At 41.0% G+C, this 108,801-nt stretch overlaps 1 protein-coding gene across 1 annotated transcript; it reads left to right on the top strand.

The window, feature by feature from the left end:
* The first annotated feature begins 372 nt into the window (after positions 1 to 372).
* On the top strand, positions 373 to 67,915 carry FER1L6 (fer-1 like family member 6). Its single transcript, XM_063415114.1, has 41 exons — positions 373 to 608; positions 8,132 to 8,214; positions 8,893 to 9,019; positions 9,636 to 9,690; positions 9,785 to 9,916; positions 10,628 to 10,690; positions 13,726 to 13,804; positions 15,301 to 15,457; positions 16,554 to 16,740; positions 18,313 to 18,505; positions 19,540 to 19,889; positions 22,511 to 22,619; positions 24,393 to 24,570; positions 27,544 to 27,664; positions 28,972 to 29,072; positions 29,741 to 29,831; positions 30,603 to 30,722; positions 31,776 to 31,928; positions 33,269 to 33,455; positions 34,005 to 34,129; positions 36,835 to 36,969; positions 37,485 to 37,634; positions 40,904 to 41,014; positions 41,627 to 41,788; positions 42,883 to 43,066; positions 43,254 to 43,438; positions 43,990 to 44,112; positions 44,244 to 44,283; positions 45,990 to 46,105; positions 47,222 to 47,353; positions 48,774 to 48,899; positions 49,926 to 50,053; positions 51,323 to 51,493; positions 52,641 to 52,801; positions 55,783 to 55,925; positions 56,501 to 56,589; positions 58,492 to 58,590; positions 60,073 to 60,314; positions 60,634 to 60,797; positions 61,970 to 62,070; positions 66,226 to 67,915. Exons 1-41 carry the CDS (start codon positions 574 to 576, stop codon positions 66,410 to 66,412), a joined length of 5,595 nt encoding a protein of 1,864 aa, XP_063271184.1. The 5' UTR covers positions 373 to 573; the 3' UTR covers positions 66,413 to 67,915.
* The last annotated feature ends 40,886 nt before the right edge of the window (positions 67,916 to 108,801 follow it).

The raw sequence follows: 108,801 nt of genomic DNA, 5'->3' as shown, positions 1-108,801 counted from the left end.
CAGAGGGTAGTTGCTAAGACTCTCTGAAACCTAAACTTTTTCAAGGTGTCTTGGTGGCTGTGATAAGCCTGGTGGACTTTTAGCTTGGAGGTGTTGTTCAAGAGCAGGCTTCCACAACAGACTGGCACCTGCAGATCTCTGCAGAGCAAGAGGAGTTAATGTTTGCACTGAGATAAATCTTTGTTCTTGTTCAGTGTTTACCAGATTGACTAACCAGGCACCACATTTGCTACCAGCAAGAAGCAAACTTGAATGCAAATAGAACAACAGGACACAGCCTCAAATGTGGCCAGGGCAGGTTTTGGATTGGATATTTAAAAAAATTTCTTCACTCAAAGGGTTATCAAGCAATGAAACAGGCTGCCCAGGAAAGCGGCTGAGTCACCATCCCTGGAGGTATTTAAAAGACCTGTAGATGTGGCACTCAGGGACATGGTTTAGTGGTGAGCTTGGCAGTCTCAGGTTAATGGTTGGATTTGATGGTCTTAGATGTCTTTTCCAACCTAATGGTTCTATGAGCTCAGAAAGCCTGTTCACAATGCAAAAGATAGAGACTGAAAGAAAAACAGCAGGATGGAGCCCTTAACAGTGATACCTCAGGCACACAGGTATGTCTAATTCCCTCAGGAAATTCTTCCAAGGTTTAAATTAAATTCAGCTAATTAGATTGAAAGACTTTTTCTTGAAGGAAAAGAAAATCAACAAGTCCTTTGATATTTGTTTTAGCTGCTCCTGGGTGTGTGATTATTATTTTGGTAAGATCTAGTCTATAATGCCTTGTGATGTCTTTGATCACTTCTAACTGCACAAAGTCATGGGAAGTCCTTCACAGTTCAGCAGGTGAGGGGTCAAGATCCTCATAGAGGGAGCATAGAACTCTAAGAGGTGCAGAAACAAAAGAAAGGACCTTTATGCATGTAACAACTGCATTCTTTATTTTGTCTGCCTGTGTTAATATTTAGTAGATCTGGTACTCAGCTCTTGTGCATTGACATGAGAAAAGTTGCACATGACCACTCATTTGCATCTGTTCAGGATGTGGCTTCCTTGTGTCATGACTCATGATGCATACAGATGCTAAATGTGTCAATAAAAAGTCACTGGATTTTGGCAGAAGGGACGAGTTTGTAAGAACTGAGGCTGTATGTGCCGGAGTAAGTGGCCAGTGTTTACAGAAATACCATGCTATGGAGCTGCTGTTCCTGAAGCCTTCTCAGAGGCTGGAGTTTTAGATCATTTGTGGCAGAAGTGTGCAAATTCTAAAGTTCAAATTACAGGTTTCTCAGAGTGTATGTCAGTATACCTGGTATTACTTCTTCTGCATCTAGGGAAATATTTTTTTTTTTTAATTAAAATGCTGAGAAACATGGAAGTAACTGTGTCAAACCAGTTTCTGCCTCCCAAGAGGGGCTAAAGGTGGGTAACTGGAAATACAATTTGTGAAACAGGTTTCATACACTTAGAGAGTTTATGAGTGGATGGATATCAGACCCTCTGTCCACAGACTCCATAAATATGTGCCTGAAATATCTTTGAATTCTCTAACTCAGTGACCTTCTTTGCCATGTGTGTTTTATGTGTCTCACTGAAGAATACCTCATTTGTTCACACCCTCATTTGCTGCCTGATAATGTCATTGAGCACTGTGGTTTTGTGGTCTGGGGAGTGAAATGGAGGCATTCCTTTTCTATCCATTTTCCATGTCACTCATTATTTTACACCTCACTTCCAAAGAACACTTCAGGTGTGGTTAAACAACACAGTAAACCCAGGTGCCTCTCAAAGACATGGTGATCACATGAGACTGTGAAAATTGGGAATGAACTCACCTTCCTGCCCAAGTGTGCTCCAAGAATGGATTCATTTTCTCATTATCAGGTTTTATGTGGGATTAGGTTTTGACAAAAGCTTGTGCTGTGTGCTTTGATCATTCAGACAGAAACATGATAATGAACCCATACCTGATTCAAATCCATGCCAGGTGACCCAGCCATGCACAGATTTGGTATTTATGATTGGGGAATGACCAGAACAGGGGAAACAGCCTATGAGGTCAGATCCCATATCCATCTGGCACTGTGCTCTTCTCTAGCAGTGGCAAAAGGATGGGATATTCAGGGAGAGCACATGAGCCTGGGCACTTTGTGGTCCATACTCCTTAGCATCCAGAATATTTTGATCATGAGTGTTAATGGATACATCCCCATTCAGTCCTTTTAGTATTTTCAGTCTTGTTTCATCAAGTGAATCCTCATTTTAGTGTTGTGTGTTATGTTGAGTAAGAAGCAGCTCTGCTTTCACCCTATTTGCCAGTTTAAATTTATAAAATTTCATCCTATTCCAACTAATTCATCTCCTCTCTAAATGAAGTTACAGCTGTTTCAGTCTGCCATAAACGAACCTTTTCCACCCTTTTTCTGTGCCTTCTCTAACCCTGCTGCCTTGTTTGAGATGTGGGCACCAAAGCTGCACACAGAATGTGAGATGTTAAACTGATTTATTCTGTGATCCTGTGTAATCACCTTGTGTAGGTTCACCAGTGCTTTAGAGGCAAACTGACACTTTCTTTCTGACACCCATCCTGACAATGCCCAGCACAGTGTGGATGTTTTTATTTGGTGCTGTACACTGGGCTGCTGATTCAGAGACCACCAGGGATGACTCCAGGACCATCTTCTAATGTTTGGTTGCCAGTTCAGCACTTCTCAGGCATGCTTCATTATTTTCAACTCACTGCACCCCCTGAAAAACAGACATTATCATCTTTTTCTCAGGCTGAATAGACTCTGCCAGGACCCTCTTTTGATTGCAGTTCACAGTGTTTTCTCTGCATTGCTGAGTTTTAGGTTCCTTTTGAGATGAGGTGACAAAGCAGCAAGCTGTAGCCAAAGTGCAGTAATTTAGTGGCATAAGATGTTCTCTGTCATATTTTTATTTAATTTCTCATGCTTTCTAATGGCTGATTTCAGGTTTTGACTGCTGCAGTGCAAGAAACAGAAGTTTTACACGGAATTATCTGCAAAGACATCAGAATTTCTCCTGAGTAGCTATTTTAGCGCCTGTTTGTGAATGAACAGAGTCAGTGTGTAACTAATCCTGACCATTGTCAGCTTGCAATTTTGTTTTCTTATTGATGAGATATTGATAGTTGAGACAAGATATGTAAAGTCACAGTGTCACATAGATATGCAAAACCCCAAGATTCAGAACTGATACCTGTGGGTGTTCCACAGCTGTTTTTTCAAATTGCAGCTTGTCGTACAGAATTCTGTACTCACCTTCTTGAGGAGCTGAAGCTTTCCTACTGCAGATCCTTGGACCTGTCAAAACCACAGAACCAGAGGGAAATCAGGAAAAGTGTAAACAAGTTAAGGCAGCTCGTAAAAGCTCCAAGCTTTGAAAGAACCACAGCAGGAATAATGGATTTGGGGATGAAGGGAGGTTTTTTGCTGAAGTAGGATGAAGGGTCTGACAGTACTGAATGAAGCAAAACACTTCGTTTACACTGCACTGGGGAAACAGAGTAAACTGAATGAATAAATTGGCAAAGTCTTCCCTTAACTTCTATAACCCTGAGAAAAGAAGGCATGAAATGAGTACATCAGTAACTACTCATTAAGATTTTTTTTGCTTTTCATGTGCTCAAGATCACAGAATTTATTTTATTCAGCCCTCCTTGACAATTAAATGTAGTGCAATAAATTTCTTCTCTGGGACTTCATTTATTATCACAAATGACATATTGTCTTAATAAAAAAATGGTTCTAAATTAATCAACTGTGCTTATGTGACTATTTTAGATTTATTAGACTTTTCATTTTGAAGCCACATCTTTGTATTGCAATTATATTGTATTCTTTGGAAAAAGAGATTTAAGTTATGAGATAATTTCCTTGCCTAGCACATATTTTGGAAGTGATAAAAGGAGCCAAGAGTCATTCCTACATTTCAGATTTTTTTTCATTTGAAAAGAAAAGAAGAAACATTTTTAGAGCTTAAAGAATTAAGATCCTTGTATTTACTTCATGGAAATTAGAACTACTCATGTGTAGGTAATTATTCACCTAGTGCAGTACTGTTTGATCTACTGAAAGGCTCTTTTGAAAATGAACTTCATTGAAAGAAGTGGAATTTTAGGAGCTGAATAAAAACCCACCAAGGCATCTTAGAAAATGCAAATAAGAAAATCCAAATATAAAAACGCACTTATCAAATTTTATATTTATGTGTAGGAAGGCAGAAGGCTTTTTACCTCTTTCTTCAGTTTCCATTTCCTCAGCCAAGGCTATCACTGGCTTACAATCCTGAGGCACTGGAGCTGGCTCAGAGCTGAGGTGCACAAACCTTTGATCATCTGTGAACTAAATAATTTTGATGGTTCCAGAAAGTTTACTGAGACTGCTGCTTCCAGGGAGGAAGGGACCTGGGGGGAGAAAGAAGGGCAGCTGCTCCAGTAAGGACTTTCTGCTGCCAGGAGCACACTAGCAGCTCACTCAGCCTGTGCATGTGAGAACTGGATGGTCTCAGGAGATGTACTGGATAAAACAGGTTTTGTATTTATGTCTGTGCTCTGTGTTTCCAGATCTCACTCCCTGGTTTCATTCCTCTGTGCCTATCAGGAGAGCAGCTCATACACCAGCACAAGGGAAGGGCATCTCAAGGCTACCAAAATGGAGCTTGCCAAATATCTTGGTCTAATGTAGCCAAGCCCAAGTCTGGGTTTTGCTTGACCAAGTTCTAGAAAACTGCATGGAGAGCAGGCTCTGTGGAAGGGGCAGAAGTTCCCTCCTCAAGCTGTACATGCCTGTATTTCAATGGCTCAGTTTATTCTTCCAACTGTGTAAGAGCTGGAGAAGTGTTTTATGCCATCCTACAGTGAGGCAGATAACCTGCACCCTAGAAGTGCCTGTTTGTCTCTGGATGGCTTCCCACAGCAGGAAGCCAGTCTCCTCCTAGATCCTCCTAGATCAACTCTTCAAGCACACAGACTTCTGGAAGGATTTTTCTGGGAGAAAATACTAAATTTAAACAACATGGAGGAGCTCTGAGGTTCAATATTAGTACGGTCACTCTCATGTTGACAGCTCTAAAGTGGATTTTTTTTGCCAACTTTCCTTTAAATTAGACTGTAAATTGCAATTATTTGATATCTAAGAGAACATTATGTGATGAAAGAAGTGATCACAAAGCCTCTGTGATGATGGGACAGCTTAGATGAAAAGAAAGACCATGAAAGCAATTTTTTGAAAGCTGGACACTGCAATGGATGAACCCTGACAGGAGGAGAATGAAGTTTGTGAGTCTTTTTTTCAAGATGTGAAAATTAATTCAGAGACCCAGTGGAGCTGTGGCATGGATAACAGGAAATGAACACTTGTGTTTACAGAGGTGCAAATTCAACATGGTCTGTGTATAGTCAAATGCTGTGGTATGGTGGATGTCCCACTCTTATTTACTATTTATATCAGGGAAACCTCAAGGAATCACAGTCATAAACTAAGGTCCACATTGTACTGTGCATATACAGAAAAGAAAAAGTTCTCCCAACTTCAGATTTTTTAACAATTCCTTTGTGAAAGGAGCTGGGACACTCGGTCCTCTTTGAACTAAGAAATGTTCTTGATTAGCTGAGATGGCTGATTTTTAATTGCTTCTAATCAAAGCACTTAAAACAGGAGACCTCTTTGTCACCTGTGAGAATTCTTTCATCTACCTTCTCTTTGGACATGAAATTGCTTTATTCTATCTCAAATTAACTTGTAGGATCACGAAAGGAGCAAACCTTCTATTTGTGCATCATGTAGCATGTGGGGGTCAAATCTTCACTGAAGCTTGTGACTAATACCTCAACACTAACAACCTCCAACCTCCCCACAGGTCCCTGACAGCTGAAGGAGTTTTTTTGCACTCTGAGTCTCTCCTGATTTCCCATATTTGTGCTTTGCTGATAGCCAGGAGGTCCTGTGGGGAACACGGCAGACATTTCCTCATGATATCTTTGGGGTTTACCTTGAGGTGGCACACAGTTTGATGCCTGGCTTAGGGATACAGACGGATATGGATAGCTCTGGGATCATTATCAGATCTGGTACAAGTACATAGAAGGTCCACACTTTCTCTTGTTAAAATTTACACCATCTTGGGGAAAAAGGGATAGAATAATTTTCAAGTTTTCAGCAGCTGATTGAATTTATGTCAAAACTGCAGCGAAAAACATTTTGTGGAAATTTGACAAAAGTTTAATTTTTTTATTCCTTCCATGAGAACAAAGTCTACCACAAAAAGCATATCCACAGAACACTTTCAAGAGGCCTAACTGGTTCTATTAAGCAGTGTGGCTGTTACCCATGTGCACAGTGTTAGCATGTGCACACTGATACTGGCTGACAAGCTGTTTACATATCAAAGTGATAGAGCCCGTGTGAAGGATTCATTAATTTGGTTCCCTAAAGGCTTAATTTACTTAGTTTAGACCCTTACAGAGAAGATTCTCGCTGGCAAATCCCATGTACAGAGAATGCCATCCTGTCCTCTTGCTGAACAAACCCTTCTTTCTTCTTTCTACTCTTCTTTGCCATAGCTGATCCTTGCAGGTGACCTGTGCTTGCTGCCTCCCCGGCGCTGTCGAGGGACACATCTCTGCATGGTTGTCTTGGCTAAGGTGACCTCTGGGGTCGGGGGGCAGGAGAGCTCCTGGTCAGGGGTGCAGGTGCAGCCTGATGCTGTTTTGTGCCCAAACCTCTGTCAGACTAAAATCTTGAGACTGAAATCTGGTTTACTTTAAAGATGGATTTTGCTCTTGGCACCATGCAGTTGTCCAAAGCTTGGCTAGTTCTCTTTCTGTTACCCTGTGACACCTTCTGCAGTTCTGTCTTTGAGCAGTTTCAAGTGTTGTGCAAACAAGAATCATGGAAGACATCCCAATTAACACATCTGGCTTTATTAATGACCATTTCCTCCAGTCACCCTCTGACTCTTGGTTTGAGGCTTATATTTTTCTGGGTGCTACATTTCTACTCATACTGATCAGATTTTAGCATTCTTTGGCAAAAAGAAGCTGTGCATTTTCTGCTATTGTACCCTATGTTGCTGACATTCCTTTTGGGCTGGCTAGTAAACTTAATTTGCTTGCTCTGAGTACAGCCTTTAAATACAACCAACATCCCTTTCCAGTTTGCATATCTTTTCCTCCACAGCTAGAGTTTGCAGATGATTTCAGATGTTTGAGCACTGGTCACTATCAGATTTACTCAGCTTGTAGGTGCCTGCTTATTTTGGCTAGTTGAACTGTGTGTTTCTCCAGGTAAATTTTTTTATACCTACAATAATTTAGGCAAACAAATCACCTAATGACAGGGGGAAGAAAATTTACTGAATGTTTTTCACTGCACGCTTGTGGCAAACAAAGAACTTGAAAAATGCTATTATATTAAATCCTTTGTGTTTGGCTCTCACCACTTGGTTTGTTTGTCAGTACAGGTAATAGCACAAAATTCTCAAGCAGCATAGATTGTTTCTCCATCTGAAACATGTGGCATATTCATTTTCTTGGAAGAACTGATGCAAGGCAGAAGCATCTCTCTAACACAGCTTGAGGAGTAACCTTTGTTCAGGCTTGTTCATTGTTTTGCTGCTGAAGGGGAGTGAAAACAACCTAAATTGTGTGGTGTGTGTGCCACTGATACCATGGGTGTCCTGTGTGTCATGACCAAGGTATTTACACAAATGACTTTATCTTGGTTCCGTGGAAAACTGCTTTTTGTTCTGGATTCTCTAATCTGCCTTTTATCTCTGGTCTTGTCACAGGCAGAAGGAATGGGCTACATGTGTGGGATGTCAGTAGATTGGAAACTTATCTTTGATTTCCTTTCTTTGCATCTTGCCATCTTGGTTTGAACAGAAGTTTTGGTTCTTGTCACATTATATTTGCCTGTACATGGCTGAATTTTAAGAAGAAACTAAATTAGATGAAGTAAAAAGTCAGAGATTTCTCTTGTTTGCTGTCGAAAAAGGAAATTTGGAACATAATGCTTGGAAATCAAAACTCCCTCTTAACAACTCCTTGAGTTAGGGTTCAGTACAGAAAAATTTTAGAAGATACTGCACTGATTAATTTTCTTTACTTTTTCAGAAAGGGGTTGTTTGCTGGCATGAAGCTGAAGAAGAAGAAAAAAGGCGAGAAAGGGCTGACTATTGCCAACAAAGATGCATTGGGTAAGGCCTCATAAATCAATATTGCAACAGGGATGAGCAGGTGGTGGGGGATTATATTAGATCTGATTTCATATGAACTCATTTGAATTGTGTCTTAAGAGCTAGCATTGATAAAACAGGCAGTGAACTCCATACCACTCCCAAATAAACAGAGAGCTAATTCTTTTTGCATTAACTGTTTCATGAAGTTCACATTCAGATTCTGTGCTCTATATGGTAAATTAAAAATGTCAGCCTGCCTCTTACCATAGAGAGATGGCACATTTTTGAGGTTTTTTTGTACTTTACAGGTAGATAATTTACTGCAAGTATGTGATTCCTCTGGAAGTTCTGCTTTTAAAACCATAAATACACAACCTGCCTAGGCTGTGAAGGCTGGATGGGCTGGCTCTATCAAGCTGGCAGCTTTACTCAGTAGTGTGTGTGTGCTTATTGTGAGTGCACACTGGGTGAGGAGAGAGGCTACAGCCACACAGATATGGGAAATGGTTTTGCAAGGAGGGGAGCTGCTCTGTAATCAACGCTGCTCGATGCAGACCACGAGAGTATCTCTAACTGGGACATCCAAATAAATAGAATATTCAGTTCATGATAAATTCAGTGCTCTGCTCCAAGTGAGCTTTTTGCTCCTAGAAATCAGATGTGGGGTTTTATATCCTTGTCTGTTTTCTTCATCAGGTGTTCATGATGAAACTGCAAATTTTCTCCACGACACTCTTGGAAGACAGGAAGAGGTAGAGGAAGATCTAATGAACAATGACACTCTGTCCAGTGCTTTTGGATCCTTAAGCCCAAATAGGAAAAGGTGCTCCTTCATGTATCTTACCTAACATCCCCCTAAACACCTTTTCCACCCTTCCCAGGAGGGGCATTACCCTTAAACAAAACATCTGACAGAGAATCCATTTGCTGACAGCAGTGATCCCTTCACTCCCAGTGTCCCACCTGACAGAGTGGAATGCTCTTGTCAGCTCAGTGATACCACCAGATGCTCTCCAGTGCAGGCAGAGATTGAAATGGATCCTAACTCTGCCTCAACAGTGCTGAGGAACTCTGCAAAACAAAACAAACCAAAGGGGACAACTCTATAGCAAAGAGCTTGTGTATTTGTCTTTTTCTTACAGGAGAGGAATGCAGTCTGGGGAGGAATGGAGTCAGGTTTGATGAGATCAACCAGTGAAATCATTGCTGTGCATGATAGGCAGCTGCACTGGTTTGTGTGGATGCAAAACATTTCCCTATCAAAAAGTATATGAGAAAGACAGAGATGGTCTTTGCTGATGAAATCAAGCCTAACAGTTCAAAACAAAGCTGTCTGCCATAAGTACTACTCTTTTACTGCTGAGAAATCTTTCCAATGTGTGTCCAAGTACCAGCTCTTGCCTAGAGATGTCTAATTACTTCCTTTGTCATTTAAACAGGGCAAAGCTGATGACCAGAATTCATGAAGAGGAGATGAAATCCCAGAACTACCAGGTGAGCAGGGGATGACAGCCCTTATGTGCCTGTGAATTCCCCAGGCAGGCTGGACCTGAGCCCAGGAGTGTCTGTGGTGTCCTTTGCCCCACAGATTGCCATCACCATCATCGAGGCCAGGCAGCTGGTGGGCGAGAACATCGATCCTGTGGTCATCATCGAGATAGGTGATGAGAAGAAGCAAACAACAGTAAAGGAAGGCACAAATGCCCCTTTCTACAATGAAGTAGGTGCTTTCTCTTAAAGGAGACACTTTCTTTAATTGTTCTGGGTGGACCCTGCTGTTTGGTAGCTCATAAGGGGATGAATCAAGTTTGCAGCACTTCCATGTCTGAGCAGGGAGGTCTCTCCAGGAGACAAAGCCCCAGCAGTAGCTCCCTAGGGTTTTAGATATGTTTGTTCTTTCTCTTCTCAAGGTCTGTCCAACCTGTAGCCCACCCTCTCCAGCATGTTCTGCCTTACCCCCACTGTTGTTGCCATTTTTTAAATCATCCATTTGGGAGCTTTGTCTATACTGCAACCCCCCACACACTTCCACTCCCTTTTCTACTATTTCATGGTTTCAGCCTTTCCTTGACATATGTTTGTTCCAATTGATGACAGACGAGACCAAAACAACACCCCAAACCAGCAAGTTCTTTGGTTTCCTTGTACTTCCTGTCCCTTTTAACAATACCTTATGATGCAGATGCTTATGGGCATTTGTGAAGCAAGTCTTATGCAGCCATACAAGGAATAGAGTAGAAAACAAGACTGGGCCACGGCAGAAACATGTTGGGGCAAGGAAAGGATTTTGCTGTGTCCACCACTGCCCACCCAGCACTCCCAGCATCTCACTAGGGCTCTGTGCAGTTACTCAGACTGCTGAACCATGCAGCTGACAGTGCTGGCTCCCTGCCCAGGGATGATTCTCATCTGCTGTCCCCTCTTCCCACAGTACTTCGTGTTTGATTTCGTTGGACCGCAGGTGTTGCTGTTTGACAAAATAATCAACATCTCTGTAAGTACCTAGGAAAGCTTAGAACAGTAAGTAAAGGTCATTGTTGTTTGTGTCACTTCAACTCTAAATGATTCCTAATGTAGTTAGAAATAAATAATTTTAGGTACCAAGAGTGCTAGAAAGTCAGCATGAAGTATAGGAAAGAGGACAGAGGAGAGGATAAGGAGGAGAGTCAGCTGGCAGAGATTTGAAGGAACATTTAGTCTGCATTTTTAGGGACACTCATTGCTGGTGTAGCAAACTTCAAGGTAGAATGAGAAAATTCAACTTAATTCCCTCTTCTCCTCACAGTCTTCATCCATCTAATTTTCAAGCTGCTACTTGATTCAAACATCTGGGTTATATCCTCAGATATAACTGTTTCTAACGAAATTAACTCAACTGATGCAGACACTTTTCCTCAGCAGGGGCTCTCGGGCTGTCTGGGACTGTCACTGGTTGGTTGCTATTAGCATGGGACTGTCTCCAAGAGTTTGGTGCTGCTTCCACTGCTCAGTGCAACTAAAGTCTCAGTAAAACTCAGGGGAATTTCACCCCCCAAAAAATCGGGGGACATTTTTGCCCTCTACAAATACCTGAAACAAGGTTAGAAGCAGGTGTGGGTTGGTCTCTTCTCCTCAAGTTGCACCAGGAGAGATTTTAGGATATTAGGAGGAATTTCTTCACAGAAAGGGTAGACAAGCATTGGAATAGACTGCCCTGCAAAGTGGTGGAATCACCATCCCCAAAGGGATTTAAGAGGCATGTGAGTGTAGCAGCTGGGGACATGGTTTAGTGGTGGACTTGTCAGTGCTGGGTTAATGATTGGGCTACATCTTAAAGATCTTTTCCAAACTGGATCATTCTATGATTCTGTGACATCTCAGAGCTGTCATGATGGAAGACACACACTCTTGAATTTGGGGCATTAGATAATGATGTGCAGTTTGGAAGGTCAAGTCTATGGATCCATGTTAATTACCTTGTCTGAAACTCGTCGCCACATGTGGCAAAGCTGCTAAGGTATTAAAGGTCTTATGAGACTCTGGACAGTGCTGTATCTGTATTATTTGGAAATATCACAAGCTATGCATTTCATTAACTCTTTTTTTTTTTTTTTTTTTTTTTTTTTTTTTTTTTTTTTTTTTTTTTGCTAAAAGTCAATCCATTTTATTAGGTATTTCTCTGGTAAAAAAACAGTGCTGTTGCTCCAGGAAAAGTTTTGGGGTTTGTTTTTGTATTTTTTTTGTTTGTTTGTTTTTTTCCTGAAATGCTTTGTCAGTTTCAATAATGTACACCAGGAAAAGATCTGTGCTGGTTGAGCTTGACAGAAACAAGCAGTGCTCAGGAGCTACAGGACACATCACTGTCTACTTCCTTTTCTGAGCTGCTAGTAGAATGACTTTTGCCAGCTACAGAATAAGATGTGTTCACTTACGCATGGACAATGGGACAATTAGGTTTTCAGTACTGGGACTAAACTGACACCCAGAATTCTAAAGTTCCATTAAAATCCACTGTATCACACTCGGAGCTCAAATACATGAAGTTCATAACTACATAAGATATCTGCAGATCTGATATCTTATCTGTGAGGACAGAATTTACTGCAGGCTGACAATGGCCTGGGTGTAGATCTCACCTGACTGCTATGACATATCACAGTGGGTGGCCCATAGGTGTTTCAGGCATGGTTTGTGTATCAGCACACTGCCAAGGCACCAACTCCTGTGTGCTGCTGATGCTGTTGGGGATGTGTAGTCATTTTTCTCTGAGATATAGCCATTCTTTCCAATCTCACACTCTCTTGATAAAGATTCCATACATCCAGTGGTGGAGGGGAAAGTGCCAACTTTCTGACTGATTGGGAATGTGGGAAAATGTGTCACCATTACCTGTGGTATATCTGCAGTTTCATCAGGCTTAGACAACTTATTTTATTTATAGCTGATGAAGGTGCAACACTATGAAATTAAAGGTCTTCCAGGTAAAAACGGCTTTAGGCTCAGTTACAACAATGAACTAACCTTGGGCAGTGCTCATGTATGGTACTGAGAACAGGGATTCATTACCTTGCACCTGGAGAATGCAATCTATCTGGGGAATAGAAGCAAAGAGAGGAAATATGTGTGCTGGGAGTGAGGGAAACCCCGAGGGATAGAAGGTTTCACAGCACTTGCTTAGCATTGCTGTGAGAGGCTTTTCCACAACCAAGGAATAGATTTCAACCTTTTAAGCTATTCTGAAACCAGGTGAGACACATTTTTGAGAAATACATTTCTAGAGCAAATCTTCCCTTAGAAGAAGCCTCTGTCTTGTCTGTAAATTGAACCCCAGGCAAGTATTTGAAAATGAGACACAGAAATATTTAGGTCTGGGAATCATGGCAACTGAAAATTATTAATGAAACTTGAATTAAATTAAATTAAATTAAATCAAATTCATCACTTGGCAGGAAGAATACAGAGACAGACTCACTGGGGCCTGCTTGCCATCTGATTTACATCTATATCACTTTTCTGATTTCATTAATATTGGGGGGGGGATAGATTAGAATTGAGTATCTTGGTTAATGTGTACACTAAAAGTTGCCAAGAAACACTTAAATGCTTTCTCCTCCGAGTGTACTCAGTTTTTATGGAAATTCAGCTATTGCACAGAAAGTGATGGGATTTCTGCAGCCTAGTATGAAACCAGTTTCGTCCCATGTGTTTATATTCATCATGGTTTATTTTAAAATGCCAGGATAAGTAATATAATTGCACTTACTCTGAAGGAGCATCGATCTAATTCCTGCTCTCTATATCCCAGGGACCTGGGATGAACCTGTGTGATTCCACTCAGATGCAATTATATTGGTTTCTAAATTGGCACAATGTTGGGTAAAGAACACATTTAAAATATTTGCTGTATATGCTGTGGCTCTGTGCCCCCAGTTTTGGGTGGTGCTGGATGCTGCTTATTGCCTGTGAATTAAATGTGATCTTTGGATACTCTTTCTTAGGCTGACTGGGAAGAGAGATAGTGACATTCCTTAATCAGCTTTGTTCTGACAGGTTATGCACAATAAACTGATTGGGAGTGTGCTGATAGGCTCCTTTAAAGTGGATCTGGGGACGGTGTACATTCAGCCAGGTGAGTGGTGCATTTTCTGCCCTTTTTCTCTGTTAAGCAAGATTTGAGGCAGAGAAGGCAAGGAGAAGGAGATGTGCTACTTTTCCACTTAGATGGTTGTGATTTACATCAACTTAAAGCTTTTGGGAGAGTTGTTTTCCTATTTGGATAGCAGAGTACCAGCCAAACTGCTGGAAAGAAATTCAACACTGAAAACACCTTGGCAATCTGCCTGTTGGTGGGTAGCACTTTTCAAGGATGGCATTTCTTAAGTGGTCAGAGTGGACAGCTGAATGTTCTACAAAACCCAACTGCACTCATTTGTTACAGAGCATCCATAACTCTGTCACCTGTGTTGGGGTAGAAGGAGTGGAGGGAGGGAGACCAGGATGGAGAGTGGAAGGAATGGTGAGGAGAACACAAGACAAGAGGAGAAGCAGACCATAACAGGAGAGAGAAGATAACAAAGAGGTGGTGATGGGTCCACTTGACTTGTAATCTTTAGATCTGTTCAGTGCTTTCTGAAATCTGAAGCTAAGAAAAGATCACCTACCTCTCTTTTGGTGTTTTTTACAACCATCCCTGAAACCTGTACCTTTTTCTCTTCTAGAATTGCTCAAGGACATGGTCTTGTCTTTGGGAAAGAACATATTTAGGCCTCTTGCTGTAGAGGTCTCACAGTTATAGCAGGAGTGTAGAGTCATTCAGGCCACCCTCTCTGCAGGGTTCTTGTAGGAGTCAGTAGAGAGCAATGGCCTATCTGAAATGAGCAGGCTGTGTCCATGCTCAGGCTGTGTTAGTTTTGAATTCTGTCCCATGTCTCCTGCTCACACTTTAACAGGAGGGTGGTGTCTGAGGGTTGATATTCAGCTCATATCCCTGGTGCAATGTGGTCTCTCCTTCCCACTCCTTTACCCACCCAAGGTGACGTCCAAAGACTTAACATGAGATCTCAGGATCTTTCTTGATGGGGTTGTTGAAACAGGGATACAGCAAGGGCTGTTGTGTGTGAATTTTCTTGTACATTTTCCCCCTTGAAAGATGGAGCTGAATGTGCTTCTGGCTAATTCTTCTTCCTCCGATGGCTGTCCACTCTCCTTCCCTTTCTCAGCTCTCTGCCACCGTTACAGTGACCACAGCATCCAGCCAGGGTTTTGCTGCCAGAGTTCTGACATCTTCAGACAGTTCTCATCAGAGAGGTGGCCTTTCCTCATAAAAACTTAGCCTTGAATCAGCTGCTGAAATCTCACTCAGGCTTCCACTGGTCTTTAGTCATTGATCTCAGTAAACACTGATGAAAATGAGATTGTTTCTGACAAGATCTGGATCAATCTTTCGCTTGTCTTTTTGAGCACAAAATATTTTGGACCCTCTAGAAGGGTGTGGTAAACAAATACATTTCAGCACAATCCTCCTGGCAGCACAAATGTTTGATGTACCTTTTCTGGAAGTGAAGAGGAAAATACTTGCATTTTTAAAATCCTCTATTTGAGTGTTTAAGCTTGTCCTTCTTACAGGTCATCAGTTTTGTGACAAGTGGGCACTTCTCACAGACCCTGCTGACATTAGGACAGGAGCCAAGGGGTACCTGAAGTGTGACCTGAGTGTGACTGGGAAAGGTGATGCAATACAAGCTACACAGAAAACAGCTGATACTGAGGAACAGATTGAAAAGTACTGCAATTCTTGTTGTTTTGCTTTTTGTTGTTTTGTTTTGTGTTGTTTTGTTTTGATTTTTTAACTGCTTTCTTCCTTACTAAGTGCCTCAGTAACTTTGTGCCCTCATTTCAGTCCTTTCTTTGTTAACTCAGGGTTAATAGCAGAATAACATTGTACACCTGGCTGTTCTCACGTGATCAGAGTTTCTACAATCCTCTCATCTAAACTGAAGGGCATGTTAGGGTCACTTCTCAGCACCTGATAGAATTGACCAAGTCTTGTTGGCTGAGTTCCAAATTACCCCTGACAGAACGTTCATTGATCTGAAACCAATTAATGATTACTTAAAGCAGTGAAGCAAGAAGGAAAAAAAAGAGGAAAGCCTGTTCCTTCTCCACTCTTGGGTGTGAGTGTATGGATATTTCCATATCCTTAGATAAACTCAAGCGCATTATCATCCTCCTTGTAAAATACTGAAATTTAATGTAGTAGATATGCTACCAGCACACTTTAAATTTTCCTGAAGCAAAGTTTCTGGTCAGTACTGACATCCTGGACCAAGTCTGTGAAAAGTCACCAAGCTAATGGAGCACATGGTCTACGGGGAAAAGTGGTGAGTGTTGGTTTCTGAGCCTAAAGGAGAGCACTCAAAGCAGCATCATACATGAAAAGGGCAAAGACAGGCTCTTTTCTGATGAGTGGCTCTTTTCAATAGAAAGATGAGAGGCTTTGGAGGCAGGTAAGAACAATAAAATTTCAAAACAGATTTTTTTTTTACCATGGAGACGGTCAAATGAAACAGGGGCCCAAAGTGAGTGGGAAATCTGTGTCCTTGAAGATATTCAGAATTTACTGAACAAGGTCCTGAGAACCTCGTATGACTGAACCTGATTCTGTATCACATAGAAAAGTTTGCTGAGTAATGCCATATCATTTTCTTGTGGTAAAAAGATTTTTTCTTTTTTTCTGGTTCAGATGCAACAGCAAATTCATACACCCTCCTGTGTCTTCTCAGGTGCATGCTAACCCAAGATCACAATGCTGTTGGAAAAATATCACTTCATTGTCCAAGCTTTCAATTTTAAGAAAACATCTTCTCTTTTCATTTCAGGAATCTCTTGATCCCCAAAGGCTTTCCATCTGAAAGACCATGGGCCAGATTTTATGTGAGAATTTACAAAGCAGAAGGACTCCCGAAGATGAACTCTAGCATCATGGCCAATGTCACCAAAGCATTCATAGGCGACAGTAAGGACCTTGTGGATCCGTATGTGGTGGTCATGTTTGCAGGTCAAATGGTAATTGGGATCCTCTTGATCACAAAAGTAGGCCTTCTTTCCTATTAGCTCTGCTACAGACTGTAACTCTGCTACAGTCATTTAACTTGCAGTTACATGAATTAGGTAAAACATATCTTGGTCATCAGAAAATGTTCAGTTCTTAAATTATGCAGAAATAAAGTCATGGAGACACTTAATGCCAGCAGATCTAGTATCAGGCTCACAGCAGTGGGTTAGAGGCAGGCAGCAGGAGGGAAAAGAGGATTCTGTAGCACTGGTACTGAAACATCAAGTTACAAGACTGTGATTTACCCAGCAGGGTATTGGTAAGTGCTATGTTCTGGTCTCCCTTGAGTGAAATAAGGAAGCAGGGCTGAAATCAGTGAATGTGGTTCAATCAGGTTTTAGGGCTGTGTATTGATTTCTGAATTACTCTGCTGAAATTCAGGACCCTCTCAGCTTTCCTGTGTAGAGTAAGCATTTTAGCAGACTGGCAGTGTTGCCTGGCCTCATTGCTCCTAGAGCAACTTCAGCATCAAACATGGTGTGACAGATTACTGCTTGGAGAGGCTTCTGCCTCTGGTGGAAGAGGAGTGTAAAGGAGCTTTACACTCCAGGGCCTGGTTCCCCTGGGGTACACCATGAAACACAGTGTCAGGGAGCCTGTATTGATTGTTGGTGTAAATAAACAAAGGATCAAAATGGAAACTGTTTTAAGCCAGCAATGCTTTCTGTGGGCAAAGAAGCCTTAGGGACAACTCCAGTTAGTCCTTTTTAGATGTTTCAGGCATGAGAACGAGGTTTTGGTACTGATTGCAGGTTTTGTCATGAATCCAAATTGCAAAGTACTACTGTGGGTTAAAACAGGCAAACACATGCAGCACCTTCAGGTTCAATTGAGGGCTGAAGAAGACAAGAACGAGTCACTGATGTGAGTTTGCATGCTGGTGTGCCAAATATGGTTTTATAGAGAGGGTTTTCTGACACAGTTCTCTCCACTTAATGAGAAAGTTTAAGACCTGCCACAGCCAGTGACTGTATGGACTGTGATACAGTCCTGCCATCTCCTTAGGTTTGGAGGACCTACCCCTCTTGCACACAAGCATATATATCCAGAACATGACCCACAATAATCATATTTTATGGTAGATAAACTGCTTCATTTGAGGCAATCCAATTGGTACACACAGCCTGGCATCTGTAGGGAATTTGGTCCTTAATGAGAAAAACTGCACTGCATCACCACTACCCAGTTATTTCAAAAGATATTTGAAGATGTGCAGTTTGTAGCAGAAATGCCAAAGTCTGGCTTTACAGATACATTTTGTGGAGAAGGGTCCTGAAGAATTAAATTTTATTCCAGGTTCTGCTGTGTGTACGTGAGAATTCTTTAGCCATAGTGTGGTCTTTTATTAGATATGGAGGGCAAAATGAACAAGCTAATAGAAAAGCCAAAGTACTTTCAAGACAGAATATTTGTGCTTTAGAAATGGCCAGAGAGATGCTGCTAAGTGCAATTTCTGCCATACTCATTGCCATTCTCCAGAGTTCGACCCCTCTGGAATTAAATTTGCTGGACTTTCATTTCAGGGCCGGACAACAGTGCAAAAGAACTGTGCAGATCCAGTGTGGCACGAGCAGATTATCTTCAAAGAAATGTTCCCTCCACTCTGTCGAAGAGTCAAAATCCAGGTCTGGGATGAAGGCAGTATGAATGACGTGGCCTTAGCCACCCACTTCATTGATTTGAAGAAAATATCAAATGAACAAGATGGTGACAAAGGTAAAGGGGAAAATGTCTATTCCAGGATATACCCTTAAGATAAAATCTACTTGCATGGGATCTTGACACTGGCTAATCTTAATTTAGGGATGTCCAGAGTTCAAGTGATTGTTCTGAGACACCTTCTGTTACTTAATTTCACATTATATTACATTGTGCTCAGCATATGGAGGGTTTGACATTGTTCTTGTTAAAGGGCTGCTGCATAATTTGGTACCACCTTTGTGACTGTGACAATAGTCTACTCTAATCCATTGGGGATGACAGATGTAAGTTTATAGTTCATGTGAGTTTCTGTTGAGCAATGAAGTCACAAACTGAAAATCCCTGTGAGTCAAAGGCAGAGGGGGCTTGTGTTTTTGATCTACCCACTGGAAGCAAAGTGATTAGGTAAGGCTCAGCTGGGTGCTGTCACAGCCCAGGGAGGCACCATGGACTAGTGTGTTATCCTCTGTTTGAGGAGAGGCTCACTATCTGGAGTCTTTTCCCTGATGTTTGAATTTACGTGTATAGCCTTGTTTATGTTGTGTGACCTACATGTGGAACACAGTCAGTTATCACAGCTCAGTGAAGGCACAGTAACTCCTTAAACCTGTAAAGCCAATTCAAATCTGTATCTCAGTTCTTAACCAGAAAATAAAAGGAAATTTTGTATAAATTGAGTGACACAGACTTGGAAACAGTTTGACCTAAAGGAGAAAGCCTCCATTCTCTCCTGTGATGTCCTAGTCCGTAGTCTGCAGCAGCAAGCTCTTTTTTCAAGAGATGCATTAAACCTCCTGCCCAGCACATGTGGTACCATCATCTTCTGAGAAAGAGCTCCAACCCAGCACAGTTGGTTGGGTATTAGTAGAGGTTCCTTGGTGTCTCAGAACTGCCCTGCAAAGAAGTGCTCTGTGTGAAGTGATTCCCCACTGCCCAGAAATGGTCCAGGTTTGGCTTTAGAGGCATTAGAGGCAAGACTTCTTGGGTAGACAGTGAGGAGAGCATGCTAACACCTAAGAGCAAAGCCACAAAAGGTACTTTATCTCCAGGATTTTTGCCTACCTTTGGGCCTGCCTGGATCAATCTCTATGGCTCACCCCGGAACCACAGCCTCATTGATGATCACCAGGAGCTTAATGAAGGTTTTGGAGAAGGTGTCTCCTTTAGGGGACGTCTCTTCCTTGAGATTGCAGTGGAAATACTTTCAGGAGGAGCCCGTGAGTCAAAGTTTTCAAGCATTATCAAGGATATCAAATTGTCATCTAAAGATAAAGACTCCAAAGCACTCAAAGGAAAAGACAAAACTGACAAAGCGGGAGAGAACAGGAAGTCAGCATCTCCTTCAGACAAGATGAACTCAACTGAGGTGGAAGTTGAGCCATTTGATGTACCTTTAGAGGTCAGTATGATATTAAGAGATTGGCTGTCATGTGTCTCTAAACCTCCAAGAATGGCACTGCTGTGTGTATTTGGGGTCAGGCCATATAATACTGCTCCCTACAGTTGCTCCATGCTTTCTTAGTCTTGGGACCTCCCCACAATAATACAGTACAAATGGAGCATTAATGTGTACCTGTAACTCAAAAAACTCTCGAGTAGGATTTGGTGTTCAGAAAACTTAGTCTCCTATCATATTATCCCTTTTGCACTAGCTGCATCCACATGTTCCTACTAGAAACTTAGCTGATGTAATATCTACTAATGGACAGAGAACCAGTGTGGACAGCTAAGGATGATAGAGCCTGATTTCATGCATTCATTCATGAAAAACTGTAGTTGTCACTTGAAGTCAATAGAGAATCATTGACATAGAATCTGTGCAAATGCAGAGATACAGTGTAGTCTGATTTAGTCTCTTCCTTTAGTACTGCATTGCCAATGTGATTAGTGTTAGCCTGATAATCCCTTTATGAGAAGAGCTGAAAATTGCGTGCTCAGTTTCAACCAGTGTTAACTGATGTTGTTTGCCCAATTACACCTGCTGTATAGGATTACATCTTGGGAAAATCTGTACTATGGTGCTTTGAGAAGGTTGGGCAGTTGTGGCAGGGTATGAGGGCTTGGGAGCTGAGCCAATGTTTGAGCTTTGATTCTCAGCTCCACCATGTGAGTCTCTGGGATCAACAGCAATTGCTTCATATGCAAGCTCATTTTTTTAACTCAATAAATAGGAAAAAAATATTCCCATAACCAATTTTCCTCCCACTTCACTATATCCACTACAACTACCTGACAGGAGGTTGTGGAGAGAGGTGGAGTTTGCCTCATCTCCCAGTCAACTAGCAATAGGACAAGGGGAAAAGCCATGAGTTGTGCCAGTGGAGGTTCAGGTTGGATTTTAGGGAAAACGTGTTTACTGAGGGAGTGGTTAAGTTTTGGAACAGGTTCCCCAGGGAAGTGGTGGAGTCACCATTGCCAGAAGGGTTCAAAAAATGAATAGATGTGGGGTTTTGTGATAGAGTTTAGTGGGCACATTCAGTCAAATTTGGACTTGCTCATCTCAGAGGCCTTTTCCAGCCTTGATTATTCTGTGATTCTATGTCATTGATCAAAACTTTGTCTTTTGTAGTGGGAGTTCCACCTCACTTCTTAAGATATTTGTGTCCTTTATTAGTTCCGATTCTTGGTATTTCCACTCCATCTCTATAGGTAAATAGGAGAGTAGCAATTGTTCTTTGGTCTTGAGGCCTAGCCTTGAGAAGCACACTTCCCTGGCCTGTGCCCTGGCATTTCTGGCCTGAGGGCTGGCTGGAGGGAGTCAAGGAGTGTGTTAGCAGAGAACTGGCATGGGTAATTGCAAGCCATTTGTGTGAACTTATGCTCTGCTGTTTCTTTATTTACTCATATAGTTGTAAATTACCTCTGTCCCTTATTTCTTCTCTGAAGACTAATAGAGGTGACATTTAAAGGCATTTACTTCCAGATGAATTTTCCTTTATATGCAGGAAATCCATATAGTCTGAGGCCTGGCTAAATACCCCAGGCAGAGAAACAAAACCTGCTTAACACCCACCAACAAACATTAATCGTAAAAATAAGGATTTATTTCCAACTGCTGCTTCTCAGTTTCAAAGAGACAATGAATAAAAGGCAACAGCATGATACAGTGATGCTTGGTATTCTTTTGGTTTTGACATTCAGCAACTGCTTTGTGCTACAGTAGACAGTAATTGTATTACAACTCTCTGAAAGGAAAAGCAGGAACTGGAGACATTACCAGTAATGTGAAAAATGTCTCATAGGGCCTTTGAGACAAGAGAGGCAAATTATCCATCCCCACAGCACAACTTTATTGACCTATTCCAACAGCAAGAAGATATTAAAATTTGTTTTCTTTATAATGGGAGATAGATGCATGTGTCATAGTGTCTGAGCCTTGGCTTTATTAGATACCCTATTCTCTGGGTTTCATACTTGAAAAGGATAAAAAGCTAAAGTTACTCTGGAGCTGCAATCTGTCTGAGCTGTTGACTTAGATATATGATGTTGCTAATCCTTTCACTGAAGACCTATGATCTTTTGCTGTGTATAGCAGAGGTTTTTCAAAATGATCATGAGCTGTGTCAAAAACTGTTTTTGTTTTGCAGAAGTCAGAGAAACAAATATTCATGTAGAGCTGATGTTTTTATTCATTGCCTCACACTGCAGAAGAACTAGTGCTGATCTTACCTAATGGGCCTAAGTTTGCAGGTGTTGTGAAATGAGAAGGGTTTGGATGGGAAGATCATGACAGCTGGGGTATAAATTTGGGGAGAACTCAAACCATAAAGTATATCTCCTTTGCACTTAGTCTTGGCTTGGGGTTAATTGCATGTTTTGTTAATGACTCAATGGCATCAGAAGTGTTAGCTGGCCCTTCTTGACTGAGAGTTCATGCCAAGCACTAGCAGATGCTGGGTCTCCAACAGGTGCTAGCAGAGCCTTAAAATTCAACTAAAGACTATTGCACTTTTCCTTTGTGCTGTAAAAAATAGTAGAAGCTAAATAAACGCCAACATTTTCCTCCTTCTTCTCCAATAGATCTATGAAGAAAAATTGGAGGAGTTCCTTCTCTTTGGGACATTTTTTGAAGCCACAATGATTGATAGGAAGTTTGGGGACAAGCCAATTACCTTTGAGGTTTCTGTTGGTAAGTGTTTTAAGGTCTTACCCAAAAGAGAGAGGGAGGCTCAGAAGAAAGGGAATGTTGTGTGTTACTGAGCAGTGTGTCTCAGGGCTCAGGAATCAGCTTCAGAATAGAGCTTACATTTGAGTTAAACCCTGATTATAATTTCTCTGGATAACAGTCAAGCTTGGCATACTAATGTTTATCTGTTTTACTCCCCAAATGCCCTGTATTAACACAAATGCTCTCCCCTAATATATACAGCAACTTAGCCAGTATTTACCCTCTTAATCACTTGAGAGATCAAACTCAGATGATTTACTTCAGGCAGAGTTCATGCTGTGATGTCCATTGCAAACAGTCCCTGGCTGGGAGGGAGCCCTTTGTGGGGGATGATCCCATCCATTGTCTTGGCCAAATCCACTGAGTTACCTGCGGGTCTGTGAGAGTAGCAGGGGGCTGATGTACAGCCAAGACTCAAGTTGCAGGCACCACTTTGTCCTAAAATCCTCCTGGTAAGTCCTTTCCTCTTCCAGGGGAAAGAAGGACCATAATCCATTAGCTCTGCATTGTGGAGCTAAATTATCACTAAAGCAGACTAAAGAGAAAAGGAAGACATTTTCATGAACATTGAGTGCATATTTTCAAAGCAGACAAACTTTCTCTTAAGAGAGAAGCTTGAATTGGTCTCATTTCCCTTGCAGGATTTGATTGTCTCTGTACCAGACCCACCAAGGTCCAGGTGCACAGTAGCACCCTGGCACTTCCACTCTTTGTGCTTGTGTCCATGGCTGTGCTCAGCTGTAAGGCTTTGTGTGCAGGGAGAGAGGCTGTGAAAAACAGGGGAATCAGTGAGTGATACTGATTCCTGCTGAAACTTAGCAGGAAGCTGAGCTGAGAATGACAAGAAATGCATTTAAATAGTTGGACAAGAAATGATAGTGATTCTTGTCAGAATTAATACTAAAGATTAATCTGGCTCTGAATTCTGGACCTGAACGTCTATTTGCCACCTGTGTAGCTGAAATTTGGGACCAAACTTGGCAAGTTGTCATTATTTACACAAAAGATTGAACCAAAAATCCAGATCAGGATGGCATATGGGGTGATTCAGCACATTCTTCTCCTGCAGGGAATGTTTTCTGTCTGTCTCTCTCAAAATCTGCAATTTTCGGTTTGATGGATGTACCTCTTTCCCAGTGCTGATAATTGCCCTTTAAGGCAAAATCCATTTAGGGAAGATGATGGTATCATTAGCAGAGTTAGCTGGCATTAGGCTTGAAGCTGGGGCCTCAAAGTGTCATTATTACTAACTCTGCAACCCTAATACATAGAATTTACTTGTCTTAAAAAGAGTTTATCTCTTCTGAGATCAAACTTTGAAATTATCGTCCATATGTTGTGAAGAAGACATACATTTTCTGTGTGAATCAATCCCATATCAGGGCTCCTGAGTATAGAAATATCAACGGCAGTATTGTTTTGGTTTCTGAATTTCTTTAGCAAAAGCTGAATGTCCTGAAGGCCAGCAATCAGAGGATGACATCACAGAGTGATGTCATATGCTAGGTATAGGTCACATTGTAGAGGTAAGGAAGCACTGTTCTAGAACCTGACATTCCAGAGACAAACATAACCTGTCACAACCTGTATAAACTGTGGTGTGGTTTAAACAGCTAAATGAGCAGGAGGGGACAAAGATTTTCCACTGGTATTACTGGTCATTTTCTTTTTTAAAAATCTCCTTCATGTTTACCACCTCCAAGTTAGACATCTCCTGTAACCCTGGATCTCTAGGTAACTTTGGAAGTACTACTGATGGGGTGTCAGCAGGAGCTGGAGGGAAAAAGAACACACATAATGGAGAAGCAGAAGAAAGCCTTCTGCATGAGGAAGAAGGCATTTCTCATGACCTTGGAGTACCCCTGGTATCTACCACACCCCCTGAGAAGCCACTGATCACAGGTGGGAACAGGTGAGGATCTGTGTTTCAAAACTCATCATGTAGGACTCTGGTTCTTATTTGATAATCCTGTGGGACTCATTGATGAACCTTGGCAACATTAAAGATTTTGTGTGAAATGGAGGCTTTCAGGTCCTCAATTACATCTTTCACAACAGTAAATTTTCTTGTCTTCACTGAAGTGTTCAGGCCCTGAGCTGCTTTATATGCATCTAATCTTGGCCTCATGGGCTCTTGAACCCTATGTGAAAGTGTTGTACATTGCACCAGCTGTATTTGGAAAGTTACAGCAAAATGCAACTTCTTCAGTGCCATCCCTGGTTTAGGGTCCCACACTGTGATCACAGGTAACACCCAGCCAGTGTCCAGCTCCAGAAGCACAATGTCACATGTGAAATATTAAATCTGGTCAAGGCAAAGTCACCTTCCCAGAACACTTTCTAGAGCTGAATAATTACTAATTAATAATAATTACTGATACAGACTTATAGCAAGTAGTAACAGAGGTAGGAGGAAATAGTCATTGAGAAAAAAAATTGAGCAATGGATGAAAACATGCAGAACAGTTCTTCTAAATAACCTTGTTTATAAACAGAATTGTAAATGTTTAATTCATTTGAAAGATGCTAATAAAAAGAACTATTTTCTTTGTTGTTTTAGTAGATAGAACAATCCCCAATATTGGTGACTGCCAAGGCTAGATGGTATTTCTTTCTTTAGAAGGCCAAGCAATCTACAGCTATAAGGACCAGGAGGAAAATATCAACCTGGGTCTATTTGGTTTCTAGATGTCTCTAAATTTAAAAAGCACTTTCATACTTTTCTGCAATCAATGGCTCACTTAGATTAAAAAGAGCTATCGAAAGAAAACAAGAATGAAAATATCATGGTAAAAAATTCTGGGTTTTCAGCAAGTAAAAAAAAGAGAGGGGAAAAAACTTAGTGCTTGATAGAAAGACAGTTGCCTTTCCTCATTAACAAAACTGCAAATTTGGGTGCATGCAAAGGGTTGTTATCTTCCCTGAGAGAAGCTGGGATTTTTTTAGTTTTCCCTTAACAAGGATTTAGATTTAAAGAACCATTGTAAAAAAATGAATCATTCTTGAAATCAGCTATTTGCTTCTTGGCTTGGTCCAGTATTAATAAAGTTTTCTCTCATTAAAGATCCCTTTTCCTCAAATTTATGTAGAATGCTGTATCATTTATTCCCTCCTGTTCTATTTAAAACAGTTTGGTCAGCCACTGATACCAATTAATGGATTTTTCACTGTCTTCTCATAATGGCACCTTGGTGGTCTCACCACTGGATATTTTTAGTATTATTAAGTACTTAATAGGATATCCAGTAGTTTAAATAAACTGCATTTTAGATTCATAAATGAACCATGGAAAACAAAAAGAAGAGTATATTTTGGAGATTAAAACCACTAAATAATGTAAGGAACAGGCAGAGCAATAAGACTTCTAAAGCAGACACCGTGAAACTGCCAGGACTTTTCCACATTTATGTCAAAACTTAAACTATGGATAAGCTAAAACTGAAAAAGTGATTCCTCAGAATTATAATAGTGGGAATAACAGACATGAAATTTCAGTTTTCCATTTGATTTTTTCATGGCTATATACTTTCCTTAGTAAATCTGATGAAAAGGTTCATAAACTCTATGAATTTCAGGTTAAGATGTTCAGGCCCTGGGGGATGGTTGAATTGATTTTCTCTCTTCTGAAAGCACCAAAATTAATGACACCCAAGGTCTGTGTAGCTGTGCTGTGCACCAAATTCAATGGGTAATTCTCACCTTTTGTAGGTTATTGAGGAGAAAGTAAATGGAAAATTCTCTCTCTTTTGATATCACATAGGGCAGTAAAATGAAGTTATAGAGAAGATAATAATCTCTTTAAATGGAAAAAATTCACACATAAACCTCTTAGGGATATGTGGAAGTTTGAAGTCATTGATATGTCAGTCAAGAGCAAAAAATTATTTGGTTTCCATTGTCTTGGCTTGGTGATCTAAGACCTGTGGCCAGTTCTGTCTGAAACCACTGAGACTGAATGAGGCCACTAGAGCCATGGACAGAACATGAACTGGTTTGCAGGTGTTCATACACATTAAAAAGGTCTCCACTGCCCCCACATTGGTACAGAAAATGAGGAGACCTCTATAGCTAACCCAGTGTGGCTGAGTAATTAAGTTTCATAAGGCTGTAGTATTTATGTAAAGGAGGACCCTTATTGGGTACATGGACCTGGCATAGTACCTATTACAGATCTAACCAAAACATCAGTTTTGTGGCAGGTCTGCAGAGACTCTGGTTACCCTGGCCTCCTGCTCGTTTTTTTTAGTGCAAGTCACTCATGCAGCTAAACACACAAAGAAAGCAGAGTTACAAGAAGAGTCAATATGAAAACTTGGACTTAAGATCAAAAGAGTGAGAAGAGAGAGCAGTGGATGCATTTTATCACTGAATTATTATGAGTTTGGTATTACTTTTACTAAGCAGGCCTTGCAGATCAGTTTCTGACAGGGAACATCAATCTCCACGGACTCTGAAAAAGAGCATCTTATGAAAATAATGTGGTTTTGAGGCTCTGCCATGCCTCTCCCACTGTGCAGTGTGTGGAACCATGGCTTTTGAAGATGTGATCAGATATTAATCTTTGCTCCTTTTTCCCTTGTAGTTTCCTACCATTAATAGTATTTCAGAGCTTCTCTTCATGCCTTTTTGTTTGGCTTTTCTCCACCCTGAAAAGCACTGAAACTAGATCCATTGACTTTAATTTTTTCCCTTCAAGGGTCTCACTGGTAGCATGAGTGATGTTTGTGTTTGCTCTTCCCAGGATTTCTTTGTTAGCATGTGTGAGCACATCCTGTTGTGTCAACAGTTTCTGTGCTCTAAAACCACCAAACAACTTTTCTTTGCTCTGCCTCCCCTTGAACTGCTCCGTCACCTTCATGATCTGCTCCCCACCTTGTTTTCACAGGAACTACCAGTACCTGCCCTATGATGAGAGGAAGCCCTGTATCTGTGTAAAGAGCTACTGGGGCAACCAGACCTTTCGTCTGTACTCTTCCAACACTCTTGAGAAAATGGCAGATCACCTGGTAAGTGGCACCCATCCTCCCATGTATTCAGCAAAGTACAGCAGTGAGAGGCCACACTTCCCAAATCAGACCTTCAAAATTTCCCCCAGCTGCACTCCTTGTTGCTCATTTTGTAAGAAAGTAGTTGATAGTAGTAGTTTCCTTTTTCTTTCCCCCAAATTGCTTTGAACTATTAGAGCTGCTCAAGTATTCCCACCACAGCTATTTTTTGGCCATAGGTCTGCCTTCTTTCCTGAGCAATGTTTTATTCTTTGTAAAAACATTCAAACAATTAAATTATGAGATACAGAGTAATTTTGTCTCCTACGGCTCTTCCTCTAATATCTTCTTGCCATATGTTTATGCTGGGCACTCCTTAAAGGACAATATTTGCTCTTAGTTTTCCTAAAACATTGACAGAGACAGAATGGCCTGTCATCTTGTAGGCAGTCACTCTGATGTCCTAGTCACAGGGTTTTCCAATAATGATGTTTTTTTTAAACCTTTGTTTAAAGTTGACTTCAGCAGTCTCAAGAAAGTAGGTTGGTTGGTTTGTTTGTTTCTTTAAAGTGACTCCTAATGTTGAACATTTTAATGTGGGGCACTCAGATTAGGAGTCTGATTCATCCTTCATGTATCCATACATATCTCATATATGGATAACAACACTGAAGCAACAACACTGAAGTCATACTTATACAAGGTTATATCAGGAGAAGGCAGTGACTTATAGCCAAACATTTTGAACTCAGATATTTGAATAATAAACATCTGAATAGATGTATGTGGAGAGAAAATGTTTGTCAGTGCACCCATACACCCACAGGCCTTGCTGAAAATCCAGATATTTATTTTAGTTTTTAAGAACTGACTCCATTCCTCATGGATAACAGTAGGTTTTGTGATGGACCGTACATATGGATTCAAGTGACCACTGAAGTTTAAGGTGTTAACTCCAGCAACTTGCTAAAGTTAAGCAGCAGGATTAGAAACAGAACCAAGAAGAACTAATTTTTTTTTCTCCTATGTAGTGGATAATGTTTCTCACTGACTGATCTTCCCCAAAGGAGTAAGAACGCAAAGTTGCTCCAAGCAGTAATAACTTGGACAAGTAATTGGAGAGACTGGAAAAAGGTCAAAATATATCATGCTGCTGGAGTTTTTTCTCTGTGCTCTTCTGTGCTCTTCTGGTGATATATCAAAGGCTTTTTCTGTCAGGCCACAAAATCGCCTCCCTCATTCTCACTAGTCATAAATGGTACAGTAACACCGACAGAATGACAAAGCACCCTCCTGTGCATAATGGCTTTCTCACGTGTTTTTCATAGGAAGAATCATTAGAGCAAGTAAAGGACTTGATCAAGGTTTCAGAGACTGCAGCTGAGGAGAAAATGAAGAAGACCCTAAATGGTTTTATCAATCAAAGCAGGTAATAACATTTGCTAGATGCATATAGAAAATCAAATTTAATGTTGACTACAAATTCAAGGCTAGACAAGGAAACTGATGATAATTAAAAAAAAGTACACTAAACTTACTGAATAAACTTACTTATTTTATTTACTTTGCTGTAAAAGCAAAGACCTTCCCAAATTCCAGTTTCTATTTAGAGAGAAAAAAATTTTATTGTTATTTTCCATATTTGGTATTGAAAATAGATGACTGCTAATCATTGTCATATTATTTTTGCTTTCAGAATTCTAAGAATATGTTATATATGTGATAAGTAATATTCAATAAAGTGTGTGATAGATACACTATGAAAAAAACCAACCAAGGTTAATATAAAAACAAAGAATGCCACATATTGGTATAGATCCAGTGGGCTCTGTATCAAATGACATGACTGGGCTCAAAATAGATATAACCCCTTATTTCTAGATATTATTAATCCATTTTTGTGAAGTGTGGTGCAGAGGTTTTGGACTCTCTTCCTTGAATCTTATAGGTACATAATCCTTTAGAGATTTTCAGCATCTTTGTCCTCTGGTTCATGTACTGCAGCAGAAACAGAACATTCTGATGTATTTTAGCACATTAGTATTCTCACATTAAAAACATAACAGATTTAAAACCCCTGTCATTCCTGTGTCCTAGGGTGTTCATGGTCATTGCTGAGAAGAAGCCCAAAGGGTTGAACTACACTGCTTTGGACAAAAAGAGGCTCATGCTGTTCAAGCAAGAGCTGGTATGTGCTGTTCTTTTCCTATAAGCATTGATGCAATGATGATTACTGAAAGCACACTGCTTGTTTTTTTTTCTATTTTATTTCTCTTTGATTGCACCATAAGGGAATGCTTTGTAATTCATATGAATACAGTATCCATGAGCATTTTTTAATAAATCCCACTGTGCTTAATAAAGACTTGTCAGATACACTAAAATTAATCAGATCTTGTTTTTAAATACCAATAAGACATTATAATAATGAGATTATTTTTCTCGTCCATGGATCTTGAAATGGAGTGATGATGAGTTCAGTGGAAAAGCACCAAATTTGCAATGCTGTCAGGCGTCTAACTACTGTGGTGGTGCTGAAGTTCAAGACTAGTAAAGTCTGGCCTTTGATATTCCTGGACCTAGTAATCTTCTCCAGGGAACTAGTGAGAAGAAACCAAACTGGGTGGAGGTCATTTGAATATTTATTACCTTTTTTTGCTGTTTGTAGCAGAAAAGATTGTGCCTTCTCTCAGGATCAAGGCCCAATAATTCCAGGTGGCAATTACATGGTTTTTGTGGCTTCCGTACATGCAGTATGCAGACAAACAAAGACAAAATGGGGGACATTCAATTTTTATGTTGCCCACCTCCAAAGAGTTCATCAGTTTCTGCTGTGACAAAGAAACATTGAAGAAAGTGTTTTCCATTTCTTTTTTCAACTGAATCAAAGACAGTTTTTCTCCCAGTTCAAACTGCTGGATAACAGATGAAAAGTATATATTGTCTTTCCTCACTGCAGGAAGCAATGTCCAATGATGCTAAGGGAATTGTTCAGCAGCAGAAAAAGAAGATGTCACTGGATGAAGTGATTCGTGAGACTCAGAGCTTTATAGATAAAATTCGATTCTTGGTTGATGAGGTAATCCCCACAGAATTCAGAAAAAATTAAAATCCAGGACTTGGGTTTGATTTTCATAATTCCATGTAAAGAATAACATCTGGCTTGGCTATCCAAAGAGTTCTCCTTCAGATATCTGGATCTTATTCTCTTTTGCATTAAATGGAGCTGGTATCAAACCAGGATAGGAAACACTGGGCTGTGTGGTATGGAGAGAATGCACCACAGATATATATATTTTTAATAAGATCATCCCATACCTGGTGGTTTGGAGAAGCCAACTTTCTGATATGAATTCATGTCTCCACCTGTATGGACACCTGTGTGGATTTGGACTGATGAGCTCAGGGTGCCTATATTATTTAGCCTAAGAATTGATATATTTGGTCAGACCAAAATCCAGCCACTGGAAATCTGTGCCTCTGAGAGCTGCTTGTGCTAGCAAACCAAAGAGGACCATGGCTATTCTGTGGGTCAGAGAACAAGTGGCACAGTGGCAAGGCTTGCATCCTATGCACAAATTCTCTTCCTGAAGCAGAGTGACCCTGCTTACAGTTCCTTTAGGGAGCAGCCCCTTGGCTGCTCTTCTTTTCAAACCACACTGATGATTTGATTGGGGAAACATTATCTGGAACAGGGCAAGACAGTCTCACTGAGCATCATCACAAGCAGAAAAAATGATCATATGTCAGTGTTTGAGCTTGGTCCTGGTCCTTCTTGGTTTGCTGGTATAGATGAAACTGATGGTTTTTCCATGGTAGCTGCTTATGTGGTCTGTGGTTATTTCCTGGGACAGAGCCATACCCAGATCATTAGTTTTAGTTTCTCCTGAAATTATTCATGAAGTGGGTGCTCCTTGATCACTCTATAAAACTTTTTACCTTCATCTGTAATAAGAAATTGAGGTGTGGACTGCAAAGCATGAAGTGACAGCCTCGTTTAGTTCAGGGGAACATCTGCCAGTCCACAGAAGCATGAGGCCATCAGCTCTTAGTAAGAGTGTTTTAACAAAAATGTGATGGTGGTGGCTCATAGAAGGAATTCAGTTTTATTTCAATATGCCTCATTTAACAGCCACAGAATACAGTGCCTGATGTGTTCATCTGGATGATCAGCAACAACAAAAGAGTTGCATATGCAAGAGTCCCAGCAAAAAACATACTCTACTCCCCAGTGAAAGAGCAGAGAGGCAAGGACTGTGGGAAGATTAAAACTCATTTCCTGAAAGTAAGTCTGTGGCACACTGCAAACACAAGTCATGCCTGGGGAGCATTTGGTATTCAGATTTCTTCCAGGGATAGTATTTTGGAGATTAATTTTGTGATGTAAAAATATTTACAGATTTGTATCTGCCCTTTATTAATATTTGCTTCTTACATTTCTGCTTGTCATTCTTTAAGCACTCTATCATTGATATATGAGTAATGGGGTTTTGATATATGAGTAATTCATATCCACACTATTTGTTATGGCAAGTACAGAACATTGTTTATCAATGGCTGTATATGTAAACAAATAGAAAAGGTACAGCCTCTGCTGGCAAAAACATCAGAATGCAGCACGTGAAAGTCTGGGAGGAGACCGGTGAGAGATCAGCACCCAGCAACTCAGTGAGGAAACCTAGGAATTCAGGGGTAATACAGGAATTATTTATACTTTCTATTTAAGCATGCTTAAGTTTGTGCAATGTATGTCCACAACACTGTTACAGGAATATTCATGTTGAAGGAAAGCCCTCGTGGATATACTCCTACAAAGACAGCGTGACCAGTAGTACCTACAGCGGAATATTGTGCAATGTAATTGTTACTGTGACCATCAGGAAAAACCCAAATACTCCAGACAACTGTAACTTCATATAATTACTTTTTAGTAATTTTTTCACCTTGGACTTCTGGGAAGACTCCCATAAAGCACAGCTAAAGAGCAGATAAAAACATCTGAGATCCCGGGATACTTGTTATAGGTACTTGCTAAGCAAAGTACCATTTGCCTGCATGAAATAAAATATTCTGCAATTAACTATCCAGCCTCTTCAGTATCAAGACTTACCTTAAGGAACAGAAAATACTAAACTCTGAACTTAGCAGATCTAGATGAAGTGAGAAGGAAGGAAAAGGAATTAATAGGTCAAGACTAGTAACATTTTATAGTGGAAATGTTTTCTGACCTGCCCAATGGAGCAATATATTTAGTAATACATGGGACTAAGTACTGGAGACCAGCAAAACTGCATGAAATGGAAAGTGGGCTGAAGTCTGGGCAAAGTAGGGCATAAGATAGCAGTTATGTGTGTGCAGCTATAAGATACCCTGCAAAAACTTCTGCATATTAGACAGTATACAGTTTACATAGACTGTTAGTTGAGCAAACTACTAATTCCTCCCTAAGTATCACAGAAATTTCTTGTGCTGAATGAGTCTCAGGGCCACTCACTGTGGAGAAATGCCATTTATCAGTATATCAGTTCAGAGAATGTTTCTTTATTTTACTCTGGCTTGGTAAGACCTAGCACCCAGCCATCTCTCTTGTCTGAGCTTGTTGCTGATGTTGGATTTTTTCTTCAGCTCCCAGGCAAGCGCCCTCTGGGCTGGACTGTGCAGGCAAAGGTGGACATCTACCTGTGGCTTGGACCTACCAGCTATGCCCACAGTGCCATGGAGAATTTGCCTGTAGGATATGAGATTGAATTACCATCTAACACCAACTCAGGGCACAGTGTGCTGCCCTCATCTGCTTGCCTGCTGTATAAAAGTAAGGCACCATTTCTTCTCCCTATTAACACTGAAATGGCCCCAAAAGTTCTAGTTCAGAGTGTGGCATAACCCTCATATAAAGTAACTGTTCAAGATGATAATGGCTTTGCTTCTTCTCATCAGAAAACACTGGCTTCATTGCCAAGTCATCAGTTCTACCACTGATGCTTTGTAGCTGTCAGGGAAAGAAAGAACTTGTTCACTTGAGTTTTCTGTTCCCTGTCCCATGGATCTGTCTCCTTGTAGAGGAAGCATCCCTCAGTTCTCCTGATGGTGCATAGAACACCTTGTAGATAAAAGAGTGATGGGAGATAAAAATTGGCACTTAATAGCCTTGCAGTAGAGACCTACATAACTGATTTTAAGTGAATTCAGATATCTTGCACAACTTCTGAGCATCTCAGGTGTTTCTTTAGTGAGACAGCACTAGCAACAGTTCCCCTTGTCAGATCCTGGTTGGAGAGCAGTTGATGAATCTTCCCCTCCTACCCGTGTGCTGCACTGTTTCCATGGAGCTGATGTTGCTGTTTTCTTTGCCGTGATGTAGCCCCGCACCTCTTCCAGCTGAGAGCCCACATGTATCAGGCGAGAGGGCTCATTGCCGCTGACAGCACTGGGCTTTCTGATCCTTTTGCGAAAGTTACTTTCACATCACGCTGCCAGACCACAAAGGTAAGTTCCAGAGTCTCTTAGTTCCAAAGCTCAAAGCCTCTTTTGGTGCCTGAAAACTCTTTTTTCTTTTTTGTTGGTTTTTTTTCTTGTTATTTTTTGTTTGTTTGTTTTGGTTTGGTTTCGGGTTTTTTTCACAATTAGGCTATTATCCTGGTTTAGGGCAAATCTGGGAGAAAACCTCTGAATAGGGTCCGTCTGGGAAGCAAACCCAAACGGCCCCTCCATGATTGGTCTGGGAAAAAATTTCCTTAGAGAAAAGGGGAAAAAGCTCTTTATTTAACAAAGCACCCACAAGCATAAAAAATGAATAATATGAAACAATAAAACCTCTCACCACGCTGAAAATGAGAAACTGAGGAAGTCCTTGCTGTGGGTGTAGCTTGGCTCACTTATTCTCTTATCAGTCCCTCTGGCACTGGTCCAAGCCCCAGTGGGCCGCAGGTGTGAGCTCCTGGTGCACTTCTGGGTTTTTCAGTCCAGAGCAGATTTAAACAGTCCCAAGAAAAAGAGCAAAAAATAGTCCAGGGAACTTGTCTGCCTCAGCTAGCTAAACTGACTAAAAGCCCAGGAGATCTCTGTCCCGCTGTCTGTCCGTGCTGCAGACAAACACACTCCAGGGGAGAATGCAGAATGTGGAATGTGCAGAGTGAGTGCAGCTTCTCAAAATAAACTCTGAGCTTCTCCCTCTCCCTGCTTTGCTCTCAGAACCAGTCTTAACAGTACAGAACACAATATCCAACACAGACAGAACAGACAATTGGGGATACAAGCATCATACATCACCCTAGAACAGCCATGAAAAGGGAAAAGCTTGGTTTTGCAAGGAGGTACCTAGCAGGAAAAGTTAGATACCTGCTGTTAAAGAGCAGATCCTGAGAGTTCACTGCAAACAAGGCAAAAGTTTACCTGTTACCCACTACTCTAATAAGAGGTGCAGCAGTCTTAGTTTATTTTAGCTCAGATATCAGATTCTGTGGGGCTACTGGGACTTTGTAGCAAGTACCTTTCTTCACATCTTTATTTATGCATTTTAAATTTGGACTATTTGGACTGTTGTCGTTGCTAGGTATAAATGTGGGTATAAGGATGAGTCCTCATGATTCTCTTTTCCTGTAGCCTATGCATTCAGTCCTTGAGCAGAGTGAAGACCTTTCTGTGGCTTCTGTAGCCATATGAGCCAGCGTGGCCCTTTGTGATGGAACGTGGCAAAGCACACTTGTGGTTTTAGAGTGTTAAAATGGAAATGAGCTGAAAACAGAGATATGGGAGACCTAAAGGCTGTTAAAATATGCCCAATAGGCAATAGTGTCCCATCTCCCTCAGGAAACTCCAGGGATCAAATGGGCTCCTGTGGGGCCTCTAGAGAGAAGTGGAAACTTCTACAGAGTTTCAGCAAGAAGGATTGAAGTACAGCCTGGGCAAGTGAGCAGGAGGATGGTACCTCACAGAACATGGAGCCTGACTTTCAAAGGTCCTGAGCCCTTTACTACTTCCCTGGAGTTAAAATTGGCAGGAATTCTGAAAATCTTGCCACAAACACAATTTGCTGAGCCAAGTGTGATCTTGCTTCACACCAAATACAGTCTTGCTTCAGAAAAAAAATTTAACCCTCTCATCCAGCCCCTCCCCCTAAAACTTCACAGAAGACTGATTTAATTTAATTAATTCTAAAATTCCTCTGACATTTTATTCTGTTACAAAGCAAGTTCTGTTTCCTGTGCCAAAGGCAGAAAAATGAAAACCTTTCTCTAAATTGTAAACGCCTACTTGTTCTACTTTAGCCTCAAGGTTATTAATTGAATTTTTCCTGTAATGTAATTTTACCTTCTTATAGAAGATGGTGAATTAATCGAATTAAATTAGTGTCTAGATGCACCAGATCCAGGAAAGTAGAATTTGGCCCAGGAAAAGTAAGTGTTTATAGGCACAGAAATGTTAAGTTTATGCACTGCCTGAATAAAATACTGCAGCTGATAACTTGCATGTTTTCATAAGAGTGTCAGCCAAGTGCCAATAAATGGTAGTAAAGAACCTTATTTCCGTTCAAAAGAATGATAGCAGGTTATGAATAATTTTGCAGTTGGCACATTTTTTCTCTTTAACTGTTATCTTTAAGTATACATTCTGCCTAGACAATTGGAACATTCTCTATGATGAAATGGTATAAACATCCATCTAATTCAAATTACAATAAATCAAAAGCTTTTTTGAATTTGATTTCTTATGAGTGATTCATGAAAATATCTTCTTTCTTTTTCATAAAGTGTTAAGTGTCATTATGTTACACAGAGCTAGAAGTAAGATTAGAAGAATGTGCCCTAAAGAAGTGAAAACTGGCCTCAGGGCAAAAGCTTTATTTTAATAGCACTTGGCATGTGCCTGCTTCCCTAAACCAACAGCTTTCCTATAACTTTATACTATAACTTTTCCTATAACTTTAATACTGAGGTTTGTCTGCACAGACTGGTTGTCATGTATTGATATGCTTGTTAGGGATTTGTGAGGCAAACAGAGAAATGGAGAAATTGGAGGTACCAGCCTCAAAGTGAAAGATTCATATTCTCCTGGCTGGGAGGAGAGGCTGAAAAATGTGTCAGACATGGCATTGTTCAGGCTGTGGAAAAGGAGGTCGCAAGCAGATGAGCATGTCGTGCTGAAGGACACTCAACCAAACAGCTCATTAAACATCTCCTCTCTTCCATTAGATCATTTCTCAGACACTGTCCCCCACCTGGAACCAGACACTGCTTTTCAACAGCATTGTGCTTCATGGTGACAAAGAGGAGATCGCCCAGTTCCCGCCAGAGATTGTCATCGAGCTGTATGATGATGACGCATTGGTAAACTCAAAATTCTTCTCACTAAAATTCTGGGCTTTTACATCCTACTGAAAGCAAAGCTGAGTCACTGAATAGGCTTTAAATGGATCACCTTGCTGAACAGAGCTCAGTGTTGCTGTGGTTTGCAGTTTAACATCTGAGAACAGCCCTGAGATTCACTACGTAGCCTTGTATTTTCCCCAAGTGAATCTTGCTCCCAAAGACCAGCTTACAGAAATCAAAAGCATCTTGCCCCCAGATCCCTTGAACACCACTGTAAATATTGTATCTAAGTCTGGGTCAAGACCATGCAGATTCTGATGCAGCCTCACTGACTAAATATATACTTCAGAAATTTTGAATACTCTGAAGATCTAATAAGTACTCAGCTCTTCCTTTTCATAGCTGCCTTGCATCTTACCTTGGCCCTTCCTTCTGAAGTTTTTTTTCATAAATACTAAGCTCTGCATCATCTTGGCTCCTATAGGCATTGTGAAATGCAAATGCATTTGACTCCTGTATTCTCCTTTATTTAGGGTAAGGCTGAATATATTGGGTCTACAGTGGCTGCCCCTGTGGTGACACTTGCTCATCAAAACTATGAACCACCAAAACTTTGCTACCACCCTGTGCACTGTGGAAGTCTTTCAGGAGGAGACCTTCTTGCCACATTTGAGCTTCTGGAGGTAAATTTTCTCGACAATTACACTTTTACACCCTGGGGGTCACAAAAGCTGCCATGGCATCAGGGTCCATGACCATCTTGAACTTATAGGAACTGCAGCTGGAGCCATTGGGCCTCACAGTCCCCACGCAACTCCTGTCACCCCTTCCACCGTGTCAGGGGCCACTGCTCACACACACACACCACTGCCAGCCCTTCACATGCTGTAGGCCTCCTTTGCCTGTCACTTGCCCTGCCCTAAACTGTGCTCTGGCCTGAGAAACTGTGAAAATCCCACTGCCATTGCAATGACCTGCTGTTCGGAGAAGCACATGGCCCTGACTGCCAGCCTTGAAACTCCCAATACTGCCTTCACTCTTAGGAAAATGAAATGGTGAGTAATAAGGATTGGATTAGGGAGGTTGAGTTTTTAGATACCCCTACTATATTCAAAGAAACATTGCATGGTTTCCAGCTGCAAGACAAAAGATGCAGGACTGAGGTCTATCATGATGGGATTTCAGGCAATTTCACTGAAATTTGCTGAGCCCCGAGTGTGAGGTAACTTCCATCTGCTGAAAACCTACAACAGTTTATTCTGAAGTCTGAAATGGGAAAAATGTGGAATGTCATAACATGTTTACAGATAGAACAGGCTTTTAATCATGATAACTAACTATGTTTTTGGTGAAAGCCTGAAATATAACTCCATGTGGAATATTTCCTCATTATGTTGGTGTCACAGGACAGAGTGAGAGCTTCAGACAAAGTTCATTAGGAAAGCCCTCCTGTTGAGTCACAGGGTGCAGAACAGATTCTCTTGCGTTTTAAACTCTTTTGCAGAGAGGAGCCTGACTATGGCTGAGTCCAATCTTAGTCCTAGACTGTCAATGGTTTAAGTCTAAGGAATTATAGAGGTGTGAGTGAACCTTTCTGTGATTTCACTTTTTGGTGAACAGAAGAGTTATATATCATATTTTATTTTACTATCTTCTGGGATAAAGAAGCAACACTATTTAGGGGTTATATTCAAATATACTCCTAAGAATGCTCTAGAAAGTTGACAACTTCATTTCATGAAAGGAAAGAAATCTTGTGATTTCAATCAGTACCATTTGGCAAGGTTTGGTCCATTTTCGTACACTTCATGTCATTTTTTTTCCCCTCAAGCATTTAATTTCATCCATTTCTTCTCCTCTCACTTTGTTTCACTTTGTTCTCTCATTTTGAGATTTCAGTGAGTATGATTTTGGCCACTTTTGGTTCTTTTCAGTGCACCTCATTTCATCCCAATCCATTTCATTGTATTCACTCCTTTTCCAAATTTCCTTTATTTTTTCAATTGAATTTTATTTTATCCATTCTCCTTTCTAGAGGGTTTGTTACACTTTGTTCTCTGATTTCAAGATTTTATTTCCTTTCGTGAAATGAAACTGCCAGGCCTCAAAGCTCACCAAGACCTGATATGCTGTTGGCTTTTTCCAACATCAGCGGATTCCTGATGGTGCTCTGTGTGAGGAAGGAAAAAAACCCTCACTCATCACTGATTTATTCTCATTCTGAACCCATAACTTTTCCTATGATGTAGCGTTCTTGATAACTCTGATCTGCAGATACTTTTGGTTCAGCTGAAGAGTGTTGTGTATGAAGTGAATGCTCCTTTCTCCTTTCAAAATGAATGCTGTGTCTTGCTGAAGGGGTAAAATTAATCTTACAGTGAAGCATCCTGGCATTCAGAGAAAGAGTACACTAAAAAAATACAGACTAATGAGTACTGAGAGTCTTGCTTTTTCTCAGCATGAACTCAGGGTTTATTGATCTTTTTTTAATCAAAAACCAAAAATCCCCTTGTAAACTTTTATACAGGTATTTTACTCTACTGTCATTTGAGTACTAGATCATTTTTCAACTCTTGTTCTCTGCAGTTATTAAATGAATTGATTTGGATTTTTACTGATGAAATGTAGATCACATGTGCATGTGAATTATTGCTGGTAATTATCTGAACACTCACCTCTGCTGCAGGTGCTGTTCTAGTTATTACGTTTTCCACCCATCTCTTCCTCCACCTACAAGGCACCAAAGAACACATCCTTTCTCCCTTATAGTAATTAGACTCCCACACAACTGCACATAGACAGATAGCCTGGTTAAATGAAGCAGAAGACTTCAACTTCACAGACCCTTTGAGAGCTGTATCTCACCTGCTTCCCCTCTCAGTAGTGACAAGTTAGCTTAGGAACACTCCTAAGGTTGTGCTTCTTTTCCCAGAGGCTGCTTAGTACCATGTACTCCTTAGTACCGTGCTTCAAGTGAAAGCTGAGAAGAGCTCAGCCTGTAGGTTGTTCCCTGCTGCCTTAGCCTGAGATTCTGACAGGATTCATCCTCATGTGCTGGCTTCCACTGTTTTATGTAGGAATTTTATAAATCAGGCCAGGCTTCAGATCTTTCCTGCTATGGAATGAGAAGGTCATAAATAAACCTTAAAAAAGTTAAAAATGAGGAAGATTTTGGGAAATGAAGCCAATGAGCTTTGTCACAGAAGGTGCACCAAGCAGGCAGTAAAGCCTGGAGCACAGCAAGAGGCAGAGATGGTCATGCCTCAGAGTCTGCTCTCCTCCCACCCAGCTGGAACAGGGCAGTCATGTACACCCAAATATGCTCCTGAAGGTGGGACAGGTCCTTGTGCAATCACACACAAAGAACAGAAGTGCTGCCTGCCACAAGAGTTTAGTACCACAGAGAAGACTCAGCCCTCATGTTGGAGAGGTTGTTTGGAAGTTCTCAAATGGCGAGAGCACCAATAATGCAGGAACACTATTCCATAGCAGCTGGAGAATATCCCGTCTCTCCAGCAAATGTGTGGTTTTGCTGATGTGCACTGTCTGCTTACCTTAACTAGAATCACATCTAGAATATTCCTGTGGAAGTCTTCCAAGCAGTTTTGCTCAGGATTTTTGTTAAATAGTTACCATACTTTCCATTTTTAGTAAGTAGAATTACCCTGCTTCAGTACATGCATGTCTTTAGGGCAAACTATGTCCTACTAGGTAAAAGGAGCCTTTTTTTCAAAATGCAGATAAACCCAATCTATTGAATACTTTTTCTGCTGTATGTTTCAGCATCACAGCATGAGAGAGAGCATTTCAAGTCACACTTCTTTCTGCTTTGCAACTTGTCTTATAAAACTATTAAATTGGTGTGTTCTATGTACCATTATCAACAGATACTTCTGATACTGGTTTTATTCTTCCAAAAACCAGCCTGAGTTACAACTGCTTCATTTTTCAGATTCCTGAGTCAGATCCAGACAGACTTCCCCCACTGGATCCACCAGATATTGGCCAGATTTACCCAGTTCCAGCTAACATACGGCCTGTTTTAAGCAAATACAGAGTGGAGGTGAGATACTTCGACTATTTCCCTTTCCCAATCTCATCCCCTTTTATTCTCTTGTTGAACTGTAACAGTAACTGATGATTTTACAGTCTTGATCAATAAGATTCACATGAAAATAGCATATAAGCTATGTAAGGCTGTGCTTCCACTGAGGGGAACAGTGGGGCTGTGTCTCAATCCTGACCTGCTGGGAAGAGACTTCTCTTGTGGCAGAGCATGGCTGGTGGATCCACACTGTGCAGCCAAGGAAGTGTCCACAGGAGATGGAGAGCTTCCCCATGCAAATGGCATCACTGGAACTGAAGTTTGGCATCAGCTATCTCACAGGCTTTTTCTGGGTCCCAGACTTCAGCCAAACAGTGCCTTTTGCCTGTCTACAAATGTCTACATCTTCCCCGCTCTTCTCTCTTCGATGATTTGTGTCCAAAATAGACTTATAGTAGAAAGGTGGGAAAAGTGGCAGCTTTTCCTATCACTGCAATGCCCGATGCTGCCCAGCCTCACTGTTCACTGCCACTCATTCTGCATTTTTCACACCACCTGCTCACTAGCCCACTTCCCCATGCCAAGCCAGAGTTTCTGCAGGCTAACAGTGCTTCTCTCTGCACACCACAGGTCCTGTTCTGGGGTGTTCGAGAGCTGAAGAAAGTCCAGCTCCTCTCGGTAGATCGGCCCCAGGTTCTCATCGAGTGTGCGGGGAAAGGAGTCAAATCCTCTGTCATACAGAGCTACAAGAAAAATCCCAACTTCACTGGCCTTGCAGACTGGTTTGAAGTGGTGTGTACAGCATGCTGTCCCTTGCCTCTGTCTGTTCTCTGGTCAGACAAGGTGTTAATTACCATTATCCTTCCTTTCTTATCAAATAATTTCTTTGGTGTCTTGATTAAATACTAAGGGATGTCAGTTCTCTTGCAAAAGTGACTGATTTGAAAATGCTTTAAGATTTCTGCTACAACCATATGATAAAAGAAAATTATGTTCTTCATGTTAAGTATCAAATAGATAAGAAAATATGTTGCAACCAGATTTTTACTGATGGTTTGGAACTTGTGGGCAGCCAACAAAAATATATTTAGTGTTTTTCTTCCTCCTTTCCAATTTTGCTGGGTAGCATTCGGTTTCCTTTGTTTTCTTTCCTTTCTTGCAACTTTCCTTTGTGTGTTACTGGACTACTGAGGGTATTGATGATTTCTGGCTTATGAGCTCAGGACCTTCTCACATTGTCACACCTGCTTTTATGAAGTGCAAAGTAATGTATCACTGGTTGGGTTATAAGAGCTGGCACTTTCAGAATCAGTCACCATCAGAATAAAACAGTCTATTCAATTTGCTCTTCAGAGAAGTATATCAAAACAATAACATGGATGCTGAAGTACAGTTTCTACAGTACTTTTAGCTCCTATTGTATTGTCCTTAGGGCTGTTTTCCTCTTGGTAGCTCATCCTATAAGGCATGTAACTACCCAGGGTTCACATCTTGTTGTTGGGTAAACTGAGGCAGATAAGGTCAATAGCCTTCAACACAGCAACAGTGAAATTAAGACTCACAACTTCCAATGCTGCATTCCATCCTTCTGAATGCTCCTGATTCTCTCAGTTTATTCTAACAAGAGATGTTTCAATGGGAGCAGGTGATTCATCTCAGCAGCACATTCTGTATTTTAAAGAACAAAGCTTTTTTTGCAGAAAACCAAAATCATATTGCTGATGCTGAATGCATTTTGCATTATGAATATGTTCGTAGCTAAGGAGGAGAAGGGAGGGAGGGAAGAGCAGAAGCCTTATTGCTGTGCATGAGAAATATTCTATACGTGTTCTGTGTTGTATGTTCTCTAGCAATTCTCTCATGCTGCTGTCTGTCTCCTGCACTAGGAGCTGCCTGAAAATGAACTCTTGCATCCACCACTAAGCATCTGTGTGGTCGACTGGAGAGCATTTGGGCGGAGTACTCTTGTTGGAACACATACCATCAATTGTCTTAAGCAATTCCTATGTAAAACCCCATTAGGTCCTCAAGCTGCACCTATCAGAGTAGACATTGCAGGAACTGAGAAAGGTAAGTGTTCAGTTCTGACCCCAAATAAAAAGACAATGGACCTTCTTAGAGGTTTACACTTAGAAGTGTGCTTTATTGTGTTGAGCATAGGATCAAACCCTTAATCACTTGATTATTTGATGATCATCAAATGCTATGACAGTATTTCTGGCATAATCTTACCTAACTTGCAAAGTTACAATCTCAGCTTCACCTGAGTCATCCCAGCCTGCTGAGCTATCCCAAGAGGAACCATTTTCAGCTGATGACATCTACGCTGAGGTGGAGGGGGGTAAATGGACAGTGGTAGAGCCAGAGCCATCCCTCACAGCACTTCCTGCCACTGAACCAGAGCACTCTGCCTCTGAGCCAGGGAAAGAGAAGAAACAGAAGGTGGGTACAGCTGAAACTATCAGCTAACTTCCTCATGCAGCCCTTTCTTATAAAGAGGTAATCTGTTGACCCCAGGTTTAGAGATTTTGGGTATTGATGTTGACACCCACATTATCTTGCTGACCCTCAAGAGAACTAGTTCACAATACAGCTTTGACCCCACAGAATTTCATTACTTCCACTAGTAGATTCTTAAAATACTTGCAGACTCAAGTGGGAGAAGCCACCTTATATCTGAATGTTTGCATTCCTTGAAACATCATTATTTATTGTGTGTGTAGATTTGCCTATTGTATGGGTTGCTTCTGTGGCAACGTCTCCAATGTTTAGAGTCGTGGCATAGTCAGTAGAAAATGCAGAGATAGCTTTAATAGTACAGTGATCATGATGAAATGTCTTGGAATAAAAGACAGAGACAAGAATTCATATTGCATTTTATTTAACTCTCGGAGGCTGAAATTTTCTGTGTATACAGCTGTTCGTGCTGAATGTCGTGAGTCAGGTGATTAACAGTTTTAATCAGTTCTACTGCTTTGGCCATCATTTGGTAGGATATCAAAAAGTCCATCCGACGGTCAACAAAGAGGAAAAAAAGAACCATTGCAGATGAATCAGCTGAAAATGTTATTGACTGGTGGTCAAAATACTATGCTTCTGTGTTCAAAATGCAAAAGGTGAGTCACCCAGCATGCCCAAAACTCTCACGGATGAGCAATGTTTTAAACATAGATTTACTGCTGAGTAATTCCTTTTCAGTATTACACTCATAATGAGGATTTTGTCCATTGTGTTTTTCTTTTGAAAGGCTAAAGGGATTTTTTCCAGTGAAGGAAAACCTGAAGACAGTAAGTAAATTATTTACATTTTTCTATTATTTTGCACCAATACTTTCTCTAGTATCTTTTCTCTACTATTTTACTGGCAGCAACTAATGTCTGGTAACATTGGTTACTGTTGGTGTACTGGGTTCTTTTCTCTAAGGCTGATCAGATGATGGAGAGGTTAAAACTTCACAGCCAGTGTTGGGTTAACGTGCATTTCCTATCACTGAAGTATCAAGCACAAAGATTAGCAAAGCCAAAGTCCTAAGGATACAAGATAGACATTATCCTGATCTTAGGCTGCATTTGTAACAGGTTATGGAAAAGAAACCCCTCTCAATTTTGAATCCAGTTCAGGATCAGTGATGCAGGAACAGCTTCTGCTAGGAGACCTGTAGTCATGTGTGTTATTTCCATAGCTGGAAAACTTTATCTAGCTCAGGTTCTAGGAGTTTTTTTCACAAGAATCTTAAAGAATTGGCCAGAAACAGGCTCTGAGTGTGTATGTATGTGTGTCTCCATACATATATATTCCATGGCTCAACAGGTCCTGCCACAGTCAAACTGAATTCTGGAAAAATTTGTTTTTGGACAAATATGACTGCTTGAGAAGGCTGGGCAAATAAACAAATATTTACTGTTTATACAGAGCTGCTATTCAGAATGAAGTTAATCCCCTTTTTGTGCCAAAGCTGACCACACTCCCTCAGTGACTGAGGTGATTTAAAGGTTTAAAGGGGTTGTTGAGGTTGGTCTGAATGGAGGTCTGAATGACCTAAATATCACATGACATCCCCTTGGGGATAGCACATAATGGTGCTTCAGTGATCATCAGGGCTGCTGAGAGATGAGAAGATCAATCTCTGAGTTAAGCTCACTTGTCCAAATGGAGGAAATATTTACATAGGAAATGTTCTACAAGAATGTGATGTTCATTTACAGTTATGACATCCACCCACAGCCCATTCAGGCAGTTGTGGCATATTGGTTCTGACTGATGATTTCAGACCTTGTAAATTCTCTTCTGATCATTTTTGTTACAAATTTTCACGTGTGATGATAAGCATTATACATACAGGACATCTCTGCCACGAAATATGTATCTCTAAATATTTAGAGCCGTTAAACACACAGGAACTACTCAAAAAATTGAAGTGAACTCAAAATCCAGATTTCAGCCAAAGAACTGAACTACCTCAGCTTAATTTCTGAAGCCTCACCCTCTTTTTGTTGGGAAATCTGCTCTCAGTATTTGGAATCTGACTTTAGTCTGGTGTACCTCCTTCCACTTCTCACACTTCTAAGCTTTCACCAGGTGAGATACACCTGTTTTGTGATGTCTACAAGCAGAGAAGGATCATCCTTCCTTGGGTCATACTGATATCTGTCATAGCTGTCAGCCTAAACAATAGCTTTCAGTTTTAAATAAACCTTAAATTTTATGTGAAAGCTGTTTATATGATCTGTTTATTTGCATTGGAAGGGAGTCAGAGAGGGAGGAAAAGGGTAGTCTGTGAGGTGGCCATCAGGAACAGGGTCATACAGGACTTGGTCCAACAAGCTCATTATGAAGACTGGTAGCCACAGAGAGCATAAATTGCCACCTCTGCCTGAGAGGACCAGTAAAGCACAAGAGGGACTCTTTAAAAAAATGTATTTTGTATCTTTGTCTGAAGCATTTTATGTGCTTTGCTTACTAAGACATACATGATGTCATTAAATTTCTGCAGATAAGCAGACTTCTGACCACATAGCATTGATCATAGAGGATGAGCCAGACAAAAAGAAGAAGGATAAGACATTGAAAAGGGTACAAAAGGAAACTCCAAACCTAGCAACACTGCAGGTAAGAGAAAAGTAAGGCTGAGGTAGGACTGTTGTTATTCATTGTCTCTCCAAAGTTTGACATCAGCAGCTGAGTTCAGCAAACCCTCCTTACATATATTTCAGACACTTTAAAATTAATAAAACACATGAAGTTATAGTGATAATGCCCTTCAGCACAAGGGACACAGAGGAAACCAGGGACTCATAGGGTGGATGTGGCCCACTTGGTCTAAGACATAGAATTTATTGGTGTACACAAACCCGGAGAGACTTCAGTGAAATTCTGTTTTGTTGTTTGCATGTAAAATACTGTAGCTGGAAATCCCAAGTTTCATGTTAGAAATATTGCAGCCTATTAAAAATATCTTTAAAAAGAGATGGAAAGCATTGCTGTGATGGCTACTGCATCCTCCCTGATGGGAAATAATCCTCAGCTCACATTAGATTTGTTTGGGTAATGATAGAAGGAATCCAAAGAAAACTGCATGGGTTGTGCAAAATGTCTGGAGAGATGAGAGGTTTGAAAAGATTAGGACAGTTTTGATTAGATTGTAGCTGAATAAATGGGAATTTGAAGCTGCTGTTTCCATTTTAAAAGAGATGGCAGTAGTATAGCCCCTTCTGTTTCATGCTTGATTAATTACTGGGGGAGACTATTGAAAAAACACGTTCTTTGAAAAATTATTTGGTCTTTTGAGCTATCCTAAAGCTCTGTCCCCACAGCACTTTTTTATTGTCTGCTTTGCTCTCAAGCTTTGACACATTAACACAATAGAATGGGTCAGTTCAACAAAGGCACAGTGCAGCAAGGAAACAGAAGCCAAGAGCAGGACATCCACAATTTTTCATTCACACCAGTGTTTACAAATGTTCATTTTGGCCCCTCCAGATTCACTTTCACCTGCTGCATTAATGTGTTATTTCAATAGTTGGGGAAAGACTTTGGCTGAGGATAAAACTGGTCCTGTTTTAAATGGGGAATTAACTTTTTTCCTCAAGGACTTTTGCAAAACCTTGGTTTTTATTAAAGTCTGTATTTTGGGTCAAAATGAATTTTTATTCATTCTCTAATAAAAAAGTTTCTATAAATATATTCACTGCACCACAAAATATAAGCATTCTTCTATTTTCAAAGATTTATGAAGGAGACTTGGAGAGTGAATTTAATAACTTTGAGGACTGGGTGAAAACTTTCCAGCTCTTAAGAGGAAAATCTAATGATGAAGTTCATGCTGATGCTGAAGACAGAATAATAGGAAAATTTAAGGTAAACTTTAATGTTGAATAAATGGGTAATAAATTAGAGACATTAGGTTTTAATACATATTTCAGGTATGCTGGGGATGAAAGAAATAGACATTGATAGTCTGTTGTAAATAGAATTAGTTTTATTATATCTAGAGTCAAATTTTTTGCTTTCCCATTATCTGATAGAAAAAAAGTGTCATCCAGCACCAAGTGTTCACTTCTGCTTTGAAATAAGGAGTCACAAGGAGTTTGAAGTTACTGAAGGAGAAGAAGAAATACATTATGTAGTCCAGGTTCCACTAATGCAACTTGGTTTCTACACTATCAGTTACAGAACCTTATATGTAATTTTGTCATTTAAGTGTAGGCCCTCACAGGTACAGCCCCATCCAGGGCTCCATAAGGCAATCTGAAAAATACAAGGCCTGAGTGATGTTATTAGAATTTGTTTGTAGTTTAGAAGAACTGATTAAACTCATTGATATCTCAATTAGCTTGTGACGCAGATTTCTATCCAAACAACTTGTTAATTGCTTTCAGGCAGTATGAACTACTCAGCAACATGAATCAATATTGATTTATGTGAGCTGCAAATGATGCCTTAAGTTTTAGCTTTCGTGTTTTTCAGGTTCTGTGCTGCCTAGGGCTGTAGTTCTGAGCCTCATATTAAGTGCTAGTAAGCTCTTCACAGGGCAGGTAGACAAAACAAATCTTTTTCCAGTTTGAGACCAAGGACAACGTTTACAAGTTTCAAGCCCAAAAGTATAAACAATGGTGGACTGAAGAGAGAAAACAAGAAGGATGGGACCTCATAATCTGAAACTGTAGTTGGACAATTAACCCGAATATGTAAATATTGGATGAAAACTTATAAAAGTGTGAGACCTCGTGACTGGTCCATTTTTTAATGACCATTTTGGATCCATCTTGGGTATAGCCTGGCCAGGCTCTTGTTCTGCCCAAGGTGTATCCTTAAAGGCCTTTTAATAAATACCTACTTTATTCTCTTAGCTCTATTTAGTCTCTGTTCCAGGTCAGCCTTCCTAAGGCATTACAAAAATACAGTTGGATTCCTGTTGCACCATTAGGAAACTCACTCAATGGAATTACTAATTTGCCAATATACTGTTAAGGTCAAAATATTAGTTTTAAAATATTTATTATAAGAAAACTGGATTTAGAGTGCTTACAAGTAATTAGTTTTAAATAGTCAATAGGCATGGAGGTACTCCTTGTAAATACCTAGATATGATAGTACCTGTATACTAGAACCATATTGTAGAGAAAAGACATTTTAAAAGGTCATGTTTAGTGCAATGCAGTTTGGGTTCCCTGTGAGGGCTACCACAAAATAAGTTGCATGAATGATGTTTTTTTCATTGAAAGGGTTGGTTTTGACTGCACTTGATCTGTTTTCAAGAGAGTCGATGTATTTCCAGGGCTCCTTCTGTATATACCCAAGTCCTGAGGATGGCAGCTTGCTGGATGGAGGGCAGCCCCACATCCTGCAAGGGATACCCCCAAACCACTCTGTCAAAGTGCTCATCAGGGTTTATATTGTGGCGGTAAGTAGACAGATGCTCTTTTAACCATGAAATAACTTGGATTTTTCTTTTCAATTCAGTTTACTTTAAATGTCTTTGCAGTGAAGCTTCTGAAAATCCTCATCCATGGGGTTTGGGTTTTATTCCTGGTCATATTTCAGACAATGTTTCATACCAAAAAAAATGGGTGTTCAGAGTAGAAAATGTTATATATATTCCTCACAATAAATCTGGAGATTTTTGCAAGGCTGGAGAATCACTTTACTTGTTCAAACTAAAAGCTCTGGATACATAACTAACATAGTATAGACAACCTGTTCCAGCCACAATATGTAAATACAGCCACTTTTAATGAGTAGAGTTGTTCAAAATGACACACACTTAAACAAAACCTCAGTAAGGGGGAAATGGTAGCATATTTTTGAGGGGCTGTGAATAGCATGCTATGAAAGTTCTACATGTGAATAAATTTTGGGGTTGATAAAGTAGAAATAAAGAGCACAAGAGAAAAAAAATGGTGTGAGAGGTAGAAGAAACTCATATTTCAGAGAAGCAAGAGATTTGCAGGTAATCTAAGACAGAAAGATGGCATGCAGAGAGACTGTGGCAACAAAATATGAAGAGATTTTTTTTACTTCCTGAATAAATATGAAGACTTAGATATCTTTTCCAACATTTATAATTCTGTGATTCTATAAAGAATTATTTTGCACTGTTCAAGGATCTGGAACAATATTTGTGGGTAAATCTTTCCTGAATTCTACCTGCACTTGTGCAGCCAACCTCTTCCTTGGCATTGCCTCTCTTGCTCAGCTTTTTCTCTCTTAGCGATGGGATGACACTTCCAGCTTTGCAAACACTCTTCTCCTCCAGATCATCTTCTTGTAGTAGCCTACAAAACTACAGGCCAAATTTTACATTACAGGAGGCAGGCAAAGCTCCTGAACTTCCAGAACATCCAGGACTGCAAAGAAAACCAGAGTCCTGTGTAGGGACCCTGATGTATTTAAGCAAACTTCTTGAGGACATAATTTTTCTTCTTAACAGGCGTTTAACCTCAGCCCAGCTGATCCAGATGGCAAGTCAGATCCCTACATTGTGCTGAGGCTGGGCAACACAGAAATTAAAGACAGGGAAAACTACATCCCCAAGCAGCTAAACCCTGTATTTGGAAGGTCAGTGATGACTTATTTTTGTATTCAGTGTAATTTGTGCTTTATCTCTTGCTACCACTGTTGCTGTTACTAAGTGTTTTCTATATGCAGATTTCTGCCTGTTTACATGTTTTGTAATTCTGATGGTGAAAACATTGGAAATTGGTGTCACACTGTATGATAATATTTCATTTTCATACCCATCAAAACATACCAAGTAATGCAATCTGTGAGAGGTTTTGCAAAATGATATGTGAGAGGAAATGAGGCAACAAATGATAATTGTCTTTGAAAATTAATGCAATCATTAAGTTTAAAGCAAAATAAATATCAGAACAGTAAAGTGTGATTTCACAATATTTGTTGCTGTTCCAGGCGAATAGAGTGCTAAATAAATCTCATAATTCTAAGACATATGAATTTTTTGAACTCAGCCTTCGGAATGGGGGAGGCAGGGGCAAGCTATGAGTGAATATCCAGTTTGTATTATCAATGCTTTGTAGTTATTTACAATTTTAATGCTAATAGCTAATAGGTGGGGTTTTCCCAGTAAATTTCCCTATTTTAAGAAGGTGGAAAATATTTTGAATTGGGGTGGAAGAACATTAAGACAGAGAAACTATGCTATTTTGAACTGAAAGACCCTAGAATGGGGGGAAAAGTAGAAAATTCATCCTTCAGGAGACAAAGCTCAGGTTTTTCTGTGCTTTGGAGAAATCTGGTGGCAGAGTTGTGGTGATCAGGATGTGCTGTCTTTCACTAATTTGTCAAATCTCTTTTACAATCTTGTTTATATTTTCAACTTCACATAACATCTCAACAATACTGATTCCTGAAAAATGCAGCAAGTGAGCAGGGAGTTCTTATCTTTGCTTTTTTGAGATTTATATAAAACTTTTGCTTGGTAATTTTGCTGGGTGTCCCCAGATTCATATATTCAATATTTAGCCTGCAAGAAAACAGAAAAGACTTAGATATTCCTTTTGGGGATTCTGAAAAATGTGTGAGACCCTTTACATACGGCTGTATTAGCCTTACTGGATTCAGGATTGTAGGAGCAATCTGAGGACACTACACAGGGTGCTAGGGAAGCAGGTGAAAGAATATACTTTTACACTGTGTGTTTCCAGCGTGTTCAAATATTTAATTGAAGCAAAAGGTACTACCAAAAAAGCCCATTGCATATTAGAAGAGACACTATTCACACACTGTTTGCGTGTCATTAATTAGCCTAGCCTTTTAGTCTTCAAAATTGATTTGACTTCATGTAGGTCTCAATTTTTCCTGTAGATCATTTGAAATCCAAGCTACATTCCCCAAGGATTCATTGCTCACAGTCTTGATCTATGACCATGACTTCATTGGGACAGATGATCTTATTGGAGAGACTAAAATTGATTTGGAAAACCGTTTCTACAGCAGACATCGAGCTACCTGTGGGTTACAGAGTCAATATGAAATGTAAGTACTTCTTGAGGCAGCAGCAGAGCTCACAGTGAGTGACTTGACGAAGGAGAAATTACAGATGTGTTCCAGATATTATGCTTTCTCCAGCACAGAAATGTCACAGAAGAGGGTATTTTAATTAAAACTCACCAAAGAGCTTAGTGGTGGCTCTGGGCAGCTTTCAGCCTCAGTGGGAAGTGGATATTTTTAAATTAACAGCACTGTTGGTTCAAGAAGTATTGTAGGTAGTAAACAGCTGATGTTTACAACATACCTGTATGATAAACTGCCTTTGGACAGGCATAAAGGGCAAATGGGAAAAATCTCTCAGAGAAATCATGCCAGGGCTCTACTTTGCTCTCTGCTATTCAGCTGCAGCTGGAGTGATTGCAGCAAGGCTGGTGGCACTGGTGTGGCACTGGGGGAGCAGGAGCAGAGGCTGCTGACACAACCTCTGAAATGGGGTGAATTGTGAGGCAGTGAGGCTGAGTCCCTGCCAAACAGCTGCACTCTCAAGGACCTTGTGCATAAAAATTAATTAATGCAGAGAAAGTCAATCTAAAATAACTCCGCTGCCCTGGAGTGGGGCACTAACCTGGGAGATGTGTGTTCGGGGCTCTTCTATGATTTTTTTCTCATTTTATCCACAAATCAAGGGTGGACAATGTCACAAAGCAATCCAGGAACACAGACCAAACCCCCAAACTTCCCTTTCCAGCTCATTCTCCAGTGTGAGAGATTTCTTCATGTGCTGATTGCAGGTCCCAGATAACCTGAGTTTGTCCTTTGCATCTGGGAGCTGCAGAACATTTTTCCTTGAATGGAGAAAGCACATGTAAACTCAAATCTTTTAGGTACAACAGGTAACAAGCTGTGTTCCTTTTCCTCATGGGAAGCATGCCCATGCTTTTATTTTATCTAAGTTGTAGGCAAGACTGCCTCAGCTTTTGTGTTTTAAGAGAAAGGTTGATCTCCAAGGACCTAAACAGACAGAGGCAGTGTCTCAAGTAAGACACAGTGCTGGACAAAGGAAAATTTGACTGAGCAGATATCAGGGCTACTGAGCACAAAGCAAATCTCTGTATAGAAATTCCTGACCTGTCAGTGCACTATCTGAAGGAAAACCTCACCCATGTTGCTTCACTCTGTTCCCTCCTTGCAGAGAAGGGTACAATGCCTGGCGAGACGCAGCCAAGCCAAGCGAGATCCTCACTAGGCTGTGCAAGGACTACAGGATAAGCGGGCCCTTCATGCGGCCAGGAGAGATACAAGTAGGAACAAAAGTCTTCAAGGGCCAGACAGTCTTCACAGAAGATGAGAACGGTAATGAAGTAATTCAGCATCCTTCCTTTGCATTGTAGCAGTACCAGGAGCCTGCCGAGATGTAGCTGGAGCCCTGCTGTGCTGTGAACTCTGAAGCTGGATTACTGGAGCCTGTGTCTGCTCTTAAACACTCATGGAACTCTGGCAAAGAAGGCTGTGTCTGTATCAGCTTTTGTTGTTGTTTAAGAATCTGTAGAGTGAAACAGTTGCTGCTGATGACTTGACATCCCCATGGTGGCTGTTGGGGAATACCTTGGACTAGCTCCTACCTGATCCCAAGGACGTGATGTCCAGGATTGGCTGGAGTGTGGGGGACCCTCTTGGAACTTGCCTTCTGGCTTAGTATTGGTGTGTGCGTGCTCTGAAATCCTTCCCCACAGATTATCAAAGCATGGGAAGTCAGGGAGAGTACATTTCAAAAAATGTATTCTCTGTCTAAATTTAAACATTGGAATAGGCAGACCCTAGAAGTGAGAAGTAGAGAAAAGGGAAATACTGTTTTGAAGGGAGTTATTCAAGGTCAGACAAATCCCTGACCATATTTACACTCCAGGCCACTTACCAGCCAGTCCTACCTTACCTACTTGTCTTTTCTCTCTGTTGGCTTTTTCTTCCTCGTGGTTCCTACCACTCTGACTCCCCTTCTGAAGCACTGACATAGCACTCTGTAAATTCAGGTATTTGTGGGGTCCATGAATCCATGGATAATGGATTATGGCAGGATAGAACTTACTGTCAGAGCTCCCTGGTTATAAAGAGGTCAAAGCAATTGGGACCTTGCGTGTCCATATCCCATTGGGATGGAGTGGGACAGAGTCATCAGTGAAAGGTGCCCCTGTCCATGGTGGGGGGATGGACAAGATTGTCTTTGAACATTCCTTCCAACCCAAACCATTCTACGACTCAGTTTTGTACTTAAAGTAAGGAAAAGGGATGTGAGGATGGAGCTTTTCAAGGACAGTGATAGGAGATGGTCTCAGAGACTGTAGTGGGCACTCTGGCAGTGTAAGAAAACCTCCACTCCCTTACCAGTGTTGCTTTGTCTTTGACCACATTCTTCTTGGCAACTATAAAATACAGCTCACACCTTGAGTAGAAGGCTGCCAAGGAAACACTGTTGAAGGGAGAAGACTTGATCCATTTTTGGTTTCTTGGCCTGAAAGAGATTTTTTACTCCAGTATTGCTGTTTGTTTTTCTCACTAGCAGATGACTGAGTGTGACTACCATCAACAGGATGTCTCAATCAAAATTCTGGTTCACTAAAATGAGCTTCAGACAAACCAATGTCAGATAAGATGATGGAAATCAGAAGCAAGGAAATATAGAACCAGATGGCAAAGACCAAAGGACGTACATACACAAGTTTTTCAATATTGTACAGAAATAGTTTATTACATGCAGTCTTTACGTAATTTCTATCCAGACTGCTGTTCTGACAAGTACATCTGGGTGCTTATTTCCTGATGGATTTCTGTAGTGGCCATGATTTGGATCTGTAAAACTAACAAAGGCCACAGATTTGAGCTCTAGAGGCATTCTGAAAAAGGAAAGCAGACCCATTTCCACTGTACAGGTTGAGAAAATTATAATTATCCATCCAGCTTTAACTTGCAAGGGAAGGAAGAATTTAACTTTGCTCTAGAACAAAGAAGTTAGGGGAGAAGGAGAGGGAGAAGGAGAGGAGAGGAGAGGAGAGGAGAGGAGAGGAGAGGAGAGGAGAGGAGAGGAGAGGAGAGGAGAGGAGAGGAGAGGAGAGGAGAGGAGAGGAGAGGAGAGGAGAGGAGAGGAGAGGAGAGGAGAGGAATAGTTCAGTGGGAACAGACCTATAACAATTTTCTCCAACTGCCTGTCCACTACTCCCAGGACTACCTGTAGCCAATGGGAAGAAATATGCATCTTCAGAGGTAAAAAAAATCTTTAGGAAGGTGTCTTTGAGAGGATACAGGATATTGTAGGATAATCTGTGTATTGTAGGATAATCTGTGTCATTGTTACTGAGGCTGCCTGACTGAATAGCAGCTAGAGATCTTGTTTTAGCTGGCTAAAATTAGATGTTGGTGGGGAAGAGGGAACCAAGATTCATAATCACAGGATCATCCTTCCTCACTCTCTGAGCCATTAGGAAGGGTTTAATACCTCTTGTTTAAATTCCAAGTGAGTCTTTTGCCAACAATCAGTAATTCAGACATAGAAACATGCGTAGGAAAAGTGATAACAATTTGTTGACACAAATAAATCTTAACCTTCTCACTTAGAGACTTGTAATCAAGAAGATATCACTTGTCAATAGTCTGGGCTCCTTTTGTGGAGCCCACACAAAAGGAAGGAAAGAGCAGCTCAAGAGCTCAAAGACTTTCTCTGCTTTCTAATATCCACAGTACTTTCAGTATTAGCATTGATCCTTCCTTGAGGTGCCATTCTCTGGGATTCTCTGGGTATCCCTACCACTGGCCAGGGTGAGAGGGTCAGGAGGTGAAATGTTCTTGCCCATGGACTTCAACTCTCTTCCTCTGATGTGTGATTCATTTCTCTAAGGCAGTCTTTGCTGTCTCCATCACAAAGTAAAAGGAGGCACAGTTTACTCCTAGTACCTATTTACTGTCAACTTTGTCAAATCCAAGTGTCCTTGTCTTTTACAGACTTAAAAGAGTTGCAATTTTCTTTTAAAAGAATAGTTGACATGTTTCCTCCATCTTCCTGTTAATAACTGCTGCTGCAGTAGTGGAATGATTTCCTGTATTTTACAGGAATATTGCTGCCTGAGTGCTAATCTTCTAATTAGCCCAGTGGGTCCCCTTATTTATTCAAATTAGAAGTATTTCAAGGCCATTCTTTATTTAGGTGGAATACAAAAAACCTTCCCCTTAACTCAAGGAAATTTTTAATGAGTACCTCTAATAACTAATGAAACATATTAACAAGGGATTCAATGTTATAATTCTGCTCTCATTGTTCCTTTTTGTTTTATTCTTTCCTACAGAGGAGCCAGTTGAATCATATGAACACCTCTCCTTAAAGGTTTTACGTGCTTGGGAAGAAATCCCCGGAGCTGGCTACAAACTGGTCCCAGAGCACATTGAGACTCGGCCTCTCTATCATAAGGACAAGCCAGGCATGGAACAGGTAGAGCAGCTCAGAGCTGGTGGTGATGGTAGACCCAGGGGCAGTTTTCATTTCCTCCAGTTATTGGGGTTTCTATTTCTAACTGCAAACCTACAGAGCAAGCACCCCAGTGTTGCACCAAATGTGAGATTTTGTACAGTATCAACATGGAAATTGCCACCCATGTGTGTACACAGCCACTTACCAAATAAACAGTAATCACACAAGGTGTGACTGCAAATTTTAATTCTTTTAAATGCTTTACTTTATTAAGTTAACAAAACCTCTGCTTGTATCTAAACAATGATTGTCTCTTTTTTCTGTTCATCACATACTATTTTTGCATGGATTTTACCTTGAAGCTGACAATGTTTGAGTTCTGTTTCAACCTCACCAAATACCTGAAAGATTGAAAGAGTATATGCATGAAAAAGATATTGTTAAGAAAGTTTCTAGATTAAGTCATAGTTAGAGGATATTGAGCTGGTTGGTGGTTGTAGAGGAAGTGCTGATTTTGGATGTCAGAACTACATTTAAAGCCTTTTAAAGCCTCTGTGAAATTGAGTTGCAGTAATGTTTATCTCTTTGTTTTCAAGGGTCGTGTACAAATGTGGGTTGACATGTTCCCTAGTGATATGCCTCTGCCAGGACCCCCTGTGGACATTTCACCCAGAAAACCCAAAGGGTAATACTCTGTGCTTTCCTGCCACTGCAGTGGCAATAACTCTTCAAAGACTGAGTCTTTCTTAAGTGTATGGAAATAAATAGAAAATTAATTACTAATACAAACCTCTCCAGTCCTGAGGAAGGTTTTCTTAGGTTCACATGACTTCAAGTCAAAGAGGAGCATCTAGTTTAGTTTCCTCCATTAAATAACTCAAAGAACTGTTGGTAACTTATCAGCAAGAGCTATCACACACCTCTTACAAAGATATTCATTTTTTATCCTTTGTCCCTTTATCTTCTATAATAAAGAGATTGCAGGTGGCTAGAGGCAAGTAATTGTGATGTTATCATCTACTTGCTGAGCTGCAAGAATTAATTCTGGTTTCAAAAGCTTTTTCACTGAGATAACTTACTTGACCCTGGTTGAGCTCTTTAATCTGCTGCAATAGCATTACATATATTGGATTTCCAGCAATTTGTTCAAGGATGAGATCAAGAAACACACAAAGCAGCAACAGATAGATGAGATCTATTTGGAATAGCCTTCTCCCATTTCTTTATGCTGCTTTACATGCAATACTGCACATAGTTGTTCAAGCTAATTGAGTATTGTAAAGAAAATACAAAAATGAAAAACAGAATTCTCAGCCCATCCTGTATTTTAGCAAGGCCTTTCCTGAGAATTTAATGTCTGAAACACCATCAGGTACTATTCCTATATTACTTGATTTGACAAACAAAGAATCCACATAGCAATTACTTCTTTCAGACCAGAACTTTCTATTAAACTCCTTAACAAAATGCATTTTCCAATCCAAAAAGATTTTAAACTAACCAACCCCATAAAACCAAATAGTTGCTGCCATTTTTGTAGTCTACTATAGCAGAGGAAAATACTGTCAAACTATGAGAAAAAAAACAGTACATGTTGACACAAGTTACATCTTGCTGACAAATGCATATTTGCTGCAGCAAAACAGGCTCCAGCCTCTATAAAACTTCAAACACTGTGAAAACATCTCTTACTGAGGATCTTTGATTGAACAAGGCTCAGGTGGGGCAGTGCAGGTTCAAGTTTCTTTAGCTGTGGCAGAGGCTTGGTTTTCATGGAGCTCCTTAAGAGCTCCACGATGCAGAGTCTCTGGTACCTTCTGAAGCAGAGTGTTCCACACCCTGAGACTGAGGCTATTTCCAAGACAAAACCTGTCATATCAGGGAAATTGTATGTTGATGTTATGAAACATAGTTTATCTTTTTTATTTTGCAGTTCATACAATGACTCAAGGAATACCTAAATTTTTCAGTATTAAATTTTTATATCACCTGCAATATCTGTATTTCAGCTCAAGTTTTGAGAGCTTTGGATGACCACCATAAATGTTTCCATACAGGGAGTGGAAAGGATGGAGAAACTTTAATTCCTTTTACTGTTGTTTCTAAAGATGATTGTACCTGCTTAAATGCAAATATATCCAAGCAGTCCTCTTCCCTTTTAATGACCTAGATTGCAGAAAATGCAATGTTTTTAGGCATTTCTTCTAAAAACCAGCTCTCAGGGAGCTCTATTCTTTATTAGCAAGCTGATCACTGTTTTGGAAACTGCTCAGATGAAGTTTTTCAAATCAACTTTGCCTTGTTCCACTGCAGTATTTTTGTGAAAAGAGTTGAAAATGAACAGGCATATCAAAAGCAAGGAATTTTCCGTCTCTCCTAAGCTGGCAGTGACCCTGCTGTTGTCCATTAAACTTAATGACCTGAAGGGAACCAGCATCCCCACTCTATCACTAGACTCTTGTAAAGAGAAGAGACTGGAGACTGATGCACAAATACAATATTTCTCATTTTATAGAAGCATTATTTGATAGAGTTTGGCATTAGTGCCTGACTAGAGCTTTATACAAAATCCCTTTTTCTTTTTCAGATATGAACTGAGGGTAATAATCTGGAATACAGAGGATGTAATTCTAGAAGATGAAAATATCTTTACAGGGCAAAAATCAAGTGATATCTATGTAAAAGGGTAAGTTCTTCACACTTGTCTTCAAAATAACATGCAATATTTTATTCAAAAATCAGAGGAAAAAAAAAGTTGTGGGAATATTTGATGAGCTATTCAGTGACCCTGGAACTTTACTCTAAAGGCCTGCCAAAATTACTCACCCATATGGGATACTGCTCCCTGTTTTTCCTCTTTTTACCTGCTCTGAAAATCAAGAAACTAAAATGACACTAATTGTAGTTCCTACTCAGGCAGAGATGGCACACAACAAGCACCAAGCTCACAGTTTAGCAGAGAGATCAAACACTTACAGAACTTGAACTCTAACAGCTTACACAGATGCAGAGGTTGGACATAATCAGAGAAAAGAGTACCAGGGAGGACTGGGAGGAAATTATGGGCATAAGTGGTAGCACAAAGTACTGAAAATCTCAGGTGCCAGTCTGATTTCTTGCCGTTTTTCCACTACTAGAGAGTAAGTTTAATATGCCAATTTGAATTGAGTGTTCAGAGCAGTAGCAAAGGAGCTTTGAGAGCATGAATTTGAGGAATTAAGGAATTAAATAGGGAGCCAGCCTTTGAGTTGAGCTGTGATGAGAACATCACCATCAGTGCCAGAGTGGTCTGACAGAGAAGCCAAGAGTGGAAAACTTTTTGCTTCTGTGTCTTAATGATGAAGACACAGAATTCATTATGTTCCAACACTGCATGTGGTGCTGTATCTGTCACCAGGCATGGATTTGCACTTGGGGCAGTGTCATGCTTCAGATGGTTACCATTTTTCACTCTTCCTTTTTGAAATATTTGGTTTGCAGGGCAAAAGCTGGTCTTTGGATACAGCACAAAACTGCTAATCTTTATCCAAGGTGTGATAAATCATCTACAGAACTAAAACATACCTAGCTTGGCCATTGCCTCTCTTCAGATAAGAAAATTTAAGAAAGCATTGTCCTTTTTACCACAGAACATCTGATATTGTGCACACTGTAGCAGAAACCAAGAGGAAATCACAACAAAACCAAGAGAGACTTCTTCAGCTGTACTAACAGCATTTTTATGCCTGCAAACAGCAATTGCAAAAAAATTTAGGCTCTAATACTGAGCACTGATATCAGTCTTGAGACAGTGACAGAATTTATTAGTGGCAAAACATCAATACAGGGTCATTAGTGCTGGATAGACGACTGATGCTGTCACCACTGCCTGTCCCAAAGAAGAGAGGTGTCCTGGCCAACAGCAAACTGGTACTGGCCAAGTGGTACTTCAGGGTCTGATTTAAATAAAAAACATGTTCTCATTCTCAGCTTTTGATCACCACTGGTCATTACAGCAGCCTGTGTCCCAAGATCCCCAAGCCAGGGCTGTTGTTGCCTCTCAGTCCCGAACACTGTGTTGCCTCTTATGGTTAGGGAGGAATTAGTAAATGGTCAGTCTGTAACCAAATAACAACTACAATTCAAGATCCCCTGGTGACAGTGATGCTTTCCACTGTGCTTGCTGTAGGTGGATAAAGGGCCTGGAAGAGGACAAACAGGAGACAGATGTCCATTACAATTCCTTGACAGGAGAGGGCAACTTCAACTGGCGCTTTGTGTTCCCGTTCCACTATCTCCCAGCAGAGAAACAAATGGTGGTCACTAAAAGAGAAAACATATTTTCCTTAGAAAAGACAGAACGCAAAATACCTGCTGAGCTGGTGCTTCAGGTGTGGGATTTTGAAAGACTCTCGTCAGATGATTTCTTGGGTAAGTATGCAATGAATCTGCCTGAGCTTCATCTGAGGTCTCACCAGACCAGTGTTTTGCAGAGAAATGCAAAATTGTGTCTGAGCCCCAACTTTTGCTTTTCCCTTTTTGAAGCACTACATTGCAAACTTACACATTTCTTGTAAAGTTAATAATTAGGAAACAGATGAGAATGCCAGGGCAATACAAATGGATGATGGACAGTACAGAGAGATTCTCATTTGCTAAATTACTCTATGGGTCCCATCTGGAAGCTGCTATTTGAACATTTTTGTGTCTGTCTGGTCCCTGAGTGTTGTCACATTATTTCTTTCTGCAGGCACTCTTGAACTGGACCTGAATGGGTTCCCTCGAGCAGCAAAGACAGCCAAGAGCTGTGACCTAGGCACAGTTGTGGCAGCAAGTGAAGAAAACAAGATCTCCATATTTCAGCAGAAGCGCATCAGAGGCTGGTGGCCTTTCATCAAGGCTGGGGAGCTCACGGTAAGCAGCTCACTGCAGATGAGCAGATGTTCTCTGGGACTAATACACTAATTTTGGATTTTGAAAAACCACCACTGGAAATCCATAAGATTCCTCCAAATGCTTTAGTAGCTCTCCATATATTTGGTTCAGAAGAACCCAGGTAACTGAGCACTAAAGTGCCTTTTCAGGTGCATTCAGTTCCCTAGGGGGACACGGGTCAAGAGCTACCAGCCACTAATTTCCAGTAGTATAGCCCTTTATAAATTCATCTGCTTTGGTCCTTTTTTAGGGGTTTCTTCCCCTGTCTCTAGACTTTAATTGATTCTCCAAGAGTGTTCCTAAAGCTTACCATTCCTTCACATTTCTGTCCATTCCAACAAAAAGAATGTTTTAATGAAAAGTGCCATCTTCAAGTTAATTGCCTTATTCAGCTTGCAGCTGACTGAGTACTTTCCATGGATTTACTGACTGGACTCCAGTTCCAAATCCCAGATTTACTTCTCTATTCTCTACTATAGTACAATTGATTCCCTTTTTCCCAGTCCATCTTGATGTCTCCCTTGCTTCCACGTTTATGACTTTTATTGGCATCCTTCTTTCAGCCCTGTTCTGTGCTGAATCACAGCCAGTGGGCATAGATCAACACTTCAGATTAATACCATCCACAAACGTGTAGGGTAGAGAAATCACAAATATATGTAAAGTCATTTGTCTGTTTTTCATCCATCACAGATTCCACAAAGTTTATTTGATTTATCCACTCTGAATTATAACTGGAATCTTTAGATCCCATCTTCCTTTTGTGAGCTGAGACCTCACAGCTCAATGGCTCCAGCACTTCTGACTGGCTGAATTTCCCCTGCTGATAGATTACATCTGGTCCACGTCAGCAACACAGCTTCCAGCTGAGACACTCAGCTCTGTCAGGATGTGTGATAGGCAGAAGACGTCTTCTCAGATGAGTTACCTTATAATTTAAGAAGCAGAAAATATATCTATGAGTTTGGAAGAAAGTCCTTGAGCATAAGTCAGCAATTTGTGCCTGGGTTTTCCTTTGTGCTTTCTTTTCAATTGCAAAGACTATCTTATTTTCCTTAATCAATTCCCTTTGCCCTCAATTGGTTCCATCATTTCTCCAAATCCTGCTGTGAATTAGTAAGGGATGCTTACACATTTTCTCTCTGATCCAGGGCAAGGTGGAAGCTGAGTTTCACTTGGTTACAGCAGAAGAAGCTGAGAAGAATCCAGTAGGCAAAGCTCGAAAGGAGCCTGAACCCTTGGAAAAACCCAAGTGAGTAGGAGCATACTCATTAAACATGCTGGGGCAGGGACACTCAGCAGGAGATGGGGAAGGGCAGCAACCTCACCTCCTTGCAGGACACCTCCTCACTGGTCTCCAGGATTTTCTTCTCTTTTCTGCTGCAGCCCTCAGCATGTAATTTGTCCAGCTTGTGCATGGCTTGGTGGCTGGCACACTACTGCTGGCAGTACCTTCCAGGTTTGCTAAAATGTCTTCCTCTGGAAGCCCAAATAATTTGCATTGCTGAGCATTTGTCCTCAGCTGGAATTCACACATGAGCTCATTCCTCAGCTGACCTGGCAGATGATAACGTCTTAAATCATCATAGCTTACACATACAGTCAACTTCTCAGTTTGGTCACCTATAAAGATCAGAGGGATTATATTTATTATATCAATAATAGAATCATTTAGGTTGAAAATTATCTTTAAAATCATTGAATCCAGCCATTAATCCAACATTTCCAAGTCCATTGCTAACTCGTGTTTCTAAGCGTGACGTACACACGTCTTTTAAATACCTGGAGGAATGGACTCCACTACTTCCCTGGGAAGCCTGTTCCAACGCTTGACAGCCCCTTTGGTCAGTAAATTTTTCACCAGTACACAGTCTAAACCCTTCTTGATGTAACTTGAGGTTATTTCCTCTCATCCTCTTGTTTGTTACTTGGGAGAAGAGACCAATTCCCACCTGGCTACAGCCTCCTTTCAGGTTGTAAAGAGCAATAAGGTCTCCTCTGCAGCCTTCTTTTATCCAGGATGAACAACTCTAGTTCCCTTGGCTGCTTCTCACAACACTCGTGCTCCAGACCTTTCACCAGTGTCATTGCCCTTCTTTAGACACACAAAGGATGTGACTTCCCTCTCTAATTTTATTGTACTTCTTACCCAAAGAATGAAGATACTTATTTTTCATCATAACACTTTTTAATGAAGACATTTTAAGTGTTTTAACAAAGGCAAATGATCTAGGAGGAGCAGTTTATCTTTCAGTATTTGTCACATTAAAAAGTATCAGCTGAGCTTTTTGCACTCAGAAGAAAGCACTTTTAATCTATTTTGGCTCAAGTGCTTTGTTCCACTAAAACACTTGAGCAGGTTTTTTATGAGCTGGATAAAAAAGAGTGAGAGGAATTGATGTTATATTTTCTGCTACCAAAGCTTCTAAAATTCAATTGCTAGTCATAATGGTAATCATTACACACTCTGTTTAATTTTGCTGGTTTGAGATACATCTCAGGATAAACACGAGGAAGAAGGAATCAGCATAAAAGAATTATCAGATCAGAAGTATCAGAGCATTGTTTAAAATTAGCCTTGGAAAGACTTTAATCAATCACTTCACCCAACACCTTCACCCAAAGGCAGGATGAGCTTTGCCTGGCAGGGGTCTGCTTGGAAGATTCCCAGTAATGGAAACTAAAGCACCTCTTTCAAAGGAGAGAGGACTGGGATAGCTCTGAAATATATGTAGCGGAAAGCAATCAGCCTAGGGACTTTTAAGAGGGAGTGTCAAGTGTAATACAAGGATTACATGTCCAGAAGGTTGTCAATAGGATGCCCAAGGCACTGTCTCATTTTCCTCTCAGTTTTTGAGACCCAGCCCATGCACCCATGGCTGCCTAGGGCTCCCTGTGTTTTCAAGTCAAGGGCATTTTATCTGTGAATGTGCTGCTGGGCCAAAAAATTGTCACCAGCCTGGTGGCCTCTTCTCTGCTGCACAGCCTGGAGGTGTTTTGACCCAGAAGCCACAAAACCAGAGTCTTCCTCCAGATCTTGCTCTGAGTAATCAGTGGTTTTGTGCTGTGAAACAGCCAATATATGGCTTAACATAATTCTACTCTTGACTGAGATGCATGCCTCTATAAAATCAAAAGTAGGGTGGGGATAGTGTCATTTGACACTACCCATCTCAGAAGCAAAACATTCAGGCTCCTTTTGTAGCTGCTCATGGTACAGGTGGGACAGTCATCCCATTTACCTAGCACACATATCCTAAAATATGAGCTAGGGAAAGAGATGACTTGGCCTCCTGAAGGTCCTTCCTCTCCTCATGCAGACAGCCCATGAAAGATCAGACTGAGCACCTAGGCTTTAAAGTTAGGCATAATAAATCCTAAGGTTACTAAAGCAATATGAGCATGTGAATAGTAAAAAGTATTTTAGCTAGACCCTCACTTACTGGAAAGAAAATAAGCTAACAGCTGAAGACATAGCATGCCTCAGTTTCATTAAAGTTAAAAGATATTAAAGTTTACCTGCTCAGTGCCTCCAGGTGATGCAATATGTGGTTCATACATGCAGAGTAATAACAATCAGCTGGGAGATAAAAAATAATTGATTCTATGCTTCAAATGCATTATCTTCAGGAAGGAGTGGATTTCAAGGACCTCTTTTCTTAGAACCTCCAGATCTCTATGGCAGTACTGTAGATTCACTCTTTTTTTTTTTTTTCCCTCTCATTTTGTAGGAACACCCAGAGAGCAGAGAAATTTTCAGATTGTTTTGTGAAATTATTCTTTTAAATTAAGAAACAAAATAATTTCAAAATAAAAACTTATTTTCTAGGAGCAAGGAGACAGTGGCAGACTCTTTAATGTACCAGAGCAAAGATGGACAAAGATTAAATGTCTGTGAACTAGAGAGAGAAACATGCAAGCAAAGAATAAGGTTCAATGAATGTAATTTCCTGCTGGCCAAAGCACTATGAGGTTATTCATCTCTTCAATTCTGCTAATCAAGACAGGATGCCTTTCCGGATGCAGTCTATTGTAATAAATACACTTCTATAACCGATAATGAATTCTATTGCCTACGTTGCAAAGGAAACAAATTAAATAAGCAACAGTCTGGCTTTTTTTTTCTTCCCCCCAGCATTTAAAGGTTATGAAGAGTCCTCAAGCAGTACATGCAGACTAAGGGTCTTGTTACTCAAGTAGTTTTAATCTTCAGAGTGTCCAGTTTTTTAATAATTCCTTTTAACCGGAAGGGCTAATTTGATGATTTATTTCTGAATTATTTCCACCTCAATAAAAAGCCCAGTCTTGCACTGAAAGATATTCAGTTGGCCTTTTACATTAACAGACTTCCTGTCACATTGGCATTCACTTCCACTGGCTGAATGCTGAGCTCACCAGATGACTAAGACATTTCCTAAATTCCTGGAACACCTTTCTGGAGTGAGACATGGCCACAGCTTTTTGTGACCCTCAGTTAATTTCATTCTCCTTGTTGCTGCACCACCTGCACAATTACGGTGACGCTGGGTAAGCAGACAACCTGCCCCAGTTTTGCAGGTGTTGATGTTGCCCAGCACCGCTGCATTCATTCAGGCCATGCCATCGACAAAGCCGGCAGATGCTGCCTTGGGTAGGGCTTGGAGCAGCATCACAGGGCCCTCCCAGTCAGGTGTCAGAAGAGAGACCAGGCCAACATTTTTGCTAAACAGAACATTGTTTTCCACTCTGTATGCAGTCAGGTTTGTTGTACAGTGTGAAAAAACTTCTGGGTATAGAGGAGAACACAGCCTGGGGCAACACTTGGAAAAAACTTGGATTGTGGGATGCAGATATTCTCCACTGGAAGAAGGTGGCTCTTCTTTATGTACACAGGCAAACCATCTGGGTTTCATTTTATCATTTCCTGTTTTCATGAGGCCTGTTATTTCCTTCCGAAAGTACACCATTTTGGGCCACATGCCCAACCTGAGCTGGCTCTGGTTATTACAGCACCATGACTATCACTGTGCAATCAGATTTTTGTAGTGGCTTATTATCACTTCTGTGATGCTAAATTCCTTGAAATTACTAGAAAGCTATTGTACTCAAGTTCATGATGCCTGCATTTCTTCTTTAGGTTTTATCATGATCTTGTTTTCAATTTTGAACCCTATATCATGACATAAATTGAAATATTTATAGTGTGTGAGCTAGAATTTCATTACAAGTTGTGTGTGGAGCTTGGTTTGGGAATGGGTGGAAGTGACCCAACAGCTTGTGAAACTCGTGGATGTTCCCTTTAATCCTTGAAGTGGGTTCCAAGGAATTAAATGTCCATTTAGTCTCAAATATATATTTTGCAGTGGGATAACTTTGGAAAGAGATGGATCTGCCTTAACAAAAGATTTTCTTTTTTTTCCCCCTTTAGCCGACCGGACACATCCTTCTCTTGGTTTGTGAACCCTTTCAAGTGTTTGTATCACCTGATCTGGAGGAATTACAAGAAGTACATCATCATTGGCATAATTCTGCTTATTCTCGTTATCTTCCTGGTTCTCTTTATCTACACACTTCCAGGTGCAATTAGTGAAAGGATAGTTATAGGAAGAGGGTAGATCATGGCTCTCATTGTAGTCAATCAAATAAGAAAATTTCTGCTTAAAATAAGCCAGGCAAAAAGAAATAATTAGCCTGAAACACATCTCATTCCTTGTAAAAGGAAAAGTAACTATTCACATCAGAAACTGGAGTTCTCAGAATATTGGAATGTCATCTTTGAATGCTCATGCAGACCCATCCCTAATGTACATTATCATTCATTTACATTATTGTATATTCATGATTTATTAATGATGTACATCATTACTGCTGCAGCTTTATTGACATTACTGTTATTGAAAGTGTTGTTATGCACCTAAAACTGAATTTAACAGTAATTTTTTCAATGCTATGCAAAAATTAATTTCTCAGTCAAGTATTTATTATTACAGATGAATGATTAAATATTAAGGTCAAAATATTTATACAAAGATATATAATACAGTCTTTGCATAGTTTTGTAATTAATTCTTTTAACTGTTTTTCAATAACCTTATAATGGCATGATTATTTTTAGATAAAAGGTATTATTAAAAGGATGCTAAAGTTAATTTTTCTCATTTGGTGTCATGTAGAATTTGTCCTGCACCTCTCAGTAAAAATGCTGTGCTCTACAAAAACATCTCACACACTCATAAATCAGGTAACTGCTGATGACAGGGATGTAGTAGCAGAGACTGAAAGAATTTTTTCCAGCTGCAATTTGAAAGTGCTGGTGGTCTCTGGAGGAGAGAGATCAGGAAGATAAAGACTTATCCATGGGCATTGTGGTGACAAATGATCCTTGTAGGGACTAGGGAAAATCCTGCTGCTGGAAAAGCAAAGACAAAGAGCAATGGAAAAGAGAAGGGCTGCAGAACAGAACAAAATATGGAGTATTAAACAGGAAATAAAACCTTACACAGTTGTCAATGTGAAAATGCTCATCCTACTTAAAATGTTGCAACTTCATGCAGGTCATGCACAAGTCAAGGCTTGATAACTCAGTGATTCCACTTGGCCTTCAGATGAGTGGTTATGAATTTGCAATAGCCATCCAAATCTCCTCCAGTGTCACAGTTAGATCTGTTGTAAAGACGACCTTTGTGAAAATGTTTTCCACCACGCACCCTTCACACAAAGTGTGAGCACCCTTTGCACATTTCAAAGTATCAAAAGGCAAGACAAAGAGATCCTATAAATGCTGATAATTCTGCCAAGCTCAGGGTGCAGGAATAGAGAAGCAGGAACCTTGATGATTCTCAGAAGCCACTTATAAGGGAAGTTTGTTTGGTACTGCTTGTACCTGGCCTGCTGAGGCTGTACAATGAGCCTGTGCTCTCCTCTGGCCTACAACACAGGTAATTGCATTAGTCTGGAAAATGGATATCAGTGAAACTTCTACAGACAAGATATCTCACTTTTGAAAAGCATTTTAGAAGCTTATTTTGGATGGGACAACTCTCTCTAAAAGTGCCTCTTCCCCATTGCATTGATGACAGAGGCAGATGGCTAAAGGCAAGCTGAAAGCATCCCGTCCCCACTCCATCCAGCAGATTGTGACTCTGTTTTTCTTCTAAATTTCATCTTCTAAGTATATAATAAATACAACCAAATTATTCAGATATGTGAGTGAGTATATTACAACTAGACATGTCGCAAAGGACCACAGTGGGTGAGTTTTTCTGTTCTATTTTCCTTTAGAAGTTATTATTTTGACCAAGAAATTAAAACACAGTTACATGGTTAAATCTGCCCCAGCTGAATGTAGAAGACAGTGATGTGAAAAAGTGCTGATCACCCTTGAGTCCATCTTCATCTCATATCCCTCTGCACCATGCCATTGTTTGGTACAGTCTCTGCTCACACACCATGTGTGACATATTCCTCCGAAACCATGCTTTTGAATTTTATGCTATTTTGCAATTGAACTTGTATGAAACAAAAAAGAAAATGTTGTTTCTCCTAATATGTTACATAATACCATGAATTTTGGAAATGCAATTTAAAAGCTCCAGTGAGAGCAAATAAAACTATTCTGGTGCAAGAGATGAGAGATAAATATTAATGACTTGGAGTATGTTTTGGCAGGCAAAAACACAATGAATCTGAATTTTTTCCATTGTGTCAGGTCAGAGGTTCTGATGCTGCATGGCAGCTCTTCTGTTCATCTGTCCTTACTCTGTTTGTTTGTTCTTGCTGCCTTGCACTGTATGAAGTACTGGACTGTGGTCTGCTCTTTCCTGATTTTTGCAGAATATGTGCCTTGCTCCCAGTCTGCAAACTGCACTGGACCCAGCAGATTGGTCTCACAGTGACTAATGACTATGTTAAAATGACCTGTATATTTGGAAGAAAGAAAGCCCTTGACAAGGTGATATAAGATTTTGCTTTCTTCACATATTAGTCACAGAAAGGTTTTTGCTTGTCAGGCAGAGCTCCTCATTGCTCTGTGTGCCAGCTGCCAGCTCCAAAGGAATTTTCATCATCATGGCTGAATAGCCTGCTTGCCATCAGCTCCAAAGTGCTGAGCACTGTCTCATTCCAGACTAATTTATACTTTTTTTATCAGCTATTTGTGCCTGTGGAAGAGCTCAACCCAAGATGTGGTTCCAGCCTCCCAGACATTTGGTATATGAGAGTACCTCTTCTTTCCATTTTCTAATTAATCTCTGTCTCAGTAGCAAACAAATAAATTTTCATGTATTTTCGACGGAGAAAGGATAATTTATAAATCCCTTCCAGACAGTCTCTCTTTTAAGCACTTCTGTAAGCAGCTATGAAGACTAATCAGAGCTACACTGATTAGCAGAAACTCTGTGTCTGCTTCCTGGATGCCTCTGCTGTGGCTCCAGGACTCCACATCAGGAACAGAGGCTGCCTTCATTAGGAACAAGCCAGGAAGATTTATGGAAGTTCCTTCCCTTCCTCTGACTGGAGAGTGGCCCTGGCAGAACTTTCTGTGATGATGCTGGCAGTTCATGGACTGGCAGATTCCAACATGCTGCTCTTTCAGAGTGACCTGCCCATCACAGCTCAGAACTTAGCTCATACAGCAGCTCCTCAAAAGGGCTGTGCCTGACCCACCAGCACAGGAGAGCACTGCTCCCAGCAGTGCCTCCTCCCTTTGCTGCAGGGGTGGCTGGAGCTCTTTTCCAAGCAGCTAGCTCCTGCCAGGAGGCAACTGGAAAGCTGCAAGTGCACTGCACACAACGGCTGCCTCAGAAGTTGGAGTGAAGGGGAGAATGACAGAGGGGAGGGAAATCACCTCCAATTTACATGTCCATGTGCAGCCTGCATTTTCTCTCACCATTCAGACACTGAGAACATGGCAGACCTTTAGGTGATATCAACAGATGCTGTAAGACTTCCTTCCCAAATGTCTTTCAAGACAGGCATATAGAGAAATTTGGTATCCACTCATGGGCAAAACTGAGAATCACTGGAGACTGGGAAATACTTCAAGACGTATATAATATATATAACAAATACACATCAGAAACCTGTTGGATGTCTACACTTCTAGGTTGGATGATCAAACAGTATAGTTGTACTGTCATCCCCTTCTTCCAGTGAATTCCTTTTCCATTAGTTGTCATTCTCTGAAGTTCTCATCCACTGAGAGTCTTTGTGTGTCCTCAATCCCTGAACCAGAGCAGTCAGCTACCCTGGGACATCACATCTCAGAGGAATCCTTCACCCACTCTGCTACCTCCAGCCTAGGAGGCTACAGCTGCTCCTGTAGCTTCGTTTGGAAGTCCTGCCTCTCCTCATCCTGGATCAAGGCATCTTTGCACTGGTTACACCTGCAAGCCCCTGCTGGGCCAAGGGACATATTTCAAGCACAAGAAAATCCAGATATGTTTGCCATGCCCAAAGCATGCTGGCACACACTGTTTAGCTTTGCACTACTTAAATGCCAGATTTTAGAAAAATATTAGGAAAAGAGCCAAATGCAAAGGCTGATAACATGTGAGACAGGGATTTATTTGTTTGTTTATATATTTGTTAGTGATGTTTCTTTCCTGACAGATAAGCAGTAGTTAATCCTCTCCAGAAACCAGCACACAGTTCTAATATACTGAAAAAGCACTGACTTGTCAATATGACTGTGCAGCAAATAAACAATGGCTACATTTAGTGCTTGTGACGAACTTTTAATTAGCCATAGCAACAAAACCTCACCAAAGCACTTAACAAAACAGTTTTCAAAGGCCTCTTGACACTGTCATTATGCTCTTGGCTCTTGGTGCGTGAATAGTTTCACCCAAGAGAGCAGCTTTGCCTTTGGCCAACAGCTCTCTGGGGCTTGTACCCACCATGCACACAGAGGGATGCACACAGCTTGTGCAAAAGTGCTACACTAAAGCAGCTTCAAAAACTGTTTTAGTGTGTGGAACACAACCGAGGTGAGTACAGTACAGAAAAGTCAATATATTAAGAAAAGAGTGATAATAAGAGCAAACCTTTAGGAGGATTTGTTCTGCTCAGTTAGTGCATTTCTTCCCTTTCATTATCTTTATTTGGAAATGGTTTGCATGTCCCAAGCTCTGCTTTGACTGAATGCTGATGGTATGCAGCTCACACAGATATTCCATCAGCATCTGTGACCACAAAGTGGATTTGCTCATGGCTCTGGAAACTGGATGGTGATGTGCCATGGCCAGGCCCTCCTGCTCTTGGCACAGGCAGCTGCAGTAGCTATTTGTGAAGAGCACTTATGGACTGGGTATTTTAAATGTGACAATATGGAGCATGAATTTCAAAGCCAGGCATTCTGATTTTCCTTCCCATGATAGAACCTTAATAGAGTTGAATATCTGCCTTAACCAGTGCTGTCTGTGTGATCCTGGGTCAGCATCTACCACTGGTGATGGATGTGCCCTTGAAGGACATGCCCACCACAGACCTTTGCAGTGTGGAGTCAACATGTGCTGTAAAAATAGTTGTTGGAGTTTTGGACAGGAAAGACTTTTCAGCCTGGAAAGAGAAGCTGGGATGCTTTGTCAGCATATTTGTTTCTTTTTCTGTAACATCTGTGATGGGGAGAGGAAGGATGGAAAGGTTTAATGCTTTCTACTGTCTCCACAGGTTTTGGTCAAGGCCTTTTTAGTTTGTAAAACCAGAGACTCTGCAGGCAGATAAAAAGGGAAAGTTTGGGAAGGACTGTATTTGTAGTTCAAATCCTATTACAGTTCTCTAAAATTCAAGTGACAGTAGAGCCCCTACAGACCCTCAGGTCAAGAGCCAAACCATTTTTATTCCCAAAAACCTCACTTTCCTACACAATATCTCCCGTTTGAGAGCTGAAATTTTATAGATCAGCCTTAGTGGTTGCATTTCCATTTAGTGGTTTGAGAAGTCATCAGCTGGATTTATGGAAAGGGAAGCAGAGACTGAGGAGAACTTGGTTTTAGTGTCTCCGGCTGGACTGTGAGCCATCAAAGTCATCTGCCCACCCAGCAGCAGCTGAGTTCTTCCATCAGTCTTTGGGGGTCTGTGTCATAAATGCATTCCAGAGTGTGAGATCTTGCATAGCTGAACTCCCCCTCGCCAAAGCCTTTTATTACTATATTGGGCAAATTATTTCCTAACAGATGTTAGGTTGTCCAAGGTGGTCTTCCCATTGGAGCCAAAGAGGAAATTTGCACCTATAGATCCCCTGCCCCTGTGGTCACTGGGGTGCTGATTTAATTCCCTGTGGCATCTCAGTCTGTGTCAGACCCCAGGTAGTCCATTGCTTATGCCACACACAAAAACATTTTTAGGCACAGAATGAAAGAGGTCTGAGAAATGCCTGAAAGGTTGTTCCACTTGGTTATTATTCAGATATGCTAATTTATTCATGGGAAGAAAATGATCTTGCTGCACACAAAACTAAGCCCTGGTTGCTGCAATCACTTACATTTGATTAGCTTCACAAAAAAGTGACAGGTTTGACTTTGAATTTACTCCTATTCATTTTGCTACCCTGCAAGGAAGTTCCTCATGAGTCCCCATGAGCATCCTGAGGACTCCCAGACAGGCTGGGGAACTGACACCTTGTGAGAGAAATATCACTTCTCTCTTTGAGTCTGGTCTTGTAATGGCTGCAATATTTAACAAGTCCTGCTGATCATGCCTTGCTTTGTTAATTGAACGCATCCAATGGGGCTGAGGGACAAGCAGAGCAAGTGATATGGATCCTATCTGTTAATTACCTTTGGGTGACTCCTTACCTTCAGACCTCTCCTCTGCATCCTTCAAGGGCACAAAGTTTTTCCTGCAGTCCCTGATCACAAGACAAGGTTTCCAAATCAGCTCTCACTCACTACTAAAATTAAACACTCACCACTGCCAAGTGGCCTTCTAAAACTCCTGTTTCTTCTCCCCTGTGCCACCTGTTCCCACTACTGCAAGAGTAGAAAAGTAATTCCCTCTTTGGAAGAAAGCAACCTCTTGGGTTCTTCTCTCATTTTAAATTCTGATGGAACAAGCTCTTCTTCCACAAGCAATGAAAAGCAGACACATACCTGGTTTATCTATGCTCATCATTGCTTCTTGTGAGGCCAAGTACCCACAGCAAGTTAATTGCTTAGCATAATTATTGACTTCCTTCAGATATTGGCTGTAAATTAAAGTATAAAAACTGGTGGTTTACATCTGTGCAGTCCTTGGGACTGGGAAACTTTCCTGCTTGGGAAAAAGTGAAATTTAGTTTCAAGAAAATGCATTTTACGAGCAGGTGTGGCAGCACAAATCAGACACAGACCTCAAACCCAGCTCCTGTGCATTCCAACCCACAGCAGAAGCATACAGAAGAAACCAGCTCCAAATTTCACTGCTGATCCTGCTGCCTCCAGGTTTCAGAGCAGCTTGATCCCAACAGGAGCAGGCTTATCCAAGGGAGCAGGCTGCCCTGTGGGATGTGTGACTGAGGACAGGCTCTAATGATGCTGAGGGTCCTCAGCCTTGCACAGGGTCAGCTCTGACAGCAATAGCTCAATCCTACATGACCTGGTCTTGTCTCAGCTCTATGGGTCTGTAGCAGTTCAGTATATTTGACAAATTTTTCAAGGCTATGGTTGATTCAAAACCACTGGCAGTTTCTCTTGAAATTAAATAGATTTAATAAAAATTTTATTTAAATAAAATTAATTAAAATTAAATAAACTGAAATAAATGGTGATCCCTGTATCAGAAAAACAGACAGTATGGGGTCTCTTTCAGTGCCTTTGAGAGAGCAAGGCAAATTTGTCAACAAAAAATGTTCTTTTAACCTGGGGCAGCTGGCAAGTACTTCATATGGGACAGTTCTTTGATTGCACTGCTTGTAATTACATTAACACAGAGCTTTTACCAGGCTTTTGGTTTATGAATGTGTATGACTCTGGTCTCCTGGTTTTTAATCCATCAGAATACCTGTCATGGCAGGGCAATAAGGTCTTTTATTCAAGAATCTTTGTAGGCTGGTTTTACTTTACATACTTCACTGAAAAGGAGACAAACCAAGAGGGGCATGTGTGCATTTCCAAGGCATCTGCTGAGCTGTGTGCAGCTGGAATGCTTCCTGCTCACATCCTGCAAAGCCCTGATGATGAGACCCACCATCAGAGAAGAGCCCCTGAAACATTGGGATGCCACAGCATCCATGCTCAATTAACTAATTAACAGACAATATGATTTGTGTGGTCAATCATCCCTGGCGCAGCTTAAACATTAAACTGAAATGACTGTGCCAAAGCATCACACAGGAAAGCAGTACAGCTCTTGCTGAACACAGTGGGAGTTGTGTTTCTTGTGTGTGTGGGGCTTGAGATTGCTAGACTTCAAGCAGACAGGAGACTGAGAGTAAGTAACTTTGCTGCTGAAGGCTTTGGAAAAAATCCTCTGTTGGTTCTCATCAAATACATGTGCATCTCATCATTTTGTATGTTGGAAGAAACAGAACACACAGTAAAGAGAGAGCCACTGTGATCAAATGGTCCTCTATAAAAAAGCTGTAAGTAGCTTCAGTATTTCATATTTTCAGACTTTTGTAGTACAGGGCTGGGAGGAAAAAAACTCAACATGAGGGCTGGAAGATAAAAAAAAGCCCACAAGAAACCTCTCTGGAAAAAAATCCTTCTCTAAACTCCTGCAGTGTGACTGCAGCCCTGGAGATCAGTTTCTCCCACCAGGCTCTCAGGGTGCAGTTCTGAAGCAGTGGGTGGCAGGGAGAGGCATCACCTTTGGGACACGAGGGCAGGGCTCCCCTGAGATGCCTTTTGCACAGGTAAGGTTTGCACAGGTAAGGTTTGCACAGGTGAGGTTTGCACAGGTGAGGTGGGGCAGGCCCTGCAGGCAGAGCAGAGCAGCAGAATCAGCTGCCTGTGCTCACCCCACCACCGCTCCTGCAGCACCTGATGCAAGGGCCTCACCAGGAGATCTGCAGATGCTTATCCAAGCCTGGATATGAGCTCTGGCTGAAAATAACACCTTATGGGACATAAGGAGATGGGGCAGGAGATGCCACAAAGCATTTTCAGCAGCCAGTGGCTGCAGAATTGAACCCTCCTAATCAAGGGCATTTCAGTGCTGGAAGAAGGAGCAAACACTACACAGCAGAGCAATTTTGAATGACAGTGGAGAGAAAGAGCCCCTAAGTTCAGATTGTGCAGCAGCACTGACCCAGAACAAGCTGTTTCAATTAACCTACCAATCAAACCTTCGTGGTTATGAGATTGGAATGTAAGTGCAGCTAGATCCAAGTTTAGTCCCAGACTCAGTCAACCATTTACGTCTAGAGGGTTATATAGGCACAATCAATTCTTTACGTCCCTTAGGGAAGATTCCAAAGTTTAGTGTGCAAGCATCTGTCAGCCTTGAGGAGTAACCTTGAGAGGCATCCCTACACAAGGGGAGATTGTGTCATGCAGCCTGCTGCCTGCAGGAGAATCCAGTGGACCCTGGGCTGCCTGCTATTCATGGAGTAGGGTGATTGACTTAGTCCTATTTACACATCTGCTCTATTTTGGGTTGGCACATGCTCAACTGGTCCTTAGCTGTTGAAGATGATTTATGGCCCTTGATTATTTTGTTGTTCTCTCTAAGCTGGACGTGGCCTTCATGACCACCACCAGTGGCTATTGCATAAGCAGGAAAAGAGAGAGGAGGAAGCACACTGTCACAGTCAGGGAGGTGCTAAAGCCCCTCAAAGAGTTTGAGGCACTCAGAAAGTGCACCCTCATAGTTATTTAAATCAAGGAAAAGTTTTGGTCTCTGGTAGTAACCAAGGTAATGAAAAGCTTTTCAGCTGCTTCCTCTGTACCCCACAGCACAATAAATAAATAGATATTGACTTCCCAGCAGGCCTTCTGTGAGTGGTGTGTGGGCAGGTGTGGGAATGAGCAGTTTGGACAACTCCAGCCTCTGCATTTGTGATGTAGCTCTCGGTCTCTGCAGAGCGATAAAGCTCAGCAGGGCTGTGGGCTTCCCATGGTGTCAGTACAATAAATGCATCCTGTGTGAGTCACAGGAATTCAAAAGGAAAGCCTCAGCCAAAGAAGACTCTGGAACTGAGGGGCTGCCTAGGAGAACAAGAGAGCTCCTGATACATTTGCACATTATCCCTCCAAGACTGTCTTTTGGAGCCTGTCTTTTGTTAGAGCAGACAGTCCAATATAACAATGATCTGAGCCACCAATGCTGCCTTCTTGCCACAGAGAAGAACCAGCAAGCAGAATTCAAATGCAGCTGGAAAGGAGACCCATCACAGATCAAAAGAGCAAGAGAGAGTTTGGCCACAGCCACCACAGGATGGACAGAAGGGTTTTGGTCAGGGCTTACACCTCAGAGTTCAAACCCCTTTAGGGTTCAACATTGAATAGCAGCACTGAGGAAGAGGAGTGTCAATGCATGAACTCCTTTCCAATCTGAGAGCCTCAGGGCATCTCAGCAACTACTCGGGAAGAATGTTTCTGCGCAGGTTGGGTTCATTTAACCAAGGTTGGGTTCATTTATTTCGTCTTTCTCTTCTGTAATCTTCTCCCTTATTGAAGTGCAGCTACCTTGATTTGGCTTGGCTGAACTAAACTAAATGTTCCCATCCCTGCCTTGCCCTGTGGGAAGTCTTGGGAAAGTGAGAAGCCTGTGCATCAGGGGAGCAAGAGATGTGCACAGGCAGTACCACTGGGACCTGCCCCCAGCACAGGTGACACTGTGACTCCTGCAGAGCTTCAAAGGCAGCTCTCTGGCCAGTTTTTCCCAGTGCCAGCTCCCAGACAGAAGTCTGTCTCCAGCACCTGGGGGATACCCTCCAGCTCCAGCACCTTTCTCTCATTGTCTGCTCTTGGCACATGCCTCTCTTCTCCATGGGAATGAAAAGTTTTATGCCTGGCAGTCCTTGAAACACACTTGTCTTGCCTCCTACTGAATTTATTTTCTGTGTTTTGATCCTGTGGTCTCACTGCCCAGGCCCAGCACAACATGAAGAAAGTAGGAATTCTCTCACCTCTCTATTTGACCAAGGAAAAACACCATTATCCTGCTATCATCACAGCACTTTTCCATCAGTCTCTTTTGGACAATATCAGATATTTCTTTATTTCTCTTCAAATGGTGATATCATTGTCACATTTTTCACAGCACTTCTGATACAGATATTTCTTGCATTCCTGTTGGGTGTTCAGGGCATTGCTGTTCTTCAATAGCAGGAAATTCATTGCAGAGACTTCAGAAGTCGAGTAGCCTCTTCCAATCTGCTAATTACTATTATTAAACCTAACTAGCTGAAGAATTAAACTGTGTTGCAAATAGGTGTTTGATTGAAAAAAAAACCATTTCATCATGAAACCAGCCCAGAAGCTGGATGCTGGTTCCATGAACAGCAGCAGGCAGCAGATCCTGTTCAGAAGGGTTCTCCCCTCAGGAGAGAGCAGGTGAAGGTGCAGAAGCTTTCTACAGCACTCTGGCAATAGGAACAGCTAATTTAGTGATCCTGGCAGACTGACATCAAATAGATGGCAAAGGTTTGTGCTTCATCTCAGTTTCCAAATTCAAGAAGAGTGTTTGAAGTAAGCAGAGATAAGGGCCCGAGATAGGTTCTACATCAATTATTGGAGATGTAGCCACGCTTGCATCACTTTTTTACTTAGTTTACAAGGGGAAAAAAAAGCCACATGTGAGTTATTAAAAACTTTGTGAGCTTTGCACATACTGTTAAAAGTACCAATAGAGGGAACTTCTTCAACACTTGCTCAAACATCACTTATTTGAAGTGCTATTAGGGGCTGAGCTTGATTCCCTGAATGCAGTGTCTTTTGTATAATAACAACAAGATACAAATTCTGTTGAGTATGTTCTAAGGTTTGGGGTTTTTTAAAGTAGCTCCTACAGTTTGGATTGGATGACTGGGAAGAGCAAAGACTGCAGTTTTTCCAAACCAAATCCTTTCATTCCAGCTTAGCAATGGAGCCAAGAGAACATAAAATGGTAGAACATAAAATTTTGTTGCAACTTGGGCTGAAAGTTTCACTAAAGCCCACGGAGATTTCACAGTCTGGAAAATTTTATCTCAAACAGTTACAACTGAGAAAACTTACAAGTGCTTATAAAGCAAATTTTAGGATTAGAAGGATCCCATCTTCAGAGCAGATGAGTAGGTAGTAGAATATCTATTGTTCTCGTAGAAAGTGTTTTCTGCTTTCTAATATGTAATTTCTTTCATGTTTTCTTGATTGCTTCTTATTTTACCCATTCTGGGATGGCAATGGGTATTATTACTCTTTCCTCCCTTGTAGAAACTTGACATATTTCAATACTTTTTTATTGTTTTTGAGTCACTGACTCTGAATGTATCCAAATGCATCAGCTGACACCTCATTCCTGCTGAACAGGGCAGCAGGGTAACCTCAGGGGCCGTGCAGTCTAACTGCAAAAGTCACCTTAATAATTATTCTGGTGTGACCTGCTGAGCTGTATTGCTTGGGGAAAGGTGGGGGAGTCAGGCAGATCCAGTCACTTGCTCTGTTGTCTCTCTTTCTTAGCCATATACTGCAGCCAGCCGTGGAGATGGAACAAAATGGTCAAAAAATCAGTTTATTTTCTCCACTGTTAATCCCAGTGGATCTATAAGGCTGTTCTTAAAGCTGTCCAGTTGAAAGGTACTTTGGGAGTGCACAATACACTGAAGAGTGGGAGATATCTTACTGTATCAGGACACTTCTACACCTTTTTTACTCCAATGTATCATTATATGCAGAGTGACATTATGCACTATTACATGTAGAATCTGAGCAGAGGAGAGAATAAGAAAAAAAACAAAACACTCAGAGAGAACTTCAAAGACCAAGAAAGAGGCAGATGTGATTTATTTGCACATCATCTAAATTCTATGTCTTACCCTGACCTCAGGTCAGATAGCAATTATTAAGTGAACTTTGCAGATCAGACAAAAATGTACCACATTACAGAATCCCCCAAAGACTGTCTCCAGTGCAAACTCAGCCTCCCACTTCTGTTGGTAGTGGATTACTTGTGACAGGCTGGGCAGAAGATTGATTATTGTTATAAATTATTTCATGATCCCTCTTCTGGTGCAATAAAAGGCAGTGATTCAGCTATTCAGAAAGTGGTGAATGAAAATAAATGAAGGACTTGATTAAGTGCAATTCTGGAGCAGAAATTTGTTGGTGAAAGATTTTTGAATCAATTTAAAATTTCACTCAGTTCTTGTTATTTCTATTAAAGTCAATAAAATGATACCAACATTCCACTGTGAGAAGTTGCATCTTGACTAAGCATAGTTAGTGAAGCTTTTTGAACTGTTTCTGTTTTAAAGTATTCTTTGATTTAATAAGATTAATACTTTCCCACATTTTCTACAGTGCTTCAGGTTTTTTATCTGTGTCAATGCAGCATGAAAATATTCCAAGACTGGAACAGACGAAATGTGTAAGAGCAACTGGTTTCCACCAGTGGAAGAAATTATTATAATGTTTGTCAAATTGATGTTATGTTTTCTAGAGGGAAACTGTAAGTGGATAATAAAAGGATATAGCTACATAGTAATTCACATTTAAAGGGTTGCATTCTGACTCTGTCAGTGTTTCCTTTTTTTTGTTTTGTTTGTTTGCTTTTTATGTACTACTACATTTTCATTCTAATTTTCCTAGTAAAGCACTGTTATTCCTATTCCCATATCTTTGCCTGAGAGCCCCTTAATTTCAAATTTGTAATGATTTGGAGGGAAGGGGTTTACGTTCTCCATTCCAAGGAAAGCTCCTGCCTTCCTTAGCAGACATCTGTCTTTCCAAACCAAGATACCTTGTAGGATAATTTGGTCCACTGGAACACTGAGCACATGGCTTTCAGATTTGGCTGAACAGAAGACATAAAAATCCTTTTCCTCTGGGCTTTGGACTTCCTCTCAATATTTTTTTTGGTGTTTTTTTTTCTTGTATATTTGTTTGTTTTCACATTCAGATATGAATTTAGGTATGAGCTCATCTGAAGAAGATGCCATTGGAATAGCTGGAAATTGTGTTTACACAATTAACTGATTTCAAGCCCAGCTTGGTTAAGGAAGAGCTGATTCTGTCCTGGACAGAGAATCACGAGATTGATATAAAAATCAAACATAATCCTTCTTCACACACCAGTTTACTGTTTCTGGGTTTTTTTGACCTGGCCTGCAAAGCTGGCATTTCTGTAAGGCTTGACAAAATGAAAACTGAATTGATGATCAAGAAGCCATCTGTCTTTATCTTTCTCTCATGGCATATATACAAATAAGTGTCTTGATTTTCAAATACAATATTTGCTTCCCAGTATGATTTCATCTTTACTGCTTGATTATGTCAGAGCTTTTAATCTCAATAATTAATTTAGCAAATGGACATGATTCTTTAAACAGACCCCTCCTTCCATTCCATTAAAATTAAATCTGAGATACGGAGTTTCCTTAATCAGGAAAAAAAAGTTATTTCCCTGTTTCCTCTAGTTAAATCAAAATGGCCCTTTAAGGCATTGATAAATGGTTTCTGTAGTACTATGACTATCACAAGGGACTCAAATGGGCTTTGAAAATAACTGCTTCACGAAGATGTATATCCCAGTGGCTGTACAGGCAAAGATGGAATGAACTGTAATTTCTCCCTGCCAAAGACAGCTGGCTGTGCTGAGACAAGGCATCTCACAATCTTATGAGACTCTTTTTACACTGTTTACCCTGGAGATATGACTTGGGTCTTCTTTACTGGAAGATTAATGAGTGAGAAGTGATTTGTTTTATGTTTATCATGCAAGATTGTAAAACTGAAAATAAAGTGAAAAGGAATATGAAATTTTCTTACTACCTAAAGATTTTGGCTCTGCATAATTCCAGTCCTACAAATGCTCTTTTCCAAAACATTCTGGTGAAGCAGTTAACAATGAGTAAATTTGATAATCTGTGGTAATTCAGAACAGGGCATTTTGTACCTGGAATTGGCAGTGACCCACACTTGGAAAAATTGTCTCTCTTGAGAGATGTACATTGGAATATGACAAGTAGGAAAGACTGAGCTTTCAGAAGTTAAAACACTCTACAAAGTAGTTTCCTATTCACTTGTTCTATTTTCCTGTTTTAATCAAGGCTAAAGGGTCCTAAAGCTCTCTAATGCTGAGTGATATCAAGACCAAAAATAGTATTTTCATCTTGTTTTCTCACTCTTTTACACAAGTTATGGCTGGCAAATGTCCTTTGTAGTCAACTACCTTGAGGAACTTTTCAATCAATTGCCAAAGACATTAGATAAGACCTAGAAGTTACACCCCAGACCAAACAACATCAGTCTCATCCGTACCTTGGAGCTGAGTCTGAACATGACTTTATCACAGGGCAGCAGGTAGTCTTGATAGTGTATCAAAAGTAATGCCAGAGAATGCTGACATTTATCACAATGAAGAAAATGCAACTCACTGCACATCAGTTTCTAACACATCGACATGTGCTGCCAAGCTTGTCATCACTGCATTACCTTTGTGATCAGGAAGGAGGAATGGGTGCTGCTTATCTCATCTACCCCAGACATGATGAATCAGTCTGCTTCTGCCTGCTGGCTGCAAAGGAAGCGAAGGTGTCCAGTGCAAATGGAGATGTCTAAAGCTGCGATTATCCTGCTGTTGAAGCTCTTAGTGTCGCCTCACCCTGAGCACTGTGTGCAGTTCTTGGCCCCAACAATTGAGAAGGAAGTGAAAGTCCTTGAGTGTGTTCAGAGGACAGCAAAGCTGGTAAAAAGGCTGGAAGGGACATCCTGTGACATGGCCTGTGAGGAGTGGTGACAGACTCTGGGCTGCTCTAGTTTGGAGAAGAGGCAGCTGAGCACCAACCTCATTGCTACAGCTTCCAGAGCTGGGCAAGGGGAGATGGCTGAGCTCTTCACCCTGAGATCCAGTGACAGGATGTGGGAATAGTTCAAAGATGCACCAGGAGAGGTTTAGACTGGATGCTGGGAAGCGTTTCTGTACCAAGAGGGTGACCAAACCCTGGAACAGGCTTCCTGGAGAGGTAGTAAATGCCCCAAGCCTGTCGGTGTTTAGGAGGCATTTGGATAATGCCCTTAACAAAATGCTTTTACTTGGTCAGCCCTGGGACTGGTTAGAGAGTTGGACTAGATGATCCTTGTAGGTCTCTTCCAGCCAAAATATTCTGTTCCATTCTGTTCTGTTCACTCCTAATCTATTCCTATCCTATCTAGTGTCTGCAGACTGGCACAGATACTGCCCTACAGTGCTTGTTTTGCCCTTCTGCCTCAGAGACCTCTGCCAAAGGAAAATGAGATGCCAACTTACAGACTTTGCTGAAGTGTGTTGAGAAGCACAAAAACCTCAGATAAAAGGAGTTACCCTTGTTCATTTCACTTACAGGTGTCACAATGACATTTTTCTCCCCCGAGGACTGAATTTAGAGTAAGCAGACTGAGAAAGAAAGGGAAGAGGAGCAGTGGTCAAAGATCTTTTGCCAGTGAAATCCCTCTGCAGGATGGTGCGGGAGGAAGATGCCAGTCAAGCCTTGTCCTGAATAGAGCTCACTCTGACACACAGCTGTTGCTCACAGAGGAAATATTAGAAGGCCAGGACAGAGGTGAAGTGAGGTGATGGCTGAACAGTCCCCATGGGACTGGCTTGCTTGGCAGTGCTTTTCTAGTTCTAGGTAGGACCCAGAAGATACGGAAGAAGTTCTTTTTCTAGTGCCCTCAATATAAAACCCCCTGTGAGAGACTGAAATGTGATGGTAATTGGCTTAAACATTGTTAAAGAAGCTGTGACCATCAAAGCCCACTCCCCACTCAGATATGTCTCCTGATAGGAACTGGAGTGTGAGTCAAGCCACCCCAGACCTATGGAAAAGAAGGTATCCCCAAGGAAAGCCAAACCCAGCAGCTGCCCTGACAATCAGCTCTGGCTGGGTTCTGGGCGGGCAGGCCCATAGCCCATAGTCCATTTGCTGATGCCAGGTTTGCACACACTCCCCTCCCTCCATGGAGGGAGAAGGACAGTTTTTTGGTGTGTGGTGTAACCTCTGGTCAGAGGGAGTGAACACCCATCTGCCTTACACAAACTGTCTCTGTTGTAAACCCCCCACCATGGGAAGGCCACATATACACGGGACATTTATGTGAGAGGCAGCTTGAGGGGGTGTTATAAACCACCAAAGACACCCAAAGCACCCCCAGACTCATTCCTGAGGCACCACAGGGCTGCATGTGATGCCAAATGATGCAGCAGGTTCAGAGTCTGTTGCAAGAGACTGTTCCAAACTTCTCCTAGCAGGGTGAGGTACCTGGGTATTCCCACCCAGCCTGAACATATGTTAGTCCACTGAACTCTGTGTTTAGCAGGACACCCAGCACTGAGGAGATCAGAAGAGGATCAACAGGACACTGGTGAGATTGAGGGAGTGGTGATATTTTCTCTCTCCATCACTCTCCCCAACTCCCTTGTTCTATTTCTTTCTATTTCTTTCTCTCTCTTTCTCTCTCACATTTACTGTTAAATGCGATCCATACTATTAACTTTGGCATATGGTCTCATTTGCACCTTAATCAGGGCAGAGGCATTTCTCTAACAATTTTAATAACTAGATCTTAACAGCCCCTCCCTTCTGCATCCTGAGTATGGAAATATATGCACACATATTGCTTTCTCTAACACTGAGCAAAATTTCTTTGTATCCTGTCTTGCACTTTTGAGGCTTCATATCCATATTTTCTATCAGTTGGAGAAAACCTCTTCAGAGTCACTTAATCAAATCTGTCTCTTTATAAGGTACAGTGGTTTACACCAGAGATGTATTTGACATTTCCTGCCTTTGCCACAGAAAAGGCAGTAACAAGAACAAAGACACTTCCTTACCTTAAGAGGAAACAGGGAAAGTGTTCATCCCCCCGAATGTGCACACAAGGTCATTACTGGCATTACAATGTGACATTTTAAAGATTGATCATCTCTTTTAAATTGCAACAACACAGAAGGTAGCATCATAGATTATGGCTAGAAGTCATTTGCCAGATAGCCACTGCAAGAGCAAATGAACTTGAAACTCCTTTGAAATTAGAAAGGAAGTCACAATATATATGCTACTGTTTATACCACCTACCCATGGGCTATCTGGGAAAAAGCTGTTTGAGCAAAATTGGAAAATGTTGCAGAACAGCGTGCTGGCAAAATAATCTCTCTTAAGCCAGTATCCTGCCAAGTGAATTTAGTGAAGAAATTTACATCTGAATAAAGAGATAGACTTCATTTAGCTGTGGCTGAAAATATCATGACTAATTTTTTCCTTTGAAAAATATTTGTTTTGCAGAATTCAAACTTTTTTCTTAATTCCTTCTCATACAGCTACAGGTGAAAATGCCTGTGCTGCCATAAGATTTCAGATTTCCTGGTTGGTTTGGGTGTTTTCAGTTTGGAATACAAGGTCAGAAATGCTAGAGTTTCCTAATGGTGGAAACTGTCATTTCTGAGGAACTCAAAAGATGGAAATTAATTGGAAATGTCCTACCCAGAGTCTGATTTCAGGCCTACTGAATGCCTTTCATACCCCCCTTGAACAGTTATAAATTTGTGAAACGAACACATTTTGAGGAAAAATAAATAAAAAAAATGGCAAGAAGCTTCAGGAGAAAGACAAAAAGAGCAGGGTAGATCCACAGAAGAAACCAAGTGGTAATAAGTCACCTACATACCAGAGTACATCAGGGTGTGCAGCTGAAAACCAAAGGACTTGAGGTGAACTTATCTATGCCTCAGAACTTTGTAAGCTCATATCTTGCTGTCAATACCTTTTTCAGGTGAACAGGAAAAGGAAAAGGAAAAGACTGGACTGCTTGTCTTCCTGGTGACTCACTGCAAAATACAGCTCTGGAAGTCCCTACTGCCATTTGGAGAGTGAAATGTAGTGTTCGGGCATTCCTGAACGTACAAAGATACAACAACAGTCCAGAAAAGAGACCTGGTTCAGACAGTGCTGTCCCAAAGGCATGGGTCATAATCCTCCCATTGCTAGCTCAAACAGATCAGTGAGGCTGCCCCAGATGACTGTAAAACATTGCAGGTTAAATAAACCAGCATATCCACATGGGGCAGGAGCTTATTCACCTGGCTTTTCTTAACAGTGGTTACCACTGTCCATTATGTCACCCTACGTCAATGTCTAAAACACACTATATAAATCCTATTTAAAACTGCCTACTTTTTCTTTCCATTGCAGTTTCAGGAGCTCAGATAGAGAAACAAGACTATAGTGATTCAAACTTAGGAATGATATATCTTTCCCTGTACAGCAGAGGTACTTTTAACACAAAAAACTATGTCCACTCTTTTTAAAAATAATTATCTGCAAAAGCATGTACTTTGACATTATGTTTATTGGTTTGCATGTAGCATCTAATCAATGAAAATGCTTTGCTCTCCTTGCAATGCATGGAGCTTTACTGGGTTACATTGATGGTAAATTCCTGCACAGAGTGTGTCAAGGCTGTTTGCTAAGAGCCCCTGGGAATCCCTGATTGATTGCCCTGGCTCTTGTATGTCTGCTTCTGCCTGTTCCCATTTCTGACATAATCTGGTTACTTTAGGAATAGATCCCTTCCTTCCTTGACAGAAACAACTGTCTCCAAGTGCTAGCTTGGAGATGAGGATGAGTGTTCTGAGCCCTGGAGAAACTAAAAAAAACTTTGACACAGGCAGTAAATTACATTTTACATTTGTAAGAGTATCTGGCCTTTAAGTGACCTTGCAAAGTGTGGACAAAGACATCAGTACACAAAGTGGAGAAGAGGCAATAGTTCACATTGCACATTATCTTAATTTTTCCATGAAAAGGGGTGTTCAGTGGGAAGGCAAGAGATTTCCATGAGCTTTCCTGGCTTCTTCTCAATCTCAAGGAACAGAAAGTTTGCATGAAGATGGTAATTTTCCTCCACCTTATAATTTCAAACAAAAATCTGCTGCAGCCACCTGCCTGTCTCCAGGACTTTCTGTTTTGCCTGACAACTTCTATTTTTAAACTGGCTGAATTCCTCTCTGGAAGGAATTGCCACAGCCACTGACACTGCTCCCAGTCTCACCTCCCAGCTCTACCCTGCTCTGGACTGTGGATTACATTTCCACAAACGTTGTGGGCTCGTTGCTATTTTATGTCTGTTTCTCCAGTTCCTCCAGAGCACATGTGGAACTGACTGGCATGAAGGAACAAAATCCAGAAACATGCCCCAATTCTTTTTGCCTTCCTCCAGGCTACAGAGCACACTGGATGTTTTGCTTCCTATTCTCTTTCCAATTCCTACATTGCTCTTATTTTAAACATTAGCTTCATATTTGATTAATGTAGTTTCTAATTGCACTTGACTTAGTAGTGGAAAAAACCACAGCTGTTCAGTGTGTTAGCTTGCAAATGCTGGTAGCTTTCACAGTGATTTATATCCCCAGCCATACTCCCCTAATACACTGGAAAAAGGTCATTTGAGTATTATTGCTCATTCATTCACATGATCCTAGGCCCTGTGTGGCACATGCATGATCCAGGATCTCATGGTCCCATGCGTTACCCATGAAAGTATTTTTAGCACAAGTCAACAACTGATTTGTTTCTCATCTGAGATTTTTTAATAATTTTCTTTTTCTCAATTATTATGCAGGTTTCCTCTACATGAGTGAGGGTTCAGTCAGTCAGTATCAGACTGAGCATTCAGCCAGGACAGGACACCATGCTCTGCTGCAAATCTCCTCATACAGCACACAAAATGTGGTGTAATGAGATTTCAAGTGCTGTGTGTAATTGCAGTGTATATATCTCTTAAAAAACACTACTTCCTTTTTTGTTTAAGACATTTTTAACCTGGTTTTAATGTAATTCTGTTCTAATGCATCCCATACAAACACACATTTGTGGCCTGCGTTTCAGGATCAAGAACCCCTGACACTGAATTTTCCTATGATTCTACAAATCTGCTGAGAAACAATAGCTTTGGGAATCCAGGTGAAAACCTGAGGGTAGATAGGTCAGGACCAAAACCTCAGCTCTGAGCACAGGCATGAGAGAGCCTGCATGTGGTCTGTGTGCAGTGTCATTTGTATCCAGATGGTAAATTCATACTAGCACAGATTTTGTTTAGTTTTGTGTTGTTGGGTTTGGGTTTTTTTCCCTCAGTGTTTAGCAATGCCTAATCCCAGTGTTCAAGAAAATAATAAATGTTGCGAGGAAGTTTGTCACATGAGTTCAGGTCAAGCCAAGCCCTACTCCTTCATTTCCCCAAAGTCTATGATTACTGTATCTTTAATTATCTATCTGGTACCTGCTTATCTATAATCTAAATAAAGAAGAGAAGAAGGAACTTAATGTTCACTAAAACATTCAAATTCTTTTCAGTCTCTCATTACTGCTCAGTCTCTGCTTAAAGGAAAATTTGCTCTATCCTACTGATAGTTTAGTCTTTTAGGCAATTATAAGGGCAAAAGAGATCCTTTATAATAAAATTTGTCCTGCACAATTCTATACCATTAGATACAGAAGCATGTCACCCTGTGAAAAAGCAAGAATACACCTAAACACAGGAATTTGATTGATAATAGTATTTTCTGTCCTGATTCAACACTGAGACAATAGAATCATCAAGGTTAGAAAAGACTTTTAAGATCATCAGTTCCAAACATTAGCCTAACACTGTCATGCTCACCACTAAACCATATCCCCAAATGCTACATCCACATGTTTCTTGACCAGTTCAAGGGATGGTGGCTCGGCTCAGCCACCTCCCCTGGGCAGCCTTTTCCTTTGACAACCCTTTCTGTGAAGAAATTTTTCCTAATATCCAACCTAAAACTCCCCTGGCACAACTTGTGGCCATTTCCTCTAGTCTTGTCACCTCTTACCTGGAAGAAGAGACCAACCTCCACTTCACTACAGCCTTCTTTCAGGTACTTGAAGAGATTGAGGTGGTCTCCCCTGAACCTCCTTTTCTCCAGGCTGAATAACTCCAGATCCCTCAGCTGTTCCTCATCAGATTTCCCCAGACCCTTCCTCAGCTTTGTTGCCTTTTTTGGATATGATCCAGCACCTCAGTGTCCTCCTTATGGTGAGGTGCTCAGAACTGAATGCAGTATTTGAGGTGTCAAATACCTCACCAATGCCACGGACAGGGGACAACCACTGCCCTAGTCCTGCTGGCTACACTGTTTCTGATACAGGCCAGGTGCCCTAGGCCTTCTTGGCCACCTGGGCATATGCTAGCTCATATTCAGCTGCTGTCAGTGTCCCCAGAATGTACATGGCCTGGTCCCACACTCCTGCAGGGTCCAGCTGCTGTGCAGGTCCACAACCACCCTGCAACACCAGTAATTCACTCTGACTTTGCAACAGTGAAATGAGGCACCAAGTGTCCAGTGTTCAGTGCATGGGCACTGCTCAGAGTCCAGGAGCATGGCCCAGAGAGAAAAAAATTGTAAAGAATTAGGAAGTAGCTTGTCAGAGGATAAGCTTTTGTTTGCCTTTACTCAATGGCCTTTATGTATCTAAATGTTTCTGCTTTAATAGTCCTTGAGAGGACTTTATTACCACACGCTCAACCCATTTTGTCATCTGAGACATGGTTTATGTTTTGCATATTAAAGACCTAATATAGCTTGGGAAAAGCTCTGATGCCTGCAATTTGTGTACAAGGGTCCTGGCTTCACAAAAGTATTGGGCATCCTTGTCTTCATGGCAAGCCAAACCCAGCCCCAGAGCCCACATGACTCCATCTGGAAGATAGTATTTACTGTATAATTGTTTGATTTGAGTTTTCTTAGAGGCCAGTGAACAATGGCCCAGTCCCTGTGATTGGACTTCCCCATCCTCAAAGGATTTTCTGGAGGCTGGCACACATCAGCTGTGTGGTTCCTTTGGGTCTGCACCAAGGTGGGTGGAGAAGAACATCCCCCTTGGCACTCCACCTTACCCCAGTGCTCCCAGGAAGCTCAAAGTACTCTTTGATCACAAATTGGCAGCCCTTACTATGCCAGCAAGGGTGTGTGGGCAGTATCAAATGTTCTCCCAAGACGTGTGGAGGTCACGTCCCTCCCAGCTCGCAGGGACACGAGGATTGTGCAATGTGTTGGGAAATGTTCAAGGACACTTGGGCATACACTACTTTCTGCTTGCACAGCACAGAGAGGAATGCTCGGGCCAAATCCAATGGGAGCAGCAGGAGGGGCACAAATAGAGTCAGGCAGGTTCTGTGGTACTCCATCCTCCACTGATGTCAGGCGCTTAAGTCCTTCTTTCCCATGTTAGGTGGAACTGCCTGAAACCTGCAAATACCAGGAGCCTCTCTGAAACATGCTGCCTGGGCAAGGAAGGGACTGGTGTTTGCTAGCTGTCACAGTCCCAGAGAAAGGAGCAACAGCATGGGGGCAAAGAGGATGGGGAAATCCTCTCTATTCAATCATGTGATTAGAACAGTTTCCTCAAATCTTTTAAATACCCGTCTCTTCTGTACACACGTTGTGAGGGGAAGGCAATGATGATTTACAACAGCATGTCGAGACTGTGTGAATTCTCCTGACAGAATTCAAAAACCTAAACCATGATGTGTAGTCTGTTTTCTTGCCACATTATTCCATTGATGAAAGGCACGTCTTTCACACCATTTGACTGGAACTTGTACAGTGAAAATACTGGTGTAGTTATGTCCTGCAAGTCTTAGGAGCTCAGTAATAGTGGTAGGGAAAAATATAAAGTCATGTTCACAGGTACCCATGATCATAGTCCTGCACACCAGAGTTAATAGATGCTTTTATTTACATTCAGTGGCTACAGGATCAGTGTGGCGGTTTGTGAAATTTAGTTTATTGAGTTTGTTATATCTTCCTTTGTTCCCTCCCTATCCATGTGTACCCCTGAGGCAAGTGACGTAACTGTCAGTTTTCTGTCTGTCAGAAAGCCCGCGAATTTTGTATTTCTCCCTGTCCCCTGGTTGGCAAAAGTTGAATATTGCACCTGTCTAATGGTCCCTATAGCTCCCTCTATTGCTTGTTTCACCTTTACCCCTCCCTGACACCCTCTGTATAAAAGTTCACGCAGAACTGCCCTGGGGGCAGTTGCGAGAGTAAATGCAGGCGCAAGAGATCGCGCTTGCTGCACAATAAACACCGCTACCTCGCTGCCTTCCATCCTGCCTCTGCTTCGTCACTTTAAGACCGCTGCCAAAGATGTCTCATAACAAGAACCCACAGGAATCAGTATCGTCGCTCGGCGTACGACCTGATCCTCGTCCCGTGTCGCGGTGCCCAGACTAGCCATACGTGGAGACACTGAGGTCTCGAAACAGCACCATGACATAAATTGTGGTGCCCCACGTTGGGCACCATTTATTGTTGTTTAAATTTTGGGGGGTCCCCAGGGAGTGCCCCCCAGAGACCCCCGGGGTCCTAGGGGTCGGTGGGGTTCCCGTGCTGGCAGGCAAAGAGACTTCAGATGCCGGTGGGATGCTGATGAGGTGAGGGTTTATTCAGAGTCCCACTCCAGGCAAGGAGCATGGTCCTGCGGAGTGGGGGAAGGGAAGGGGAGAGGGGGAAGGGAAGGGGAGAGGGGGAAGGGAGGAGAGGGAAGGGGAGCATCCGGAGGCCTCCAGGGGAAGAGGGGCAAAGAGGCCGAACCCCCTTGCGTTAGCATTCTTATCACAGAGGTTCAAAGGGGCACGGTAACATTCTCCAGCCAATGAGGTTACAGATACAGGATACTGCAGGGAGGGTACAGACTTGGGATAAACCATACATTTTCCAGGGGTGAACAAGAGCAAACCATTTCCATAAAATGCAATCCCACAGATCGGACCCTACTTGCACAAGAAAATATACAGCCCATGCATGTGACTGTATTGGCTGTGCATGTAAGTCAGAGCTATGTTGTTCTGCACATTTCCAAAAGGAAAATTAATGTGCATAATCTGGAAGAAGTGTTCAACTTAAAGAAAAGCTTGAAAGTTCTCAAGTAATTTAATTCCACTTCAGAGCATGATTACTAGTAAATTACTTTTATCCTCTAAGTGCTTTCCAACATAATAAATGGCACTGATGAAAATCAGCATCAATTTGTGGTAATAGTTTTACAGACTTAACTCTGGAATTTTGAGGGTGTGGGATTTCTGGTGCACACCTGTGTTCATATCTCCAGTGTTTGGACAGGTATTTGAAAAAATACTCAATCTTTCCTTATTTTTGTGGATTGGATGATCTGAAATGATCCTAAGCAATTCATGGTCCAGATACATAGTGTGTTTAGGAGCTTTAACTGGGAGGATTAACAGCCAGGATTCTTCTGACTGAATACTGGCTTCTATGTATCCATATCTTCACCTGGACTGCATCATCTAGACACCCACAGAAGTCTGCAAAGTAGAATAGAAAGATCTGATATTCAGTTTGTTTTTCATTGCAATATTATTTAAATAAGCAGAATAACTCCACACAAGTCTGTCTTCATTGACTAACAGATATTCAAGATTCAAGAATGTTCTGTGGGCATCCAAAGTGATTTTGACAAACTTTAGTAAACCTTGCTATTAATAACTGTATCTTATTTGTCAGAAAGTAATGGGACAAGCTTTTTTAATTTGGTGTCTAAAGTTGGTCTGTACAGTCTTCCACTGAATTTTGACCTACTACCTCCCCTCTGGGGCTTTACTTTGTAATGTTGTAACTTGGACAGTTTAAGAGACCAGAGGTGACTTGTTCCATCTCCACTGTTTGGTTACTGCCTGAGCCACTGTTTGGTTACTACCTGAGCCAGAGAATCATTCTGAAAAATCCAACCTTCACCTACAACAATCATTTGCATATGTGGCAATTCTTTTCTATATCTATGGACAGAAACTATTTACTCTGCATTCAGAAAATTGGCAAAGACTGTAAGGAACATGGATTCCCAAACAGGCTTACTTTTATTTTCCTTCTTTTCTGTCTCATCACCATATTATCAATTATACAGCTTAACACAGAAGACTCATTTTAAAATCCACTTCCAGCACAGACTGATTGCAGGGCCATGTGGATCCTCAGTGGATGGCTTGGCCAGAGACAAATACACATATTTGAAAAGAAAGAGTCATTCCTGTCCTTGCAGGATGTGGAGGAGCACAGGACTGTGATCATGAAAGTCTACTTGAACAATGAGATGAAAATTAATTTCCCAATGAGAACAGTCCTTCAGTTTGTTCTTCCACACTATAAATGAGCTGAAGGAAGTTGGGGAGAAATTTTGTGGCATTGGTAAACCAAAGATCAATCAACAGCAACAGCCCTGTGTCATAACAGACTTCGTAATCTGTGTGTGGTCTAAGCCAGACCATTAAATACTAAAATAACAGAAAATGTGGTTTCAAGAGCAGCTGAAGCGAATTCCTCACACAGATATGTTTGCAGCACTGACCACAAAGCGCAAAATAAGGCAGTGTTAACAATGTCCTCTCCATCCACTGCTGTCTTTTCATTCTGTTTGCATGGGACTTAGTATCTGTCATGTCATTCTAGTCCATGCCCAAAATCTGATGCCAAAATCATGCAATCATCCAATCCAGTGGGAGAAAATGTGCAGGCACTTCCTGCCTTCTCTGCTCTCAAGTGCTGGAGCAGGGCCTGCCATACAATGGCTCAAGAAGATGGCCTGCTCACACAGCTATCTTCAACCAGCTGCAGTAAACTACAAAGTGATGCTTTGTTAGCTCTGAAAAATAAACCAGAGTTGAGAATTAGAAACAGGAGTCATGACCTTGTCTCCAAATCAGGGAGATTTAAAGGGAGCCTTTCTGTGGCAAAGCACTTTTTGCAAGCTAGATGGTCGCACTGCCCTCATACTGCAGCTGGGATGGGATTCCCAGAGAGATGGAATGAGGCAGAAGAGACATGGCCCATTATCTTTTCCATCTGTACCAAAATGTCACAAGTTAGAAAATTTATGGGTGAATTTGTTGTTTCTGTTAGGATGTATCTCTCATGTGGTCTTAAAACCTATTTTATTCATCTGTCATACACATCCCTTGTTGAAGATAATTACTTCCTTTAAGTAGGGAAAAAATAAAACCAACCTGCTTTGACACAGGGCTAGAAATTGGCAGGGGAAGAATTCTTGGCAGTACTCCAAGCAAAGTTTCTGGGTTTTGCACTCCCTGTCAGAGAGAGAATTTGTGTGAATGGTCAGGAGCAAAAGTGGAAAGTCTTCAGGAAACTAGAGGTGCAAGCACCTGCTTAATAGTTCACAAGCAACACAGAAGTGAGCATCAGTTTTTTAAAATTTCTCTAGCTGCCAACGAGAAAAATACACTTCACAATGTATTTTTTGAAAGTTCCTGATACTGACGTGGGTCATATTTGGCAATGAAAAAATCTCGTATTTACCTACAAGCTATTCCCATTCTAAACCTTAGTGTGCTGCTGAGACCTTCCTGCCTCTCTGGAAATCTCCACAGAACAAGATGTATTTCTGGAAGGCTTGTTTTACTCAAACACACGCTGTTAGGTTTCATCCAAGAGTCTGAAGGGGGAAGTCTAAGTTTCTTCCATTCAGATTGCCATAATGAATTCTTTAAGTCTTTGCTGGATTTAATATTTATGTATTTAAAAAATGAAAAACAGATGGTAAGTGATAATAATCCCGTTAGCTTTTGTTATTGTTTTTTAAAATAATCTTTTGGAGGTTTATCACTTTCTTGTTTATTAAATGGTTGGCAAAATTGATAACGGTTTTACTCTTCAGCCTGCAAATATTTTTCCATTTATTTTCTAACACATTGCAAAGAGATCAGATAAAACGGCCAGTGGGATAAATCTAGTGAAGAGGATAAGCATAGCATCATCAAAGGCAGTGGCCCTAAACTGTATCTTTTGATGAGAGCCAGAAGCTCATTTAGCCTCACAATATCTGCTGTTAGGCTTAGTGTTACTAATTTTGGTCTACAGATGGGGAAAAACGGTACTAAGAAGGTGCTAAAATCATTATGGTCATTCAGTCTTGCATACAGCCGGGAATTGATGTGGTTTCAAAAATAAAGACATTTCATGACCCATATTACCAACGACTGCAGTAGCAAGCAATTTGGAAGATCAAATTTTTTGGTGCTGAGATTTTCCCTCTGTGCTCTGTGCTAGCAGCAATTCTGATGAGTTTCCACCTGGTCCCCTGGACCCCCCATCTCTGTTGGTTGTGTTACCCCAGGCTCCCCAAGTAGACTTCTTCCACAAACCTTTGTCTTTCCACAGGCTCTAAAAAGGGCTGTCCTGAACTCATGTGTGCTGTGCCAGTGTAAGGAGCAAATCAGCTCCTTATTGACATCTGTTATGGGGGCTTTGCAGAACTTCATGTTGCTGGTGCCCTACCTTATTTCACTAAGAGGCTGCCATTTATACAAAAATGTCCTATACAACCAAGACAAACAGGTGGTTTCACCATTTTGCAGGGGGTTAGATTTCACTTTGGAAACAAACCAGGCTGTAAACTGACACAAAGCTCTTCCTCTGCCATAAACCGAGTTCAGAAAAAAGGAACAAGTGTCTCCCCAGGCCCTGATATGTCCCTACTGTCTGCCTGTTTATGAGTCCTCAGCTGGGAATCAGCAGGACGTGTGAACACAGATAGGAATGCAGAACAGCGTCAGTGGCAGTCTCACCCCATGGGCTGTCTGCAGGAGCACTCCAGAGCTGCCCCAAGACTGGTAGGAGAGGATTGGCACTACCAGCAGGGCACTCTGTGGTCTTTTCTAGGCAGCAAGATAAATTCCCCATAGAATGAAAAATTGGTCAGAGCTTATAAGCACTGGATACAGTGGTCTCTGGATAAAGAACTCTCATCCTAAGGGTTTCCATACTAATGCTTTGAGACCACCTTTCTGAATGCTAGTCCCAAAAGTTTAAAACAAAACAAAACCCCAAGAAACACATGCACAAGCGGTGTCTTTAAGCTAGACATCTAGAAAAAATATCATTTTAATTTGCACTCTGTCTGATATTTGAGTCATGACATTTATTTTTTAAGTTTTATTGTAAGCCCAAGGAATCAGGTCTGTGTCAAATATGACTATCCAAGTCAGGAACTAGAGATATGTGAAAACAGCCACCAGAAGATGGGAGGTAGAGCTAGTCAATCATTTCAGACATCTTTCTCAATAACAACTGAAAACAAACTGAAAATATTGCACTTAATTTTGATACATTGCTTTGGCTTTTTCTAATGTCTTCAGCCACTTTTTTATCACTTCTCTGTTCAGGCCTCAAATCAACACAGTGAGAGTGCTGTTTTGATTAGATACCATTCACCAGGGATAAAATATGAGTGGAAACAAAGGCAAATGAATTTAAATATGCTAATATTACATCCCCTTCTTCCTGCATTTTACCCACATTACATAAATCATGGCAGCATCCAGCTCTAGACTATCAGGAAATGAAAGGTTTATAGCAATCCACAACCCATCGACAACAAGGATTAGAGTTTTATCAACCTAGGATATGATGATATACGTTTTCCAAGAAATGTGAAACTCTAACCAGAGTTTTAAATTTTAGCACTATGTTTTATAGCTGCTATGAAATGGCATATGAAATGATAATTTTAACAATGTTATTGCTTTATTAAAAAAATATATTGGGTTCTGTTCAGGAGAAACTTATTAAATTAATGGCCTATTGTGGGTACACTACATTCCCAGCTATTCTGTACTAGCAAGAGCGAGAGACTTAGAGGCATTAAGGTTCCCAAAAAACTCTGACTGATAAAAACACAGATAAAACTGTCCCATGAACCTTCATGGCCAATCCTTGTAGTATTTTAGAAACAGATAAATAGAAGTGTTTCACAGAGCTCAAAAGTATGCCTGTGCTTCAGGTTAGAGGTGCAGGATGCAGGATGCTGGATTCATTGGCAGAGGCACTAAGCATGGTTTTACGTGGATGAATTATATAGACTGGATTCTGAATGATGGGGTTGCCTCCTTTTTGCTGGTTTTTACAGTCACTTTTTCAGCATGGAAAAAGTTCATCTCATATGGATGGTCAAAAGACTTTGAGTTAGTCAACAACAATTAAGTCTTTGTTTACTGTCTGCCTGACAAGTTACACTGCAGTAACTGTGGGAGTGGATGCTCAACAACATCTCAGAATCCTTTAATCACGGGAAAATTATTTCCCTCAGCTCCTTAGAAATGCTGAATATCCAGCAGAGGATATATTTATTCAGACAATGAATTACAATACCATGCTGACAGTTATAAAAAGTCCTTTTCTCCTACATGAAGCCAAAATGGTAGAAAGACAGGGTCACTCCGTGTGTTGTCTCTGTTTGGGCCAATTTTGTGTATTGTAGGGCTGAATGTATTCAGACGACAAAAGAATTAAATTACCAAGAGCTGGAGCAGTCCCTCTGATCAGACACTAAGTGATGGAAATTTTGGATTCTTCATAATATAAAACCCATTCATACCTTCCTTTCAAGTGTACGTACCAACAGGGGACATGCAGCTCCTTCATTATTTTCTCTTTGCTGTCTCTCTTGTGGGAACTTCAATTCTCAGGTTGACTGACTGCTCAGTAATTAATAGTTTGAAGTTCTTTATACATCTCAGCAGCCATCATGACTCAGAAAACAACAAACTCTTCTGGGAAGGATTGTTTAGGCAAAGCAGTTCCATCAATCACCCATGAAAACATGTCCTGTTTTTCTTAACCATATTTCTCATTTGGATTTCTGAACATGTATAGAGGACGAGAATGGAGGATGGATGAGCAGCTAAGGGGCAGCACAGAGGCCAGATAGATCAGGCTGGATTCTTCCCTCCATCTCTCCAGTGGTGGAATCAATCTACTTGATTTAGACACAGGACTTCACAACCAAAAAGGCATTAAAAAGTGTGTATATGTCTTGCACAGATAGGAAAACAGACAGAGAAAGGAAGGAATATAATTAGATGTGTCTTTATAATTTATTTCAACTGAAACTATAGATTCTTGCTGCAAAAAGCCAGGACCCACATTTTCAAGGATCCAAGGCATGCAGCTTTCACTGACATCTACAAGACTGCCAGAACAGTGAAACTCCTGCAAGGCTGGGCGGTTCCCTCTGGCCTTTCCCACCCAGCAGTACTACCAAAAGGTGCAGCAAAGGGCTTGCAAAAGTATTTGCTGTTGTTCCATCAGTGACCTGTGAGGCAGACTAAAAAGAGCATTTACTGTTTACTGTTTACTGTTGTGACCAGTTCCTGAATTTACTCGAATAATTATTTCCAGCATTAATAGGCTGCTAAACAATTTTGCCTTAGTTTCATTATGTGATATTGATACATCTTTGCAAGACAGCTATTCTGGTGAAACGGTTCCAGAGGGGTTAGTGTTTGAGTCAGGATCAAAGAAAATCCAATTGAATTACATTTGCCACAGTCTCCAAAGTAAGAAAAAGGACCATGGATCTGCTGAAAAAGTGACTGGATTCTGTCTGAGACCTTCCCTTACGTATGGTACAGCCACCCACCTGAAAAACTGCAGTGAGAATAGTTGTTTCCCTGGTAGTGCTCATAAAACAAATTAATAAGTACCTCTAGAAGTCCCTAGTGCTTTGAAGGAGCTATTAAGAATTCAGCTGGGATATGTGCTAAGTTTGAATTGATCTGTCTCTGTGAAAAAGATGAAAAAACTAAATAGATTTACTGACTCCCTGAGACTGAAGTGAACTGACACGACCTGTGAATTTGAACAGCTCTGTCCCCGTGAAATTAATGCCAATGCTCTCCCTTCTTCCTGACTGCAATAACATTTGTGATTAGTTTTGACAAAAGTACAAAACAGAAATAATTTTGGCAAACCAGTAATTCTTCTGAATACTGCTTCTCATCAGCAATCTTTAATATGCTTTTTTGGCTGATTGGTAACTAAGAAGCAGACTGGAGTCTTGCAAGTCTGCCTTGTGGTCTGTTCTCATTTGCTTTGATTTACCATTTTATTACACCAAGCTGGGTGCTTAAATTATAATTCTGAAGCTTAAGATGGTTTTCTTTGATTATTTTTAATCTAGCTGTTCATATGTTGTGCCCATTTCCTAACATTTCTATAGAAACACTATCAATTTAATGTAAAATTATGTAGAATCATCAACTGAATAATGTTAGCTTGCTACTTGCATATCATTTTCACGTTAACTGGTCAGCAAATTAAGAGCAGATCCAGTGAGATTCCTGTAAGGATTAGTATTTCTTAGAAATGCATATTGCCAAGAACATTCCCAGTTGAAGTGGAAGTGAATGGCTGCATTTAAAAAGTCCTTTTTCCAGCCAAAACAAAAACAAAAACAAAAACAAAAACAAAAAAACCACAAAAAAACCAGCCCCTGATATAATCCTTTCAAGACTTTGTATAAATCTTTTAACATCTCTTTGCTTGCTTTCTCCTGCTTGAGCCTGTACATTTTGTTCTGGCTGTATTTTCAATTTCTCCTACCATGTAGGAGAGGCTTTTAAAAACAGAAAGTAAAGTGATTATAAATACACAAGAAATAAAATTTCCTAAATAACACCAACTGGAAACCAGGATCAACACCATAATGTTTGACATCAGATGAATCAACAGATTCTTGATATCTCCAACAATGAGATTTACCCTGGCTAGAAAGAGTGATGCTTAGAGAGAAATAACTGTTCACCAACTAATAGATGTCACTGCAGCCCACTAAAAACCCAGAAAAACTGAACTCACAAGGCAGGAAAAGTGCCTAGCTTTTTTCCTACACTGTCACTGTGGCATTAGGAGCCAGTCAACTGAGGCAAACGTTTTCCTAAATATATTCTTAATTTTAAAATTCAAACACTTTTTTTATATGCTCCAAGAATATGTGGGGTAAACTAACTGTGAATAGCAGCAATATCTTCCTATCAAATAGGATCCAATTTCAGAATTTCAACATTCCTTTTTCTTTCTCCTTTTCTGGTATATCAAAGCAAGGAAGCTTTTCTGTGCTTTGTTGTTTTAAAAGAATGGAATTTCTAAGCCCGAATCTAATCCTCAGTCAACTGTTAATCAGTGAATACTTGTATCTGATCCTCCAAATTTCTGCTGTTGGATGAGGAAGATAGAGAGACATATACCATGAAAGCAGGTCCCTGAAAGTACAAAATTTGAAACTTTGGTGACAGCCTTAAAAGCCAAACCCATTTTCCACCCATAAGATTGAAAATAATTTTTCACTCAAAGGCCATTTTCCAAATGGTTATTATAAGCACCTTTTAGCTGTTCCACAGTGTTACTATATGTTTAGGCCATTTCCTATATTTAGGAGCACTTAGTGCATTTCATGCATTTGTGCCATCTGAATACTAATGTAGGGAGATAATTTTTCTTCCATCCTCCCCTTCCAAAGAAAATGAATCCACTGAAGTCATGCTGCTTTGTCCATAATTGTGTAATGGTGAGCCTTCACATGTGTTACTGTTCACATCTAAGCACTTCAGAAAAGAATTTCTTGATTGTCTTTTTTTGCTTCAGTTTGTGTCCCCAAGTGTTGCTGGACAGGATCTGAGCTTCTTTCTCTTGAAATGAAATCTGAGTTGTACTCCTGGAGCACCCCAAGCACTCCCACTGCTGGTAGGTGTTCAGTCTTCAGAGCCAGAGAGGAGCAAATCCAAATTAACCATCCTGAAATAATTTTAAGGGTTTTAAACAGTGTTTTGGTGATGTTTTAGACAGCAGCTTCACCCAGATAACCATGTCTAATACCTGCTCATAGTTCATTAGTGTGTCAGTTTATCTATTCCCTTTCAGAGCCTGTTTTTACTTTTCACCTCCTTTAAGAAGCCCAACTGTGAAGTTGCACTTCCTATTGACAAGTGTGTTCTCTTCTTTGTTAAAAACCCATGACCTAGCTGGGTTTTACCTGTGGCAGGGATTGTGAGAAGGAATGAATCCTTTTCTCTTTTGTCACATCCACTCTTGTTTTCATTCCAGACTGAATTCCCTTTTAAAGCCTTTCCTCTTCCTAAAGCAGTGTTGTTGCATTTCTCAGTTCTGTTTCAAGTTGTACTCTATTCTTTGGGAGACAGGGTGACCTGAACCACACACACTATTCCACATATTGTTTTATTAGAGACAAACATGTTTAACCAGCCTGTATTGCTGGAGAAAACCTCACTTGCTGTTTATTTGCTGCACTGGTAACTCTGGCAGCACTTTGACATCAGATTTCAAGAGAATACCAGGAAAAACATCTCAAAGCCTGAAATAAGAGAGAGGCAGAGGCACAAGCACAAGAGGGCTGTCTGCATAACCTGATGATGAAAAGATCTAGGGAAAGCCAGAGAAGAGTTGGAAAGCAAAGTGGTGAATTTGTAGTCTGAGGTCATCTCAATTGTATGACAACTAATTCCCAAAGTTGCAAGTGATTGAATTAATCTATTAAATTTATCTATTAAAAAAAATCTGGTGAACAAGCTTTCTATGCCACATAAATAACTGTTAATTAGAGAAAGACTCAGCACTGAAACTCCAAACTATGTGTTAGAGAAAAGGACAAGCAGTGAACCTGACATTCAACCTTACTGAAATGCTTTACAACAAGATGCTGCAGCAGCAAAGTTATGGAACTGATTGGAGGAGAGAAATTACCTTTTCCACACTCATGTATTTTCATTAAGTGCACGATTCTGCCCTTTTATATAGAACAGGATCTTTGTCATTACATTCAAGACACATCAGCTAAAAATGTCTTTTCAGGAAAATTTTCAAATCCTAACTTCTTACGGAAAAGATTTTTATAATTCAGCTATATGAAAAGTTCAAAATGCATTTCTGTGCTTTCTCTTTCTTTGTCACAAGTAACTCAGCCTTCTCATTCTGCAATTGATACAAGTGTATTTTTAAGCATTATCAAGACCGCCCTGAAGCTGCTTCAGAAGTTACTACTTGATGCTTACTATGAGCAAATATTTCTGTGCATCTTTTAGTGCTACACATTAAGATTAAAATTGGAGCTGTTACAGCTCTAATTCTGAAGTGCCATTTCACAGCTAAGAAGGATAAGCTTTCACCTAAACTTTCCGAGGGATGATGTACTGAGTATTTCCCAGATTCTGCAAACTTTTGAAACTCCTTCAAGTGGACCTTTTTTCAAATTCTCACCTTCATTTGCAGTTCTTGTGTATGAAAAGGTGTACATGGGTGATAATGTCATAAGAGGGATAACAACAAAAAGAAAGACAATAGTTAAAGATGAAGGTGTGCTTGGAGATCATTTACTATGTCCAATTCTGGTTCCTAATTCAAAAAAGGCATGAACAGACTGTCTGAAAAGAGGGCCACAGAGATGTTCAAAGGGCTGGAGAATTTACCCTGTGAAGGAAGGCAGAAGGAGATCATTCTTTTCACCCCAAAGAAGAGAAGGCTCAGTCTTTTGAGGGAGATTCATCAGACTATTTGAACAGTTAAAGGGAAGATATAAAGAGGATGGGAGTGTCTTCACAAAGGCATCACAAGGAGAGGAGGTCAGCAGGTACAAGTTGTACAAGGAGAGGTTTCATCTCCATACAACAAAGACATTTTTTACAGTGAGAATGATCACACACTGTAACAACCTCTGCAGGGGTGTGGTGGAGCCCCATCACTGAGGGGTTTCAAGCTGTGACGAGGCTCGGTGCTACATAATTGCATCAAGGCTCCCTGGCTGGACCAGGTGACCTTTCAAAGTCACCAGTCAGGGCTTGCCACGGGACTAGAGAAGGACCAGGAGCTGGTGTGTCCCTGCTTGTGTTTAATATGGTCATCAGATCCCTGGAGAGCTCAGAGATCCAAAACAGGGCCACTCAAGGCCAACCAAGGCTCCTCGTACTGAAACGTGTGATACTTACAAAAGTCTCTTGTTCTCCCAGGGGACTCTCTGGGAGGACAGAGGGATAGACAATAGCACTATCAAGATGTATTTTCTCTTCAAGACTGGCTGAAATTTTTCTGTTGTTTTCCTGTGTGGAAATGAGGTTTTTGAGAGAACTCATTAAACCTGCTTTCTCCAGCTGTGTGCAGGGTTAGCTCAGCATTAACTCAGCATGGAAACTGCCTCTCCTTTTATTCCCATGCTGCAGCTGCAGGAGAAGCCTGCTCTCCCTGCTCTATCAAACCAAGACCCACATTAGGATGATGCATTAGTGTGTAAGCATCTGAATTCTGTCAGGTCACAGCTCAGTCCCAAATGCCCTCAGGCTTCTCTCAACTCTCCAGCTGCTTTCTTGTGCAAGTGGCTGAATAATCAAACACCAGCTGAAAATCCCAAACTTTCATGAATCTTCACACATAGAAATACTACAGCTGATTGGGGTAGGGTGTGAGAAATTGATAAGGGCAGCAAACCTTCAGAGACACAGAAATCCAATCACCTCCGATACAGAGAAATGGAAATCAAGCCTCCTTCCTGAAGCTTAGCTCTTTATAATTTTAGATGCATTAAAATGAAATTAAGTGATCTATTTTTGTGTAGCTGTCTCACACAGGATACAGCTACATCTATTTTTCAGGCTGGCCAGTTAGGGAAGCAGTGATGCACTGTTAGTTATTGCAATGGAATGTCAGGTGACCCAAGAGCATCAAATCTATTATTATGTTTAGCAGCACACTTTGGTCTAGCTGCACATTTGCTCTTCCTACCTTGAAAGCAATTTCATGTAATTCAGCATTGTGTTCTCCTTCTGAAATGGTTTGTTTTAAAGGACTGCTGTGGCACAAGAAACACTGTCTACTTCCATACTCTGCCACTGAGATTTGATAAGGAATGGCAGCACATGTGCTCTCCTCTCTGGTCCAGGTAGCTGGTAAGACTATAGACTTCTATTACAGTTTAAAGGAAGACAAGTCTACTAAGGATAACAAAAGAAGCAGAAATGTGAATTGAAGAAAAGTATTTGCATTTGCCAGGTTGTAAACCAAAAAACTTTTAAGATTTTTCTTATTTTCTGCTACTTTTGCATTTTAGAAACCTGAAAACAAGCATGCACACAGCTACATACACACATAGGCAGGCACAAGGCTTAAAACTATGTCCTTGTTAATCTAGTTACTCTTACCCTTGAATTTTGCAAACATAGACATTCAACAGCATGTGACTGTCAGTAACAGGTCTGTTCTCATGTGCTACCATTTTTTTCTGCTTGTGCAAAGGCTTTTGAAAAGGAAGAGTGGTATCTTAGACTGCTTTTGGGGTGTCATTTTTCATCACTTCCCTATGAAGAACAATTTCAACCTGACTGTCAGATTGAAACAAGTCAAGGGGAGAACATAACCCTGTGTTCAGAGGAGTCGATGCCCTGAGAGGATGGATGCTGCTGAAGTTTGAGTGACCCACATCCTGAAGTGCTTGCATAGAGATTCACTGAGTTGGAGGCAGCTGCCACAGAGCTGCTTGTGAGAAGCAGGATAAAGCCCTACAGACTGTTACAGCCAGAGCACAGCAAAGCTCCTCTGCTGGCCTGTACAATTTGCAGGCTTGACACACATAAGCCTGCAGATGCAGAGGCTGAAGAAGCCATAAGGGGCTCCCAGACAGCCTCCTGTGAGGCCAAGAGAGACCATCTCTCATCTTCGATGTTCTGTCTTCTTTATAATGCTTTGAAAACTCTTGTTCTACATAGACCAACATACTTGCACATACCTGTGTCTTCAGCAAATCCTTTGGTTCCTAATTTCTGAAGGAATAACTTTTCCACAAGGATAATTTCCCCATTTCTGTTCTGAGGATTTTGTGGGAAATCATATCCTAGGCAGAGGGAAGGACTGAACTCTGCTGCATCTCAGCTGAACATAAACTGTGGAAGCTAAAGAAAGGAGATGTTTATCTGGGTATGTTGCTATTCCTGCAGCTGTAGCTGCTAATTTAAGCTGCTCAGAGCTCCTGATAAGGGCAGATGTATAGCCTGATGAATGGACAGAGTGTAGGAAACAGGCAGCTCTGAGGGCCACTATGCTGCTCAATCCCTTTCTTATAATGGGATTATAATAAATTATAATCTGCATAATTATCCACCAGGCTCCAAATGCCCTGTGGGAGGAGGGAGTGGCAAGCCTGGGCTGGCTGAACCCTCTCCTTGCCTTCCAGCCTAGGTAACCACCAGCTCAGAGACAGCCACTGAGCTGAGTCGCTAAAAGGAAGGAGCTGTTGTGCCTCTGTATTAAAAACGATCTCAGTACAGCAACTATGTGCCTCCTTATTCGTGTTGGCTGCCATAAAGCCCAGGGGATGGACCCCAGATGGCTGCTTCATGGCATGGCAGTATCTCAAGAAAAATCTTGTTCTGTTAATACCTGAGCAGTGTGTATTATTATTATCAATTTTATTATTACATATTATTATGATCAGTTACAATAAAATTATCTCCCCCCAACTAATTTAAATTAGACAATTTAGAGGATACTTAACATCATCAAAAAAAGACTTCAAATAAGAACTTTGGCATTAATTTAACATATCTGCTTCTAAAAAAATTGGAAATTAAATATGTCATCAGTTTATTTGTTTTCCCCTACAGCACAATCTCAGACTACCAGTTCTCTCAGAAGGTTGCCCAATGGTGGGCAAAATGGGAGCAAGAACAATTGTAAACCCAGGGCAAAGACAACCTCACTCCAAGCTGGGAAGAGCTGGGTTTGGTGGTGGTGCTGATGTATTCAGGGATCTCTGATCATTTCACCTGTCCTGTGTTTCATTTTTCACTATTTAAGAGATAGGAGTTATATCTGTCTTACCTTTATGCTTTTCCTAGTCCAAACAAGTCAAAACCAGACCCTACCTGTAAGAAAAAATCTGGAGACAGATTTTAAGAGTAACACCCTCCCCGCTCCTCCCCCCTAGTAATTCAGTGATGATGATTTCTTACAGAATGGCTTGCACATTATTTTTCTTGTCTTTTAAAATTCAAAGCAATCCCAAGACTCCTTCCTTTACTAGCAGCAATATATTCCAAATATCCTCATTAGCAAGCTCTGGGAGAAACAAAGCAAAAAAAATCCTTCAAGAGATATAAGATGGAGAAGAAAGAAGAATACAGCAGAAGCTCCAGCCAAAAGTCTAAGAATAGCAATGATTCAATTCAGGCTAAAAATATCTTCATTTCTAGTGACAGAATCCAGATGTGGAACAAATGCCAGTTCATCTCACTCAGCTCTGACCCAACGCATGCAATGAAGAGTGCAAGCAAAGAAATGGCAATTAGGCAGAGTTATAAAACTGACTCATGGGTTCAGAAAGCAGCAGCATTTCAGTTCCCACAGCAAAGAAACCTATCTAGCTAGGCTCACCCTTAATGAAACAGGCCAGTGCTTTTTATATCCAAAAGCTTTAATAGCTCATGAATGTCAGACATCCTTTGCCAGAAATTAATCTCTGCTTTGCAAAGTCCTTTCAGCTCTCCATGTCATCTCTGAGCTCCTGAATTCACTGCAGGTTTCCTGATTTGTTTTTGGCAGAGAGCAGAGCTGCAGAGCTGACAGCATTCCTGGCTAGCTGCCCTAGTGCTCTGCCACTCCACTCAAAGAGCTCTGGGGAGGATAGTTTAAGAGGGCAGAAGAGCAAGGGGAAATTTCTTTTCCTGGAAATAGCTTTGCAGAGTTGCAGCTTCCCCATGTTGGTGGTTTGCAGCAGATTCATGCACCTGATGGATATGGGCCACAATTATGGTAGATCCTAATTGCAGGTTGCACATCCCATTAGGAAGATGAAGGCAGGGAAGGAATATAGCCTTGTGGAACTCACCCTTGGAAAGGCATTATAAGTGAAATCAAAATGCTTCAGCTTCATAAGACTCCTGCAGATCCCCCCACATGAGCTGTGTGCCCTGGCAAGACCTAACGCAACCATTTTAATAGAGCTTTGCTTTAACAATTGTGCCGTGATACTAGGACAGAAAAATTGGAAGAGCAGCTGACTCAGACTACAGCAAAGGAGAGAGACCAGTGTCATGGAAGAGCTCTGTTTGATCCTCCTTCCCTTTTCTCCTACAGAGAAAGCATGAGCTTTTTCTGTAAACTTATGCTGAGAACTTATGAACATAGGCTGAGAATAAACAGGGAGAAAAATGCTGCCCTTTTACAATGCAGATCTGGGAAACTGAGGACGTTTTTTCCGACTTTCCTTAGTTCTTGGAGAAAAACTTCTGGGGCTGGAGAATGATCAAAGGAGAGAAAGAACATAGAGCTCCTTTTCTACAAGTCACGTTGAGATTTGACCTCTGGCACCCTAATCCAGTAACCAGACTCATCTGAACTACTGCAGCTGTGGCACCCAAATTCCTTTGCATGGAGATATTTGGGAAACCTGACAGCCTGCAAATTTAGGGACAAAAATATGGACAAAAGAGATATTAAACCACTTTGGAGATATTTGAACACCATTTCTTGGTCCTTTTGGTGGCTTTTCTTGTTGCTTGTGACCTTTTTGGGGATAACAACATCCTTGGGTAAAGGGGGGCCCTTATGCTTGTGGAAGAAAGGCCTAGAAAGGTGAATGGGGAGAAAGCAGGGTGCTCAGTGTAGTCCAGTATCTCACAGACTAAGGGTGATGACAACATTTGTTATCAGGGAGGCAGGGCTGTCACAGATATGTCCATGAGTCCAGCTCACTCGTGTTGCTGTTCACGTCATACTAAATTGTCAGTCTGTGTGCAGAATGATGTCAATAAAAGCTTGAGATAGTCAACAAAATCAACCTGTGTTACCAGGGAATTATTCTGGCACATCACTTCTTGCCTGTTGGACAAGTTATTTCTTAGTTGGGTGCTGTAAAAGCTTGATGTGTCCCACTTTAACAGAACCTTCCGTGCACAAGGAACTTGTTCGAAGCTGGCCTTGGCCATCCAGAATACAAGATAGAAACATCATTTATTGGTTTGCTTCAGGGGTAAAGAAAACCAAAAGTGTCAGAAGAGAATCCCTAGGCAGCACACTCCTGCTGCCCTGTGTCCTCACTCTTGCAGAAAGCTGGTGAGTCAAAGCAAGCACGTAACCAAGGAGCTCTCACAGACAATTTTATTGCCGAGGTGGCCAAGGTGAGACTGACTGATTTCTCTCTTCTCTACCTCTCTGAACCTTACTGGCTCTTACTAAATTTCAGGCTCCTTATCTTTGCCAAAGCTGATGAAAAAGGTGGATTTTAGAAGTACTGGGAGGAAATAACTCACTAACAAACAGACAGAAATGCAGTTCCCTAAACTTGCCATTTTTGATGTAAGGCTTAAAAAATCCTGTCTCCTAAATTGTTATTACCAAGGTCATTCCAAAACAAGATGAAAAAAAGGATAGAGCAAAAGATTCTGAAGAAATTATACTAGGTGCTTCCCTCTGTATTTCAAGTGACTAAAATCTGTCCAGTTTACAAGAAAATGTATTTATTGGGACTTCTAGGCTGCACTCCCAAGAGCTGACAAAGCATGGCTCTGTCTGGTGATGAAAACTATAAGTAACTGGAAAATGCATCAATTCTTTATCCAGATTGTGAAATTTTAGCTGCCCTAAACATCCTGAAAAGGTCACAAACATCCCAGAAACATGCATTTTGATAATGGTGATTCTTTCATACAAGAACTATATCAAAGCTCTTCATAGGTCTTTTGATATAATGATAAATCATCTTCCTATTTACAGACATTTGAGTGTTTATTTATGGAGTTAATTCTGAGCCACAGCAGTCATGAATTATATACTTCAACATAGTTCAATGTACCTAAACAATGTCCCTGGTGAAAGAACTGAGTGCTAGAAAGCACCTGTTTCCTATCAAATTAAACCTGGTTATACTTCTGTGTCACAAGAACTGCATTTAATTGTTCAGTCTTTTAAAATACATTAAAAAACTAGTGTAAATATCTTCCAACATGAATTTCCCCAAAATCAAGCATTTTGACACCCTGCTAAAACCTCCAGTATTATGCAAATTCCTCTGTTTATCTCCTCCCCAATCCCTACTGAAAACTTCATGGTAAGGTAACCTGTAGGACCTCCAGAAGGAAAATAATTGTCAGTCTCATGGAAACATGGAAATTGGTCCCATGTCTTCTCCATTTCTGAAGCTGCAGTATGTGAAAAGGTGAATTGTCATGAAGATCAGCACTCAGTAAGTTGAGCTCCTTCTTCATTGTTACTAAATGCCATCTATAAAGTTTGGCCATTGTTTCCCTACAGAGCACTAGATGTTACAGCACTAATGAAAATGAAAACTTAACATTAGCTGTGTGGCTGTTTTGAAGACCTGGTTCCATCCCAGGGAATCATTTATTCCATCCAGTGTAGTTGTTTGAAATGCTCGTATGGCATATGCACATGTCCTGGAACACTCTGACTACTGCTTTGGCAAACAAAGCAGATCAGCCCTTTTTTCTGATGGAAAAAGGCAAGAATAGTGCTGGAAAACAGCACTGGAAGGAAAGGACAGAGGAGGCCTCACTGATTACACTTGTGGTCAGCACTGAAACACTTCCATTTCCACAGCTCTCCCTAGGCCAGCAGGCTCAACATTACACAAGCCCCTAAGACTGCAAATCTAAAGGGTATTAAAGCTGCCATGCAGATTTTCAGGCCCAAATTTCTCTGCCCGCCTTTTAAAAGCTGGGGATGGAGGAAATGCTTTGCTGCCTATCAGACTAAAATTCAGAGGAGACAGGAAGTGCTGTGTTCAGCCCAGGAGCCTTAGCTCTATCTGATGGTCTGTGATCCAGCTGTCTGCCTATGAATGAAAACATCAAAAAGCCCATTTCACCAGGCTCAAACTGAAGGAGATCATTTTACAGAAAAAAAATTATATGTGTGTATATGTATACAAGCAGACAGAAATGTAGGCCAATAGTATTAATAATTACTGACTAAGGTCTTTGACACAGTATCATGGGGGAAGAGGTAGAAGCTCAGCATAGTCCATTAATCCACCCAGGCAGAGTACACATGGCTGCAA

The sequence above is a fragment of the Prinia subflava genome, chromosome 1 (genome assembly GCF_021018805.1).
Source record: "Prinia subflava isolate CZ2003 ecotype Zambia chromosome 1, Cam_Psub_1.2, whole genome shotgun sequence".
Taxonomy (NCBI): domain Eukaryota; kingdom Metazoa; phylum Chordata; class Aves; order Passeriformes; family Cisticolidae; genus Prinia; species Prinia subflava.
This window is presented reverse-complemented; position numbering and strand designations above follow the sequence as displayed.

Bases quoted from the DNA above. Each gene is read 5' to 3' on its own strand.
- FER1L6 (XM_063415114.1), top strand. From the start codon at position 574: ATGGAGCCCTTAACAGTGATACCTCAGGCACACAG. The intron at 30,723-31,775 runs GTAATCCCCACA...CTCATTTAACAG, and splicing joins TTCGATTCTTGGTTGATGAG to CCACAGAATACAGTGCCTGA. The intron at 47,354-48,773 runs GTAAACTTTAAT...ATGTATTTCCAG, and splicing joins GAATAATAGGAAAATTTAAG to GGCTCCTTCTGTATATACCC.